Source organism: Pelodiscus sinensis, chromosome 4 (assembly GCF_052426305.1).
Source record: "Pelodiscus sinensis isolate ZL-2025 chromosome 4, ASM5242630v1, whole genome shotgun sequence".
In the NCBI taxonomy this organism is placed as follows: Eukaryota; Metazoa; Chordata; order Testudines; family Trionychidae; genus Pelodiscus; species Pelodiscus sinensis.
The window spans coordinates 93,136,184-93,262,964 of NC_143055.1; the positions used below are offsets into that span (position 1 = coordinate 93,136,184).

The 126,781-nt window shown below is 42.6% G+C and overlaps 2 protein-coding genes across 3 annotated transcripts; one reads left to right on the plus strand and one right to left on the minus strand.

Moving 5' to 3' along the window:
- Positions 1–7,077: 7,077 nt before the first annotated feature.
- Positions 7,078–25,456, plus strand: ELMOD2 (ELMO domain containing 2). 2 transcript variants are annotated; one of them, XM_075929911.2, is made up of 9 exons: positions 7,078–7,212; positions 7,945–8,092; positions 9,351–9,379; positions 12,069–12,166; positions 13,604–13,733; positions 14,770–14,903; positions 18,382–18,450; positions 20,995–21,128; positions 21,667–25,456. In XM_075929911.2, the coding sequence occupies exons 1-9, from the start codon at positions 7,168–7,170 to the stop codon at positions 21,825–21,827; spliced, it is 948 nt and encodes a 315-aa protein (XP_075786026.1). In that variant the 5' UTR covers positions 7,078–7,167; the 3' UTR covers positions 21,828–25,456. The 2 variants fall into 2 exon arrangements, with proteins under 2 accessions (XP_075786026.1, XP_075786027.1); XM_075929912.2 differs by lacking the exon at positions 7,078–7,212 and adding an exon at positions 7,272–7,343.
- Positions 25,457–31,580: 6,124 nt separating this feature from the next.
- Positions 31,581–101,870, minus strand: TBC1D9 (TBC1 domain family member 9). The gene is made up of 21 exons (XM_006121624.5): positions 101,040–101,870; positions 83,797–83,907; positions 74,308–74,426; positions 70,802–71,030; positions 68,815–69,076; positions 67,600–67,807; positions 63,742–63,948; positions 62,056–62,226; positions 60,940–61,090; positions 58,174–58,388; positions 51,477–51,594; positions 50,176–50,461; positions 47,858–47,987; positions 44,322–44,420; positions 44,133–44,201; positions 41,833–42,073; positions 40,129–40,194; positions 37,365–37,451; positions 35,516–35,590; positions 35,284–35,384; positions 31,581–33,204 (listed from the first exon to the last, which is right to left on the minus strand). The coding sequence occupies exons 1-21, from the start codon at positions 101,164–101,166 to the stop codon at positions 32,497–32,499; spliced, it is 3,780 nt and encodes a 1,259-aa protein (XP_006121686.1). The 5' UTR covers positions 101,167–101,870; the 3' UTR covers positions 31,581–32,496.
- Positions 101,871–126,781: the final 24,911 nt, after the last annotated feature.

Below are 126,781 nucleotides of genomic sequence, written 5' to 3' on the forward strand. Positions count from 1 at the left end.
AGGTGGAGCAGTGCACCACACATGCTCCCCGTTCCCATGGAGGAGCCTCAGCATAAGCAGCAGGACTGAAGGTGGAGAGCACACATTCCTCTGCCTCCTCCATCAGCCCAGACTGAGCCTCCTATCTGCTCCCTCCACCTGGAGCATGGGCAGCAGAGATGAGTGAGCATGACCTCTTGGGTCCAAAGTGACTAGCTAACCCCCCACTTGTCCAGTGTGAGGCCTCTTGTCAGAGTGTTCCATGGGTTTATATTTTGTGCTTTATTACCTATCCCTTTCCTAATGGTTCCTATCATTGGCTTATGGACTGCCACTGCATAAGAAATAGATTTTTTTTTTAAAGAACTCTACATGATGACTCCAAGATCTCTTTCTTGAATAGTTAACTGTCACGGGATGCAGTCATGGAAGACCCCTTGGGACTGTTTCCTGGTATGCTGATTATGCCACTGACACTCGCCTTCTTGCTCTCTAGAGCTCCTCACCACCCTGCCCTGCTGGGCCCGATTCTTTTATCTCCCAAGACAAGGCACAAAGCTGGGGTAACTGCCCTCCGAAGAGCAATGAAGACACTGAACCACTTCAGCTCTTGTAGTTCTAGGGCACAGCAACCCAGAAAATCAACCTCCAATAAAGATCAAAACTCCAAATATATCAGTTTCTCTCTGTGTAAGAATTTTACACAATGAAAGCTCATTCAAGCAAGTCCTCTTTATCAATGAAAGAAGGATGTATACACTGATTGTTCCCCCCAGGGAACAATTATTTACATGGGACTTGATGGCAAACAAGTGTATTTTTATTAAGTACAAACAGTTGGATTTAAATGGTTGCAAGTGAAAACAGACAGATCAAAGTAAGATACACAATTAAAATGAAAAGAAAATGCACAGCTAGTTCTGAAACACTAAAAATTATTGTAAACAGTTCCTTACTCTAAAAACTGTTCATATTTCAGGCAAGCCTTGAAGTCAAAGATGATCTTTTACTCTGACTTGGGCCTCCAGTTGTCATTGTTCTCCAGCCAGCTGAAGACAAAGGGAATGATAGCTTCCCATTGCTTAAATAGACTTTTTCTTGGGTGGGACTCTTTTGTTCAACATTCACCCTTCCATGAAAAATTACCTGATCAAACTGGTATCCTAGTACAAGGTGGTATGGTCACATGTCTTCCTAAGACCAAACACTGCTTACATTTAAAGGACAAGGCTGTTTACAAGTTATTAAGTTGATCACCGAGTTGTTAAGGCTCCACTGATGGCTCTCATTAGCACATTTAAAACTATAAAAAAAAATCTTATCCGTCATATCTAACTTTACATACAATGAATGATACATGCACCAAAAAGATATGCAGATCCAGCAGACTGTAACATTAAAATTGATACATTACATGAGGTATTTTGTCCAAAACATTTTCAAGTTATGTATATTTATATTCAGAAGCCACTAGTCAGGCAGTCTCTGGAGCCAGATGCTTCTTGGCAGCCCCAGGGACCATTTGCCAGGAGCCACTTGAGCAGTGACTAGTGCAGCTGGCCAAGGGGCCTCCCCAGCAGTAGCCACTATGACTGATTGCAGGGCCATGCAAACAGATAACTGTGGGGCTGCTCTAGAAATGGTGTACAGCCATTGCTTCCTACAGCTCCCATAGGCTGGGAAAAATAAACTGCAGTCACTGGGAGCAGCTTTACCTTTGGACACCTAGGTAAATAAGATATCTGGCAGCTCACCAGCAACATATTACATCCAACCTGTGGGGTGCTTACTGCCCACCCTTTCCCTTGGTTTCCTATCTTTTAACCAATTATTGATCCATGAGAGGATCTTCCCTCTTATCCCATGAGATGTGTGACACACTGAGAACGGAGTTGATGGAATGTGGTGGGGTGGGAGCAGAGAATCTGAGGAGGATGAGCAGGAAGCTCATGGTCAGGATATGTCTATGATGAAAATGATGCTGCAATGTCCCTTCCATGCCTCTATGACAAACATGGAGGGGGCAGTGCAGCTTCATCATCATAGGTATACCCTGAGGTTCAGAAAGTGACAAGGCCAAGCTGCCGGAGCATAATTTTTTGAGGTGCTGGACGGTAACTTCATCTTAGATTCCACATGTATAGCCTTGTAGGTAATAAGTCAGTTAGTTATAATGAATGTAAGTTATAGCATAAGGTTTGGATCAAACTTAAACACAATATGTAGGCCTCAGACAGGCCAAGCAGCTTTGTTAACTTAGCTCCAGCTCTGTCTGATGTTAGCATGTTGTGATGTTAAAGCAAAGGGATGGAATACTGTAATACATAGTGATGTTACTATTAGGTAAGGCCTTGTAATACAGTAAACTTCCGATAATCCGGCACCTTTGTGACCCAGGGGGTGCCGGATTATCAGATATGCCGGACTATCGGAAGGGGTGGCTATGAGGGGTCTGGAGTGGGGGGGGGGAATGCCACCCTAGACCCCTCATAGCCCCCCCTTCCGATAGTCCGGCTCTGCCTCAGGCGTCCCTGATTCAGCCGCTGCTGAAACTGACCAGCAGCGGCTGAATCGGAGACGCCTGGGGCAGAGCAGCTGGAGTGCTGCCGGGCTGGTCCGGTAGCGCCGACCCTTGCCGCGGCGGGACCAACCCGGCAGCACCCCAGCTGCTCTTGGGGACGCCTGGGGCAGAGCAGCTGGGGTGCTGCCGGGTTGGTCCTGCAGCGCCGCACCTCAGCTGCTCTGCCCCGGGCTTCCTGGAATCAGCCGCTGATCAGTTTCAGCAGCAGCTGACTTGGGGATGCCTGGGGCAGAGCAGCTGGGATGCTGCTGGGTTGGTCCACTAGCGCCGCACCTCAGCGCTGTGGGACCAACCTGGCAGCCCCCCAGCTGCTCTACCCCAGGCGTCCTGATTCAGCCGCTGCTGAAACTGACCAGCGGCTGACTCCAGGAAGCTCGGGGCAGAGCAGCTCTGCCTCGGGCTTCCTGTAGTCAGCTGCTGGTCAGTTTCAGCAGCGGCTGAATCGGGGATACCTAGGGTGCTGCCTGGTTGGTCCCGCAGCCCCAAGGGGCAGTACTAGGGGACTTACCCAGCAGCACTCCAGCTGCTCTGCCCCCGGCTTTCCTGATTCAGCCGCTGGTCAGTTTTAGCAGAGGCTGAATAGGGGAAGCTGGGGGCAGAGCAGCTCCAATGGTCCAGCTGCCCAGAGCACTTCTGGGTTCCTGATGGTGCCGGACCATCAGGAGTGCCGGACCGTCAGATGCCGGACCATCGGAGTTTTACTGTAGATAGAAATTTAATGTTGAAAGACTGTAACTTTGTTAAAGTGAGTAGAAGGACCCTTTGTTCTGTGCTGCAATTGTGTAAATGTATTGCTTGTGTGAATGAGAGAGAGAATGTTTTAGGAGAGATAGGTGAGAAGGCCACTGCATGCCCAAATGGTCAGAGGAGGGGGTGAAGACTGAGAAGCACCAAATAATTATCAACTAAGCTAAAGCACACTGAAGACACAAACTGGACCAACACAGACTGATGAACCCTGAAGTTAGTGGCAAGCACCCTTTGATAGGGAACCGATAACAACTTTCGCTGGAAGACTACTCCCCCGAGGGGTCTTCAGCACACTGATATCAGAAGACTGCGAGAACAACTGCCAGATTAATGTATGTTGCAGAAAGACTGATTAAGGCCTGACAAGGCAAAATGCATAGGCTCACATGGAAGAAAAATCCTACAAAGGATAGGGTGTCTTGTATGGTTCTTCGGGTTCTATCCTGCTATGACTTGGAGCATCAGTCCGGACTGACACGAACCCGGTCCTCCCTCATATTCAATTTATCTGGCCAATTAGCTGGGTCGAGCAACAGACTGGTGTGCGTGTGTCTCTCTCTCTGAATGCATATGGTTCTTCGTTATATTATCAATAAATGTGGCATGTTGCCTTATCCCCCTGAAAAAGATCCCGTGTGCTTCTTTTAAGCATAACACATGCCTGAGTGATGCTTCAGAATGCCGTGGCAGCATTACAACCCTGGGTAATAGATAAGTAACCAAAGAGGGATGCAGAGTCCTTGGATGATGCATTTATAATTTCCCCTACCTAGTGGGTAGCTGCTCTTTGATCAGCTGCTGTATTTACAGGATAGTCTTCATGGTCAACCCTGTATATTGCATGTTTCTAGCTTTGTTTATCAAGAACAGATCACTAGGGTGTGTGCATGCATACAGTGAGAAGTATCTCTGTTCCTGACCCAAAAGATACAAGTCCATTATAGTCCCCACCTATGCACTAGGGAGGTCAAGGAGTAGTGGACTATACAATTAACTAATAAGCCTAGGCTTATTGGTTAATCTTGTTGAGTTCTCACATTCCCCTCTCCTTGCCTCTGTATCAGAGACAGCAAGGGGGGAAGCAGAAGTCGGTTCAACCCTGCACCAGCTCTGGAGTTCTGCCTCTGGCCCACGCTTCTGCCTCTGATACAGAGGCAAAAAGGGAGGGCGGAAATTCAAGTAGTCAGCAAGATTAACCAATACATGTAGCCTTCTATCACAAGTAGCAGCGCCTGAGCTTCCCACGGACAGAGTAGCCTCTGTCCGTGCAAGCTTGGTTTGCGGCAACAGCCCATCTGCAGGAGGTCCCAGCTTTGTGACAGCCTCCTTGACCCTTCCCTCTTCCCCACCCCCACAGCAGCTTCTGTTCGCAGGAAGCTCGGACACTCCACAGATAGGGGCTGCTGCCACCCTGCACTGCTGCCTCTGATACAGAGACAGTAGCGCAGGGCGGCAGGCAGCCATCCATGGGGGAACTGGTTTTTAAACTGGCTCCCCTCGAGGAGCAGCTCCCACCTGCCACTCCATGCTGTTGCCTCTGTTGGAGAGACAGCAGCGTGAGGTGGCAGGGGGATCCCCAGGAGTGCAGCCGAGAGTGTAGTGGGCGTCAGCCCCACCCCTGGGGAGTATCAAATAGTAGTGTAACCACTAAGATTTCATTCAATTGCCAGGTATCTAACAACCCTACTATACACGTAACAAATACAGACCAGCAGGTTACTGAGACATGTCTTCAAATCAGCTTAAGCTGGAAAAAAAAGAATATCTAGTTAGTTATGCTAGCTTGGCTTCTATCTCTCTATTTTAAATCTGTCAAATGCAACTTGACCTTATCATAGCACTTTTTTTAAAAAAAAGTGCTAAAAGAAAAAGACAAACCTTTTCCCTCTGCTTAAGAACATTTGGTCTATATTGAAAAAGTTATATCCACTTGCAATATAGAAAAAAAACCTCGAGATCCTGTACCGACACGGCTATGCTCTCCTGTACAGGCATAGCTCTGTAAAAAGCAAACATGATTCTGGGATGCACTAACAGGAATGCTGTGAGCAAGACACGAGAAGTCGTTCTTCCCCTCTACTCTGCACTGAGTAGGCCTCAGATGGAGTATTGTGCACAGTTCTGGGCACCACATTTCAAGAAAGCGGTGGAGAAATTGGAGATGGTCCAGAGAAGAGCAACAAAAATTATTAAAGGTTTAGAAAATGTGATCTATGAGGGAAGGCTGAAGGAACTGGACTCGTCTAGTTTGGAAAAGAGAAGATTGAGAGGAAACATGATAGCAGTTTTCAGGTATCTAAAAGGGTGTCTAAGGGAGGAGGGGGAAAAATTGTTCTCCTTGGCCTCTGATGAGAGAGCAAGAAGCAATGGGCTTAAACTGCAGCAAGGAAGGTTTAGGTTGGACATTAGGAAACATTTCCTGTCAGGGTGATTAAACACTGGAATAAATTGCCTAGGGAGGTTGTAGAATCTCCATTACTGGAGATATTTAAGAACAGATTGGATAAACATCTATCAAGGATGATCTAGACTAGTGTTTCTCAACCAGTGGTACAAGTACCCTCAGGGGTACGCAAGAGAAGTCTGGGGGGTACATCAACACAACTGAAATTTGGAGAAAACTGAATTTTTGTTTTAAGTTTTACAGCGCTTTATTATATTTGTACTTTTTACATCCAAAAATTGTATTGCCCACCCGGCTATGATTAAGTTGTTTAAACAAATGTGTTGCAATGGTAGAAAAATTTTGTCTGAAAACTGTAGGTACTGGGGATATTTATAATTTTTTTAAAGGGTACTTTATAAAAAAAAAGATTAAGAAACACTGATCTAGACAGTGCTTGGTCCCGTTCTGAGGGCAGGGGATTGGATTTAATGATTTCTCGAGGTCCCTTCGAATTCTAGCATTCTATGATTCTATGGAAAAGTGTTCAGGGAAGTGGTTTTTCCTACACTCTTCCATCAGTGTAGGTTGTATCTTCACAGCAAGGCTTTGTTATGAAGGCTAAATCAACGATTCTGCTTTTCTCTCACAGACGTTGTAAGCAAGCAACCCACTGGGGTCAATTTGGCCAGTCTAGTGAAGACCTGCTAAATTAACCACGAAACACACGCCCCTCTCAAGTACTCCACCACCATAAGCAGCAGGAGAAGGTAAGTTTATGGGATAATTTCTCCCATGACCCAGTGCAGTGTAGATACCACAATGTCAGCCTAAGGTACAGCAACTCCAGTTTAGTAATTCACATAATTGGAGCTGCATAAAATTTAGGTCAACTTTAGCTCATAGTGTACACGTGCCCTTCATTTCTTTCAGACACAGGACAGGAGGAAGAGCCTTCTAATGATCCGCAAACACAGCAGAGCCAGCCTGACCCAGGAGCAACAGTGACGGTGGCTGGCAGAAAGAAGAAGCTGCTGGTGCTTTTGAACTGTCTGAGGCTTATTACTTGTCCGGGTAGACGCTCGATAACAAGTCTAGCTCTGCCCATCTCCCCGTGTGTTACATGAACACCAAGGCGACGGTGCAAGGCCTCTAGGAGGCGGGAGGAGTCTGCGGGGGGAGGACGAGCAGGGGCCCCCCGCAAGCCGCTGTTTACCTACCTCACAATCAGCCGGGACAGAGCGGCTTGGCCGGGGGCTGAGCAGCGCCGGGGGCCCGGACAAGCGCTCTGCTCCGCGGCGCCCAGGAGGCGCGTTCCGCAGGCAGAGAGGGCTGGTGCCCAGCGGCCCCGGACACGAGTCCCGGCACCAGCGGGGCTGCGCTGCCCCCCCCCGCTCACTGAACTGTGCCCGACGCGGGAAGCGGCCTAGAGGCTGCGGCGGCCGCTCCGGCCCCGCCGCTCTACCTGCGGGCCATGCTCTGCCGGCAGCTGTCAGCGCGGGAACCGGGGCGGCGCGGGGTGAGCGCGGACACGCGGCCCCCCCAGCCCCGGGTTACGCGGAAGAGGCGCTGACCTGGCCCCTGCCCCATCAATCACTTCCGGGTCAGCGGGCGCCGGTTTCCTCCTGGGAGAGGCCGGGCTGGGGCGATGTGAGCAGCGTCTGCGCCCCGGGCGGGGGGGGCGGGCGGGCGCGGGGCAGGTCGTTGACCCGCCGGGTGGGGGAAGGGGCTAGTCTGGCGAGAGCCGCCCGTCACCCCCTCCCCGGACCGGCTGGACTAGCCCCGCCTCTCCTGGCGGCGGCCGTGGGGCGTCACCCCCTGCCCGGCACCTGCCCGGCTGAGCGACCTGGCAACAGCGTCGCTTTGGATGGGTCCCCCGGTCCGGTCCCGCGCACCGTGCTGGCTGGGCAGAGCCACCCGCCCAGGGCCGCGGGGACGTGTTGGGGCAGAGCTGGGAGGGGAAGCTGGGCGGCCCCTGGACGCCGTGTCCACTTGTGGCCGGCAGCCCCTATGAGCCTTGGTCCCGACCTCCCCGCCAGCGGCTCTGGTACGAGGACGAGGGCGGACTAAGGGCGGACTCGGCCTTTCGTTTCTGACAGCTGACGAGTGCTCGCTGTCAGACCCTCGGGGGGCTTTTTGTTCCCATCATAAGCGGTTTAGCGAGCGCTAGCAGCCCAGACACATTGTCCACTTCTCCCTGTAGGGACAGACAGTGATGGCCCTGTGATCAATTGTCACTCTCTTTGCACAGAAAATGTTTGTGTACTTATGGGGATACCTGTATAGACACTTCTTTCGGTTTTGGGTGAAATGGATCTTGAGGCAGCTCACTGGAAAATGTGAATTACAACGTATCCGTGATGGCTCAAAGGAAGGTTCCCAACGGACACTAAAGATAGGTAACAAAGGACATAATTTTTTTAAGGCACAGTGCTTGCAATGGGAGAGCCAGTTCCTCTTGCCCTTAGATTTGGTAACAGAATATATGTGCCACAGCAATTTGAAGATATATCTGCAACAAATTTTTTTCAGGCCCGACTGAGGAAAAACTGTCTAATAAATCATCCTTGATAACTCCTGTTAGCTGAATCAAAGGGGCATGGGCCCTAGATATTCTTGTGGTGTCGAACCAGTTCGGAAGCAGTAGTGTGATAGCGAACTAATTACAGATAGCCACATAGCTACTGGCTAGCTTGTTGGACAGCACCGCTGTATTCATTGCTGGAATTGGTAGCTCATCTGGAAGTGTTTTAGCAAAGCATTGTGAGAAATCTGACATCCTTCCAACTTGTTTCCTGTATTGCCTGGCACACCAGTGCCTTCTTCATGGCCTCTAAATTAAAAGAAAAGTGCATCATTCTATATGAATTACAAATACTTTTATTGACACTTTAATTACTACAAATATAAAAAGGTATACAATATACTTTCCTTTCCCTGTTAGACAAGGGAAATGCAGTCAGCTCCCCCTTTCTCTGAGTAGCTGGCCAATTTTTTTGTTTTGTTTTGTTTTACCATCACAATTTCCCATTTAAAAAAAAGGTTTCTTTAAAAGACCCATACAATCATGGAAATTAATTATAAAGGGGAAAACACTGAAAACAATTACACTAACATGCTGACAAATGCAAAAACGTAAATTTAAAATAAGTGTTTTATTTTTAAGTCAATCTTGGTTGTTGTTGTAACAATAACTAGGAAAAATGTACAGAGAAAATGTAATGTTCTTTTGAAGTTTGCTGTTCCTTTAAATTCCTGTTACTAGTAATGTTTTTAATGTGCCTGGAAAAAAAGACATTCCTAAGTGCACAGTAGATATGTTTTCACCAAGAACCCTTTTCTTTTTTTCAAATTGGCTCATCTTTCCAAGCTGTTAAACTGAGGTTGTATTGAGTAAATTTAATTAAAATACAAAACGATTCAGGTAGCTATATTCATAAAGATGGTGACAGATTTACGTCATGCAAAAGGTTTTCAATTCAGTATTGTCACTTACCTGGTAATTTAAAATTGTCCTTGACTTATTGCTAATGCAATCCTAATAAGTCATTGGTTAGACATACTACGTACAAATGTGTTAATGATTTAACTTGTCAAATGTTTGACTTCAGTAGGTAAAACAGTTGTAGTTATGTAATTATTTGTTTTGTATTACAGAGTATTCATTGGAATGTTCAAAGAGAAAGGTAGGATTTGATGGAGATAACACACTATACCAGAAAACCAGTGTTTAGAGAATATTTCCCTTTAGAATTTGGTAGCTTTCAGAATCTTTTGAGTACGTATTCATGATAGAGAACTTTATTCCCAGACACATTCTTACTGTTTTTCTGTTAACATTTTGTAAAGAATAATGCTCAATATAGTGAGTGTTAACCCAATTTCCAATATAATTCAGAATAATGTAAAAATTGAACAGGTTTGAAAAAGACAAAATTAATCTAGGTAATTTGTCATTGTATCAAGGCCTCAGTTATCTGCACAGCAAAAATGAAGCTCTTAGGTAGGACAGGATAAATGTAGAGACTTGCAGACTCAAAATCTTTTGTGGTGGTTTGTAGAAAATGGAAATGAGAGGTGTAATCCTTTCAGTGTTGGATCTATACCATTTGTACTATGCTGTCATGTGGTATTGCTGGATAATTGAGGCAAATGGAATATGACTGCATACTTGGTTGTTCAGCAGTATCTCAAAGTTTATTTTTCTTTTGCTATGTTCAACATCAGTTAAAGGGATACTGTCAAAGTTTTAGACTCTCAGGGTTTTTTTTTATCTTAAGCTACATGTTTGTCTTTGTACATATGAAGATAACAGACTGTTCTTTTAACAAGTGGTACTGAAAGAGAATTTTGGTGATTGGCACAGAAACCAGTTTTTGTTGTTATGATATAACCCATATTATGTATGGGTCCTTCAAGAAGTCTTGATTATCATTTCAATATCTTACATTTATAGAGTATTTTACCCCAAAAGGCTTACACTTCTACACACACGAATCTCCTCTCACGTTATTGAAATGTTGTTCTTTGGGAATGGAATGAAATGAAAACTGTTATGCATTCATAACACCACTAAAAGATGGTAGATATGTGAATGGTTAACCGGCTCACTGGTAAGCATTTCCAATTACAGTTATCTGCTGGAAGATGGAGCTGCTCCCTATCTGCTGTGGGCAGGTGGCTGCTCCAGCCTGTCTGGAGTAGCTACCACCCGCAGCATGGGGGGAGGGGAGAGACAACACTCCAGCTGGGCTGTGGAGAGAGGGGGACCACTTTAGCCCATCCCTGACAGGTAGTAGTTGAACCTGCTCTTAAAAAGCTCCAATGATAGAAATTGTGTAGCCTTCCTTGGCAATTTATTTGAGTAGTTAATCACTCACAAGAAGCTTTTCCCTAATTTCCAACCTAAACCACCTTGATGCAGTTTAAGCCCATTGCTTTTTCTCCTATCAGAGGATAAGGAGAATAATTTTTCTCCCTCCTCCTTGTTACCACTCTTTTAGGTACTGTGAATTATCTCCCTCTAAGTCTTCTCTTTTCCAGAGTGAGTAAACCCAGTGTTCTCAGTCATGACCTATGAGGGAAGTTTTCTAGATCTTTAATAATTTCCATTGCTTTTTCTGGACGTTCCAGTTTGTTCATATCTTTCCTGAAATGTCCGGAATCGTACATAGTCAGCACAGAGGAGAGCAGAAGAATTACTTCTTGTGTCTTGTTTGCAACACTTCTGCTAATACATCCCAGAATGCTTGCTTCTTCCCCTCCCCCTGTTATGTTGCAGACTAGCATTTTGCTTGTGATCCAATATGACCCCTAGATCTTTTTCTGCAGACTTCTTCCTAAGCAATTACTTTCCATTTTCTGTTTGCAACTGATTGGTCCTTTCTAAATGAAGTGCTTTGCATTTGTCCTTGTTAACTTTAATCTTATTTACTGAAAACCATTTCTCCAGTTTGTCCAGATCATTTTGAATTTTAATCCTATTCACCAAAGCACTTACAAGACCTCTCAGGTTGTTATTGTCCACAAGCTTTGTAAGTGTGCACTCTATATCAAAGTCATGGATGGAAAATACTAAACAGAACCAGACCCAGAACTGATCCCTGCTGCTCTCCACTCAACATGCCCTTCTAGTTTGACTATGAGCCACTGATAACTGCAGTCTGGGAATGGTTTTCCAATCAGTTACAACTAAGGATGTTAAGGACTAGTTGACTATCCGATAAGCAGATGCTTAGTTATCAGATAGTTGAGTCGACTAGTCAATTCCCCCCTCCCTCCTTGCTGCCTCTATCAGAGTCAGCAAAGAGGGGGCGAAAAGGGGATACTTCAAAGTGGCAGTGCTGCATGGAGCTGTACCCGTGCCATTGCGGAGAGTGTTTCCAGTGGAGGCCATGTTCAAAGGATCCCACTCGTGAGCTGCTTGTTGAGTCCCGCATAAACCCAAACCACACCGCAAGCCGCAAACAAACAGGTCCCGGGCCTCAAGTGACCCATGGGCCGTGTGTTGAGTAGCCCTGCTATAGTGAATTGCTAGTACAACTACTGTCAGGCTCTTAAGTTTTCTTGTGAGGATCTTCATCCAAAAATTCATGCTCCATACTGATTATTCTGAAGTCTGACAAGATCACAGTCCAAGATGCATGTTTTTTAATTACTGTATTTTACCAGCTGGTTGAAAAATAAAAAATAAAACTATCCTTGTTCTTTTAGAGGCAAAGCAAGCACACTTAAGATAACTGCATTTGAGGTGAAGCCTTTACAACTGTCTCATATTTTTTATTTTAAAAGATGCAAATGCAATAAACAGACTGGTAAAAAATAGGAACAAAATAGATGTTACATTTTATATTCATTATTTTGTTTACTTAATAGGTGTTAAGAAATGCTGTACATGTTGGTGAAGCTGAAGTGGAAAAATGTGTCATAGGTATAATGAAAGAAAAGAAGATTAATATACAGAAGGATATAAGGTATGTTTGCTGCTGTTTACAGGTACTTCCAATGGACCTCATCATTTTACCTTTTATAACATTGTATAGGTATATGACAAGATTAAAGGTATCACCTAATCTGACACAGTTATTTGGGTAATACAGCATATACACCATACTTTACATCTTAAATCTTAAGTTAATTACATATATAAGGAAAGTGCATATGATATAGTATGATAAGGTTTTATTGGCATGAGTTTGGGATAACTGCATTACTCACAGTTAAATTAAACTGTAATGGTCATCTCAAAACAAATCTTTATCATAGCCTTGCTTATCCTGTAAGACTTGTATTACATATTGTTATTTTAGAGAATTTTTTTTTTAAAGTTAATGGATCAGTTTCCTTGTGTCTCTCCACCTGTAACTGTATAGTCCTTAGAGAGGGAAAATTTAAAACAGCTCGAAAAATTATCTAAAGAAATGTCTATACGAGGGATGTTAAATTTAGATTAATTCACTAATTGAATAGTTGATGGGATCTCCATCGACTATTCAGTTAGTCTAAGGGCGCCTCTGCCTTTGAACTGTAGCAAGAGCCTTACCGGAAGCCCTGTGCTCCCTGAGGCACCTGAGCCTTTGAAATGTACAAGAACTCCAGTGGGGATCTTGTACATTAAAAAAAAAAAGCAGCAGCAGCCCCGCAGGGAGCGCGGGGGAGTCCCCACTGCTCCCCCACTCCCTGGAGGGCTTCTGTACATTTCAAAAGCAGAATTGCAGCAGAAGCGGTGGAAACAGAGATTGCTTCAGTCCCTGCTTGTGCCATTTCCGCTGTGCCTCTATCACCCCTACCCCTGCCCCTCTTCTCCCCCCAGAGACAGTGCTGGGGGGAACCAGCTTTTAAGGTGGCTCCCCCCAGCACTGGCTCCTGCTCCTCCCCTTGCTACCTCTCTCTGATAGAGGCAGCAAAGGGAGGGGGAAGCAACTAGTCTCATCACTAGTCTACTATTCAGTAAGTTTCTGCTTGTCCTATAGTCGACTAGTCTCTTACATCCCTAGTTTATACATAAAAATCATCCATCATTTCAAGGTTTGGGATGTTTCATAATCTTTGAGATCTAGAAGCAATTGTGACATTTACTGTTGGAAAAGGGAAGAGCCACAGCTCTCCAGAGATGCAATGTTCCCATTCTAGCTGTGCAGCATTGAAATATTGCTCTTAGACTTTTAAATGGAGCTGCAGTTTAGATTAGTGTAATATTTTGATGAGGGAAGCAATAAATTTACTTCTAGAAAATGGATGTTTTTTTTCAGCTGGGCGAAGCTTACAGTGGGTTGGTGTGTCATATTAAGTCCTGCAGGGCATGTTCTCCCTTTTTTCTTATGAGCTAAGCAATGATGACTTTATGGTCATCCTACCACATTTCCCTTAAGATCCACAGGTTTTTTTGTTTGTTTTATTTCATTTTTCAGTTTTAAGAAAAGCTTGCAGGTATGTTTGCTGCAGATATCTGGTTATAAGAAACTTTATTTGGAGGTGGAAAATCTGAGGAAAGTTCCATATGATTCAGATAACGAAGAACATGAAAAGCAACTAATCCAGGTGAAGGTGTCTTGGAATTCTGAGTCCTAAACTATCACTAGAATAATTAAATGCTAATCAATTAGCCATATAGATTTACCTTTCTTTAAATTTGTAACTGTTAGGGTAATTGGTCTTTATAAACTAGAAGAATAAAATTGATTAAAAAAATTAGATAAGCCAGCTCTGACGGATGCTCTTTTAATAAGGCTTTGACAAATGTCCTATACGTCTCCAACAGTATGTAGGAGCTTAATTTCTCTTTTTACTGTGCATTTTAAAGATAACTACAGTTTAAGTTGTAGAAGTGACTCACTGAAGTTAAACAATATCCTAAAGCACATCTTAGACTAATAGCTCTCTTCCCCAAGGGTTTCTTACAGTAAGTTTATTCCATCTGAAATTGAAAAAATCGTAGTACACAAAATTATCTTTTAAAAAACCCTCTGTATACAAACAGCACTTGATAATTTATAGTGCCTTCCATTCAAGGAATTTAATGACTCTTACAAAATAGTGAATTTAGTATTACAGTACCCTGTGTGTGTGTGTATTAAAAATCACACTTATGGTTTTGATTCTTCAAAGATGTATGCAAATGCTTTAATTGAAGCAACTGGATAGTCTCATTGAACTCAGTGGTAGTACGCATGCTCTAAATTAAGCATTTGTGCAAGTGTTTGCAGAATTTGGGGTTTACATGGATAAGGACACTGACAACCATAAAAATGAAGAGTCTGATGCTCTTTTACATCCACTTGTGGTCCTTATGCACTGTCAAAGCTGTATAGAGTATCAGGCTTTAAGGCAGTTAATTATCCCCTGACTTAATTGTGTTATACAAAAAGGAAGTAGGACAGGAAGAGTCCCTATTTATAGTCTTGTATTTTACATGTCAAAATAATCTTGCATTTAGATGCACAGAATATCCCCAGTAACATGCAAACTGTCCTGTACCTTGATGAATCTGGCATGCATCAATAAGGGTTCTGAATAACATGACTAGGAAAATCATTGGCAGTTCTGTTGTTTTTAATGTGGAAGTATATTTATGTAGCTTTGGAATTTGCTGATGCCTCATGAAAACCTGAAGGCTAGAATCACCAAGCAGTGGTGTGACATTGGTTTCCAAGGTGATGATCCCAAAACAGACTTCAGAGGAATGGGCATGCTGGGATTAGTCAATCTGGTGTAAGTGAAAATATTTTTTTCTTCTTTAAGATTTTAAGTTTTCAGGGTCTATGAGTTTTTATTTAGTATTACCAATTCCCTCTGCATTGACTACCTGAGTGTAAAAAAATATAAATATATCTGCTATTATAATACATTACTGAACATGGGAAATGAGTAAATAGTTCTTCAACAGCGAGCTGCATTGTTGTAAACAACTAATTGGTTAGATGTCAGTTGTAGTTACAAATTGTAATGAGAAGAAGAGCAGAAAGAAGTTTACAAGTGAAACATATTCTACCCCGTGCAATTGGCTTGCTATGCTATAGCTGAAAAAGTTACCGATCAAAACTCTTCAAAATAAAGTTATCACTAAGTTAAAAATAATGATGTAGAACAGAAGATATGAAAACTCGTGACTACAGCATACTTCAATAGGGTAATCCTGAGTTCTCTTGAACCGTGGTCACCAATCTGTCTTTCGCGATCTACTGGTCGATCTTGGGGCCCCGACCAGTCGATCGCGAGGCTTTTGGAGGGCCCCCCCCCCATACTGCCACCCCCCAAGATGAATGCCGTGCTGATGCTTCCTCCAGGAACAATGGAGGTAGCATGGGCTTCCAGTGGGGTGGGGAGAGTTCTGCAGCCGCACACCTGGTACCGGAAGTGCGCGGGCTGCTCTTCCTCCCATCTGAACAGCCGGGGCACTACCTAAAATGCTGGTCCATCGTGCGCTGCCTTCCCAGCTGGAGCCAGCCCGCTGGGGATTTTATTCCCCTGCTTCCTGCCTGCGGGGGGGAGGGAGGGTGGGGTGGTGATGGGATCGGGGAGTCCCAGACCACACCAGCCCCAACGGCTTGGGCAGCGCACGTGGCCTGAGCAGCTGGAGCCAGCGTGCTGGGGATTTTATTCCCCTGCTTCCTGCCTGCGGTGGGGAGGGAGGGTGGGGTGGTGATGGGATCAGGGAGTCCCAGACCACACCAGCCCCAACGGCTTGGGCAGCGCACGTGGCCTGAGCAGCTGGAGCCAGCGTGCTGGGGATTTTATTCCCCTGCTTCCTGCCTGCGGTGGGGAGGGAGGGTGGGGTGGTGATGGGATCAGGGAGTCCCAGACCACACCAGCCCCAACGGCTTGGGCAGCGCACGTGGCCTGAGCAGCTGGAGCCAGCGTGCTGGGGATTTTATTCCCCTGCTGCCTGCCTGCGGGGCAGTCCTGGGCACCGAACACCTTCCCCGCACACAGGAAGGTAGCAGAGGAACAAAGTCTCTAGCACACGATGGACCAGCATTTTAGGCTGGGGCTGGCACGGTCTGGGACTCTTCCTCTGCCCCCCACCCTCCCAGAGGCAGAGGGAAATAAAGTCTCCAGTGCACCAGCTGAAGCTGGTGCAGTCCAGGACTCCCCCTTCCCCCATTCCCAGCCCCCATAGGAAGACATCAGGCACATGGTGAACCAGAGTTTCACGTACTGTGCTACTGTTTAGGGCTTGGGGGAGCAGCCCACGCACTTCCTGGGCCTTGGCCTACAGCTGCAGGATCCCCAGGTACTGGTCCCTGTCCCCTCCCCCTGCCCAGACCTCCACAAGTATCCTGCCCCACCAGCACCCTGTCCTTTGACCGAGGCCCTTGCCCTTGCCCCACCACCTACAAGCACCCTGTCCCCTGCGCCAGCACCCATTTGCAACCTACTCAACACCCTTCCCGAATACCATGTCCCCTGCTCCCACCAGCACAGTTGGGGGCCATATTAGTGGGGGTTTTGGAGGAGTTTTTATTTTGCATCTCACTTGTGTGGCCCCCACTGACTTTTCTGGAGGTCAAAACAGGTTCCCTGCCCTTCTCATAAATAAAGACAGTGTAGAAACTTTGTGGATTTGACATAGTATTTTATTTTAAAATGAAGCCTGGCCAACAAACCCCCAATTGGGGCCAACCCCCCATCTGGCCACAGCATGATAACACTCCTGCCCTCCCCTTTCCCCCAGACCTGAACTTATCATACACTGGAACCCCCTGCCCTGAGCCTCTCACATACCCCAACCCAAATTCCTGCACCCTCATAGCCATAAGCCTGTAGCTTGCTTAGTACATAAGAACATTATAATGGCCGTACTGGGTCAGACCAAAGGTCCTTCTAGCCCAGTATCCTGTCTACCGACAGTGGCCAGCACCAGGTGCCCCAGAGAGGGTGGACCGAAGACAATGATCGCGTGATTTGTCTCCTGCCATCTCTCTCCAGCCTCTGGAAAAAGAGGCCAAGGACACCATTTTATCCCCTGGCTAATAAGCCTTTTATGGACCTAACCTCCATGAAATTATCTAGCTTCTCTTTACCCTAACTGTACATCTGACCAACACTGCCCAGCCCTGAAGCCCCCTCCCCGACCCAGCGTCCCCTTCTCCACCTCCTCCTGCATCCATATTTCTTCCCAGAGCTTGCACCTCTCATTCCTTCCCATACCCAACTCCCTCATTTCCATCCCAGAGCCTACACATCCTGCCTCAACCCAGGAAGGGTAAGGCTAGACTTCAGAGCTGTGTTTACACTGGCGCGATCTCGCGCAAAAGCGGCTGCTCTTGCGCAGAAACTTGCTGCCTGTCTACACTGGCCGCGTGTTCTTGAGCAAGTAAACTGATGTTCTAATGTTTGAAATCAGGGCTTCTTGCACCAGAACTCTGATGCGCCCTCTCAGGAATAAGCACTCTTGCACAACTGTTCTTGTGCAAGAAGCCAGTGCAGACAGGCAACATGAATTTTCTGTGCAAGAAAGCCCTATGGTTAAAATGGCCATCAGAGCTTTCTTGAGCAAGAGAGCATCTACACTGGCATGCATGCTCTTGTGCAAAAGCATCTCTTTTGTGCAAAAGCATATGCCAGTGTAGACACTCTCTTGCACAACTACTTTAATGCAAGATCACGCCAGTGTAGATGTAACTCAGGAGTTTTGCAGGATTCCGGAGATATCCCAGAAAAACTCTTCTGCATCCAGGGATGCATTTGTTTGTCTGCTTTTTTTTAGTGGAAGAGCAAACATGCTCTTTCGGTAACCCCTATATTCCTCTTTCCACGAGGAATAAGGGGGCTTCCAAAATAAGGGTTTTTTCTGACATTTGGTCCAGTCTAGACAGGCCAAACGTTGGAAAAACGTCTTCCTATAGAAGAATTGGGAAAAAAGCAGCAGTATAAGGGTTGGGGATAGCAAGTGATGGAGAGGAGGAGAATAGAGAGGAAGGGTGGGCTGTAGATCTCCGCTTGTTCTGTCATTTAAAAAGTGATCTTGCGTGTAAAAAGGTTGGAGGCCACTGCTCTAGAAGGTTCCCGTTCTACTGATCTCCTTTATCATGCCATTCCTTGGTACATATCACTTCCTCGATTTACTTTTATTAGTTTTCATTTTGCACTTTTTGTTCAATACTTTCTTCTGTTATTGAAAATGTTAGATTTAGTTGTTAAACTACTTATACAGTAAGCCTTACTTTGTATGTTTGCTTCTTTTCAGGTATTTTAGTAAATATTACACTGGAGAAGCTCGCCAGATCCTCTCTCGTTCAAATCATCCCAAATTGGGGTAAGCCATTTGTATGGGCCTAATATCTCTCAGAGATCTTGGATCTGTAGGTTGCCAAGTCTGTATTGGCACACCTTCTGAATTTTTTAGAGGAAAACCTTTTTTCTGTAGGACACTGACAAAGGGAATTAGTTTCTAAGTGTGAGTTAGTCCTTTTGGAGATGTAGTTACTGCATCTTAATTGAAAACTGTGTGGCTATGTGTACACTGGCATGAATTTCCGGAAATGCTTTAACGGAAACGTTTTCTGTTAAAAGCATTTTTGGAAAAGCGCGTCTAGATTGGCAGGATGCTTTTCCGCAAAAGCACTTTTTGCGGAAAAGCGTCTGTGGCCAATCTAGATGCGCTTTTCCGCAAAAAAGCCCCGATCGGCATTTTCGCGATCAGGGCTTTTTTGCGGAAAACAAGCCTCTGCTGTCTACACTGGCCCTTTTGCGCAAAAGTTTTTCGGAAAAAGACTTTTGCCCAAACGGGAGCAGCATTGTATTTCCACAAAAACACTGACAATCTTACATGAGATTTAGTGCTTTTGCGGAAATTCAAGTGGCCAGTGTAGACAGGTGGCAAGTTTTTCCGGAAAAGCATCTGCTTTTCCGGAAAAAGTGGCCAGTCTAGACACAGCCTGTGTGTATAGCTATGTGTTTGTTCCCGTAAGTCTGTTTACAGATTACCAATGGCAGTAGTCTTCAGTTAGTTTCATTCTAGCATAATACTATAACCCCACAAAAATAGTATGACTAAGATTTGGATTACACGCAGAAGAGAACAGCACTTGTCCTTTATTCTATTTAATAACACTAATGTAGTCAAGATATTTGTACTAATGCACACTGTGCCAAGTGCAGTGCGTGTGTGTATATATATATATATATATATATATATATATATATATATATATACACATACACACACCCCTCCACAGATTAAGTGCCCATCCAATGGACTGCATACTGTACAAATATTTAAATATATCAAAATAACAAACAAGCTACCTTACCCTTTACAAGACACTACTTTTCTGTCCATCCAATCCTCAGTTAACTCTGGTTTGGTCACAATAATTAATAAAGTAAGCATGGGAAGACTTTATCTTGTGCCTTGTCATGAACGTTGCCCTAAGTTAAGATTTCTGCAGTGAAAACATGTATCCTTTAACTTACTGTAAATATTTAAAAATGATACTTTTACTGCTAAACTTATTCTACTTTTTGATCATTGGACTGTCTAACAAGAAAGAGTCCTATACATAACAGGAGTAGATCTAGAGATGTAACTCAGGTACATTTTCTGTTTTTGGAATGCTACCTCTCTGTGGAAACAGGGTATCATGGACAAAGCCCAAAAGTGCAATTTGAGTCATTGAATAAAGTGCACATATAACCTTACCTGATTGTTATAGAGTAGAAAATATTCAATAATTGAAAATTCTAATCACATATGAAAATACACAAGATCTACTTAAGCTTTTGCTCGCCACCTTTGTTTGTATAGCAGTGGTTTGGTAGCATGATGATAGTGTTAAAGAAGAGTTGGAAAATGTAACTATCAGATTTAGAATTAAAAGTATCTTTTATTTTTCTGTATGCTTAAACTGAGGCTGGTAAACTGGTCACTGTTTGGAGTGTGTTGAGATGTTGTAGTCCCACCTCTATGTCTGTCTGGAATTACTGCCCTTATTTCTGGGCATTGTCCAATGGTCAGAATCAATATAGCTGTCCTCCCTTGGGGGGCTGCAGCCTAATGGCCAGAGTGGCTGGAAAGATGGGCTGCCACCTCAAGGTGAGCACAGGCCAAGATAGGGGGTTATAGACTTTTTTTTTTCCTCCATTGGATTCCAATTCAAGGTCCTGGCAATGGCAGGGTTGCTAGCCAAAACATACCGAGCCAGCTGCATGTTGTATGAGAGGTTCCATGTTAAGTTCCCCGGGAATATTTCCTACAAGTTCCTCTGCGCCTTATCTCCAGAGTTCCATGGCCTCACCTTTCTCTGGCGTCAGTTGCTTTCAGGTTGTTGGTTGACTTGTGCGTGTCAGCTATTCTTCAGCAGGAACCTGCAGCACTCCTGTTCCCTTTGGCAGTCAGCCTTGACTGAGCTGAGTTGCTCCCTTTATATCCGGGTTCTAGTTGGAGCATGTCCAGTAGAAGCAAGGAGGTGTGCCCTTCTCAGCCCACAGTGTGAGATTAACTCTTGCTGAACCAGTGCAGGGTTGGAACAAACCATCATAATGCCAGTTAAACTTTGTCCTGTTGCTTGTATGGTTAATAGGGGCATCAATCATCTTGCTGCTAATGAAATTTTAACTTTCCTACACAGTTCATCTTTTAACTTCATCAGCTCTTAAGAGTATGGTTGAGACAAAAATGCTCAATACTGACAAGGCAGACTTTGCCTGATTCCTAGAATTATACAAAATGTAGAATAGAAATAATTTGGTAGATAATTTTGTTTATACAAATTAGCTCTGGAAAATGGAATAAATTATAAGAATCAACAGGAGACTGGATTTCATGAGGGTCTCATAGGAAATATTTTTGGTATTTCAGATATTCCTATGCAATAGTTGGGATCAATCTGACTGAAATGGCTTACAGTTTACTAAAGAGTGGTGCTTTAAAGTCTCATCTCTACAATTTGGTCCCTGGATTGCCACAAATGGAACACTTCCATCAGTTTTATTGTGAGTATCTGTAACTTTTTCCTCTTACAGATTATCAGGGTAGGACTACCTTTGTTACCAAAAGTCCAGGCCCCTACTGTTTGAGATAATGGAATAACTCCTTTAGTTGACAACAGTAATACATGATTACTCCTGGACCAGCTATTAGAAGGGCATCTAATAATAGACCAGTTTGTTAAATATTGAAAATATTGTAGTGCTGTGATGCGTCTAACATGATTATGAATTATTTTCAAGCATAGTTGCAAAGGAAAAGTATTTATCTGTTGATCCTCCAAAACAAGAATTAACCTCAATATCTTTCTTCATTGGATAAATTTGGGTGGATGAATATGTACAGTGGGCATCAATTTAATAAATAGCCACTATTTTCTAAAGGCATGCATTCTTGCTAATTACTTGTACACTATCTAGAAAAATTGCTGTTGAATAAAGTGAGACTTTCCCATCTTCTGGCTGAATGGCTTTGATGGGTCTTACCAGCCTAAAGTACAAAAAAGACCACAGGTCTTGTAGAACTCTTTTGTTTTCTTTACAGGTTATCTGGTTTATGAGTTTGACAAATTTTGGTTTGAAGAAGAACCAGAAAGTATTATGCACTTCAACTGTTATAGAGAGAAATTCCATGAAAAAGTTAAAGGACTTCTTCTGGACTATAACTTGGTACTAACCTTACAAAGTACTACAAAGAAACCATAGCCTCATCTGCAATCTGCCCGGTTTTGCTATAAAATGGAATTATGTATTCTCATGGAATTCTCACACTTATTTCACCAAAAAAGTTGTTTAATGATGGAACTTTTTATAAATGTATTTTTTGGAAAAAAATCAAATTCAGTTATGAAAGCTTGGACAATCAGCCTCTGTTTACAGGTCTTATATGCTATTATCCAAAACAAAGCTTTTGTTTAAAAATATCCTGTATTGGATCTTTTGCCTTCACAACTTTCTTAGATCTCTTGGTGCAGGAACATGAAGCAGGTATTTATGCTGCATTATGTTATTTCATACTAGGCTCCTTTTCTACCATTAACTATTGATTAGTTGTCGTTCAGAGTGTAAACTGCTTTGCTTTTCGACTTCTCAAATCCAACCCCCCCCCCCCCCATTTATTTTTTTAGCTTCTGGTCCATAAAAATGTTAAACTTCATTGTATAAGGAGGTCCATGAAGATGATGTAACAATTATTTGTCACTTAGAAGAAGAGGCTCCATTTATTTGTGCTTACACACAAGAACAAACATTGCAGACTATTTCCAGTTCAAATAATCCTCCCTCCAGGAAATAAACACTCTCATCCTTGGGCTTGGAAGGAACTTCACTCAAAAATAGTTTGAGTCCCTCACTAAGAGAGTCCCTTTTAATGACACCTTTCATGTCACATGCTGTCATGGATAGTTTCAGCTCACAATCCTTCTCCTTGTTTAGGCTACAGTTTTTCTGGCTATCCCTCTGATTTTCTGTCTTTTACTGTCCCATTCTTTTTATCAGTTACCAAAACGTTTTCTGAAGGAGTGGTATGTAGGAGTATGATGTACCTCTTTTGGTGGTTTGTTCATTGTTTCCTGCAAAATTTTGTTGCAGCAATAATCCATGATCTGTGAAGATAATTGGAACTCTTCTTCCCTTTATCCACACTTAACTCTCATATTAAGGAAGTATCTTGCATGTATGAGTGCAACTTTAATAGCATAACAGTACTGTATGTTTCCAGATTTTGGCATTTTAGACAATCCAGGCACTAGGAGCTGGTACCTAGAGCAGTTTGTGATTACTAAGCATTGTTTAAAATGTTAAACAGGCTTGGCATTAACTTTATTTAAATACTAGGCTTTAAAAAACAAACTAAGTGCCTTCTGCTTAATCCACTCTTTAATTTGACCCTCCATTTAACCTAAGCAGAACCTCAGTTCTTTAGGGGCAGAAACTGTATCATGTATGCTTGAATATCACATAGTGGCTGCTATCATGATACAGATACTAAATAAATAAATAAATAAAATGACTTATTTTATCATTGCTGCTCACTAGTTATGAAAAGTTATTCTGAATAGAAGCAAAGAGAAGCAAGATCCATGTGATTAAAAAATAATTGGAAGATATTTAGACTCTACTATTTAAGTATTATTGTTTAGGCTGTGATTCCTACCACTGCATCCCCTAGTACTACTTGAACTATAGGAACCACATAATCAACTGATTATTGCAGTCAAACTAAGAGTAGAGAGCAGTATATATAGAAAAGGTTTGTATTGTTTTGTTCTAAAAATGTTATGAATCGGTGAGGTCTTACGTATAATTTGAGTTCCATCTGCCAGAAGGGGGAGACAAAGATTTATCTTTATATTTATGTGTGCATTACCATTATATTTAAAATGGTACAGTTTAGAGGAAGGAGTCTGGTTGAAAAGGAACTGAAGCATTATGCGTAACATATCTTCTCTGTGCATATACTATAGTAACGATTAATTTGGCATGATCTGTTTTTAAATATGGTACACTTTACCCTGCTACATTGTGTTAATGCCTTTCTGGAAGCACACTGGTACTACAGTGATGAATACCTAGACAGAATTAAACCTTCATTGGATTTTTGCAAAAAAGGCATTTTTTTTCCTGGTTACAAATTTACTAATTATAGGGGGAAAGTATAACTACTAGTGTTCAAAAATATATAAATAGAGCCTAACCAAATTAGGAATAAAATATGATTTCACTCATGTAAGTTTTATTCCTTATTTCTCACCACAATACATATATAAGTGAAAAAATATGAAGTACTTCCAACTGGATGACTAGAAACTCCAGTTTTCATCCTTGCTTTTGAAAATCTGCCATATCAACAAAAAACTGGTACATTTGAGATTGTGTAAGAGTACTCCCAAAAAATCCTTCCCTTATTTTTACAAGACTTACTGTAATGACCTTTGTAGCATTTAAGAAATGTGAACACCGTGTCCTGTTCTTGAGAATTTAGGTTAATGTCTAAATCTACTACAAGAGATAAAGTATAAGGAAGAGGAACATCACCAGCAAGAAGTCCAGTTCTGCCACTGACAACTGCTGCGTGTTTAATAATGATGACCATTAAAAGGGTAGTTGAGTACCTATACTCAGGGTTCCAGGATTTCTGTCCTGGTTTGGGGGCATCATCTTGTGTTAATCTGTAGCTATTAAGCCCTTTGTAAGTTTAGAAATTCCCATGAAGAATATTTAGGTGGTGGGTCAGATCTCTAGGATCTCTTTCCCACCACCTCCTGACTGCTAAGGAATGATCACACCACAATTCCACCTGTCCCCCCACCAAGGTTCCATATGGCTTCTACACCCTGTCTCTTACCCTGCTGCTGCTCCTAATTTCCCCCAGGAACAGCAGCATGAAATTGATATAATATTTGAATTTCACTGAAGACAATAGCCTGCTGAACTGAATCAGTGAAATTGGTTGTACTATTGTTAATTTCACTGTACTGCTGTTTGGCAAAGCCACAAGCAACAACAATATCAGAGGAGCTGGAGTCAACTGGCTGCAGAGCTTAGCAAGTGAGTTTGTCATTCTTCCACTTGGAAGATTATTTTTGCAACCATAAAGGTTAGAAACGTAATTATAAAAGACTAAACCTGTAATTCCACAGAAATAGATATGTTAAGCTCCTTTACTAGCAGGAAGAACTTCCTGCTTGCCAATGGTGAAAGACTTTTTCAAGCCCTACCCTATGCAATCTCAGTTTACATATAGCACAAAAGAAATCTGAGCTAGGGCATCTTGGGGCAGAGTCTAGACTGAGTTCAGGCAAAGGTTTGTCATTACTTTTTATAATCAAAATCATGAGCTGAGAATCACCACACGCAAAAATAAAGCCATTGTAAACATGGAAAAGGTACGTAGTCTAATGTATGGATGTTAGGTCACATGTAATAATTGTTTAAATTGAGTGTATTCTGCTTTTCTAATTCCTTGTGTATTGCTTTCTGAGCAGTTTAAAAATTAGAATTTGTATGTAGTTTTGTACCATTAAGTACATATTTTGCTTCTATCAGATTAATGGTATATATTGGTAACTAGGTAGGATAAAATGTAAAAACCAAGGGCAAAGTTGTTTAGGGGTGGGTGTTAGAGACAAAATTGTTTTGCAAACACTAGTTAAAGATTCTATATTAATTATTGCATTCATGTTATAAAATGACAATCCTAATGTAGCAGATGAAAAGACTGGAATTGCACAATTCCCAGTTTGTAACTGGATATAGTCAGTTTGCACAGCATTGAACTACTTGTGAAAACTTGGTTACAAAACATTTTGCCAATTAAAGTCTTTGTTAAAGTCGCTGTTGCTTTTCTATTACTGCTTATTTGATTAACCTCCAGTTCTATTATATGTATGTGACAATTCCTGGAAAAACAACAAAATAACTTTTCCAACATTTCTTCTTTTTAACACTAACTTATTTAAAGGGACATTATCAAGTAAAGTCTTGCTCTAAAGTAACATTTTGCAAAAGCCAGTTTTTCAAATGAAATTTAAGATCAACACAAGTACTAATATTTATAAATTTTCCATGGAACCAGTTTAACAAATGTACCACTACATTTTTTAAAATATTGTGTTACTCCATGAGAAAAACTGAAGCAAACTAGAAACTCACCAACAAAGAAGAGTGACAAATCTTTGCATGGGGTAAGAAATTCAAAAGTAAACAATTTAATTGAAGAGATGTAGGAAGACACATATTAGATAATTTCAGTCTGCTGTAATAGCCGGTGGTGGTAACAGGAAAGATGTGTTTTAAAACTGCATTTTAAGGTTGACATTGCTTGTTCTATTTAAAAGGAGCAACATTGAAAGATGGTTTCAATTGCAGAAGTTTGGTATAGACATTGTTTTAAACTGGAATTGTTAGGTAGCAAAATGAACACATTAATAACTGAAGTTTCTTTGCTACTGCTTCTGATAAACCAATATGGAGGGATCATTGGAATGTATACTGCTCAAGCACTTGAGAGAAAGAGGCTAATCTACCTTTTCTAAGCACTGTCGTGCATGGTTTTCAGTCTCTGAACAAATTAGCAGTTTTCAGTTCCTACTTCTCTAATTCTCCTATCTTGCCTAATTCATAAAGTCTATTTTCAATAAATGTTCTATAAAATCTCAGCATAAACTTTTAAGATTTGTGATGGGAGAAAGTTTTCTGTTGTAATTAGAGGAGGCTTACACCCTTTACCGCTGACACTAATGTTAATCTGTAATGAAAATATAGTTTTCACGTAATCATATTCTTATGGTGCTATACTATAGTCTGAAATATTTTATGTCCTACCAATTTATGATGCTGTGTTTCACTGGAAGCAAACAGGAAAGTTAGGCAGTTACTTGTCTCTCCTGTGCAATGAGATAACATTTCTATTAGTATACAGTTAACAATTGCCACAGAATAAAACAATAATGTAATTGTGATCTTGCTATGTTGGGCACAAGTGTTAGAATGATAACAAAGATAAAAAAAATCCAGGTATTTGCATTTAGCAAGATATCCCTATTATTTTGTAATGGCGCTCTCCAGTTGGACTTGTTCTCTCCTTACTGTGTGCTTGCAAGTCACTTAGGGTATGTCTACACTACCCTCCTAGTTCGAACTAGCGGGGTAATGTAGGCATACCCCACTTGTAAATGAAGCCCGGGATTTGAATTTCCCGGGCTTCATTTGCATAAGCGGGGAGCCGCCATTTTTAAAACCCCACTGGTTCGAACCCCGTGCAGCGCGGCTACACGGGGCACGAACTAGGTAGTTCAAACTAGGCTTCCTAGTTCGAACTACCGTTACTCCTCATTTCACGAGGAGTAACGGTAGTTCGAACTAGGAAGCCTAGTTCGAACTACCTAGTTCGTGCCCCGTGTAGCCGCGCTGCACGGGGTTCGAACCAGCAGGGTTTTAAAAATGGCGGCTCCCCGCTTATGCAAACGAAGCCCGGGAAATTCAAATCCCGGGCTTCATTTGCAAGTGCGGTATGCCTACATTACCCCGCTAGTTTGAACTAGCAGGGTAGTGTAGACATACCCTTAAAGTAGTAATAGTATTGGTTATTGTCTTTTCCTTAATGTTTTATATTGGTTTCCTTTATCATTAAGGCCCAGTCTTAGAATTCCCTTAAGGCCCTTTGCACCAGTATTCCTCAGTCACGGGACTTGATTTAGGTTTGTTTCTCTAGCACTTTCTATGCTAGGAAATTGATACATAGTTGAAAACAGCAGCAAAATGACTTGGATTTAGGATGAAAAGTTAAATTGGAAACAGGACAGAAGTGGGCCATATCATAAATACCACACAAAATTGGCTCTAAATACTGCCTGTGCTGGAGGTCTCAGCAGACACACCCAAGAAACAGGCATTCAAACTAAAGTATTCTTGCACAAAAGTAATTCTTCCAAGGCAGGGATATGGCACTTTACTCACCCTGCATCCTCCTCAAAAAGCTACAACCAAAACATCCGTAAATAGACATGGGTAAATCAGATGGGTTTTAGTCTCACATAATCCATAAAGTAATTATTGAAAAGAACACAAATTATGTCCTTATTTTAAATCAATTGCTGCATACGATTAGAATCTGGCATGGACTTTTGTACAAAATTAAAATACTTAATTCCCAAAATGCACAGTGGGCAGCAAATAATGCAGGAGAACTTACTGCATAAAATTGGACTTCTACTGTAGCTATGGGCTATGCAACCACCATTACTACTGTGCTTCCCATTGTATAGTCTTTCAGTTTTTGTTCCCCAGGCAGGTATCTGACTTGTAATTCACGCATCATCTGATTAGTTTTCTTCAAAACTAGACAGCAACTATTCTTTGTTGCCCTCAGAATAAATCCAACTAGGCTCCTTTTCCTTTGAAGTTAGTTTGAGAGTTATAGGCTAGTGACTGCACAGTTAACTGTGGAGCCATGTTGATGGAGCTTCTCCTTACCACCTTCCCTGATCACTGAAGGAGATTGCTCATACGCCTCCTTTCCTCTTGTGAGGAAGTGGATCCAAACACTTTTCTTCCTCCTTGCCATCTAGGTTTCTATGAAGGAGGTAGGGCCAAAATCTCACATGGCCTCCCATCCAATACAGGGTGGAATGTGTAGGTCAGTCCTGGAGAGGGCTTCCTCTGAACTCTCCATGTGCTTCATGGAAGATCACATATGCAACAGGCACAAAGCAGGAGACCCAGCAAGGCTCTTGGGGGTAGGGCCTGTCTTTGTCTGTGCACACAGAGCTTTGTCCAATGGACTGCTATGACTGGCACACCCAGCTGCTATGTGTGATGGGTTGACACCTCTGGGATGCCACCAGAGATGCTTAGACTACCAAACTCCTCCCTCCCCTCACCTCTGCCAGCTTGGGCCCCCTTTTACCTGGTCTTGCTGAGGCAGGCTCTTCAGCCCCTAGAAAAACACACAAGCAAGGCCACACTCAACTGCAGATACAGACAATGAGATCAGCTCTGGGATGGCTCATCTTAGGGAATCTTCTCCAGCACCCAGAAGTTGAACTGCTCCACCCCTTTAAGGTACAAACCCAAAATTGATTGAAGTTACCCTGCTTTCTACTGATCAAGGAGATGAATACACAGCTTCTCCCCACACATATACACATCAAGATAGATATTCCATAAACTGGGTTATAAACAATAAAAATTAAAAGTATCAAGTAGATTTAAGTGGTAACAAGCAGAACAAAGACCATCCATCACCTCAGTAATTAAAACCTAATTGCTATCACTACCACACTACAGAAATTGACTACAACTAATATTTCTCAACCTAAATATTATTCCATGCAGATTATTTTCCACGGGAAAGACAAATCTTTCCTGCCTGGGTTGGCATCTGTTCCCTCCCTCAGTCCAGTCTAAGGGTTTTCAGGTATCCTTTTGGGGTGGGAAGGTAGTTAAGCGTCCTGCAGACAACCATAGTTTTCCTTCCCTGCCTTATGTAGTTTCCCACTATATAGAAATCTTTGATTTCTCTCACTCCCTTTTGAGCAGTTCAGCAGTCCACGATGCAGATTAGTATCAGGTGATCAAGTCACCTGACTCTACAGCATCCATGAGTCAGTAGCAGTGTGGAGAAGGCTAAGCCCATTCGCCGTTCATTGTTCTAGCTGATGGCTCATCAGCCCGCTCTGGCTTTTTCATTGCAGTACCTGAAGTGACAGCAGTGGGAGTGATCCAAAGCAACAAGTATGGAATACCAAATACACAGACCAATGGTTCTAATTTCATCTACAAAAATGATACATGCATACAAATCATTTTCCATAAGTCTTGGTAAGGTTGGTCACCTTTTTCCAGTAGACCCTCTTCCTAGAGCAACATCCTATGTGAAGGGAGCCAAAGTCTTCCCATCAATACCATCTGCAGAGCCATGCACTCATCTCCAGGTTGTGTGTCCCTCTGCATCCCTAGGCCCTTACCTTTAATTGGGAAGCTGGACAAGAACACAACCTGCACCCCAGTTCCTTTCCTCTCACTCTTAGAGCCCTGTAATCACTGCTAATGAGCTCAGTGTCATACCTGGTAGTATCAGCGATGCACATGCAGATGAACAGCATGAGGTAGTGGTCAGAGTAATGATCCTCAGCCATTTTTGAAGCCTCTTGGACAGTGTCTCCAGGCAGGCAGAACATCTTCCAAGAGATCATGTCATGTTGGTAAATGGGTGTCTGTACTCCTCAGAAGGCAGCCACTAACCAGCAGCACCCTAGAGGTTTCCTCTTCTTGGGTGTGGTGAACAGGTGCAGCCCAGCTTTGGAGACAGGTTTGTGCCATACTTCCTGTTGCCAATATAGCATTCCAGTTCTTCAGCTTGACAAACAGGGAAACTGGATAGGATGTGTGAGTACTGTGTAGTTTCTACAGCCTGACTCCCTCTTGTAGAGCCCTGGTTCTTCTTCCTCCTCCAGAATTGCTGTAATCCTCTGTCATCAGCTAGCATCCTTGATCCTAGATGTTTTTAGGTGCATCCTATCAATGAAGTTCTTGCACTCCCAGATTTTAGGTAGCACAACTTTCACTTGTATAGCACAACTTATCAAGGGACTTCACCCACAGAAACTTCCCATTACCAGATGGTTTCCTAGGAAGGCAAACCCACTCTGTCCCCAAACTCATCACCTTTTCTCCTGAAATGATTACATCTGCTCATTCCCCTTTCTTGACCCATTTTTATCTTTTTAGCACTCCTCCAACATTTGCCGTCTTAGGTGTTGCCTGATTATGCTCTGTTGAATGTGTTAAACCTGGTATATATAACACCCCCATTTTAATCCCACTACAAGCAGTCTCTGGGAGGAGTAGTTAATTGGAGTCAGCTGTATCTTATGCCAACTACCAATTACTAGCCAACCTCTCTAATCCACTCTGGGCCCAATTACACTGGGAACCAAGGCCTTCTAACCAAACAAAACACACACAAGATTTTTCCCCTGCTGGGAAAAAAAAACTAGCTCTTTACCTAGGATAAGCTATTTTTTATCATCGCTTCCCCCTCTGCCCCTAGTAATTTTTTGAATTCCTGGACCTTGTATATCCTCCTCAAAGGCTGGGAGAGGTTTTTTCTTGAAATCCAGCAAAACCACCTTCCAGAACTGTCAGGGCTGCTTTCACAATATAATAATGTCCATTTCACAATGCATATCCATACCTGCTTTGCTAACATTATGACTTTGTAGCCTGGCCCCTTAGCTTATCTGTATCCTTTTAAGAAAAGTATTTGTTTTTGTAATTTATATAGAAGAGCGCACACATTGTGCGTTAGAAATATACAGCAAACAAATCATGTCTATACAATCAATCAGGTTTTTTAATAAACCAAAATAATTCTAGCTTTCTAAATTTAAACACAACAGGTGAAGTGTTTAATGAAAATTCTGTGATGTGAGAAACTTTTGCTGAATGAGTGCTACATCTGGGTATATTCCCTTTACGAACACATACATACGGAATAAAATGAAGTCATGAAACAATTGACATTTTGTGTTCTGAAATCAATTGTTGGAGATCAAGTGATTTGCTTCACAGGATTCCCATTGCAGAGTTATGCAAAATACAATCACCTAATTTTCCATAGCACAAGTTTAATTTTTAAAAAAAAACATTCTTTTTGAAGGTATTTTATTTGTTCACATTTACCCTATTAGTGGTTAAAAACCACATCTGATTGTTTTAAAATGTTTCTTTAAAAAAAAAATTAAACAGCAGCTTTGTGTAAAAAAAAATATGGAACAGTTACATGAACATAATGTACAGCAGTATAAAAAACTCAACTGTTTGTGATGAAAGTATTTTGAAGAGAGCAAATAATATTTAGGCATGTAGGAATGATCCTGAACTAAGCAGCTTTGAATTAGAAAATATAACTAAAAAAATCTTAAATATTTGTATAAAAGAAGCAAGGATTCAAAGTGCAGGTGCTCCAGCTTTCATTTTAACAGAACCAGTAAATGGATACAGGATAATATTCAGTTTATATAAAGTGACAGTGTTCTCAGTAAGACTTTTAAACATTCAGTTACAGATTTTTTTTTTCAGTTTACATTTCTACTTTCCAGTGTTGTAAATGAAGACATATGCAATACAGATTTTTCATTTATTACACTATTGAGGATATATTAATAGGTTGGTGGTAAAGGTTAGTTTTGAGAGCAGAATAATATTAGCTAGGCTGCGGATCCAGCTATATAAGTATTTTTTAATATTTACTGTTTAAAAACATCTTTTCAACTTTAAAAAGAGAGACTACCAATCTGTTGAGAAACCGGTCTGTAACTTCCTTGGGCAAAGAAAGGCAGATCCCAGGAAATCTCTCTGGAGGATGTGTTTTATATATTTAGAAACACAAAATCAAAGCATTCATTAAAACCATTAACCTCTTAAAAGAGACACCCTCTGGGATGCTCTATGACATTTACTTTTCTTTGAGGCCCTATGCAAATTGAGTGCCCCCTATAAAATTTTAGCGATCTCCCATTTCTCGTCAGGCCTTTTTGATAGGTCTGCTTTAAAAATGTTACATAAATATCTGTCATTCCATTTAGAGTTACAAATTGAGAACTAATCTTTACCATTTTTACACTGACAACAAGGTTAATAATACACATATATTTCACTGACAACGGCATTTTTTCTGTATGTTGAATAAAATGTGCATTCCTGTAACATTTCCCACAAAAAGTGATTACAATTCAGGGGAGTTATGTCTGTACCCCACCATTTTCACTTTAGTGAAAACTACCATGTTTTAAAATACCAGAACCTCTTGTCAGGTACTAATAAATATGCAATAAAAAATCTAAAATAAGAGAGACCCCCGACTGCCTTTTCATCCTGACATGGTAGAGATCTCATAGTCACTTATGGAAGTTATTGGCTTCCCCATCATCCGTATGTTCTTTGCATTAGTAATCCTAGCCATCATGGACACAGGCTTGTCAAAGTACCTCACCAGCGCTGGTTCTGTCAAGAGAGAAGCTAAAAATTGCTCAAATGTGATAGCCCAGTCTCTGTCAATGCTCGTGCTTCTTGGCAGAGCAGTGTTGTGGCTACTTCGCACCAAAACTGTATCTTCACCTATGTCTTCACAGTGGAGCTTTTCCTCCTCATGTGAGCCTGTACTCAGTACTGAATAGGAGGACATGGAGCTGTCATCTTTAGTATCATCATCAGAAATAAGCATGGAAGAACAAGCTCCATTGTCCCTGGGAGAAGAGTCTTCAAGCTTAATGTCTTCCATCTGTGCACCAACTGTCTCCTCATCATTAGCAATGAGGCTGGCTTGAAAAGATTCATGCTGGTTAAGATCATACTGCTGGCTCCCCTTCTTCTGAAGCAACACATTCTGGATAGCTTTGCTGCAATTGTTGTGGCTACTTTCTGTATCTTTTGTGGGCTGAACTGCAAAGAGTTTACCAACCTCACCAATCTCCAAAAGCAAACTTGTCACAGCAGCAGTGGCATGGTATAGATCTTGTTCATTGGGGTCTTCACTGAACATGTTATACATCGTCTTGCACAGTTCAATAAATTGCCCCTAAGTGAAAAGGAAAAAGACAATTAAATTAATTAAAGGAATGGCAGCAAATGTAGCCTTTGAGATTTGGGTATAAATCAGCTTAAATAACTTTGGGTATAAATCAGCTTAAAAAATTACACAAGGGATTAAGTAGTGTATATGGTGAGGTAAAAGTCAGAAGCAGAAGGGATACTTTAGAATATTTTCTAATATTCAAGGAAATCATATATTTGTCTAATACGTTTCCATCTAATTGGTGGACTGAATTATTCTTCCCCTCCCAAGCTAATACAATTTCCCCTGCCTTAAGACTCAGGAGGCAGTGGAGGAGGATTAGTGCTTCTGATAGCTCAGCATTATCCTTCTAACCAGAAGGATAGTGGCACCAATCTTAGTTCTCACTGAGTCATAAGGGAAAGAATTAAAATTGGAGCAGGTTTCCTACACGACTGAAGGTGTGGAAGAGGAACCTTTGAGGCTATATAGATAATTATAAATATTAAAAATAAAAAAATATATATTTAAAATGTACATACTACATTAAGAAACCAGTCAGCTGAGCTGATGCAAGTCCATGGCTAAGGAGCTGGCACTAGAATCTGCTGAAGGGCTAAACCAGTTTTGACTGCAATAGTCTGTTCTGAAGATACAGGAAGTGTTTCTTCATTTTAATTTATTCAAGTAATTCAAGTCAATGTCTATTTCACTGAACATTCAGAAATTGAATTTGTGTTGGAAAAGGAAAGAAGAAGCCTCCTCACTTTAAAACATTAAACATGGATTGGACAAAACACAGGACAATTTAGGGAATAATCTTTCACTGGCTACTATGAAAGGAATAGCTGCTCAAAAAGGAATGTCTACACATGAAACCCTATAGCAGCACAGCTGAAAATATGCCCTATAGCACTTCAGTGTAGACACTTCTTGTGATGATAAAAGGGGTTCCCCCACTGGTGTAGGTGGTCCTCCTCTTCCATTGACCAAGCGCCGTCTTACACTGGGGATTAGGTCACTTTAACTGCACCACTCAAGGCATGAATTTTTCATATACCTGAGCAAAGCAGAAAAGCCAACTTAATTTTTGAGTGTAACCTAGACAACAGTCTAAATTCATTAATTGAGTTTCTGAGACTGGCACTCACTCTCCTTCTAAAGAATAATTTTAAAAAATTCCACAGACATACATGAATGGTACCACAGACTAAATCAGAGAGATGGAGGGGGGAAAAGAAGGGGCAAAGAGGACAGTTGTCCTGAGGCTTGGCAATTCAGAAGGGCCCAGTACTCCTGGAAACTGTTGCTACTGTGGCAGCTGCAGCTCTGGGACCTTTAAAATGCCACTGGAGCCCCATGTGGTATGTTCCGGACAGCACTGAAGGGCTGGCAGGGAGAGGCTAGCCCTGAGCCCCACTCCTTCTGCCAAAGGACCCACCTCTTCTGGGAGCAAGGAGTTGACCTCCCAACCTTGCCCAGGGGCCCAGCAATTCTATCCCTCTTCATACCATGCTATTTAACTGCCAATGGACGTTTGAATGGTTGATATTGAATATCACCAACCTGCACCTTTTGTTCCCTCTATTCCTCAAAATTCCGCAAAATAGCCATGCTAATATTTGCAATATTTTTAAAACAACTGTCATATGATGCTGCTATTTGAACACTAACATTTGCTCAAACGTACTATACAATTTATTTCAGCATGTGGCAAAACTTCCAGCATTTATGAAAAATACAGTGAAACCTTTGTTATCTGGCACTCTGTTAACCAGAAATCTTTGTTAACCAGCATTGCCCCCAGCCTCAATACTGTCACATCTTCAGGCGCACAGGCCTGGCTTGGTTTACCACAATTGCCTTAATTTTTTATTTAAGTACTAATAATCTTTAACTCAAAATAGAAATGTGAGACCAACTGCCTCATACTACAAAACCACAAATATTAAAAACTTGAGTTTTACTATTATTGTCCATTGGTTTATCCTATGTTGATGGGACCCTCAGATAACTGGAATTTTTAGATAATTGGAATGCCCTAATCCCCGAGCATGCTGGATAACACAGGTTTTATTGTAGCTACATGTCAACCGAATTTACCTGGTTCAGTTTGGGTAAATCTTTTGCATTCTTTGCTTTAGATTTATTCTCTTGACTCCACATTCTCAGGTAGTTTCGATTCTCTTGTGAGTTCTTCTTACCTAAGGCCAGCAAATTATCCAGGAAAAAAAAGGGGGAAGACAAAGTCCATCAGGAGGTCCTGCATTAGCATTTTTTTTATTTCTTAAAAAGAATCCACTTTTCAAGCAAAATATACTGAGAACATATGTACCTTTGTCTGGTTTCAGGTTCACTGTAACAAACCCATCATCTGTCCCTTGTTTGCTCCTGCAGTCAAGGCCAACAACTAATGGAAAAGTAATTACAAATCAAGAGATTTATTGTAGTTTCAGATACTCATGTCTATTGTATGCATGTTTACAGAGTAAAACAAAGTAGAGTAAGCACAATTTTACACTTATGAGGGCATAGTCAAGAACAATAAGACAATCACCAATATTTTGTTTATTTTTATATCTGCTTACAACTTCCATGTCATAAATAAAATAAAGGAATGTACAAGGTCCATCTTTTTGTACAATACAATGCCCAGGGCCATGTCTGAGGATTCCATCAAATAAATATCACCACTACTACCACCTGCTTACAATGATAATATCCATATGATACATTTAAGTTACAGTATACATCTAAATTGCTTCTCCTATACTCTGTCCACTAAGCTACCTCCCAGGATGATACTTCTAACATTCCAATCAATCATCAGCTATAGTTTCAAACAACTTTCTGAAAAAATGTTTTAGTCTTCTCCCAGAAATTAGACAAGCCAAATGTACATGAGAGACAATACTCAGTCATTAAACAGTGACATGTGTAACTTCCAGTATCTCCAAGCATTGTAGGATTGGAAACAGGAGTTTGAAACCACTGGAAACCCTGCTTCCTAATGGGGATACAGGAAGCTTCAAACTTCAAAGGTTGTTGTACTACAAAATGTATTGAAATACATTAAGTTTATTTTAGAACTTTCTTATTACAGCTGCTATCTTCATCTAAGTGCTGTACAGGGCTGCACATGATATTCCACAGTTTCCAAGGCTATGGTATTCACCTAATCTGACCTCCTGTGCAACATAAATCACAGGATTTCCCCAAAAATAATTCCGAGAGCATATCTGTTAGAAAAACAGCTAAAATTGATATTTAAAATGGTCAGTGATATAGAATCCACCACAACCTTTGGTGAATTGTTCTAACAGTTAGTTGCTCTTAATAAAAATGAATTTGTCTAGCTTCAACTTCTAGTCATTTTATAAGCTGTTTTATAGGCAGAAGGGTCAAATATTTAATTTAAAAGGATGATCTGTTAAAAGTTTTCAGCATTGGCCTAAGTCTGCTCTTATTGGCTTCATTGAAATATCCAATCAAAGCATCTAAAGACCCATTAAAACACTGCCAAAATGGTTTATCAGTAAATATATGACACATGTAGATTAAAGAGCACATGCTATATAATGAACATTTTGGAGTTCCTAATTTCTGCAGCTGCTGTTCCAGGTTCAGTCCCTCTTTTCCAATTGCAGGGGTTCTAAAGCCTCTGGAACTGAAGAAATAAGATCTGTAGGCTGACAGTGAGAACTCTTCTGCATCTCACAATGGATGCACAAGCTCTATGCTCATGACTATTTCCAATAAGCCCTTGCGTAGGCTCTTCATGGAGAAATTATATTCTCTCAGCAGATGCAGCTTCCTTATTCTCTCAGAGTACTGGTCACATTCACCAATTGGTTGGCCACTTTTGTCACTTCTTACTAACACGTTTAAACAAGATTCTACTCCCTTCGCTGCCCATCATACTCATTTTGGTCTGTCTCAAAGTTATACATGTTGAATGTGTGACACACAGATGATTAAGATTACAAGAGTAATACTTCATTACAGCATCAAAGGAAAGTCTTATGGAAAACACAGATAATATACATTTCTTTTTACCTACAATTTTATTTCTTCATTTTAATCCAATGAGAAAAATAGCCTTTTAAGAGTAAGGATATTAGTGTTAAGGATATTCATGGTCTCCAACATAGAAAAGAAAGATAATGTCTTGCAAAGTCACCTACCATGTGTATACTCTGGTGTGATGTCTTCAAAAAAGTACTGAGTTGCTTCAAAAGCAGAATCTGGCTCTTCTTGATCAGGGGATGGATCTGTGTGATGAAAGAAAGAACTTACTGCATTTAATTAGAGAAACAAAGTACATTTGTGTCAATGTAGAGTTTTTCATTTGAGAAGCACAGTTCCACACAGAGGATATCCACACTTAGGGCGAGTCTACACTGCACCTTTAGCTCATATCTTATTTCGATTCTATTTCAAAATAGGTTATTTCGAAATCTGGCATGTCTACACAGTGCCAAATTTCAAAATAACACACTATTTTGAGACATCTCTTCTCCCTTGTGGAAGGAGATTTACAGGGATGCTAAAATAGCAGGTCCACTATATTTCGCAACAATGGGCACATTCAAAAGACGCGTGAGGTCGCTATCCTTGCAGTGTAGATGTATCCTTAGATAGCATAATACAAAAAGCATATAAACCATCAAGCTTTAGGGAGAAGCTAACTGCTACCTAATGTGGTTAGGAAGAAGTTACTGTCACTGGCAGAGTATTTGATAATTTTTCACTAAATGGGTTTCTTGTACCTTCTTCTGAAGGTTCTGGTACTGGCCACTCCTTGGAGAGAGATGCTCTAAATTAAAAGCATCACTAGCCTCAGTCTCTAGGACAGTTCAGACCTACGTGCCCTCAAATTCAAAACACTCATCTTCTGTGCAAAGTGCAAGTAACTCAGTCTTGTACAGGAGATCCCTATGGATTTAGGGGATGGAATTGTCCTTTTTCTTAGGCTGCAGAGCAGTTTCTCTGAGCAGGTACTTCAACCCACAACTGGCTGCTGTGGCTCACTGTCCCACTGTGAGGGGAATTTCGCCCACGGATCCAGCATTTGGGATCTTTGTCCTTCCTATGTACCCTACAATGCTGTCATGAAAGAGCTATTACCAAATACTACGCTGTGGCTCAGAATGGTATGGATTCCTTGTCTCCCACCTCACTTCCCCATCTTTCTACTTATCACTGCAGAGCAGAAATGTGGCAGCTCTGTTATGTTTATGGGATTCCATTTTTTAGTCTACAGGTGGGATCCCTCTGGTCTGGCATTCTTGGGTCCTGACCCGTGATGAACCAGAGAATTTGCTGGACCACAGAAAGTCAGTATTGTCTAGCAGCATTACCAGCACTTTCACTGCTTATTGGGCTCTCAGAATTTACGTAGGGGTAAATTAGAGGTAAATAACAGCACAGAACACAGAGGACTGAGAGCTATAAACAAACTTTATGGGACCATGGGAAATTTGGCCACACCCATGGTAAGTGGACATCTGGCTCACTAAAATCATGCCAGACCATGAATGTTGCTGGATCAGAGAGTGCAGGACTAGAAGAGTTCAACTTGTTTTATGTTCTTCCTGGGAGAAAAATTGAATGCTTTCCTCATTAGTGAAAAGGCATTGCCTAAATTGTGTTTTGTGTCTGGAATTATTTCTGTATCAAAGGTTTGTCATGTGCATGTGTGTAAATGAGCTTCTCAACCCTAAAGCAGTTGGGAGATGGGTGAGGTATCTTCCTGACACACAAGATACCTGTCAATGTATCACTCGGATGGAGGATAGTTCCGTCTTCAGCAGATATATATTACTGCCACAGGGACAGACTGCCTGCCCTTACTTCAGGCATGATGTGTGTATTGGGAAAATTGATAGGTGACATGAAAATGTGAGTCCTATACCCACAAATTCTTTTAGACCTATACTCATGCTTCTAGTGCATCAGAGATTTTTAACTGGCATAGCTTACAGCCCCAAGAGATGGGTACCTATCTTCCTTAATATTTACCTTTCCTCCCACCTCTCCTGATTAGTAAGCAGCTGTTTATTAAGACTTTCCTATATGCTCCCAAAGCCTTACTTGGCTTTTCATCCCTAATCTTTTCTTACTCTATGCTGTAAATCTCTGAGACTCCTGCGCAGAGAATTTACTCTTTGCTTGTTGAAAACAAAGCAGGGCCTCACAGGCTAGACAGGCAAACCAAGTGCCTTTCCAGAGCTACCAGGACTTTCAACCCTATGGTTAGTTTTATTTGATTTGTAATTCAATAAAATTGCATCCTAAATCATTTAAGCAACTCACGAGTGTCCTCATTCAAGCTTGCCTCAGAGGCAGTACACATTAGAGGTGAGGGGCTCGCTATGTATCCTCTAGATTGGGGTGGGAAACCAAACAACACAAGGACCGCATTCAGCCCCTCCCCCCCTCCCCCCGGGCCTTAGATTCCCCACCCCTACTCTAGCTCTCAGGCATTTCTAGCAAGATCCTTAAGCATGTGCATAGCTCTCACTACATACAGCTAGTGGGACACTCATATGCTTAACCTTATGCACAGGCTTGGATACCTTGCTGACCTGGCCGGAGACAGGATTAGTTTCTTTGATGTGATATCCATAGTGAATTGATGGGATTGTACTACCCAATATGATGGGCACAAAAGAAGTTACTGACACGTGGGAAAAGCTGTAAATGGCTATAAAAGTGATTTATTTATAACATACAGAGAACAAAATTGAAGTGTGCTTGAAGATCCCCTGGATTCATGGTGAGCAGAGGACAGAAACGCTTCTGTTTCTAAAGGAAATTTCACTCTCCCATTTGTGGGCTAGGAAATTAGATGGATTTTTGAAATTGGAGAAATATTAACTATATTCCGATTTTTCTATTTTGAAATTAGAAATGAGAAATCAGCTAATTTAAATGTCTTTTACTCACCAGGCAAAACATGCATTTTATAGAGCAACTTCAGTTTCTCTGTAAGATCTCCATGACATGCTGCACCTAAACAATAGCGCATTGAACATATTAGTAATATTAGCAGCTTCTATCTCAGGGGCCTCAAACTCACTTTGCTTTAGGGCCAATGCAAGTCCTCAAATCTTCCAAGTGGGCACCCCCTCTGGCAGGGCTTGTGGGGAAAGGAATGTTTCCTTTTCTTCCCCTCACCCCCCAACTCATCTCCTAGCCCCGCCTGCTGGCCCGTGGCTTGAGGGAAGGAGTGCGATGGAAGGGGAAGAGGGCAGGGCAGGGCAGGGCCCAGATTTAGAGAAAAGATACGGACACCCCCCAGGGCTGCAGGGACCCAAATGCCAACAGCTGTATGTGGCTGGATTGTGGAACTGCTTGAGCTGCAGATGGTCCCCTGGCTATGAGTTTGAGACCCCTGTTTTATCAAAATAGTTCTCAGAGATTTACAAATGTTTATGGATTAATAACCTCAACTACCCTGTGAGGTAGGAAAGTAACCCCATTTTATACAGGAAAAGGGAAATATATAAGTTAAGTGATTTGCTTAACATCACATAGTAAATCTTGTCTGTGGCAGAACGAGGAATAGAACACAGACCTCTCAGTTCTTTATTTAAATACCAACTCGCTTCTTTACTAGAAGTGTGTTTAAATTTGCAGCTCTCAAAAATAGTCATCACATTGGTACACTGATGGCCGCAGGGTTTTCTGTTTAAAAAGAACTTTTTTGTGTAATTCCCAAGTACATAAGCTGTGATATGAAGGACATCATGGGACTTAGCTCAATTAGATCAGATCTCAAACTTCACTGCACCACAGCTCCCTTTTGACAATGAAAATTACTACCCAATCCCCAGGGGAAAGGGGAAAAGCCTGAGTCTCACCCAAGGGTATGTGGGGGAAACCCAAAGCCCAAAGGCTTCTGCCCCAGGTGGGGGGCCTGTAATCTGAGCTCCACGACCTTCAACTTTTGCTTCAGCCCCACAGAGAGGGGTGCGGGGACCAGCTTGGGCTTCAGCACTGACCCCAAGCCCCAGCAAGTCTAAAGCCAGCCCTGGCAACCCACAGTTTGAGAACTGCTGCATTAGGTATTTGATAGAAAAGACCAAGGAAAACAAAATGATTGAAGAGGGATAAACTATTCTTCTGCTATTATATTAATCTCAATCCAAATGTTATTTGGCTTGTGGAAAAATGAGCAATATGAAATTCAAGTAATCTACAACAGCTCCCTGGATGTTGGAATCATTTTATTAGAAAAATATTCATATATTCTATATTATGCATCTTGACAAGTTAGGTGGAGATTTATTTTACATTATAGCTGACTATGAAAACCTAATGCCATTAAGTAGAATTCAATAGCAAGTATTTCTTGGCAAGTATCAACAAGTGCAATCTACTGTAAGGATAAAATCAAAAATGCAAAAAGATTTTAAGCTAGAATACCAAGCCAGCCTTAACCTTTTTCTCTATGGAAACCAATGTGAGTGATATTATAACACTCTAACTATACTTTTAAATGTTTATAACTCTCTAATCCCGTGTGTCTATATCAAATTAGTGGCAGTCAGAGTTAGAATAACACCAGTGCTTAAGACAGACTGGCTAACTGAGTAATGGACTGTACTGCTCAGATTAATTCATGACTAGTCTATAAACTCTCCTTACTTAGGCCAGAGACAAATTCACGGAAGTTGATTAGAGAATCTCCGTTTTCATCCAGCAGTCTGAATAAGCGTGCAGCTAACACATCTGAGTGAGTCCCACATGCCCAAGGAAAGAGAAGAGCAAACATCCCCTTGAACTGCTCAAAATCAATACGGTACTGTTCCAGATAAGGCAGGCTGGGGTCATGACGGTCAAAAGCATTGCTGTTCCCGCCCCAGTAGCAGCTAGTCAGATGTTCTGCCTGAACAGAAGGCAAATGCCATAAGATTACCACCATTTCTGTAAACAGCTCAACAATAGCAATACTTTAAAAAAATATCATGTGAGTTTAGCAGATTCATTTCTGTCTAGTACTGGCATTTCTAAAAAAATAAATCAAGGACTTCATCTTATACAGCAAAATGTCTTAATTTCTTTATGAAGGAGAGAAGAATTCAGCTCTGCTCCCTAGAAAAGCATAGTAATATAGGTTTTGACCAAAAACAAACAAACAAAGATGCAACTCAAATATATACACACAGATGTAATACAGTCAACCTTTTTTTCTGCCCCATAGCTCTGTTTTATTTCAAGATCGGAGTGGCTGACTAAGGGCTTCTGAACTGAGAAGCAAGGAAATAGGCCCTGCTCCTATAGTGTAATCCTGGACTCCTTTATTCTTTCAGTCTCCCCCAATTTCATAGTACTGAGTTTATTCAGATGTAGTCTAGAGAATCATACTGCAGGGCTGGGACTGTAGTAAATATGCAGACTAACTACAGGCGATTCAAAAGAGAAAAACACTATTTTTACCAGAATATTCAAGAAACTCAATCCTGACCAATCAAAAGAAGAAAACCTACTGCAGTGTGTGTCACTCAGGGTACGTCTAAACTACATGCCTCCGTCGACGGAGGCATGTAGATTAGCCAGATCGGCAGAGGGAAATGAAGCCGCCATTAAAATAATCGCGGCTTCATTTAAATTTAAATGGCTGCCCCGCTCTGCCGATCAGCTGTTTGTCGGCAGATCGGGGCAGTCTGGACGCGACGCGCCGACAAAGAAGCCTTTCTTGATCGGCACAGGTAAACCTGTTTTCACGAGGCATACCTGTGCCGATCAAGAAAGGCTTCTTTGTCGGCGCGTCGCGTCCAGACTGCCCCGATCTGCCGACAAACAGCTGATCGGCAGAGCGGGGCAGCCGTTTAAATTTAAATGAAGCCGCGATTATTTTAATCGCGGCTTCATTTCCCTCTGCCGATCTGGCTAATCTACATGCCTTCGTCTACGGAGGCATGTAGTCTAGACACACCCTCAGGGACCAAGTATGGGTAAGGCATTTTAACCATGAGGATAATTAAGAGCTGAAACAACATACATCCTGATGTGGTTTCTCCCTCACTTGAAATCTGTAGATCAAGACAGAATGTCTTTCTAAAAGGATACACTATAGTTTAACCAGATTTTATTCACTGGTGCCAAATTACTAGGTGAAATTCTATGGTCTGTGGTATGTAAAAGGTCAGATTAGATCATAAGGGTCCCTTCTGGCTTTGAAATCTATGTCTCTGTTCTTCTCCCCAGCTTTTACTTATCTGTCCAGAAGCTCTCTTGAAATAAAGTGTTTTAATAGGTAATTTAAACTACAGAAGTTTCAGTTTAAACCAGTGCTTTTTTTGTGGTTGAGCCAGGCTCAAAGTTGTTGAGGTTCCCCTCCCCCCCCCAAAAAGCTGCGCTGGGGTCCAAAATGTGGTTGCGGCCCCATGAAGAGCCGTGTGTCCTAGGCACGCTTTTGTTAGGAGCCAAGCCGCCCCAGGAAGCAGGAAATCCCATTCAATTCAAGTAAGATGGGAAAATAGGTGTCAGTACGCCGTTCCAGGGCGCACCGTCACAAAAAAAAGCACTGGTTTAAACTAAAACCATCAATTGTAGCAGGTAGCAAGTATCATGTGACAAAGTTACGTGCTATTCAAAATTTAACATAAGGAAGATTTTTTGGGGGCCACAAATCAGGCAGATAGACACGTTTTTGGAAGCTAGCTGAAAGCATGGCTCAGGAGGTCTGTCTTTTACTTACTTTTCTACTAAGGGATTCTCAACTTTCCTAACCAAATCAGTTAGGAAATAATTATTCTTCAATTTTTAAAATGTTTCTTTTGTATTTTAAATTATATCTAGTTGCAAATTCCAGTTTGTTTCAGGGCCAAGACAACAATGAACAACTCACAAATTCAGATTATTTCATTAGCATACAGCAGTTTTCATAATCCAATGTCTAATTTTCTTGAGTTAATGTGATCTTATCTTGACTACATCTTTACCTTGAAAAGAGCATAGAGTTCCTCCAGTTCATCAATTGTAAAAGAAGTCTCAGTCACAATGGTTCGCACCTTTAGAAACGTAACATTAACAATTAAAAGCTTCCTGTATATGTGGCACTTGAAAGATAATTTTTATTTCAGAAATTAATTAATCTAAATCTGAGCAAGACTGTTTTCCTAAGGACCTACCACATTGCGCTTAGTGGTGTCTTCAAGAGTCTGGATCACCTTCAATCTTTGTTTAAATCTCATCTGTTCAATCAGATCTGCTCGTATGCTTCCAAATTTCTAAAAAGGAGGACAAAATTGATCTTTTCAATTGTGCATTAGTACTTGGAATACTTTGTTTTCTTTTTATCATTAAAATTCATTCTGTATGTGTTTAGAAACGATATAAGAGGAGTATCATGGACAAACATTGTGGGACCTTAAAAACATTTGTCTAAACATATGACTTGCAAACAACTGAGTTTACAGGAATTCTTGATTTCTCTTCTTCCATTATTTCATTTAAATTTGTCTACAAAGTATTTCAGAAGTGATATGAAACCTTAAGTTTTAGGGTGTAATGACCATTAGTTAAGAATTCACTTTGGAAGAAAACTTCCCAGACAGGCAGATTATTCCACAGCTATTAATACAGGATTTCTTTCAGTTTCCTCTAAAACAACGTTGTTACAGCTGGATGTGTCCCATTCATAGCTTTTGATGTATAAATGTGAATATCAAAGGCTTGGGAAATTGTCTTTGTAGCGTGTTAACCAGTTAGTAACTTTATTCAAAGACATTCACTACAAAGGCAATTTCTCATGTCTTCGATATTCATGTTTGCACATCAAAAGTTTTGAATGGGACATATCCAGCCTGACCCAATTAGTGTCATGAACACTGGTCCTACAATTGACAGACAACTGTTTTTGCTGTTTATATATACACTCTGGGTTCTGTAATTTCTGCTCCACCTCATCTGATGAAGTGGTATTTACCCATAAAAGCTCATGACGATATATTTGTTAGTCTCTAAGGTGCTACAGGACTGCTCATTATCTCTGTAATATGCCCTTAGAAGAAACCTAGGCCAGCTTTTAAAAAAAAGAAATAAAGCCCGGCAAGTAGGTTGCCACATATTAACATCATGAAGGAGTCTGCTGCTGCCAGTGCAATAGTCTGTGATGTGCATTCCAAAGTGAGAAAATGAGGTGTGTCCACTTAAGTACATCAGAATCGGTTAATACATTCTAGGGATGTTAGCATATAACGATTTAAACGATTAACTGATAAACCTAGGCTAATCGGTTAATCCAAATGACTACATGTATCCTTCCCCACAGAGGCAGCGGGCTGGGGGAGCGGGAGCTGGTGCTCAGGTGGAGCGGCCTGTCTTTTCACACTGTTGTCTCGGTTTCAGAAACAGCAGTACAGGGGAAGAGGGGAGGGGAGGCAGGTGGGATGCCGGAGCAGCCTCTGTTCACAGGTAGTTCTAGTCACTTTTGAAAACTTCAGGCCATTTTGGAAATGCTATCCAGTGCTTTAATTGTGTAACAAGTTTATGGGATTACAAATCACTTTTATAATAATAAGATATATACAGAGCAATACCAAACACTGTGGATTGTGACTATTACAGGATCAGATAAAGTAAGATGCAAAATATCTTTAATAGAAACAAAAAAAAATCAATGGCAAAATAAAATGCATGTGGTGATATGTTAAGTGAAAAGTCCCTCTGTTAAAATAAAAAGCAGCCACCTACCACCTCCTGCCCCCCGCAAAAACTCCTCATATACAATGTTCTACTCCTGCCTCATACACTATGCTTGGGCATTGGTTCAACACTGACTGGAAAGAGTTCTACCTACTGACCTGCCAGCTCTATTTTCTGCAGCACCTGAATTTTTCACTAGAGGTTTCTCATCAAGTGTTCAACCCTCCTTAGCTTAGGAGACTGGATAGGATCACAGCACAGTGTGGTAGGAAGCTAAATATTATGCTTCCTTTAATAGTATGCCCTCAGAGTTCTCAGATTCATCAATTCCTCCTCCCTTCCCCCAAGGCAAGTGTCATGGGATAGTTGGTCAGATAGAGCTTGCCTTCCTTCTGGAACAAAAAGCATATTATACCTCTTACTTTACAAGAAAAACAGTCACCTTTCATTGCACATCTTGCTATTTTTATACAGCTTTTAATGAAGGGTGACAAGTGTGACATTGTTACCCTTCTGCCTCTGACAAGTTAAATACTAAAAATATAGAAAATAAATGTTAGCTCAATGGCAGCTGGAAATGTCTTGATATTTTCAACAAATTTGTCTCTTTTATGGGTATACCAAGGTCAATTGGGTACAAAAAACTAAGAGGCAGAAACATAAATGTCACTGAATAAGACAGGGCCCTCATTATCTCTTGACAATTTTAGCAGTTTAATACTAGGAAAATACACCACCGATGCATACATACTGAAACTAAGGAAGTTAAAATTCGGTTAATTTACCAGTCGACTAGTCGATGGAATTTCCATCGACTAGCCAATAGGCACTTCCGCATTCCTCTTTTAAAATGTACATTCTGCTGAGGCTCTTGTACATTTCAAAGGAGGCATGATGAACTGCGCTTACAGCCCAGGGCTAGCAGGAAGTCCTGCTGACTCCAGACTGCACATGGGTGCCTTTTTTGAAATGCACAAGAGTCCCCACATGGGGGCTCTTGTGCATTTCAAAGCCATGGAGCCTGGGATCAGCAGGAGACTCCCCAGTTGATCCCAGGCTCCCAGTGGCATTTCCCCAGAATGCAGGGTTCTGGGAAATGCCGTGGGATGACCCCAGGCTTCCCCGCAGCTGCTTGTTTGAATCGGGCAGATGCGTGTTTTAAAGAGACAGCCGCGAACCACTAATCTGCCTGATTCAAAGGGGCAGCTGCGGGGAGCCTGGGGTCAGTGGTGGACTCCCCCACTGATCCCAGGCTCCATGGCTTTGAAATGCACAAGAGTCCCCAGTGGGGGATTCTTGTGCATTTCAAATCAAGCACCCACGTGCAGCCCATCCCGGAGTCAGCAGGAATGTGGAAGTGCCTATAGACTAGTTGACAAGTCAAAAAACTGATAAGCAAATGCTTATCGGATAGTCGACTAGTCTTTAGCATCCTTAACTGAAACTGATTTTACAGCCTAATTTCAAATAGAGTACTAGTAAAAATGATGGACATTTATCTCTGGTATAATTCCAATGACCTCAGGGATACATTTGGCCTGGTTTCTGTAAGTTCCTTTTCAACTAGAAAGAGCTACAAACTTTTGTACTACATATGCCCACAAAAGACAGATTGTGGCTCTGCATGAGGCAACTTTATTAATCCAAATACAATCAAGCCACAGAAGCTTTCTTAAATGGTGCAGGATTCAGAACAAGGCAAAATGGAATAGCAGCTTTATATAAATGTCTTCCCCTTATCATTCAGCTTGTATTCTTACATCACTGGGGGGGGGGGGGGGGGGGGGGGTACTCTTGCCGGAGCTGCGCACCTAAGTGCACTCATTTACTTTTACCTCTGCATCAAAATGAAACAATCTGACTGATCCAAAAGAAAAAAAATATACAGAATTCTCCTTTGGATAACTTTGAAATTTTCAGGTTTTGCGCTCGTTCAAAATAAACCAAATTTAAGTATCTCCCGATCCTTCATGAAATAGAATTGTTGGCCTCAAGCCAGCTTTAGTCAAAATCCTGTTACCTCATAGGAAGTTCTGATGAGTCTGAAGATATCCACTTCAGGATAAGGCTCTACATCATCGCTGAGTAGTGAATGAAGGTGAGGGATCGGTGGCAAAGTACTGTCTTTATTAGTTATACTGTCCAAATACCTGATTAGAAGAAAAAACCTAAATGAGAAAAACTGGGATGCAGGACACATTTTTTCTGAGTCTCAATAGCATCAGGGTAATATAGGGACTGATTTTACATAAGTATGATCAAACCTCTCTCTACTAGAATATGCTATGATTTGGACAAAAATACTTATTTTGCCAATTTGTAAATTTACCTAAACCACTTTTATTGAGAAATGTATATAAAACATCTGATCTCAGTAAGTTGTCCATGATTTGCAAGGGTCTCTAAATAGATTCTTGAAATATTTAATGTGAGTGGTCTTTCACCAATGAAGATGTGTAGGGCACTATCCACCTCATTCCTGCTGGAATAGGGGATGGTGTACTTTATTCTCAATACCTCTGCTGTTCTCATCCCCCAAAACCCAGCTGTAAAAAGTCCCCAGTGCTTATATTTCCTGCTAGTGTTGCTGCTGTAAATTATCTTGCAGCCACAGAAAAGCTCCTTTAATAACTCCTCACCAGAGATTGAGGTTTAGTTCTGAGTACAGAGATGAGATGACCAGGTCTTAAAATAAATAAAATAAATTACAAAACCCACACACAAATTACACCATCACTCATACTGGGCTACAAACTGCCTTGAGCCTCACTTAAAAAAAAAAAAAGCAAAGAACCTGATTCAGCAGTACTTTGAAATCTAAATTAACACAAAATCTCAGGAACTCAAACGTATCATTCAAGGTTACATAAAGCCGTCTTAGTTCAGAATGAATGACTTCTCCAGGTCTACTAATCTTCCTAAGCATTTTTATCCCTTCATCAGCCTTTCTAGATATATTGAGTTTTAAGTCTATTTCCAACCATAATTGCCCTTTGAATTCAAGTATTTTTCTCAACTGCACTTAAAAGTTAACAGGAAGACAGGGAAATAACAAATTCCAGATATTTACTCAAGATCTACTGAATTTCCCTATAAGCCAAGTTCATGCTGATATTCTAGAAATTAGAAAGAAAAAATAAGTTTTGTTTGAGCCTGGCTAATAGGAGCAGTTGTGTATAACTGAGGATAAGACTCCTGATTGCTTTACCTATGTAGGTTTTTAAAGACACTGTCATATTCTGAAACTCTGTGCCCCTTGGAATATGAGCATACTACAGTGGCACAGGTACAATGCTGCAGGTGTTCTGTTGTAGTTCTGTCATATGGATGTATCCTACATCAAAGAAAGATTTTTTTCTGTCAAATTAGTTAATCCGTATCTCCAAGAAGCAGTAGTGAGATTGACAGAAGAATCCTTTTGTTGATCTAGTGGAGTCTACAGTGGGAGTTAGGTCAGCCTGAATACATCACACAGGGTGCAAAATTTTTCACAACCCTGAGGGTGAGTCTACACAGCACCCGAAACTAGAAATAAGCTACGCAATTTGCGCTCTATTTCAAGTCTATTTCATCATTTAGCGCTGTCTACACAGCGCCAAGTTTCAAAATACAGCACTATTTCAAGCCATCCCTTACTCCTTGTACACTAAGGTTTACAGGGATGGTGAAACAGTGTGTCTGCTATATTTCAAAATAATGGACGTATTCAAATGACATGGGTTAGCTATTTCAGGATAAAAATAAGTTTGCTGTGTAGACATACCCTGAGTGATGCAGCTAGGTTGATCTACTTTTTAGTGACGTTAGATAAGGATGTTAAGACGTGGGTAACTGACTAATCGTATGGTCAACGCAATTTGTATTGACTAAGCGATGAGTCTGCTGCATTGACTACCTCTGCTACAGCTCTGCAGTTTAAATGTAGTAGGAGTCAGGCGGCACAGAGCCTTACAGGCACCAGGTCTCTCCCCCTTTGGTTGTCTCTGACATAGAGGCAGCAAAGGGAAGAGGAGTGCTTGTAGTCATCAGGATTATGTGCGTGTAGTTGCCTAGGCTTATCGGTCACACATGTAGTTTCCTACATGTTGACATCCCTACTACTTTTTAGAGGACTACAGGGACAAGACAAGTAAGTGTGGTCATGCATAATACGTGAAAGGCCTTTTTTGACTCAGGCACATATAGAAGCTGTTACAGACAAAAAGGACTGCAAGCATCTAAAAGATTTACCATGGGGGTGATGATGCAAGTTAAATATTTCATGCACTACATCCGGTTTCAGGCGGAAAAAAATACAATAAAAGGGGAAGCACAGCTTTTGTTTTGTTCAATAAATACCTTCCCAGGACAGTCATTGCTTCTCCATCATCTTTACAGTTCAGCAGCTTGTCCACATTAGCATCCAGGACAGCAAGAGCTAACTGGAATATCACCTTTATTCCTTCATAGAAGAAACAATCCACAACCACCACAGCGCTTTCAAATGGCATTACGCTAAGGAAAAGCGTGAGGAACCAGGACAATGAGATAGTAGAGATAACACCCAAGTCCTGCATGCAGTCATAAAGCTGTGGAACATAGTCTCGGGCCAGCTCTTCAAAAACACCCTGATCCACCAGCGCTCCTGTTGGAAATAAGTAACATTGAGAACACATGAATACCCATCGGGGAAAACATTACAAGAACATTTCTCAAGATGCTTATATACCTTTCCTCACCAGAAAAATGATAGATTCTTCCCTGTTATTAAACTGTGATACACACACACAAATCAAAGCACTATTATACAGAAAACAAATGTGTAATAAACATAGAACCTAGAAAAAGCAAACTTTTTTCTTGTTCTGAGACCTGTCCTTTGGCACCTGCAGGTCCAGGCACTCACCATTTAATAGTGGGATTCTACTTGTTGGCATTATAAGAGTGATATTGGGAGAGGCAATACGGGGGGAGGAAGAGGAGGAGAAGAATGAGTTATGTTTTTTTAAAAAAAATTTTAAAAGCAAATTTTATAAGCAATTTAGTTGTCTGTGGAAGCACAGTAAGCTCCCACTGAACATGCACACAACTACTTGGACTACTTCCAGGACTGAGTGGATAAGTTTAATCATTGCCCTTGCTAGCAAGGATAAGTAACAGTGATTTCTGTGATGGAAGTGGAATTGATGCTTTCAATCATTTCATGCAAGCCAACAGCTAGGCATTAGATAGAAAAGGCTTTCAGTTATTACTGTCCTTTTGCACCAACAACCTAGAGGTGAACGGTACTTCAACCTTCTCTTGTAAACTGCCCAACCCTGCCCCTCACCAACGTTCATTTGGTAATTATATAACCACCACTGTTTTCTACATTTAAAATTCTAGCCTCTCATCTCTTTCTGATCTCTTTAACCTAAACATTGCGTCCATTGCAGAATTCTGGTTTACCTCAAGCAGGTGAAGAACTAACACTCACCAGAATATCTATGTAGTTAGCTGCTTTCAGACTTCTAATACAGCTATTTTGTCCTCTCCTGTTTGCAACTTTTCATACACCATCAAAGCTGACTATATGATTATTTTATTACAACATAAAAATATTAATAGGAATGTACATATGGACATTTAAGTATTTTTAGGGGAAAAAACCCTTAACATACCAACAACTCTTGTATTATAGTAGTCTGGCAGCATGCGTTCACACAAAGCCACAAGCAGCCAAAAAGCTTCCTCCTCTTTTGCATACAGAAGTAGCACTGAAGTGACAATGTTCATGGCCTACAAGAATGAAAAAATAAATCACTAGATGTCATTTCTAAATTCTCGTCATACCTAGTACTATAAAGACTAACAGAAGAATTTATCCTACATCAAAAATTAGCCATGGATCTACACTGAAGAAATTTCACTTAAAAATTATGTTCTGTTACAAAAAGAATGTGGATTGCTGAATGTAAATACAGTGGACAATGTTTTCCTAATGCCTCTCATTTGTAACAACATCCAAAGCTTTTTATTTTCTCCTTTGCATAATCATCTTATTTATTCTTCAAGGGCTCAACCATGGCTCTCAGCTGTCTGAGGGATGCCCAGTCTCTCCAAGGGAGCTGCTGAGGGAATTGTGACAGATTCATCCATAATGCCCCGTGGAGCTCTGGGGAGTGCAGATTCTACACTATTCTTTGCAAGGGCACAGTCTGCATACCCAGGCTTTCTGCCAGTGCAAAACAAAAGCCAAAACCCTACGGAGATCATGCCCTCCACTGGTGAGGCAAATGTTTACATCTTGAGAACAATAAAACAGAAGGGCTGTAAGGGTGTGTCTATACAGCAAAGTTATTTTGGACTAATGGCCGTTATTTCAAAATAACGGACATCTTATTCCAACTGTTAACCTCATTCTACGAAGAACACCACCTATTCCAAAACAGCTCTCTCGAAATAAGTCACGTGAAGGTGCTCAAATTCTGCTATTCTGAAATAGCCCCTCACCAGGGCCATTCTACGTTATTCCTCCTGGGGCTCCAAATCGAGATAGCACATCTACATTAGGGAATCCTGCCTTGGACTAATTTTGAGGCTTCCTTGCAGTGTAGATGTTCTATTTCAAAATAAGCTTCTTCGGAATAACTATTCTGGAATAGCTTATTCTGAAATAACTGTGCAGTGCAGACGTAGCTTTAGTGTGCCCAGTCTCAGTCTATGGAAAGGAGAAAATGGGGACCAAGGTTCCGTGTGACCCATTTCCTCCATCCTACATAAACATACATGGCTGACACAAAGTTGCCCTATGTTTGTTTGGTCTCAGTCATTTTCAAGTGTTTGCCTAACGCCTTTATCAAGGACAGCAGGCCTGAAGAAGTGACTTACCTTGGTAATATTTGCATATTAGAGTTTGGTTCTTAAGGAACGGATTGGTTATTTTAAACCCTGACTTAATGGGAGATCTGATTGAGATAGTGGACAGAGACAGAACTAGCTTGTTTACTGAGACTAACCATGTGTTCTTTTGGGACAAAGTTATTTCATTACATTTTAACTCCCCTGTTATCAAGTCCCCTAGGGCCACCCCGAGTTCGGGTGAGCCCACGTCCCGCTAGGGGCGTACTCGTCTTGTGACCGACCGCCTGACCGCGGTCCGAGACTTAAAGCTCCGGCGCTCCCGGACTCAAACGGGCCTGAGGGGGCCGGGAAGGGGGCTCGGGCCCTCCCACACTCCGAGCCCCGACCCAGGGCCCTAAGACAGGGACGTCTGTCCCTTGACAGTGGAGGGGGTCGGGTTCCCCAAACCCTCCACTCGCGGGGTCCGCGGCCCCGCCCTGGGTCTCTTCTTCCCGGCTCAATCCCCGTGGATTCCCCAGCTGGGGGACAGACTCACCCTGAGTCCCTTCCTCTGGCGGGGGTCCGTGTGCAGTGGTTCTCTCCCGCTCCGCGCTCCTGGCAGGGGTCTGGCCTCCTTCCACCTCCTAAAGCCCCCCCACCCTTGGCTGTGGCTCTCGCCCTTTTGAATCTCCCGCCCCACCACCACCTGGGCGGGCCTCCCCCCAGCGTCCGGGGCCCCACCCTCCTGTGCGTCCCGCTCGGCGCTTCCCATGACGTCATCCGGCCGCGCCGGACCGTCCTCTTGGCTGCTGGCCGTCCCTCCTCTTACCCTGGCTTCTGGGTTCCCCGCGGCCGGACCTCTCCCGTCCGCCCGCCTTCCCGAGGGCCCACTCTCTGCCCCAGTGCCCAGTTCAGTGCGGGGGAGTGCGGGTAAGGCGCCTGCCCCGTCACATCCCCCAAAATGAACGTATTTGTTAAAACGCTAATGTAGTTCTCAGTAAAAAAGCAAGATATTTAGATTCAGACCCATTTTCAAGGTCTGTCAATTCATATACACTGATCCCCTTCCCAATACGCATCAATACATTATAATGCTGTCACACTGTACTTTCTTTTCTTTAGTCTTGTTTACCATTTTATATTGCTTTAGTATTTGGACACTTGCTATAAAACTGCAACCATGGCCTCAGGGAACTTATAGTTTCACTCCTGACTGTGGAGGCCAGGATTACAAGTGTGTTTCTGTTACTATATCCTTTCTGTGCTCATTGATCTATTGATTTTAAAATTAAAAAAAGACACAGTCATATTGAGTGTTTTATTCTTCATGAATTGAGGATGATGGTTGGAATACTTTGCATCTCTCTCTGCATTTTTCATTCTGGGATACTGAAGTGCTTTTACAGTCAGTGATTAATGAAGCCTCCCAATACTCTTGTAAAAATCAAGTAAGAAATATTATTCCTATTTTGCAATCTTGTAAGCTAAGACAGAGAGTTATTAAAAGGTGACTGCTCAAAATTACATAGAAGTGAAATACAGAGTTGGGAGCAGAATCCAGAGGTCCTGCCTCCCAGTCCTGTACAACTGTGACCAGATGATGCTTCCAGCCTTTAAAGAGAAACTTCTTCTCGACTTTGCCTACAGTAGAGTTCACTCTGCTATCTTTTTTTATGAGATACATTGCTTATAACCATATCAAAAAGAAGGTTTTAATGCAGCGAATATATGAAAGAACATTTTAAGTCCAGACAGCTTTTTCCTGAAATTGAAAGAAAAGTTTTACATGAGCATTTTCTCTCTGAATTCATTACCAATAGGCTAATGCCCTCTATCTGAGGATTTGAAGGCAGCCCACGTTGTTACTAAAGGCTCCAAAATGAAGCTCTGCCCTTCTGCTCAGGCTACCAGAAGATTTACCCAACAGCCGTACTCCAATAACCACTTGTCAGCATTAAGATAACATGAGACACAATATACTAACTTAACCTTAAGACAATGTATGTCTCTGTCTCCCTTTGGAAAAAAAATGTCAATTAATATTGTAAACAAGAATATAACCAGTGTGGGGTTGAATTCAGACAGAAGCAGCTATCGGAGAAAAAGAGAACAGGTAAGAAATTTCCCATTTTATTGCACATGTAGCTTCTCTCCTCATTTATTACCCATGGGAAGTGTATTGAGCAATGAATCCCAGAAGTAAGGATAGAGTTTAATTAGTGTAGTAGCCAACAGGCAGGAATGGAAATTCCCCCCACAAAAAGCAAGAGCTTTATTAAGAAGTTATGTGGAAACCAACCCAGGAACACCTTACTATTACAAGATGCATTTGCAGAGGAATGGAAATTTACTTTACAAATCTTCCTCAGGCTCATACACTTCCCTCCACTCCTTGCAAATGCCTCTAGGGATTTTTGTGAATAGTTTCCTAGCATCATAACTGATGCAGTTTTTCACATCTTGCCTGCAGCAGCCCTGAGTCCCTAAGGCCCTGGGATTTTGTGCAGGATGAGATGAACAGGGAACAACTGGCATATTTAATCAATATACCAGAGATGCAGCTTCTAAGTTCTAGGAATGCCTATTTGTTACAATATTCTGTGGAATAGAACCAAACGATGGGAGAACTATTTCTCAGGAATTGTGGAAAGAGGCATTTACCGTTAACAGAAAGGTTTCTATGGCTTCAAGAATTTTTCCTCCTTAAGACAAAAGCAAGGTGCTTCTTGTGTGGATATAGGAATTTATTCCAAAATTTGCTTTTTGACAGCTAATAATGACCAAAAAGTCAGCAACAGGTTTGTTTAAACTTGTCCCATTTTAATTAAACTTGGCAACTGATAATCAAAAGGAGGGTCCAATCTGATTAGCTAAAAGGTTGGTATTCACATCTCTGTGGTGTTTGGTTGTGGGAATCCAACCAAATCCTAAAGAAACTCTAGTATAATAGAGATAATCGCACCTTTGGGATTATCATCATATTTTATTACATTAGACTCTAGATGTCAGGGCCTACAGTGCTGGGCAAAGTACTAAGAGGGAGCCTCTGCCCCAAGGAGCATCTGTATCCCATCACACCTGAAATGTAAGTTTGATGGATCAATGAATAAGATATCCTTACTGAGTTTTCTCCCAATGACAAACAGAGGTTAATGGAGAATCCATGCTGAGTTACACTTCTCTGCTGATGCACAGGGTATTAGCTGTATGGGTTCCCAGTCTGAATGAAGAAGTCCCAGCTTTAAGAGATCTTGTGTTTTCTGTAGCCACATTGTGGAGTCCTTGACTATATAGCAAATCTGAAGTTACTTCTGGGCTGGTGAAAGATCAGGAGAAGGACTTATACTCGTCCTCTCCCTCTTTTCTCTATTCTTTGTGTAAACCCTCTGGAAAAGCAGCAGGATCTTCTCTTCCCAGGCCTCTAAATAACATTTGGTTTAATCCTCATTTCAATCTTATCAACAGGAAACAATGCATCTAACAATGCTTGTAGAGGAAGGTATTTTATTAATATTGATGAGTTCCTCACAAGCTACCAACTTACAAGGGTGTCTGTTGTTCTGTTTTTATGTGCGAGACGCATATATGCTACTTCTTTCCCTGGCTGTTTACAGGGAGGAAGCAGTACACTATTCATAATGGCATGGAGACCACACAACAGAGGAGAAATACTGGTACAAATACCTTCCATGTCTCCAGGAGCCTAACAAAGCTGCCTGACTCCTTCCCAGACTGAAATGCACCTAGGGAAGGGCTGCAGGTGCAACTTAGGGCTTCACTCCAGAAATCAGGCTCATTTTGAACGTAAGAGGGGACTTCACACTTACCCCTCTGTAATCTCCTTACGGTGCAGCTTTGTAGGGAGTGGAATATTCATGTGCCTCTGTTCTGGTCAGAAACTTACTGAAGTGCTCCTAAGAGTTTCACATGGAGCCAGCTCATGGAGTGTGGGGGGGAGGTGCACGCACCTCTTTCCCTGGCACAGCAAGGACTTATTGCTAATGATCAGAACACACTATTCCCATTGTACTTCTGTCTAAATCTTCAGGCTTCCCTGCATGCCTAGGCATGCTGAGAAGTGGGGGAGAGGCAGTGGGAAATGATGCAGAGCACTGTAAGAAAGATCCTAGCAGGCAAGTCCTAGTAAACAGACTGAATGGACAAGGCAAAGAAGGAGTCTTACCCCTCATTTTCACCTCACTCATTAGCAATGCTACATTAACTTTGCCTTGCAAAGGACATATTTGCTTTTGCCTTTCCAGAGTTTCTGTGGTCTGCAAGACTTACCCCTAACATGGCTACCTCTCTATTACCCTCAATATCATGGGAGTCCACTGATTCACAGTGGGATGGTGAGTCCCTGCTTCTTTCCCCAGGAAACTGCAGGGTAGAGAAAATCTGGATCCTTCCAGTATTTTTCCCCCTTCCAGCCCTGCTCTGTTGTGAGACCAAGCCCCAGGGCTAGCCCATCCCAAAAGTTCAGAAGCACCCGATTCAGCTTTTCTGGAGTCATAGCTCTTTAGAGAAAGGTGGGAGCCTGACATGACAGTCTGATTCTGAGCCCTATGCTCTCACAATGCAAAAGTAGGCTGACTGGCCACACGCAGGATATCATTCACCCTCTGTAGGGCCTATAAGAGCTGCCACACGAAGGGAACATTGATTAGACCCAAGTCAGGTGAGATAGCTTCGCCATGCCTGAATTTGGGGAGGGGGAGGGGGGGAGTCTAGCAGGAAGGTGCTGCAATGGCAGATCCAGGTGGTTGAAACCACCATGCTGTTATTTATCTGATCTGGGGGAGGAGGAGGTGGAAGACTAGGTAAAAATGCCTGAAAACAAACCAGGGTAAAGGTTTTAAAACAGAATGGCCAAGAGAAACTGAACCACCAATATGTTCTACTTTTGGAAGCTTAAACTCATTTGGCTGCCGTTAGCTGAAGGGGCAGAGTTTTATCCTGGAGCCTCTAGAAACAACACTAGACTGCCTCATAAGACCACAGGTGGGGGCAATAGTCCATGAGTAATGAATGAGAAGCTGTGCAACAGGGGAAAAAATGTTACTAAAAGGATTTTCACAGCATCTAGCCTTGTAGATTTTCACAGCATCCTCCCTTATTAGGCATCCATTCTGACATGTTTTGATTATCATCTTAATTAGATGCACTTGGGGAAAGATTTTTAATCATCCTTACACTAGCCACTATGTTTATGGGCACATAAATCTGCATATACAGAGCAATGTGAACTTTCAATTAGAGCCCCTGGTTCCTGAGCTTGCAGAAAGTTATGCTAGCATCGGCTCTGCTGAAGAGCACAGTTAAGTTGAGAGGGCTCTGTGTATGCATGAATCTCTACTAATGCAATTAGTTGCAGGATCAGGACTTTGTGCACACAAGTCAGGAACCTATCTGTTCATATGCATGATCGAATGCATCAACTGTGCCATATAAGCATGTGGCCACTGACTGAAATGTCTTGCCATCCTTTCCAGATCTAGCATTCCCATTACTGAGTATTACTGTTTTTTCAATTACCTGACAATATCCTATGTTTGGATTTCTGAAAGCATATGCCGTTAATACTCTCCTCAGGGCAGCAATACCCATCTCATTCTGGAATGCAGGGTGCTCTGGGAGAGAACGGTGCAAGTCCCTCTCAATCTCTTCTGTGGCAAGGTTATATTTCCCCATAGATTTTTCCACTAGGTCCTCATAATAGCCAGGGTGGGTAGCCATCTCATTAATGGCCCCTAGTAGGAGGAGAGAGAAGCAACAACAATGAACTAGGTAAATTAAATAAGGGCTAGCAGACATTGTACAGCAGCATTATTTTCTTGTGCTCCCATAATTCTGACATCTTGAATGGAAATTTTAAAATACAAACAAAGTTTGAAAATACATTTAAAATGTTATATTTTTAAAGAGGCTAAAGTTGGCTTGGCCTGCTAAAAAATACCAGCTAGTTACCTTTTCCAATGGATACATATTCAAAAGCTCTTTCACATACAGTATTTTCCGGCGTATAAGACGACTTTTTATACTAAAAAACATCCCCCAAAAATCGGGGGTCATCTTATACGCCGGGTATAAACATACAGGCAGTCCCCTCACGGTCCCGCCGCTCATGTACTCCGGGGCGAGAAAAGCTGCTCCGCGTCTCCCTGGTCTGCAGACCAGGAAGACGCGGAGCAAAGCCACGGAGGGGCTCCGGCAGCGGGGCAGCCCAGGCGCGCCTGGGCTGCCCGAGCCCCTCCGCGGCTTTGCAAAGCCTCGGGGGAAGCCGGCAGCGGGACAGCCCAGACACGCCGCGACTGTCCCGCTGCCGGCGTCCTCAGAGGCTTTGCTCCCGGTGTCCCTGGTCTGCTGGGGACCATCTCCAGCAGACCAGAGACACCGGGAGCAAAGCCGAGGAGGCGGAGGGGTCCCGCGCCTCTGAGGCTTTGCCAGAGCAAAGCCTCAGAGGCGCGGCACCCCGCTGCCGCTTTGCTCCCCGTGTCCCTGGTCTGCTGGGGGGTGGGGGAGGCACCTAGTGCGCCCGCCCCCCGGCAGACCAGGCTTTTGTTGTGGACCCTGGGGCAGAGCAGCTGGGGTGCTGCCGGTTGGCCTCTTAAGGGGGGGGTAGTCTTATACGGCGAGTATAGGCGAAAACCTATGTTTTAACTAGAAAATTAGGGGGTCGTCTTATACGCCCAGTCGCCTTATACGCCAGAAAATACGGTAATAATAAAATAAAAGAAACAAACCCTTTATTGCGTACGGTGCAAATGTGAGCATGCTGAACAACAATATGACTTTAACAGCTGCAGCTACCACCAATATCCCTCCACACACTGGAACTATCTGTATGCGATTGGTAACGCAGCTAGCCTATTGGCTTGTACCCTGCTCATATGCATACTACCATGATAGCAACACTCACATCTATCTCAGCCAATCATTTACAGGATAGCTGCTGATTTTAGAGAGCTTTTTATCTACAGAGCAATTTTTAAACCATCGTTCAGTCAATCCTCACAGTATCCCTGTGAACACACAAGTCATGTTGTGGAATCTTCATCACTGGAGATATTTCAGGGCAGGTTAGACAGACACTTGTCAGGGATGGTCAGATGGTGCTTGGTCCTGCCGTGAGGGCAGGGGGACTAGTCTTGATGACTTCTGGAGGTCCCTTCCAGTTCTAGTATTTTATGATTCTATGATGCTCCACGTGCTGGAATAAGGTTCCCTCTAACAAAGGGATCTTATGCCAGTGGTGCACATCAGAGATACGCCTATTCATCCCTAACTTCACTTCACCATATAGCCCTGAATTAAGGAGCTTCAACTGGTTCTCTGCAGCACTCCTCTGCAGCTCAGACCAAATGGAGAATCCAGCCCTTGGTGAACAGTAGGTTAGTAATTTAAAGAATCATCCATTTTTTAAGTACATAAAGACAGTCTGGTCTACAGGACAGAGCAGAGGACTGAGAGTTTGGAATTTGACTTCCAATCTCTGCTCTGCCAACGACTCATTGAAAGACCTTGGGCAAATTATTTAACCTCTTTTTATTGGTTTCCCTTTTTGTAAAAGTGAGAATAATACTTGACAGTCACCCACAGGTGCTAAGGAATACAATTATTATGTAGCATGTTCCAGCTACAAAGCACAAAATATTACTACTCTGATGTTGAGTAAGGTTTGATTTAGTCATGGGTATTTTTAGTAAAATTCATGGACAGGTCACTGGCAATACACAAAAACTCATGATTTGCCTGACTTATACTACAAATTAGGGATGTCAACAGCTAGTCAGCTAACCGTTTAACTTATCGGTTAATGGTCACGAATAACCACAACACTCCCTGCCCCCCATGCACGCATTGCATTTAAAACTTGGACCAGAAGGCTGAATCAATCCTAGCTGGTCAGTCTGAGTTTTCAATGAAGAGCATGCATGGGAGTACCTGCCACGACATGCTGCTGGCCTCTGATACAGAGGCAGCGGTGCAGGGCAGCAGCAGCACTGGTCCATGGAAGGCCTGAACTCCTCACAGAGCAGCCCACGGAATGAATTTAGGTGCCTAAAGATGCAGGTAAGCACCCAGTGGGATTCTCAAAAGTACTTAAAATAGGATTAGGAAAGTAACTCCCACTGGCGTCAATGAGAGTTAGCCACCTAACTTGCTTTGAGTACTTTTAAAAATCCCACTAGGCACCTACTTGCACCTTTAGAAGTCTAAATGCCTTTGAAAATCCTGCCCAGTGTCATCTCTCATACATCTAGTTCCTAATCTAAGACAATGTTCCAAACTGGAGCTCACCTGAAAGCAGCAGCCACAGTTCCCCTCTCATAATTTCTGGAATGCCTTTCAGCACAAGGTCTCTTGTTTTCTCTGTCCGATACATGCACAGACCCTGACCATACTCAGCAAAGTGAATCTTCCAAGCTTGCTCTTTCAAAAACTCTTTTGCCTATAAATAAATAAATACATTGAGACGGGGTACCCCCATTTTGGATTCATTAAACATGAAAGGAACTAGTGAAGTGCCCACATCTCATAACTTACTGCAATTATTAGGGGTGGCCAGGAGGAAGAAGGATAGCTATAATCTGATTCTCTAATTTCAGTGGGTTGCTCTCTCCCACTTCTTATTTCTCCCCAGAACACTATTCTATAATGAATCTTGAAAACATGTACAAAATCAAAAGCCACAGGAAAAATACTTTATAGCAAACTATACAATATATAAGCTGGACCTCCCTGGTCTGGTACTGTCAGGACCTGACTGGTCCCGAATGAAATAATTTGCCAGACCAGGGGAGGTCCCCTACAACTCGTCCCCAAGTTCATTGCCTGCTGCTGGCAGGATGCCCCAGCAGGCTCCCTGCTTCGTCCCCCTATCCCCAACCTGGCTGGGCTGCTTGCCCAGCTGCAGCTGGCTCCCTGGGCAGTGCAGGCTCCAGCTTCTGCAGCGAGGTCCCAGGCCCATAGGGCTGCCGTGGGGCTCTTGCCTCGGTCCCATACTGCTGACCCTGTCATCCCCAACCACAGCTGGCCCTCGAACCCTTAGGCTCCCCAGGTCTCTGGTCCAGTAGCAGAGTTGATCCAGACCAGAATGTAATCTGTACTATTAGTGCTCTACCAATTATTGAACTGATAACCTGAAGTTGTCCTGAATCTTAAATATATTATCACAGTGCATGAAATACTTCAGAGTTTTGGCATGCATTCTGGGAAAATTTGCCACTGAAGTACTAGAAATTTATTTTCTGAAAGATACCATTCTCTGCACATGATTGGCAGTGCTAGAGCTCTTTTTGGTTAGGAAAAAGCAGAACAACTCATCCTGGAATGTTAGTTTAAAGAAAGTTAATTTAAAATCCCAAACCACTTTTCTAATCTGTCAGAGTTTAGAAAAATAGTAGTGAGATCTACCAATTTTGGGTTGAATTCCTCAGGCGACCTCCGTCGATACATTGTCATTAAAGCCTGTGTTGCTGTAGGAATGCTGTTGCCATTGAGATTGAACTGTCGCTCTCCATCGGCTTCAGAGCTGAGACTTCTTTGAGGGCTGGAGGAAACAATGCTACTTGGTCTTGAATAAACCTGCAAAAAACAACAGCCGCAAGCTGTTCATAGGTGAGAGAGAGAGAATTTTGCTCGTACTGCACCAAAATTATTGTATCCTCACTAAAAGCCAACTCAGTTTGAGGAAATCAAACCTCGAAGGTGTATCTCTAGGGTAAGCATCTGGCAGCAGAAACTGAACTAATTTCAAACAATGAAACACAATTTTAGTTTTCCAACCAAATCAGCATTTACTTCACCACACAAAAATCAAACTACACAATCAGAGCTGGTTTTAATTTTTCAGTAACTACAATAATATATTTGAAGTTGCAGAAGCATGGCTGTTAAAGATAGCACACCCAAAGATATTCCACATTTGTTACTGTGGACAATAAAATCATTCTCATCTAAATAGGATGTTTTGCACCTTTGTATAGCAATACCTAATTACAAGAGAATTTCTTGTTTTTATTTAAAAAGCAAAGGAATTTCACAATGGTCAAGATTTAAAAACATTTCTATTATCTTTGAGTGCCCAACCTGAGGCACCTTAAAAGGGCACAATTCTGAGAAAGTCCTGAGAATTTCAACAGGTAGAAAAGCTTCCGATGCTAATTTGACAGAATCAAGATGTTCAGCAATTTCCAGGCAGCCCACACTACTGGGCACTCATCTTTATTCCCCAGATGGCCATTTAGCCGCCCAAAATTTTTTGAAAAAAATCAGGTTTCAGTTCTCTCAAAATGGATTTTTAAATATTCTGTTCCAGGGGAAAATTTACATTTCTACTTTCTGTTCTGATTCAGAATTCTTTTTGCTTTAAATTAGAAGTTTCTGCAGAATAGACATTCCAGATCTGGCACAACTCTACTGAAAATCTCTACTCTTGAAATCAGTTTCCTTCGGTGGTGGTGGTGGTGGGGGGGGGGGGGGGGGGGGGGCGGCTCACATTGAACAACCTAAAACTGAGGTATCCATGATCACTAGTCACTTTCCAAAATCTTGGCTAATAACAATAGTACCTTTTCAGAGTATTTGACTCTACAAAAGTGTTTACAGACAACAAATGTGGTTTAGAATGAATTCCAGCAATCATGCCACTGAAATTCTCGATCATTTCATTAAATCGTAAAAGGTAATTGTTAAAAATTTACTACACCAGAAAAAAAGCTCTGTGTGGCATCTCTCTCTCACCAACAGAAGTTTGTCTAATAAAAGATATAGCCTCCTACTCTCTCTTATTTACAAGCTTACCAAGAATCAGCTCTGAAAATCTGATTTTATAATGACACACATCAGCTAATGCTATTGTCAAGAAGGCAGTTGGCAAGTTGGGAAAAATTTTCCAGGTTTAATCCAAAACAATCATAATAATAGTCATAATATTTCAATATATCTATGAGTGTCCTATTATGACTTAAGGATATAAGTCTTTATAAGCATGAGTCTTTACACAGAAATGTCAAGAAAACAATCTCACACCATGTGTAAAGAAACTACAACTAAATTCCCTTCTGTCAGTGAAATGTGAAGTTACATTTATCCACTCACCTCATCATCTGAACTGTTGTAACTTCCAGCAATCTCTTTTTCAGAATATGTTTTTGGAGTAGTTTGTAGAAGGAAGTCGGAGATCCTTTGCACAAGAAAGTCTCTGTCTTTCAAGTTGGCGAAGAGAAATGTCATTTTGTTTTTAGTGCTGATGGATAATGGGCTGGGTAATACACTAGAACTGTCTGCCTTTTCCACTACTGATACCTAGGGAGAAATAACCACCACTGGTTATGGCTTTTCAATGGGTAGCTTGATATGCACCATTTTCAGAGCTCAATCTTATACTTAGGGGTTACCTTTGGGACCAATGCAGCAGTTTCTAATATACTTTTTTCCCCCTTTTTGCATTTTTATAGACAAAATGGTTCTCTCCCATGCATCACTACTCCTACTGGAAAACCAACACCTGTACTGAAACAAACACGTGTAACACTAAAACCAGAAATTGTTATTTTTCTATATTACGGTTTCTCACCAGTCATTTCCAATACAAACCCAGAGCTTTCATGCAACAACTTTGTGGGCTCTCAATTATCATATATTAGTTTGTTATATCATACTTTATTTTAAACAGGTTTTTAGTACAACAACCACATTTCCACAGTACGTGTACTATGAGCTTCCCAGAAGCCACACAGCAATCTCCTACTCTGAAAATTACAAAACGAGGTATGGAGTATGCTCCTGAAGTGCTATTTTTCCTTTTCCCAGCAATCTCTTCCAAATCTGGAGAGGGGTAAGATTTTTTTTCCTGTAAGGAATTTGTTTGGCTTTCTGTTATTTATGTATTCACTTATCACACTGCACCCTGTATACAGTATTCAGAGAGAAACCTACAAAGCACAGCTCAATATTTCACCAAGCTTCTGCAGAAATTACAGTATAGAACTGCCACTGATCAATTATACATGAGCTATAAATGTGTGATGTATGTTCTATGCACTACTGATTACTCAATTAAAAAAATAAAATCAATTAAGTTCACAGAAATACCTCCCTTCTCCAGAGCAAAGAGCACAATTATAAGTGCTTTTAAGCATCACTTTGATACACTGAAATAGAATCTTCTAGGTAATAAAAACTGCATTAGGCATTTCAAGATAAGAGCGAGCACATTTTGGTTTACCGAGATTTTTTTTTTTTAAAGTAGCGATCCATGATCTCACATTAGCACAATGCCTTAATGTTTCATTAGTTAAAAGGACTAGATAATTTGTTTTTCATTTAACATCTCTTTTGAAGCTGTAGTCAAAGACCACAATACATAGCTCACTCTCAAAATATTTCCCCTTCTCCCCAACTAACTTCCTTCTTTTTTCAATGAACTATAAATCAGCTCTTTATTAATGCAAAAGAGCCTCATGAACAATATATTTAAGTTAACTAAGGAGAAATAATTCTATATCACATTTCTGTTCCACTAAAGAGCTGTCTGAGGGCATTCAACATAGAGGAAGCAGCAATAAACACAGAACTAGACTGGATGTATTACAGACACGATGCCAGAGCATCAGAAGAAGCCAAGCAGACATGCTTTTTTAATGCCAACAGAAAACTACTTTCTCCCTTCTCCAAGTGCAGGCACACTCCCAGCTATAGCACTGGTCCTGGAGGTTGCGGCTGCTGACTCAGGAAATTACTATTTTACTTTCTGACCACTGTTACAGAGCAGATGCTTCTAAAGGTAATAGGTACTGATGACCTTTGTACCCATCTGCAAAGGTGTTTCTTTGCTCTTCTATGTCACAAAAGGCTGGAACTTATGACCGGATCCAAAGTTAACATGAAGTCAATAGAAAGTCTTCTACTAACTTCAAAGGACTTAAAGGTTCTTAAAGTGCTGGAGTTATTGTTTTCAATGTCATAATTACTGAACAATAAACTTCAATGGTTTACACAACTTTAGAACAGTTAATATGCATTCCCTCAACTGATTCGCTCTCCAGAATCTGACAGGACATCCGAGTTTGATGTTGCTACTGCAGGTACAGCAATTGCTGTCTGAAGCAGCTGCCAATTCCACATCCCAGGGAAGCAGCCATGCTCCACAAAAGTTCTGAGTTTTATTCATCCACCCACAAGATATTTTCTCCACTTAACTTAATTGGGCAGTTTATCGCTCCCCCTGAATTCTGCATAAACAGAGCAATGTGAATTTAAGGTTTGATTTTGATTCACTAGGATTTAAAACTAGTGCTACACACCAGTGGGAAGCTGGGTGAAACAGCATTTTTTTCTTAATGATTTGTGAAACATCGGACCTTAACATTATCATTAGTTCCTCAGATTCAGCAAAATATACGTGATTTCTCATATGAGCCAGGATGCTTTCAGCAGTCCAAGCATCCTTGACAGCCCAGCCCTGGCTGTCCAGCAAGTTATGCTCTTATGTCCAAGATAAATCACTGTTGAAACAAGCTTACACATCTCAAAAGGCACGCAGTTTCCTCTTCACCACAATACTAGTTACACAGGATTTTTAATTTCAGTAGGTTTAAGTTATTTTTACTATTAGGATAATGTTAACTTCCTGTCAAAACATAAATGTTGCAACTATTATTCAAGAGCATTTTGTAGCAATTTTTAAAAAAATGCCTCACAGTAGATTTTTAATTGCAGCTAACCATACTTAAAAGTTAGGCTTTGCCTACTCTACACATCTTGCAGCGACAATTGTTGCTAAAAGTTGAGCAGTGTGCACGGTTTTTTGGCTCTTTTGCAGTCATGGCGTTCATGTTATTGACAAGAGACAGTGTGGTTCACTGTCCCATGTAGTGGCACTTAGACCACTTACAACGAGAGACAAGAACAAGGGAGCTCTACAGCCTAAGCTGAGAATAAGCTGATTTTATAGCTCAAGCTGTAAAGCATGGGTTTCCAAACTGGGGGTGTGCGCCCCCGTGGGGGAGCGTGAAGAAATTCCAGGGGGGGTGCAAGCCTCCCATCAAGTTTTGCTGCCCCGCTCAGTCCCCCCCCCTTTTTTTTTTGCTCAACAAGTTTTAATGCTATTTTTGGGGGGGAGGGGGTATGAGGGTTTTTCAAAAATTAAAAATGGGGGTGTGATGCCAAAAAGTTTGGGAACCACTGCTGTAGAGGCTCCTACACAAAGTTCCAGAGCTCCTAGGTTCAAATCCACCTGCTGGTGGTTACAAGAGCTCCTATTGAAAATGAGCCATTTGCATTGCCACTGCAAAACTTTTGTCTTTTTGGGGAGAGGCGGGGGGATAGGCACCAGTGAACAACAAAAATTTTGACATTCAATTGACACTGTAGATGAAGACAACCATGCAGCATTTATGCAAATAGGAACTAACACAAAGAATTATCTAATATGTCACGTATATGAAAATCTTCCCTCCTTCCCCAGAATACAAACCAAAGCTGTACTTGATAAGAAGCATATCATTGTGACAGCATTTGTTTAAAACTGGGCAGACTGGCCAGGATGCTATTAATCGTTTGTTTTAAAACTGAATTCAAATCTTACCATTTGACTGTATTTTTACTGAAATGTGCTCTTGGTTAGCTCTAAAGAGGTTTAATCCCCCATTTGTCTGGAAGTACAAAAACCATGCTGTGGGCCTTAAGTATAAAAAATGTAAACCAGGGAAGGGAGAAGAATCTGGAGAGTCAGAAGGAAGGATAGGAAAGAGTCCCTGTGAACCATAGTAGAATGAGCATAAAACTGAAGTTGCTACTAACCTGAAGTTGCTACTTTGATCACCACATTACATTGTTCTGTGACAACCAGGGGATTAAACAGCTTCCCAGCACAAAGAATATTAATGTGAGAATCCACCTTAAAAAGCAGCCAAGTGAAATAACTTGCTGTAGATATTCAGAACTGACACTCACCTCTCGAAGGGGGATAATGAGGCTACACAAGTTCTCCTCCTTACTAGTAAAGCAGATGTAATTTGTAGAAACAAACATCTGACCCAAAATGTGCATTTTATTAAATGGGGTCCACAAGGTGCAATCTGTGTGTCCATCTAATTTCTCATCTTTGGGAAGTCGGAACAGTGCACGGTATCTCTCACTCTTTGCTCTAGCATCAAGATCCCTAAAGATGGTGTTTTAAGATACACAATATACATAAAAATACACTTCAGACATTTCTTTGCAGGCCACACAGTACATACATCTGCATGGAACTTATTAATTTATATAGCTGTATGCAAATGTGAAAAAAATCATTAGGAAAGTTATGTCTATAAGACAGCTTTATTAACATTTTGATTCAGGTACAGCATCGGGATTTCTTACTTTATAGATCCATTGTAGCTCTTTCTAATGTGCTAGTCACATATAATGTACCACTATTTAATATTATCCCTGCTACCAAAATGCTTTAAAAAATGTAGTGTGATACGATACACCTCAATCGTTACTATATAACAAAAGAAATGCAACTAAAATATAGGCTAGACTACATTTCATTAATATATTCAAAATGTAAAAATGATTAACAAGTTGCTATTCAGGTCCAGTGTCATGCCACCACTAGAGAAAGAAAGAAATACTTTCTGTATTGTATTTGGCTCAGACTTTTCTTTTGGTACTTTCTTTACTGTAAAATATAAGACTTGCATACAAGCAGAAATTCTGAGCAGGACCAACTACCTAAAGCCACAACTTTTTGCAGTTATAGAACTATATAAACACAAATGGGCCTGATTCTCATTTACATTAAGGCCTCTAAGGCCCTTTTACCCTGCCAGAGCCACGTAAAGTGTATATGTATTATAGTTTTATCCACTGTAAGGCTCCTCTGCCGTAGCCTTGTAAGTGGTACTTGGTGTAAATGACAATCTGGTCCAAATGTTCTCCTCTGACTGGTAACAGGCCTATAACGTTTGGCCAGATTTTTCCACATCCACTTTCAATGGCAGACCAAACAAGGAAGGTGGCAGACCAACAATAATTACTCTTCCTCTCTCACTACCACTACAAAGCTATAATGCATCTTGCATGAAAAGCATGGGGATATTATCAGAGAACATCTAGATAAAACTTTGGAAATAAAATGGTATACAAAGTCCCTATGATTAAAAGGTCTGTATTACCTACCGTTTCAGTGCAGATACTTTTTTGGGAGATTTCTTTTTTAGTTTTGGTAATGACTTGTCTTGTTCAAATCCTTCATTATCCAAGAGCTGTCTCATAGCTATGTTGGCAAGCTGTTCCATTAATTTGAATGTCTCATTGATACTGAGGAATACCGAGAAGAAATGTTCACTTGACCTTGTGCTCACTTTGATGAGGTCAGGAAAAAGCAACGTAGCATTCTTCTCAAGCTGAGTGATATCAACCCAGCGGATCACTAACTTTGCTGAACAAAGAAAACAGAAAAGATCAAGCACAAGAATGAATCATGAAAAAGGCAGGAGAAAAACGCTTTTGAATGCCAATGTGTGTGAAAGGGGGCGTTCATTCACCAATATGGTATTTTATACATCATATAATGAATTTAGATTGGATTTTCTTACATCTTGGCAAGGTGAAAGGACAGCACAAGCAGAGCCACCAAACTCACAAAGCAAAAAAAGATATATTTAGCCTAGTTGCCTAAAGTAGTTGTGTTTCAATATAATTTATTTATATATGAAACATTACACACAGATCGCATGTACCTTCATAGTTTTATCTCTTTTTGCCAAGATGTTTGCCCAAACTCTAATCTCCCTCTGCCCCACTACAGAGATCAGCAAACACAGTCTGGACTCACCAAATGGGCTGCCTACTAGGAATGTTAACTATTGTTTATTTACATAAATGTGTAACTGCTGGAAATTCTAACAGTTACAAGTTTACAGGCAGGAAGGGCAGGTGGGAGCCAATGCTTGCGGGAGTTGGCTTTTAAGCCAGCTCTCCATGAGTACTGGCTCCCATCTCCCTGAGCCCCACCTCTCTGATAAAGCAGCAGCAGTGCGGGGGCAGGAAGCTCCATGGGAGTCAATACACGCAGGGAGCTGTCTTGAAAGCCGCTTACCGTACTGACTCCTGTCTATCAGAGGCAGGAGAGGGGGGAAAGCAGGCAGCTCCATGGGAGCCAACTCCCTGCATGTGCCAGGCTGCTTCCAATCTGGGGGAAGTGAGGGGAAGACAGTTACACGAAGCTGGCACGTGCAGAGAGTTGGCTTAAAATCTAGCTCCCACTCCCTGCCCCGCTGCACCTGAAACAGAGGCAGCAGGGTGTGTGCATTTTGCATGTAGTCTATGTGATTAGCCAGTAAACTCAGGTTTATTGGTTAATCATGTGATGGACTACACACTAACTTCCCTACCGCCTACTACGCGGCCTCTAACATCCACGGAGGTTAACTAACAGATTCATGCTTTTCAAAAAAGGAAGGACTTACTTGAACCACAATTCATCATACCAACAACTGTGACAAAACAGACTAAAATTATAGATGAATTTAGCAACATTCAACCAATCTAATCTCCAACTGACTGTTTTTAGCCATAAGCAACTGTTTGTCGATCATTCAATTTCAATTGCTAGACTGCTTTATTTCAGGATTGCACCTGAGGTAAAACAACATTAATTGTAACAGATTATTGTGTGCTTTATTATAAACTAGAATATTTATCTGGCATTGCTTGGGCCCTTAACTCACTGCAGGGCCAAGTGAGAAGCACCTGTCCATGGCTGCAGCAGCAGGGACAGCCAGGGAAGGGGTGCATGTCCCCCAGCTGGGGAAGGTCCAAGTTCATCTGCCCCCACCATAGTGAGATATATTTGTGGGCAGAGTGCCAGTGAAGTAGTTAGAGGTGCAGGGTGCATACAATTTATCATGTGATTTCTGAACTGAACCCATGGATTCCACCATGTATGTAATTTTTAGGTATATAGTCAAATAAAGTATCACAACAATACTGAACTCCATCACTGGTGTGGTTGAGGACGTTAGTTCCTTGGCATGGGGATTATGTCTATTTAAATTTTTGCATAATACCCAGAGCTTTGTCCATGTCCAATAAATTAACAGTAATAAACCACTGTAGATTTCCTATCTATCCTAAAGTACCCAGATTGACCTGTTCAACATACCTTCTCTTCCCATGAGAAAGGAATAAAAGCAAAGGTGGTTAATACTGAGATACATCCAGCCCTGACGGGGGACTTTCCCCTTCCAATAACTGCAGGAGTAATAGTTCACCAATTTTTCCTCCTCTGGCATCCCAAACAGCTTGTGGAACTTTACTATGGCTTCCTTAAACTTTTCTGTGTCATCATCCTCTTTGATACCATTGATTTTGTTGTACTCTGCGATGATTCCCTGAGGAAAATATGAAGGATGTTAGCCATGAAAAAGATATGACATCTTTATCAGACATCAGACTTGGAATTTAAATGCCATAACCTCAGTCACCTTCCACCCATCTAATTATCTCTCTTCCTATCAGTGGTGAAGCCAGAAGAGCACATTTGAATGGGTGGGGGAGCACAACAGGATAGGGATGTAAGCGACTAATTGAGTGACTACTTGACCATTTGCTTCTCTCTCCCCTGCCTCTGTTTCAGAGGCAGCAAAAGGGGGGAAACAGGAGCCATTATATCCACAATGTGAGGGGGGGGGGAGGAGGAGGAGGAGGAGAAGCAGAGCTGCAGCAATCGAGGACCCAGTGTGAACTGGGACCATTGAGTCCTGGCTCGTGCAGCTCCCAGGAGGTAACCCCACTGTGGCTCTGCACTTTAAATGTAGTAAGAGCCTCTGGGCTCTTAACAACCTTAGGACACAAGGGTAAGCTCCTGGCAGGAGCACCACACAGAGCAGTGTAAGACCTATTGCCCTGGCTCCTTTCCCTGGCTGCCTCACTTGGCATAGCATGATTAAGACCCCATGATTCAATCCTGCTCCCCAGCTAAATCACCAGGCAGGTTGGCAGGGGGTGGGTCGGGATGCAAAGTAGGTGGGGTCACAGCCTACCCGTGACTATGCCCCTATTTCCTACAAGCCAGACTCTCTGATGACTTTTCCCTCTTACCTTGCTTATGTCCCAGGTAAGTAACCAAACATACTCCTATATTTCTTAATGGCACTATCCCTACTATTACACTAATGAAGAGGTGAGGAAGAGGATCACTGCAATTTGTCAAAAAAAGTTCAAATACTTTTTTCCCCACCATATTTTGGTGAAAACCTATAGAAAAACTGAATTATGGAAAAATGTTAGCCAACTCTAATGAGAGAGACTTGGTAAAACAGAATACCAATGTTAATTTGACTGTAAGCTCTTTGGAGCAAGGATTGGTTTTCTGTTCTTGTTGGTACAGCACCTAGCACAACAAGGTCTGGGACCATAACTAGTGATCCTACATGCTGTGGTAATAAAAACACAACACGTGGTTTTCTTATAGTGATCTATTTTCAAAATAAGTGGTGAGAAGAGAGGCATGGTTATTGCCAGTAGAGCAGCTGGTCCTTTTCTTTTTATTATCTCAACAGAATATGGGAAATGCCACAAGCAATTTCATTCAGTGTGGTGACGGGATCAAACACACAAGGAACAGTGCAATTCAGATTCTGGTAGAGCTGCCCAATTTTCAAGAACAGGCAGCCCTCAAAGTGCTTTCTAATTGTCCAGTTTTAAGCTACTAAATCTACCTCAAATACCCCTAATACAAGGCTTCCATGTCCTCTTCCCCACCCCATTCCAGGCACCATATTATCTGAGTAAAAAAGGAATAGGCTTTCACTAGAGGAGTTTTAGTCTAAATAAAAACAAAGCCAGTCAGAAACTCCGCCATTGTGATTTTCTCAAGGACAAAAAAATAATTTATGGTCTTTCTTAGTAGAATGTTGAATGAAAGGCTAGTACAGGTTGGACCTCGCTGGTCCAGCAAATGAGGAAATTTGCTGGACCAGGGAAAGTTCCCCTGCTGCTGGCTTTCTAGTCCACCACTGGCTCCACTTCCAGCCCCGGTTGGTCACCCAGCTGACAGCCTCAGCCAGGCTGCCTGCCAATGGTCCCAGATAGGTGGGTGCTGAGCAGCCCTGTCCCAGCTCCCCTGCCAGGCTGCCGCTGCACCCCTGCCAGACTGCCACAGCCTGGTCCCCCTGCTGCACTGTCACAATCCTGGATCAGCTCTCTTCAGCCACATGCTGTCACTGCACCAAGAAGAAGCCAGAGGGCGGAGCCAGGAGGCTGGACCATTTAAATAGTGCTAGGTTGCCGCACAGCCCCAGCTTTGTCTCCAGCTCCCCAACTCACACAGCTCTGGCCTCCTATCAGGCTGCGTGTAGCTCTGGCCCCCCAGTTTCTGCAGCCCCCCTGCCAGGCTGACACATGGCGCTCTCTCCCGGCCAAGCAGCCCCAGCCCTGGCTCCTCTGCTGGTCTCCCTACTCATGCAGCCCCAGCTCCCCTTCTGGGCTGCTGCTAGATCTGCTGGGCTCCCAGCTGCTTCCAGACTTCTGGGCACTGGGGCACTCTAGCCCAGGAACATCCGTTGTCCTGCCAGACCACAGAGTCCCGGTTTAGGGAGATGCAACCTGGTTTTGGTAACTGAAGTGATAGAAAAGTTCTTGTTTACTAATTCAACTATTACAACATGGGAGAAAAATTAATCCTCTGTAACATGCTCGCTCTTTAACCTAAAGATTTAAAAGGAAATTTCTTTTTCTTCTCTTCAAATTGGTGTAGATTTCTGATTACTTTGGGGAGCATGGTCAGAGTGGTGAAGCTTTCTTTGTTGTACAAATATTCAGTTATGCAGCAGTTTTAGTAGTAATACTCTTCTAAACAAAGCTGTAGTTGACAGCACAGTTGTCTCATGGAAATAGGTATTTTAATGCTACAGGTTTAAACCATTTATAAATTTATTCTATTTATTTCTGATCTGTCAGTGAAATTTACAGAAGTACAGCTGATTATTAAGAAATATAATTATTACATGAGAGGTTAAAGAATGGAATGAGATGGAACTAACAGACTTCATCTACATACATTTTATGTACTGGTATAAATATTATGGTTAGAAGTATAATTCTGTCAGGAAATGACTGCAGTGGTAATCAGCGCCTTTATTTCAGTGTGACTGCATTTACCCTAAATGTACTGGTATAACTGAAGTGGTACAATATTTGTGCATAGACAAAGCCTACTTTATTCTTCTAAGTTGCTGTATGTAACAGAGAAAAACATAACTCACTCTAAACAGAGACAAAAGCATCAGCTATTTTAACTATTTACAGTTCTATTAATAAACCAATATGTTTATTTTCAAAATATTCATCACACATACTTAAAAATTCCAAAGCATAAGTGAATCACAGAAATAGTTTGTTCCTAAAACCAACACATTTTTTCTTTAATCTACTTCATATGTTGAATTAAAAACAAAAAGGACAGGTCAAATGGAGAGTCTCACATAAAATTATTTTGATTACACTGATATTTACGTTCTGGCAAATTTCCTTAATCTAGATATGCACCCAATGTTGCTTTCCTTTCAAGGATCACAGGAGTGTACAGATCACTGGGTGAGATGCAAGGAGACATCACAGTTCTATGGTCACATCTAAAATTAACAACAGCTGCTATATATATGCTACCTGTATTTTTCCTCTGACAAACGTGTTTATGTCATTTTCATTTTCAAAGATGGACAGAGTTTGCAACAGATTCTGTTCAAGCCATTCCCAATGTTCAGTGATTTCCTTCCTTGAACAACCTGCACAAAAGAACAAAGTAAATAATTTGCAGATGTCTGAAATGTGTTCATTCTGAACCACAACAACAAATGAGATTTCAAGAAAGTTCTTCAGCAGCGAAACAGGTTAATGTTTCACAAAGAAACAAATGTCTCAAACTCAGTAAATTGAAAAATTCTCTCTCATCCCTCCACTATTAATGATCAGCAGCAACTCTCAAGATCATCTTGTGTTAAGCAGAACTCACCAGGATTATGGTAAAAAATTTTCAGTACCAGCATTTAGTTTAAAGACTAACGAAGACTACTAAATTAACAATTCTAAAAAGGTATGAATTGTAGTGAGTTTGTGGAATTGGAAGTGACATGCTACTAACGTCTAATTACATGAGGTAGTGGTTGCATTTGTTAGAAGCACAAACCAAAAGATAATTGTACATAATATAAATTGTTATTGACTGATGTAAATCCTAATATATATGATATAGTTACCACATTTCAAGACCAAAAACACATCTGAAACAGACAGTGGAATTTGTCAATAGCCATCTTAAACCATAAAAGAAAGTAATCTAATCTAATTGTATCTTCCAAACTTAGAGACAAATTCTTCTGTCTGTTCTCAAAAGAATATGAATTTTAACAGCCCTCTAAAGGGAAGTACATCTTTTGTCAGAATATTACTTTTCAAGTCAAAGCTGACAATATTAAGCTTAGTTTCTAGAGAGACAGGAGGGAGACAAATAAGATTTCTGCCATGGAGAAACACATATACATATATTCTGAAAATGAATATAGGACTACGATAAAGGAACTTTTCCATGTATTGGGCATTTAATGTGCTGTGTTCGATTTTTTTTCTGCTGTAAGCTTCCACTAAACACCACTTCTACTTGCTCTAGGCTAGACCTGTTTTTGACTGTTCTATAGCCCGTGATGACAAAGATCTCTGTCCTAATATGGAAGGCAGGAATAAATGCAAGAGTACTAGTTTTAGGCATCAAGAGGCCTGCACTGGAATGGCAGGGTTTTTGTACAGACATTGGCTTAAGCAATCCTGGGTAGCCTATCCTGCTACGCCATGATAATATGCTGACATAAGTGTGCTACTGTCATGCTCTTCAGCCACACTGGTGTTGTATATGGCTGTGATAAACATACAGTGCTGGAGTATAAATTCAGATTTACAGAAGCACATATCACTGCACTACTATGTCCTCTTATTCACAGGTGTTGTGGGGCAACTTGTCTGCTCACTTGAAGGAATAGAAGAGAAAATGGTGTAAGCCCTGGGAATTCTCATCTTGGCGGAACCCAAGATGGTATGTTGGCATGACATTATATGCCAAAGGCATCTATCCTGCTCAGTCCAATAACAGATAATGGCTAGTTTTTAATGGAGGCAATGCTTCTTTCTTATCCTTCTGAAGAAGCTGTAGCCAAGAGACAGTAGTGGGTACCTTTGGGTAGATTTATACTACAAACCTGGGGTTAGCAGAATGAGAGTTAACAGATCTCGGATTTGTTAACCTATGACTTGAGCATCCACGCCCACCTATAACTGCAGGTTAAGAATTGTTAAACCCCGAGTCCCTACCTGGGGCTTGCAGTATGTGGGCCTGAGTCCAACCTTCATAACATCCTTCCAAAATGTGGCTACTTTAGCTCATTGTTCATGGTGGAGTGTGGAAAAACTTGATTGTCCAGAGGACAAAAAGTCAGCCCACAGGACTACAGAATACTTTGTCAGACTCCCAGAACATAAGACAAGTGAAGCCGCACCACGCTGTAGAGCAGTGGTCACCAACCAGTAGATCAGCATCTACCTATAGATCTTGGCGCCTGTGTCAGGTGATCCTGACTGGTTTGGCTAGGAGGCTATCAAGAGCCTGCACCTCCACCCCTTCTCCACCCATTGCCCTGCTGCTCCTGCCCAGAGCTACCCTCTGGGAGCCTCCTGCTTGTTGTGCAGAGTGGGGGAGACAGGCAGGGGGGCACTGATGTCACTCTGCCCCCTTCCCCTGTACCCCATCTTCCCAGAGTAAGGAGGGTGGGGCCTTGGCAAAGGGGTGGAACAGCGGTATTTGGGTTTGAGGTAGATCCTGGACTGACTTAAATTGAAAAAGTGATCTTGTGCTTAAAAAGGTTGGAGACCACTGCTGTAGAGTAACAGGGATTGAATCCTGGATCAGGCATGGGCCCTCCACCCCACAGGGTCCTGTGACCAAAGCAATGAATTACTGCAATTTGTTTATAGACAGAAGTAGGGTTCATCTTAAGCTCAGGGTTCAAATTCAGTCCCACACTATACTCTAGACATCCTCAGGCCAAAATCAGCCACTAAGAGTAAGATGAAGTCAATGATTTCCCAGCATGAAGCATAACAACAAGAGAAAGGGACAATGCAGAAGACAGAGGCAGAGACAGCACATGTTGTTTCTCATGATGTAAGCAGGGGCTGAACTGCTGCTTGCTGTCAGCCAGCTAAAAGGAGGGGTGGGTGTGCCCACTACAGTTGTTTAGCTCTGCAAGGTAATTAAGTGTTAACTGTTGACATGTAAATACTGCTCAGAAGAGAATCTGAGGTGTGGCTATGTAAATCCCATTCAGCCAGGGCTGATGGAAGGTCAGTGTTGGAATGGAATGTGGAGAATTGTATATAATTTGGGACTGTTGTGGGGGTAACTAATCATGCTACCCCTAAATGTGGGAACTGTAAAACATGCCACCAGTGCTTGCAGGAGAGACACCACCATCATGGTAAGAGGTCTCGGAAGAACAAGCTCCCCCCCTTCCAGAGTTGAGTCAACAGAGCTGGGGGAAAGGGCTGAAGGACTTGAGTCAGCCTACTTCACACCTGCCAGGGGTGAGCTATAAGACTGGCCCAGCCTGCACCTTTCCCCCTTTGTTTTAAGGACAGACCTCAAGCAGACTCCCTGAGGAGTCTTTTCTTTTGCTAGTCCAGTGAAAGCTGGATTCATTTGCCAGTCCATCTGATGGCTAAAGAGTTGAAATCACTGAGAGCTGAAATCACTGGTTTGGCTGAGTGCCAGACCTGTTGCACCAGTGAAATAGCGGTGACCAGCGGCGTGGCGTGGAGCAGCGGCAGGCGAGGAGTGGCCATCGGCAGCAGGCGAGGAGCGGCGACCAGCGCTGTGGCATGGTGCGGCAGCAGGCGAGGAGCGGCCATCAGCGGCGTGGTGTGGAGCGGCGGCAGGTGCCCTGTGGAGCATCCAGAGGCGTGGAACGAGACAGCTGCTGGAGCGTGGCGGAGTTTCGTATAAGGTGCCCTCTATCTATCCCCCGACCCCCATTTCTACCCAGGTTGGGAGGTGAAACCCTGAGGGTGAGCTTTGGGACTCTGGGTGGCACGGACTAGAGACAGAGACCTTTGGGGTGTCGGACTTTTTGGACTTCGGGCGATTCTTGGCTGGGGTGGGGGGTTGGCTCATGTTTGGGGTTATGAACTCGGTTTGTGGTGTTTTCCCCCAAGTTAATGCCGTATGACTTCTCTTTCTGTTTCATTAAATGTTTCTTTCCTACACTCAGACTCAGTGCTTGTGAGTGGGGAAGCATTGCCTCTCAGAGGCACCCAGGGGTGCATGAATTTCCCAGATTACTGGGTGGGGGCTCGAGCCGGTTCTATGTGTGATGGCCCCAAGATATTGAACCCAGCCCTGGTTACTGCCAGGCCTACCTGGCAGAAGGGTTACAATGGAAAAAAAAATCAGATTTCTGCTTCTGGGCCTGAACCCCACTCGCACATTGGTTTGAGCACATTGAGATGGCAACACAGGACCAGAAATGGGTCCAGAACTTACACAGGAGGAAAATCCCATTCTTTAAGCTATGTGAATAGCTTGCCCGGGCCTCAGAAGAAAGCACCAGATGAGAGAGCCCATAATGCTCCAAAAGCAGTTCCTATTGTTCTGTGGAAGCTAGAAACCCCAGATTGCACTAGATCCACTCTTAAGTCTGGTAAATCTATGGCTGACACAGTGGTCATAGAAGACTGGAAGGCAATTAAGGCTGTACCGTCTTCCAGGTTGATAAAAACTGAAATATTCCTAAAATTGTGAGTTTTGAATGGATGGGCTTTGTGAGCTACACAGGTGAAATTGATAGCTTTCATATACTCATCCTATGCCTGCCATTTCAAGCTAGTACATTCACAGGAAAGAATACTACAGTATTAAATCATTGTGCAGGCCTTTGTAGACCATCATGGACACACTGCATATTCATGGACGCATACACTGGATTCTAGGGCTATAAAATCCCAGTTAACCAGTTAGGACATGCCAGTAGCATCTACATGAGCCAATTGGTGCACAACACAGTATGCATTAGTACAACACATTGATGTGCATTAGAATTCACACCCCTTTGGTGTGCATTGTGTACATAAATCCTAAGTTATCTACTTCTCAATGGTGGCTCAGCAGATTTCAGGTTATTTTAACTGATTCTGTAGAGAGTGTCCTGCCAGGTTGTCCTCTCTCCATCTCATTTTTTCATTATTCTTTGTTGCTGATAATTGTCTACTTTATTCCTCAATACATTAATTGATCTGCCACAACACTGCATGTGAAATGAAAGCAAAACAAAGAGCAACTCCATCGATCTAAATAACCATGTTAAAGTATGTACTGCCCTTTCAGGTAGTATGTTCTGGTACACCTTTAAAGCCTAGTCAAGACAAAAAACTTAAAATTAAATCAGTGCAACTTTCTATATCCTTGTTTCTTAAACTGTGTTCCGCGGAGAACTCGCAGGTGTGCCGTGGCCATTTGAAGGAAAAAAACGCTGTGAGAGCTGCTGAAAAGCAGCGGGTGGTGTGAAGAGGTGAGGGAGTTGGGACATGGCTTGAAATGAGGTGGTGCTACCCGTTTTCCTCACGTGCCTCTGCGCCTGGCCTGCAACCGCTTGGGAAAGCTCCATGCCTTGGTTGCGTCCCTTGCCTGAGGGGAGGAGCGTTGCAGGGCCAGCAGCAGGGCCGGCTCTGATTGGCTGTCTCTGCTGCTACTCTGAGGATTCTGTCTGCCAGGGGAGAGAATGGTCCTAAAGCTGCCACCCCGACCGGGTCTTTGCACCACTGTCTTTAGCCCTCGCTTGTTACCCAAGACAGCTGAGGAAGGCCAGCACCTTCCACCCTCTTGCACAGACAAGGCCCTTCCTTTCAGTATCCTGTGTCAAAAATAAGAGAGCCAGGGGCTAGAACTATTGAAGGACAAAACATTAAGCAGTAAGGGACCCACTGTGAATTGGGGGGCAGAGTAAAGCCCTCAGTGCCCCTAATGCTGGTGTGGCTGCTATGGCTGTTGTCAGTCAGCTGCTTGACATTGACCCATGCTTGATAAGGTACCAAATTTATAATTTCCACCAAGATGAGTAAACAGAGTAAATTACATTTCCCTATCAAGAGAGAGGTCTAGAAGGCTTCATAGGGCAGTGAGCGAACGTTTTTGTCAGTAAAAGTGTCGTCCGTTGTTCAAGGGGCAAGCTTTTTCTTTTTTCTTTTTCCCCTCAACAAAAAATCCTTGGTGTTTCTCATAAAAACATTATTGTTTGGTTTTCCTCAGTCTTAAAAAGTTTAAGAAACGCTGTTCTATATAGATGAGGTTTTAAGCAAGGCAACAGGGAAGAGAAAGGATGCCAGACAATAAAGAGGACAAAACCTATTTTTGCACAGAACAGAGACTATATCAATTCCCTTCCGCCTGCCCCAGGTGTTACATTTGATCCCTGCATTACCTGGCTGAACTGCTGATATAATCTCAGACAGGATGCTTGATATGCTAATGAATTATATCAGCTCTTCAACATCAGAGCTGTTTGCAAACTCTGGCAGACTGGGATACAAGAGGAGGGGGGAATGGTGAGGATAGAAGGAAGAAATAAACACTTGAAAACAAAAGGGGATATCTTCATGGTTCTGTACATACAGCAAAACACTTAAAAAAAATAAAAAGACAGCAGCAACACTGTGGCAGTGAGTCTCTGAGCCCAGATCTGAAGACTCGGTCTCATGCTGTGGTGCTAAGAATACAATAAAACTATTTCTTCTCAAGCTGGAGCTCGGATGGGAAACATTTGCATAAAAATTTTTTAGTACCACAGAGTAAGCTATATACTGGTGCTCTGAGACAGGCTGCCATGGGTTGGTTGGTTTATTTTTGAAGTGCAGTCGTACCCCATAACAAGATGAGAGTTTGCCCGTGTGAGGAAATTTACTGGAAGCACTATCCTTGAATATTATAAGTTTACAGTTACATTGGCACAAACCCCCATGTGGGCATACTTATTCTGGAATATGAATTAAGCTGCTCTAGCAAAGTGACCAATAACATCTGTTCCTAGCCCGTTTTACAGAGAGGACTCTGACCCTCACAGTCACATTCATATTAGAAATAGTGACATTTTACATAATGTCAATATGTGGTAACTAAGCCCCCATCACAGAGCTAGATATAGCTTCAAACAATCAGCTAGTATGTGAGTGCAGACAAGACCATTGAGCTTTTCCTCCACAGTAGTGTTATGCTGCTGAATAAGTATGCCAGATACCAAACACATGATTTCTACTGCTCTACAACTATTCCTAGGAGCCAAGGATTATTGCATTATGGAAGGCAAATGAGACTGTAATGAGTTTCTGTAAAAATGGAAGAGTACAAGTGCCAAATAATTAGTGGCATACTTGTAAAAAACAGTAAAGAACAACTGTGCAATGAGAGAGATGGTTACATTTAAGGGGACATGGCTAAACATTGCAAAAACCTTTGTCCATTATATAAACATGAAAACTTTGATGAGATTAAGAAAGAATCACTTGGTTTTTCAAATGGTCACAGAAAGACGAAATAATCATGATGTGATGGTCTCAGGTGATACACAGATGGCCAGTTTTCAAGGCAGCATAAAGAATTTGCATGCAAGAAGACAGATTTTACTTTTCTTTATAGGCCATATTATTCAATTTAAGGGGTCAGACTTGAGCTACTACAGTCATTAATAAAAAACAAAACCTAAAACTAGCTTAAATTCAAGAAAAAACAATTTGGAATCAGTCCAGAGGCACCTTACAGACTAACAGATTTATTCAGGCTTAAGTTTTCATGGACAAAAACAGTGGGTCTTTGCCTACAAAAGCTTATGCTCAAAGAAATCTGTTAGTATTTAAGGTGCCACAGGACTCTGGTTTTGTGGCTACAGACTAACAAGCTACATGAAATTCAAGAAGCAACCAATAAAAGATACTAAGGCCAATGGGTACATTTTCTTATACCTTAATTTTTAAAAATTTCATTTTCTTAACTGGGAATATGGATTCTAGGGATTCAAAATAAAATAGGCTTATTTCCTAATCCAATTAAAATGTCAATTACCTACAGAACCAACTGAAAAAAAAACAACAGTTGTTTTTCTTAATGTTTAAGCAGTATTACAGTCTTGAAGATAGTTGATAGTTTTGTAATGTAGGTTCTTGTGAGGAGGGAGAAGACAATCAATCTCTCCATTCAGAGAGAATTTTTGGGATAGCTTTGCTTCCTCAGAACCAGATAGTGGTGTTTAAGCTGAGAAAAAGAGGGCTTGTTTGCACAGTGTTTGTGACCACTTATATTCAAGGAGCAGTATATATATATATAACAAACATGTTATATAAAGAAAATGCTCTTACACTGCATCACTGGTTTCTCCTCCAACTGGGAAGCAACTTGCATGGCCTAACGCCATCTGGTACAACAGAATGAGGTGGTAATAGTAAAAAACCTAGTAGGTTAAAATTATAATTCCAAAAAGTCATTGATAAAATAGTTGCACTATTTCTTGCTAAGGGAAAATCCACTAGAAGTCTGCTTGTAATGTGTGTGCAATCTGTGTGTGTGAAATCAACAGCTGATTAGCAGAAGCCTTCTTTCAGTTACAATTACCATCAAGGAGCTGCAAGACTATGTGGCTAAAAAAATATAGCTATACAAAAATTCCAGATTAGATTCAGACCATGACACAGCGCAGAGATTACCCTGGTCAGACTCATGAATCATTTAGTTCTAAGGATACATCGGGAGCACCTTTTATTAGCTCTACCTGCAACTTTTAATTCAGAAGTTCTCCACACCTGGTTTTACTACCACTCATACAATACTGAAGATTCAGAGGGGCAGCCGTGTTAGTCTGTACCTACAAAAACTTAAAAACAGAGAATAGTCCTGCAGTACCTTAGAGACTAACAAAAAATATAGATGGTATCAATACTGTAGTTTAGGTCACATCCCATTGAGAGATCTCAAATTAGTGATGTTGATGAATACTCATTGGCCTGTACAGAAACTGCATATGGATCCTTCTCTCCAAGAGCTGGGTTTTCAGTTCAATGTTCTTTAACAGCTATACGTTACATTTGGAAGAAACCAACATTGTGTTTCACTACCTCCCAACTCCATGAATGATCGGCAATGTTTGAAGAACATAGTGAGAAGACGCTGACCAAAAATGTCGCCAGCAACACAAATGTATACCAACTGGTTCAGGAAGGAGGTGTCAGGAGAATAAAAATTCCCTCCACGCCTCTCAGTTTTTGACAGAGAAGTATCACTTCAGTCATCTGAAGAAGTGGGTTGTACCCACAAAAGCTGTAGATGATACCATCTACATGTTTTGTTAGTCTTTAAAGTGTTACCAGACTATTTGTTTTTTTTAAAGTTTATTTAGAGACTGTTAGGGGAGTCTAGGTGTGAACATAAAACAAGGCTGACTTTAGACTACACCATCAGGAATAGTTAGGGATACTGTTCATCATATTAGATAAGCCCCCTACATGTCACCAGATGGCAAACTTTGCTCTCATACTGTGACCTAATAACCAGTTGGCAACTTTGCAGTATCAATATGCAGTATTATAGGATTGGTAATTGTATTGTTGAATTATAGTGGTATGTTCTATATTCAGATACTTCTATTAGAATCAGATATGGCCAAACAGATTCACAATTTATCTGCTGTTTCACGTTTCACAGTGTAGGATTTAGAATCATATGTTTGTTTGTTTTTTTTAAATGTTATTCTTGCTAAAAATCCTAGTTATATAGCAAAATAGCAATCTCACCAAAAATTCTCAACGATAGAAGAAAAGAGGTAAGTCCCAAATTTTGAAAAATCCAACAAACAAAAAATGTTTAGAAGTTATTCCTTCCATTTAACTGTTTCATGCACATACATTATGTGGCTTGCTGATTTCATAAGTATTTCCCTTAACAGACTTTCAGTTCCAGTTGATTGATACATTATCAAAAAATAACTGCACTTAGCTGACAGTGACACATTCCATGTGTTACATAGCATATGCCCTCCCCCCAAAATAATTCTGTTTCAGTGTATTTGTTCTTACCACAGGCAATAGTCCAGTAAACCAACGAGTCTGGGGCCTGGTAGAGGATTCGGTATGGTGCTACCCTGGCACTGGAGTCCAGCACAACATCAAGAGTACCCACTAGGAGACCTGTGGAACAGGAAATTGTGTTGGTGAATGCGCACTCCTAGATTATCTGTTGCATATTACATTACTGCATGACAAATCATTTCTGCCAACAGGTAAAAAACCTATCATCTACTAAATAGATTTCAGATTTAAAATACGAGTTGATGTTACTTTACAAAGAAAGAAAGCTAAATAAGAATAAAAGTATTTTTAAAGCATATTTTAAAACTTATTTAGCTGTAGCTTCTCAATTTCACTCTCTTTGGATTTTCCCTCAAAACACACTAAACACCCCCCAGAATTCAAATTTGGAATTTCAGGTAGGAAAAGAATAATCCACAGATTTCCAGAAGTAGTCTCCACACTTGCTGGAATGCCTGTTGAAAACAAGGTTACCCATGACTATATTTAGGGGCTATTTAATTGTGGTTAGACATTCAGGCCTGGGCTCTAGGGCCTTACAAGTTGGGAGGGCCCCAGAGCTTAGACCTTAGCCTGAACATAAACAAACAGTCCCAAAAGCCCACATCAGCTGTCACAGGCCAACTATGGGGTGCCTAATTGTGGACATACCCATACAACCAAACCGTTTTCAGCAGCAAGAAGCAGAATAATTAAGAACCTATGGACATGCCAAGGAAACTGTTGGAGATTACCAACAGTTGTGTATCAAGTTCTACTGGAAATCTCCCTGACCTCAGGGTAGCTAAAGACCATCTAATCTGTGGGGTTTTAGAAGATACTCTGCAAAGGAAAGACAAAAATAACAAAAGGGGGAATGTTCTTTAGTGTCTTGATTATGCGTAAAGATCACATAGAAGGTTTCCCCCACGCTCCACAAAGTTGGATTGTACCAGTTTTTGCTAGATAAGGGGGGTGGGGGAGTCTCAAAGAGTAGTACCAAGAGTGCTCTTGTACTATAGCCAACGAAGGTAAATGTACCTTTGCCATAGGCATCCTTTCTCCAAGTATTCATTAGATTTTGGAGTTAAACAGGAGTCAAAACAAAAACAATACAAAAAAACCCCACAAAACTTGAACACCAACTGTCTCTTCCTCTTTTCAATTGCTCATTTTCAGTTTCGTGAAGTCATAATTGTACTACTTCTCCAATTTTCTGTATTTCCAGGTAGACAAAACCGGAATTTCTAATGTGTAAAGAGAAAAGAACGCTTTCCTCACCCTTCCTCTATTTGGGGACAAAATATCCTTACAGTCACTTTTTAAACATCAGAAAGATACAAAAAGCAGAAACCCTCTGTTTTCCCTTTTGAATTGCTTTTAAGGTCAAATGTCAATTTATATTTGGAACTGTCCCACCCAATTGACTGACATTGATAGTCAGTCAATGTAGCATCAGCCAGTTTGAAAGGAAAAAAAGGGTTCTTGGTTAGGGATGTATAATCCCGTTTAATTGGTTAACTGGTTAAACATGAAGTTTAAGCAGTTAACCTTCATGTTTAAGCAGTTAACCAATGAAGGAGGGAGGGAGAGTCCAGCTCAGCTGGAGTCCCTCCCCCCTGCTGCTGGGCTGGAGACTCAGTCTCCCTGTCCCCACTGCAGACAGAAGCTGCTCCAGATACCCAGAAAAGCCCTTGTTCATGGTGGGCCCTGCAGGGACTGGAGAAGACCCCTACCCATGGCAGGCAGCAAGCTGCTCCAGTGCCAACCAGCTAACCAGAACCAATAAGCATCACCCATTAAAGATGATGCTTACTGGTTAGCCTTTCACATCCTTAATTAGAAGCATTATCATTTGATCCATTTCAAACAATTTCACATAGATCTTCCTGGGCCAGATGGGTTGGGAAGTACTCTCTTCCCCAACTTTGCATTAATGTCCATCAGCCAACCTTTATGTCTAAGGAGTCTGTATGCTTATAATAGAAGCTAAACAGAAAACAAGAAATACTCCATATTAACTGGACAAGTCGGTCTCATTTGGCACACCTTTGCTTCACAAAGTCTAACCTCTTATTGGACATTTTGACAATTACTATTTGTTGACCAGATGGCCTCTTCAATCTTTCTACAAAAACCCCTAGATAAGCTTTGACTCTATTAAAAAAGCAGTGGACAAGAATACTTTAAATTGTCGCTTAAAATTAAAAGATGACTATTTAAACAATGTTGCCATTACATATTAAGCAGCAAGGCTCTGCTCCAATAAAACACTTATGCACATGCTTAGTTTTAGGCATATATGTGGTCCCTTTCACCATTTAAAGGTAAGCATGTGTTTAAGTGCTTTACTGGGCTGGGGTTTAGGGCAGAATTTTCTACAAACAAAAGTGAACTGCAAAGGGGCTTCTGCTGTATTTGCAATACGTGCTTTGCAAGAGTTGTACTCAAACGTCTTCAAACTTTACAACTCCATGCATTTGCTGACCATATTAAAAATGCAAGTCATGAGACACTAGCCAAATAAATTATTTGTAAGTCAGGTGTGCTCTCACTGTGATAAGTAGCACCATTAGACTTTCTGATTTCCGCTACAAATTCCCACTTTCTTGCAATTAAAAGTGTCTTAATTTCTTTCTGCTGTTGCACTTCCAAAGCTGATATGGTATGTCAGTGGTCCTGAGGATTCTGTCACTACCTCTGCAAGCATGTCACAGCTGAAAACCAGGACACATCAAGAGCTGAGGACATGCAGGGAGTTCAAACCCATCAACCTCCTCAGCAGTGTCAAGTCAGGAGAGCATCCTCCTCCCTGACTCATTCTCACTGAGCTGCTGGAGATGGGGAAAAGAGAATAAAAGTTGTGCATTATCTCAGCCGTGCGCCAGTAAAAGGTGGAGAATGGAGTAAGAGAAGGGTTGGTGGTCACTGAAGAAACAGGAGAGGGTTCTGAAACAAAGAAAGGTGGATAGGAACTCTGAGTACTGCAGTAATGATGCAGGGTGTCCATTCCTCCTTAGCTGGGGAAACAGACTGCAGAAAAGGTATTGCTGGTGAGGTTAGGGGAAGGAATATTTGTAATATTCAACAAAAACCCAGATGATTTCAATGAATTTCCACTTTTCCAGATCTTCACCCTTAACAGGGTATGATATGTATAAAAATGAACACATGGTATTATGATAGAGAGAAACATTGCTTAGAGATGCATCTATTAAAATAATCTGTTCATTAATATGTTTTGAACCAATTCACACTGCCTGTTCAAATCTTACAGTTACCCTTGAAGGCTGTCCTTAAGGAACTGTTCCATTTTATACCATAGGTCAGATTCTTCTGTGCAGACAGATGATGCAACCAGAATGAAATAATAGCTGTTTAAATCGATTCTCTCTCTGAGGAGCTTTGGAGCAGAAGTGATTGTATTAATTTTTTATTAAAAAAGAAAGTCTATTTTAACCATTTCCCAGTTAATAAACTCATGAAAAACCAAGTACATTCTGCTATACATTAACAATGAATAAATTTGAGAATTCAAATGAAAAGATGAAATTTACGAACAAAATCTAAAAATATACTTCTCAATTCACATTAAAACCCTCACTTACCAAAAAATAACACATTACCCAAATCTTGGTTACAGCCACTTACATCAGTTAACCATTGAATTACACAGCCATTTTTATTTCCATGAAAAATTACGGAGAAGCATGATTACAGTTTGGATTTTTGTAAACAGTTTCGGAATGTCATATGTAAACAGCAACCTTACAACAAAATAAGCAACATCAAGTTTCATACCACTAAAAACAAATAAACCTACATTACCAGTTCTTGCTGTGAGCAAAAATAATACAAGTGAATAAGAGTTTGTTAGATCAGCCCCACCATAATTAAAATAAGGATCCTGATCCTGCAAGCACAAGAAGTACAGGCAGTCCCCGGGTTATGACAATCCGGCTTAAGTTGGACCCCTAGTTACGAACCGGGGAGCGGGGGAGCGCGCAGCTAGTGCAGGGTGCCTCCCCCACTGTCGCCGCCTCTGGCGGCGTGGGGGGCGCTTCCCCCGAGCAGACCAGGGAGATGCGGAGCTAGCGTCCTCCCCCTCTCCCCCAGCAGACCAGGGAGACGCGGAGTGGCTTTTCTCGCCGCGGAAGACGCGGGTGGCGGGACCGCCAAGACGTGCCGCGGTCCTGCCGCGCGCATCCTCCGCGGCAAGAAAAGCCACTCCGCGTCTCCCTGGTCTGCTGGGGGGGGGGGGGGCGCAGCTAGTGCCCCCCTCCCCCCCCCCAAGCAGACCAGGCTTTTCTCGCCGCTGGTCAGTTTCAGCAGCGGCTGAATCAGGATGCCTGGGGTAGAGCAGCTGGGGCACTGCCGGGTTGGTCCCACAGCGCCAAGGTGCAGCACTACTGGACCAACCCAGCAGCACCCCAGCTGCTCTACTCCAGGTGTCCCCAAGTCAGCCGCTGCTGAAACTGACCAGCGGCTGACTACAGGAAGCCCGAGGCAGAGCTGCTCTGCCCCGGGCTTCCTGGAATCAGCTGCTGATCAGTTTCAGCAGCGGCTGACTTGGGGACACCTGGAGTAGAGCAGCTGGGGTGCTGCCGGGTTGGTCCCCGCAGCACCAAGGAGTGGCACTGCGGGACCAACCCAGCACCACCTCAGCTGCTCTGTCCCAGGCATCCCCAAGAGTCGGCGCTACCAGACCAACCCAGCAGCACTCTAGCTGCTCTGCCCCAGGCGTGTCTGATTCAGCTGCTGCTGGTCAGTTTCAACAGCAGCTGAATCTGGACACCTGGGACAGAGCAGCTGGGGCGCTGCTGGGTTGGTCCCCGCAGTGCCGCACCTCGGCGCTGCAGGGACCAACCTGGCAGCACCCCAGCTGCTCTACCCCAGGTGTCCCCAAGTCAGCTGCTGATGAAACTGATCAGCAGCTGATTCCAGGAAGCCCGGGGCAAAGCAGTTCTGCCTCGGGCTTCCTGTAATCAGCCGCTGGTCAGTTTCAGCAGCGGCTGAATCGGGGACACCTGGGGTATAATATGTACCAGTTCTGACTTACGTACAAATTCAACTTAAGAACAAACCTACAGTCCCTATCTTGTACATAACCTGGGGACTGCCTGTAATCCCATTTTACATGGGATCAGAGCTGACAGGATCAGAGACTGAAATACCACACTGATTCTGCAAATTACTCTGTGTAGGTAGACTGTACAGATTGGACCTCCATAGTCAGGCATCCTCGGGACCTGACTGGTCCCAAATGACAGATTTTGCCAGACCAGAAAAGGTCATTTCTGCCCTCCTCACCCACCATCTGGCTCCCCACCTGCTGATGGCCCTGCTGCTCTGCTGACCTGTCCCCACCGGACAGCCATGTGCCAGGGCTCTCAGCCCTGCTGGGCAGCCCCACCACCATGCATTACAGGCATCTTGTTGCCCTGCCAGTCCCACAGAACTCTCTGCAGCTGGCCCTACACCGGGACTCTCTGGTCCTACAACATCTGTGCCAGACCATGGATGTTGCCGGACCAGAGAGTCCCAGTTTAGAGAGTTTCACCCTGTACGTGCACAAAGATCCATCAACTGCAAGGGTCTGTCTGTCTCGCTAGTCAGTTGTGGGTCAAAGCCCTAGTTAGCATTACAGGATATGATCAACTTTAAAATAAATATATAAAACCATACACACTCTCTCCTGAATATTGTGACGTACTATTGTTAAAAGAATTCTAAAACAAAGCTACATAAGAAAGATATGGGAGGAAAAGACATGTTCCTCTTTTTTCAGTTTACTTTGTGCTCCTGATAACACTCGGTGGATTAAGGTCTTGTCTACAACTAAAACTAAGTTGTTGAAATACTCAGAACCTGAGAAATGTATTTAAGCCAACCTGACCGACAGTACAGTTTCCTATAGTTGCTATCACCTTTTGATGAGGGTGGATTTACTACAGCAACAGAAAAAGCCCTTCCATCATGGTAGCAAGTGCCTACACCCCATTACCACAGCATCAATTTCCTCTGCTCTCTCACAAAGCAGTAAAATAATTTTTAAAAGCAGTCAAGTAAATTGTAAAACCAGAAAACTGGCTGAGGGAGTCAGGAAAAAAAATACAGTATCAGACTACTTTTAACCTTTAAAAACATAAACCCACCAAAGAAGATGTCAATTTGACAATGTCCTTTTAAACTAGTTTTGAATCTAAATCTCTCAAAAGGTCCCTTAGTTTGAGGGATATCAGTCATTTTAGTTCTCAAGTTCTCTATATTCTTCACAAATGTGGTATTATTTTACTTTTATTGATGAAAATTACTACATCCATATTAAAGAGTCAATAAATTGAGGTTATATAAAGTTAGCAACACTGAATGAATTCTAAAGCATTTTATATTTCCTGCATGAACAATTTATGTGCCCACTGCACAATCTCTCTCACATTTGGGGCTGACAGTTGAAAGGCATGTCAATACTATCATGGGAGATTGACAAAAAACAGAGAAAACAGACTAATCTGTACAAGATTATTTCACTGCACCGGTGTCTTTCAGGTACAATACACACAGCCAAATAAAATAATTCTTATTTTCATAGATTTTAAAAGCCAGAATATATAATCTGGCCTCATGTGTATCACAGGCCATTAAATTTCACCATTACTACTGTACTGAATCCACTTAAACAATGAGTAGTGCTGTAGCACCTTAGAGACTAACAAAAAGTATATATGGTATCATGAGCTTTTGTGGGCACAAACAACTTCAGAGGAGTGGAGCAAGAGGCAATGAAGGCACTTATTTCACTGAAGCATATCAATCAGAAAGACATCCACTCTTCATCTGAAGACCAAGACAATCCTGATTTCACTGTGACCCTTTCTTTTGCAGATCTGTACGCACTGCTGGCTTGGTTTGCAGAAGTGCTGGTCTCCTACCTATGCCATAAAAACAACAGGAGATGCAAATACTTTGTACAGTAAAACCTGTATTATCCGACATGCTCGGGGATTAGGGCGTTCTGGTTATCTAAGAATTCTGGTTATCTGAGGGTCCCATCAGCCTAGGAAAAACCAATGGACAAGAATAGTACAACTCAAGTTTTTAATATTGATAGTTTTGTGGTATGAGGCAGTTGGTCTCACATTTCTATTTTGAGTTAAAGATGATTAGTACTTCTTAAATAAAAAAAATGTTAAGCCAAACATGGTAAACCAAGCCAGGCCTGTGCGCCTGAAGATGTGACAGTATTGTGGCTGGGGCCAATGCTGGTTAAAGTTTTCTGGTTAAGAGAGTGCCAGATAACAAAGGTTTTACTGTACTCTTGTTGGGCGGCAGATGAAGCGACATGGGAAAAGGGAAGACAAACCATGCATGTCATATACTACTACTATATGTATTAAAAATATCATTAAGACTAAAGCTTGTGCTTCTAAGATAGCCCTTCTGATGTACGGATACTCATATATGCTAGCACATATTCTTGCAATTGAGGGACATTAATACAGTTGAACCTCCCTAGTCCAGCACCCTCTGATCCAGCAATATCTGTGGTCTGGCATGATTTTAGTTAGCCAGAAGGCCGCACATTATAAGTGAACAAGTTTCCCACAGTCCATAAAGTTAGTTTATAGCCACCAGCCCAGGCTCTCAGTGTTCTGTACAGTTATTTAGCTCTATTTTATCCCTAAATGTCTTCTAAGAGCCCAATAAGGGTAATGCTTACCAGTTAACAGGTTACATCCCTACTTGATAGAGTTTTGGCATATGAACTTCAGATTCCAGGAATCAGTAATCAGCAGAAAGGAGACCCCTCCTCAGCACACAACTTCAAAAGCCTGGGCATCTGCATAACTGAAGGTGTGAATTTGCTTTCATCTCCGCCTAGAGATTTTCCAGGCAAACCATGTCACAATGTTTTTCCGAACTTCATTATTCAACAGTCTGGGTATGTTTACACTACCCCGCTAGTTCGAACTAGCGGAGTAATGTAGGCATACCGCACTTGCAAATGAAGCCCGGGATTTGAATTTCCCGGGCTTCATTTGCATAAGCGGGGAGCCGCCATTTTTAAAACCCCGCTGGTTCGAACCCCGTGCAGCGCGGCTACACGGGGCACGACTAGGTAGTTCGAACTAGGAAACCTAGTTCGAACTACCTAGTTCGTGCCCCGTGTAGCCGCGCTGCACGGGGTTCGAACCAGCGGGGTTTTAAAAATGGCGGCTCCCCGCTTATGCAAATGAAGCCCGGGAAATTCAAATCCCGGGCTTCATTTGCAAGTGCGGTATGCCTACATTACCCTCCTAGTTCGAACTAGGAGGGTAGTGTAGACATACCCTCTTTTAGTTCACACCTTGCAGAGCTCAAAGTAACACATTACATTTGCTTTCAATACCATGGACTCCAGAAACATTGAACTTAATTTAGTAAGGATTTTCAAGGCTATTGCAAGAAAATGCTCTGCTACACTCCCAGTACAGTTGCTAAAGATGTAGGAAGCTCCAGTAAGGAGGCTACTGATCATGTAGGTATAAACAATTAGCTACATTACTTTGTCACTCCTAGAGGCAATCTTGGATGAAACTATGTTGATTTATACCATGACCTAGCCCCAAGAATTAAACTTTGTACCGATTTAAAAGGTTGTGAAACAAGTCATCCTAAAGCTTGGATGTCATTAGCTAAGAGAGTGACTCACAACAACAAAAATAAAATAGCCAGTATGTTCTGTATGAGAAGGCAATTTCATTTCCCTTAGTCACTACAATGAATCATTATTTATCTCTACTTTTACAAGGCAATTCACATGTTTGATTAGGTCATCTGCTCCCTCATTTTAGGAAGAGATGGTCCCAATGAGTTGACTTCCCTGTCAAAGGCCAGCGTAAACACCCCAAGTTCCATAGTTAATATGATCCAAATCCTATTAGCCTTACTTGTGAGAGTAGTTTTATGGACTTTAGACAAGTGGCTCTCAACCAGGGTACAGGAGTACGCAAACGTCTTTCGGGTGGTACATCAACTCATCTAGATGTTTGACTAGGTTTATAGGAGGCTACATCATAAGCATTAGCAAAATCAGTACAAAATAAAATTTCACACGATGACTTCTTATACTGTTCTATAGAGTAAACAATGAAATGTAAGTACCATGTTATATTTCAATTGATTTATAATTCTATGGTAAAAAAGGAGAAAGTTAGAAATGTTTCAGTAACAGGGTCTGACACACGTTGGTATGCTTTTTGTATGCAAATCATTAAATGAGGTGAAACTTAGAGGTATACGAGACAAATCAAGACTCCTGAAAGGTGTACAGTAGTCTAGAAAGACTAAATAACTTTTTGAGAATGGCATCAATTTAGTAAAACTTCTACTCACTGGAAAATTGAACATTATATTCGGACAATGGTGTCAACAGCATGGTTCAGAAGCAACAACCTGGTGAGCAACAGAGCCCCTGCCATCTTCAACTTTTGAGAAGCAAGGAAAGTGCTGTGATTTCTACCAGGATAGCATCCCATATTCTGCTTGGAAACAGTGTGTCTCAGCAACTGGCTAGGTGTCTGACACGAAAATTCTGTCTGAAGAGGGCTATATTAATGGGAAGTAGGAATCTCTCAGTTTGCACTTGTAGCATTCACACAGTACATCAGGAACTATTCACACCCCATGATGCACTGTGGATAACCCCTTAGAAAGGAAAAGAAAGGCTTTGCTAATTTAAGAGTTTGCCTAGAAGAGAAAGTTTTACAGGCAATTATATATTTAGTTTTAGTTTGTTACTTGGGAAGGGATTCAAAGTCACCAATACAAGAATAAAACAATTCACTTGGGGAAGAAAGGGGGAAGAGTTGTACAGATTTAACTATATCCATTTAAATTCACACCTTAGGTTACACAACAATCCCTCTCCCAACACACCATATTTCCTTGTATAGACAATATCGAATCCCTCTCAACTTTCTGTTTGAAAGTCTACTTTCCATGTAAAAACTTGCAGTGCCTGCCTCTACCCTGTTCACAGCCTGTTCCCTGTTCACAGCTTATCCCAAGCAGTCAAAAGATGAAATTGAAATGATTCAACAGTTTACTTGATGACCACAAGTTTCTGAATATCCAAAATGAAACTGACCTAAATCTAATTATTTTCACTCTGCTGCTGCTGCTTGACAAAGCTAGGAAAAGCAGAAGCAGCATTGGAACAGTCTCACTGCAGACTGAGAAAGACTAAACTGAATTTTTGCACATGATTTTGTTAATGTTAGATGTTAAGTTAAATGTGTTACTTAAATGTAAATATTTTTTAAAATAACATTCCTCCTCCCAATGTAGACAAACTCAGAATGTATATGCACACACCAAAATAATTGTAGATTCACTTATTTTGATGTAGTTTTAAAGGTAACAATATCTGGTGGCCTTTCTGATACTGAGCCCGCAAGTACCTCCAGCTTAACAGAGTTTGATGCAGATATTAAGTCATAGAATCATAGAGCTGGAAGAGACCTCTGAAGGTCATCAAGTCAGCCCCCTGCTCTAGGCAGGACCAATCCCAACTAAATCAACCTGGCCACGGCTTTGTCAAGCAGAGACTTAAACACCTCTAGGGATGAAGACTCCACTACTTCCCTAGGTAACCCATTCCAGTGCTTCACTACTCTCCTAGTGAAATAGATTTCCCTAATATTCAACCTGGACCTCTCCCACGCATGATATCTTAGAAGTGCACAGATCCCAGAAGAAAACCCAAAATACCTGCTACGTTTCCCACACCCTTCTTATAAATAAGAAGTAGTGAGGGGTTGAATGGATGGAGTGAACACAGAATAAAGCAGAAGACAGAATATTAGACAGAATATTAGTCTGGGTCTATGAAAGATCACAGTTGATTAAAAATCAAGGCTCTGATACTTAAAACTTGCTCATATGCCTAAGAAAATAAATGGTAAGCTACATAAGTGCAATATGCTCAAATTTCAGTTGTTTTATTTCAAGCTACATAAAACACGTTTCTCATTGAACACTATGTGCCTACTGAGTTTGAAATATAAAATCCCAACTAGAAATGAAATAAGTAAGGGCAAAAATTGCAAAAGCACTGAATACCTTTTAGAGAGTAAGGTGACAAGTTGGCCTAAACTTTTTCCAAAAGTTTTAAATATCTATGAATAAAGGTCTATAAAACAATGCTTTCCTCAGCCACAAAAAATCCTTTAGCTGTACTTGGGAGGAAGTGAATTTCCTCTCCAAACTTGAGTAACAGTGTCTTGGCATAAACTCAACAGTACCACATAACAGTACCATCTACAATGACAATGTCATGTCATTAAAAATGCACCATTCCATTAAAGTTGGCATTCACTAATGAGAACCAGTGAGTCAGTCTCTTTCCAATGTAACAGCAACAATCCTCATTACCTACCACAAAGAAATATTTGGTGAGAACTGAACAGACTAGGGCTACATCTAGCCTGCAGGCTTCTTTCAGAAGAAACTTTTCCTGAAGAGATCTTCCGAAAAAACTTCTTCCAAAACAGAGTGTCCACACTGCCAAAGTGCATCAAAAAAGCAATCTGCTTTTTCGAAAGATAGTGTCCATTCAGTGTGGGCGCTATCTCGCATTTAAGCTGTCATTACTATGGACGGAGTGGCCACCAGGGCACCTGTGCTTTTTCCTCTTCTTTCGAAAGAACTTCCTCATCCCCACACACCTTTTTCTGAAAGAGCTCTTCTTCCTCATAGATAGAGATTTACGAATGTCGGAAAAACCCCTGTTCTTTCCATTTTTTTCGAAACAACGCGAAAAAAATGGGGACATAAGTGCAGTTTTTTTTTTCGGAAAAATGGCCATTTTTTTGAAAAAACTTTGTAGTGTAGACATAGCCTAGGTTACCATCAAAGACAGCCATCTACTATCTACCAATTAAGTATTAGAAACATCTGTGGTAACATTTCATGGACTTACAGTACTACTTTGCAGCTTGCAATGAGCTCTTTCATACATGTGGTGATCCAGCTGCTAGTATAAATGCTTGCCTAGGAACTCAAACATACTTTTAACACTTTAGTGGTCCCATTAGAAAAAAACAAAACAAAACAAAATTTCATATTAAGCCACCATATTAAGGTTTACATGGCTTTTCGATGGGGGGGGAGAGGGGGAATTTGCCAAAAAAGCCGCATCTCAACTACTTTTCACTTTCGAAAGCTCTGCTCCCGCAAAATTTGCATGCCCTCTTTCGACTGTTCCACGTAGTCTAAATGAGCCCTTAGCCATCACAAGGAAAGAGTCCTTTGTGGAGTTCAACTGCAACCAATTTGTATTAGGGATGTAACATATAGATGACTACACAATTAACCAAGCCTGAGCTTATCAATTAATCCTGTCAACTCCCTCCCCCTTTTCTCCCCCCCAATGCTGCCTCTGTATTGGAGGCAGCAGGAGCTGATGCCCATGAGGAGCTGGCTTAAAAGCCGGCTCCCCATGAACACCGGATCCCTTCTGCTCCCTGCCCAACCCCACACTGTAGTCTCTGAAAGGATATGGGGGGCAGGCGGGAGCTGATACATGCAGGGAACTGGCTCCATGGACCCACCTATCCCCCCTTACTGCCTCCTACAGAGGAAGCAGGGAGTGCGGGAGCAGGCAGGAGGTGGTTCTGGGTGAACAGGCTTAAAAGCCGTGGTGCCACCTGCAGCACGGGGGAGCAAGGGAGGATGCCGCAAAGCAACCTCTGCCCACAGCAGGCCCTGGTTTATAGGCTGGTTTTCTCACGGATCAGCTCCCGCCTGCCACCCTGTGCTGCTGCCTCTGATCGAATAGTCGTGTAACTGCTAAAATTACATGTGGTTACATGACTATTCAATTACATGCTATCTAACGTCCCTAATTTGTATCCAATCTCTTCTCTTGACCTAAGAGATCTTTGGCCAGAACTGGTTGCTGTCAAATTGGGAGAGGAATGGAAATTTGAAGTGTGGAAAAATAGAAAACGTCACAGGGATAAACGGGGGATCCCCGCCACCAGGGAGGAAGATAATATGATAAAGGTCTTTGTCATATTGATCAACATATCAGACTCCATGTCTGAGGGTCAGACACTCAATAAGATGCACAGAAACAGCTTGCAAGCCTAGAGCAAGAAGTAACCTGTGATTTTCATAATGAGGAATGTTGATCAAATGCTGATATTTTTAAATGCAAAAATAAGTTTTTATTTTTATCCTGAAAAATAAATGAAATTACTCAAGATAAGTTGCGGGAGGGTCACAGGCTTATTTTAGGGGGTCACGCTTAGTTTTGCATTGCCTTCAGAGCTGGGTGGCCTAAGAGTGGCAGGTGATAGCCAGAAGCTCAGCTCAGAAGATAGTGCCTTTCCAGCAACTGTGCAGATATAATAATAGCAATAATACACCATCCTTACTTCTGTGTTGCTGCTGGCAGTGGCTCTGCCTTCAGAGCTAGGCTCCCAGCTGCTCTCGAGCTGCCCAGCTCAAAAGGCAGCACAGCCACCAGCAGTAGTGCAGATGAAGGTAGCAGTGCTGCAAAACTCCCCCGTACAATAACCTTGTAATCCCCCACATTTTTTTAGGGTCAGGGTTCCTACAATTAAAATACTGTGAAGTTTCATATCGAAAGAGCTGAAATAACACAATTTTTAAAATCCTATGACAGAGCAATTCATTAAAATAGACATGAATTTGGTAGAGCCAAACACTTATACAACACTTATCACACCTGTAACCTGATCCTGACTAAGATTTGTGGGCTACTAATTCTACCAATTTTATTAAGGTTATTTCAATATATCTACTATATTTTAAAGAGTTTATCTGTTTGTGGATTTGTTTGTGCAAAATAAAGTCATACTTCATGATTTCCTACAAAACCAAATTTTGCATAAACAACCCTGCCACTTAATTTAGCTAAATGCGCAACTTTTTACACCAGAATATGCTGGGGAAAAGGTTTAAATAATTATTTTTGTTTTTCATTGGAAAAGAGTCATTATTATTTTTAGAGTTCATAAAAAATATTTGCTAACAGAATTAAAATCAAGTCACCAATTCAACTGTCATTTTAGTTGAAAGAAAATGTTTACTGTTACAAATCTCAACATTCAAATTAGTTAAGGAAGCTTTATGAGTTTCTGATTCAAATTTACTATGTATGGTAATTATTCAATAAAATGAATAATGTTTGAAGTTGAAATCCTACAAATTTAAAACTTTTCTTTTACTTGAATTTTGCAAACACATTAAAAATTCTATTGCATATATTTAGTTTCTTTAACTTTCCTATAAGTGTAATCTATGCAAAATGACACTGCCTGGTCAACAACAGGCCATACCTGCTAGTTACGCATAATTTTTTAGGTATGATCCTATTAGCAAAGCAGTATCCATATCACCTCATGGAAAAGGATACAAAAACATTTCTTGCTAAATAAAATATCAAATGCCTAGAGATAATATTTCCATGTGTGAAGAACTGCTAGCAACAAAAGAAAGATTTAGTTACTTATAACCATTTCCACATTTGCAAGCGAAGTAAAATTCAAAGCAGGGCACATATATGGGACTGCATGAAACAATTTGTTGTAGGACATATATAATACACAGTATATACATTGGAGTTTACACGGTCTACTTACTGGCATACAAAACACCTCAAGAATCAGAACTCCAGAACAAACAGGACACAAAATATCTAACTTCTTAAGAGTTATTTCTGAACTTTAATTTCCTATCCAATAACATGGGCTTACCTGACAGAGAAGAGGATGTAATGGTCTGATTTACTCCAAAAGAATAGGAAAGTCCTACCCTTACTCAAATATGTAAATACAGACCCAAAAGAATACATTTTCAGAAATGGCCTCTAATTCTGTACAGTTATATCATCACCTATAACACTGCATACACAACTATACATATGCAAATAATCCTGGACAGTCATTCACACTGCAACTTTTTTTTTTCCAAAATCAGTTGAGAATAAGATCCCAAATGTTCACAATGCCTCTGACTGAAAAATACTACAGGCTGAACCTCTCTAGTGCGGCACCCTCAAGACCTAACAGATGCCCAACCACGGGAGGCCAATATTGTCTAGCAGCCGTACCAACACTTCACTGATTACTGGGTTCTCAGAAGACATTTGGGGGTAAATTAGAGCAAAATAACAGCACAGAACACTGAGAGTCAGGACTAGTGGCTGTAAATTTTATGGGACTGCAGGAAATTTGGCCACACTCATGCTACATGGATATTCGGCTAACTAAAATCATGCTGGACCATCTATGTTGCCAGGCTAGAGTGCGCCAGACTAGAGAGATTCTGTACAATATTAGGATAGAGAGAAAAATCAATCATGCAACCCATGGGGTTAGAATTTGTGATGAATTCTTTGGCAAGTTTATGAGTAGCAGTCTTCTGAGGGGAAAGAGTCATTCAAGATAGATTTATCACTGTGTCCGGTTTCCATGAAACCTCTCATAATTTCCAAGAAAAGAAATGCCAGCAGCCAATAATGAATGGTTGCTGATAACTTCCCATGGTCAAGGAGAAGCAGTATTTCAGCCACTCTTTAAGAAGAAAATAGGTTGTTCCAAAACCTCAAAACTTATTTGTTTAGTGGGGGTGCTGGGAGCTATTGAACCAAACTATAGTCCCTGTATACAATAGAAACCCACTTCAAGCCAGGGAGTGAGGCAGCAGCCCCCCAGCATCCTTGTTTCAGCACCTATGGGTAGGCTCATCAACATACAATGCTGATGGCTGAAAAATGGTCCAACATCCCTGAATTTGTCTGTACAACAGGGGATAACATGCAAAGGCACTTATCATTAGATTGTACATTATTTTCAAGCATTATTTTCAATACCAGGCCCAAAGAAAAATTGAATTTTCTAATAAAGCTACAAAGAGCCTAGCAACAAAAATGCAAGCATGCCATGATGTTCATTTTAACTAGTTTAGAGAAATTTAGTTTCAACATACACAGATGAAAAAATACTCTTAACAGAGTTTCACTTTCAGAGATTTGTATTGATTCAGCAAGGACAGTTGATTATAAAATTGAGTTGAGTTCTAGATTTCCAATTCATGGGGGTTTTTTAAATGTAGGGTGAAAAGTCTGTCATATATACACACACCAAGAGCAGGGAAGTGTTGAATTGAAGTATTAAAAGAGTATGTTAGTATATATTTAAATATATATTATAAGGATGAAAGTAAAGTAAAGAATCCCAGTAAAGTAAAGCTTTCTATTATGATAATTTATATTGCTCAAAATACACTAAATATTTAGAGAACTCATACTTACATAATACAAAAGCTTAATGTTTTCAGAGTGCATACATTATCTAGAACATCCTAACAGAGGCATACAGTAGATTCAAAAGCAAAACCTTCTCCCTTACTCCCAAACACAGATATGTATATATGTTTATGTTTTTTAAATCAACATATACTAATAGAAAAGCAAGCTCACCAAAACACAAGAATTTCTGTTGATTGCTCCTCAATGTACTCAAGTGATCAAATACTGATACTTTGTTTTAGGTAACTATTTCAATTTTTGTGATATCTGTAATTGCATAAATACCAGGGAAATCTTTAATTTGCCTTTATTTATAAATAGTGTAGTCTAGTAATATCCTAGTATTAAAGCACTCTGCTAACTGCCATCTAGCAACCTTCAGCGACTCCACACTGAAATAACCTTTTCCCTGGCAGTGAGGTAAGAACTCTTTAGAATGTGGTGAAAAATACTTATACCTCCCTAATCACAAAAGTGTATGATTTTTTTAATCCACACAGCTTCTCCTGGCTGTATTCACCCTCCCGCCCTTTAACACCTTTACTAGCTTATTGTTACAGATGTGAGAGATGATCAGCATCTGACAACCATTTACCAAATAACAGAACAGCAGCAGCACTGTCTATATGGCTGCCGCGACTAAGCAATGATAAATCCAAAAAGAAGAAAGGCAGGAGGGCAGCTGCTGTAGCCCTAGAGTGAGCAGCACTGAGTGGAAGAAGAGACAAGATTTTTCCTGTTACCTATCACAGATATTGATCGCGCTCTCTCCCGCGCACTGCCTAGGTGGGGCACCTTTCTGTTGTAAATACCGCCACTACACTGGAGGGCCAGATGCTGAGCTCAAGCATTAAGATTGGGCCAAATTACTTAAAGAGCATTAGACTTGAAATGCACAGTATGGAGGGACGGGAGCCCTCTTCTTCCTTACCAGCCAGTCCTCCGCCGCCTCCATCTCCTCCGTGCCCCTTCCTTCTCTGCAGGATGAAGTAAGGGTTGGCCCTCTCCGTGACCCACAAGGCGTTTGCCAGCAGCACCTCCCCGGGGTTCACCCACATGCTCCCGGCAGACACAAAAGGCAGCGCGAGGCGGCTGCTGCGGCGGGTTTAAACCATTCACGCAGCGGCGGGGCCAGGCGGCTGCTGGCGAGACGCGGGTCCCATGAAACGCGCTGCCCGACCCAGCGCAGAGACAACAAAGCCTCGGACCGGAGCCAAGGGGCTGGAGCGGCAGCAGCAGCAGCCTCGCGGGGAGACACCCCCCGCCCCACCCGCCGGAGCCCGGCCGGCTGGTGCCGAGCAGCGCTGCAATCCTAGAGCGGGGGCAGCGGCAGCCAGAGGCGGCGGTGGCAGGACCAGCCACGCAGCGGTGACATCAGCGGCCGCTGCCTCGCCTGGCCCAGTCCCGCATGCACCGTGCACAGGGCACGGCTGGGTGCAGACGCGGCGGCCGCCCCCGCCCACAAGGCAAGGACAGAGGTGACCGCTCGCCACACGCAGAGCGCGGCCCCCAGCGCCTACTCCACTGCCCGGGGGCGGCAGCACCTCCCCGCCCGCCAGCCACTAAGCCTGCAGCTGCACCAGGGTCACCGAGAGAGAGGGGGGGGAACCCTCTAATGCCGGGGGGGGGGGTGCTGGGGAAGCGGCCGCAGCAGGCCTGGGCGGGGCGCTCGGAGCGACGCCGAGCCCGTAGGGAGCGCGCAGCCTCCGCTCCTGCCCGGTCGCCGCGCAAGGGCGCAGGTGGCTGGGCGGGGACCCGGGCGGGCAGCGCACATGCGCGCGCGCACACAAAGGTGACCTGGGCAGGGCTCCGCAGAGCGGCCCCGCCCCCACTAGCTGCGCCACGCGCCCCCTCCCCGGCTGCGGGCCCCCTGCACCTGCGTGCCCCGCCCTCCCGGCACAGCGGCCTCTCTGGCCTAGCGGGGGGCGCGCCAAGGGGGCGGAGCGGCTCCGGTCACGCGCCGCACCTGACAGTGTCCCCCCCCCCCCGCGCGCTTTGCCTGGCCTGCTGGGGACGCACCCGCCCTGCGGAGCCCAGGCACGATCCTGTAGCCCAGGCACACGCCTTGCCGCTTCCCCCCCCCCCGCCCAGCCTGGCACTGACTCGCCCAGCTCTGCCTCTGCAGCAGCCTCCACTGGCTATGCCCAGCCTGGGGCACCTGAGCTGTACCTTCCCCTTGGCCCCACCACCCTAGCCCTCATCTGATCTGTTTGCTGCAGGACTGTGGCGGTGAAGACTTTTGCTTGTCCTGCTGCTGCTGCAAAGAGAAACCGAAAAGGCTCATGTTTCCCTTCCCTAGAGTGAAAACCCAAGCTTCTGTCGCTTTTGTGAGTGAGAAGGGGCAGGAGAAAAGACTTGAAAGTAAGATTTTTGTTATCAGTGGTGAGCAAAACAAAAGGATATCTAGATCTATTGTCCAAGAAGGGACTATTGTGATAATCCTTTTATTTTACTCACCGCGATGCAAAAATCTTCCTTTCAAGTCTTTTCTCATGTCATATTGTATGACAGTTGACTGGCCTACTGGATAAAAGGGAAGCAATATATGGGATGTACCTTGCTTTTTAAAGAAGGTTTTTGAGAATGACATTCTCAAACTAAGGGAATGTGGTTCAGATTCAATTAATATAGGCTGAGGTCTGACCTTAGGGCAAGGAGGTTGCCTTAGGCCCCACAGCTTCAGAGCTCTGCACTACCTAGTGCCTACCGGCCCAGCCACTTGCTCGCTGCCTTGTCTGGGAGTTGCCCAGCCACCCACATCATGCTGCCTTGGGCCCTGCAAACTCTTTGGCTGAGCCTGCATAGGGTGGATGCACAAATGGTTGAAAGACTGTACTCAAAGACTCATTGATCTCTGCATCCACTGCCCATGAGCACTGCCCCTGCAGCTCCCTTTGGCTGTAATTCCCAGCTAGCTGGGCGCCCAATGATGATGTCAATAGCCAATAGTGCCTCACCTAGGGCGCCAGCTGCCACAGCTGGCCTCAGGCCACTCCTGCCTGATAATAGTCTTCAGATATGTTAAGGGCTGTTATAAAGAGGACTGATCAATTGTTCTCCATGCCCACTAAAGGTAGGACAAGAAACAATGGATTTAAATCTGCAACAAGGGAGATTTACATTATTTATTAGGAAAAATCTTTCTATAAGAGTAGTTAAACTCTGGAATTAGCTACAAAGGGAGGTTGTGGCATCCCCATTATTGAAGGTTGTCAAGGACAGGTCAAACACATACCTGCTATGGATGGTCTAGGATTACTTGGTCTTGTCAGACAGTGACTGAGAATCCACTATGACTTTTGGTAAATTGTTCCAATGGTTAATTATTCTTTCAGTTGAAAAAATGTGCCTTAATTCCAGTCTAAATTAGTTTAGCTTTTTTTTAAGATCAAGAAAATAATCTGTCATCAAGTTTAAAGGAACCTGATCAATGCAGGGATTTGAATGGTCTTTACACTGCAATCTCTCTGGATATGCACAGTCTCTCTAATGAAGTCCATGCCATTTTCATGGTTGTCAGCTGCATGAGTTGTGACTCATTACAGAGATTTTGCATACATTTCTGAAATATTGAAAAGTCCCCCATGCTGTATCTTAAAGCCTCGTATTTGGGAGATATCCTATGTATACTCACAACACACTGTAAACCAGTGGTGCCCAACCTTTAGAGGCTCCCGGGCACTCGGGGGCGGGGCCACTCACACGCCGGGCGCCCGGGGGGTTGGGACACTCATGCGCCGGGCGCCCGGGGGCGGGGCCACGCATCCTAGGACACGCTAGGGGCGGGGATGCCCTTGCACCCGGCGCTGGCATGTGCTCCGGGGCCGGGGCTGCCCGAGCGCCTTGTGCCGTGGGCCCGGGGCTGGCACCGCCGCCCGAGCCACGCGCCCAGGGCCGGCGCCGCGCCCCCTCATGTGCCCCGGGGCTGGGGCTGCCTAAGCGCCGCGCACCAGGCGCCGGTGCGTGTCGCGCGCCTGGGGCCGGCACCTCCAGTGCGCCGGGCCGGCCCAGGTTGTCAGCAAGCGCGCACAAATGCCCCGGCGGGCGCCATGGCGCCCGTGGGCACCGCATTGGGGACCACTGCTTAAACAGTTTTATTGTCTAGTCTTCAAGCTGTCAAGTTTAATTCTGGTTGGGAAAGAGAAGTATGGGCATTTACACAGATACATAACTCCTAATCTCATTTATGGATAAAAAATGTTTTTGGAATATTAAATAAAGGCTCAAAAATCAAAAGTAAAGTACCTCTGTGAAAAAATTCAGTCTGCCATTTTATCCTGATATTCTTGAATTGCAAGGTTATAAATTCCCCCCGGATTGATGGCAGTATATCTTCAAACTTACATAGCACCTGGTAGGCAGATTTTATATATTAAAACTTCCAGATTATTTTAGTAATTCTGGAAAGAAATTAAATTTCATAGCTCAAGTAAGAAGTAACCTATCTTCTTTTCTGTAGATAGTTATGAAATTTTAAAATAAAAATTTTATCTTCTTCCATAGACTAAAACAGAAATTTGGCCAATCACATCCTTGTTTTGTTGAATCCAAATGTATCCCTCCTTTCTTTGTTTAGACATTCATTTAGACCTCTTTTGAATTTATCAATGTACTTTTTCTCAACTGTTTTTTTGTGTGTCATGTAAAACATTTGTCTACATTTGTGAATACTCTCAACTCTTAATCTTAAATCATATTACCTTAAAAGCTTTTGATTCATGTATCTTGGGAACAAATTGAGGGGGTTCTGCAACATCCTGTAGATTTCAATAGAAACAAAATGGAGAACAGAAAACTGGTTGATGAAAAACATCCTACACACAGGCTATGAAACATCCCACACACTGTTCTTCCAGAAAAAGCTACGCAAATTGTGAACTGCTTCTTTTTCCGCTTATTTTTTCGGAAGAGGCTTTTCCAACATTTGGCTTGTCTACGGTGGGCCAAATGTTGGGAAAAAAAAAACGTTCTTGGAACATCTCTTCTTCCTCATAAAACAAGATTTACAGGGCTGCCGAAAAAACACGTCTGCTCTTCTGAAAAAAAATTCTGAAGAGCAGACACATTGCCTGGATGCAGCAGAGTATTTCGAGGATACCTCCGGTACCCCAGAAAAACTCTGTAGTGTAGACATAGCCTCATTTATATGCCAATGACATTTAGTATTTATGTTTTGTTGGAAAGACTCCATCTATCAGACTGGAGATACAGCAGAAAAGGAGGCTGTTTAAAGATTTGCTAAGCCTTCCAATTTATACATACTCTTTTTTACACTTGGATGTAAGTCAGTCCATTGTGAATAAAAATAAATAAATGTACATACTAAGAACAATAATCAGCACAAAAGGAGATGTTATTTACTCCTGTAAAGATAGTGGTTACCTTGGCATTTTGAAATCTAAAAATAGTGCCTTAGCTTAAAAATTCTGTAAAGAGAAACATGGACATTATTTGCTACTTAACAACATATCAGAAAAATCATAGGCTGAAATTCTGGACTAGCACAAAATATTATTCAATTGCAATTGAATATTATATATAGCAATTTCCTGAAATATCCTGAGTGAGCCTTATTGAATTATGTTAAACCTTACTGAATAAACTTTGAATTTAAAGTTCAGTATATTAGGAGCTCATTGTATTTAACATGCACATTTATATTTATCATGGCGTTGTATGTATCTTGTGTAGGAAACGTGACTAATGTAAGTCTTAGCTTAGGGAGTGGTAGCAGCTTCATAATACAGTCTTCTTTTAAACAGTGGATTGAGATAAGAATGAACTGTTACATAGGTTTCCTAGGAAATACTTGAAAGTAGGGAAATGTAAATACTTTTACCTTACCCTAGGTATAAATGTGCTTGCTTGCAAATGTCTGCCTGGTAACTTATAACTATGGGCAATTACACTGTTTGTAGTCACTGAAGAGACTGTGATGTAGTCTGGCTTGCTGACCTCTGAAATGAAATAGAAAGAAATTTCCTATTTGGAGTCCTTGAAGGAAACAGTTAATTATACCTAGTAATGCTGCTATTTTTTAAAAATTTGAGCTTCTGAATTATGAGCAAAGCAACTATTTTTCTGGCTGTGTTTATTGCAAAAATGAAAACAGTTTTCTTTTAAAAATTTCAATAATTCCATTCAAATTCCCTATAAGATACTCCATTGAACAGTGATACTCAGTCTGAGGCTCTTGAGCTGCAAATGACTCTCTAATGTGCCTCTTGTGACTCTTCGCAGCACATGGTATTAAAACACTATGATTTAATTATTAGTAACCAGTCTAAGTTGTTAACCAATCAGGATGCTTTTATTATGTTATTAACCAGTTGTAGTTGATGTAATAAAAACAGTAATACTTGGCCAGTCATTTTGTGGTGAGAATAAATATGAATATATAGTGCAATAGTAAATGAAACAATGATTTCATACTACTGGGCTCTTTCAGATAACCCTGATCACTGATTTGGCTCCTAAACCACTCAGGTCTGAGTATCATATAAGATTTCATAATTTTCAAAATAAGCCATAAAGGCAGATGTGTGATAGAAATGTAGCCGTGTTAATCTGGGGTAGCTGAAGCAAAATGCAGGACAATGTAGCATTTTAAAGACTAACAAGATGGTTTATTAGATGATGAGCTTTCGTGGGCCAGACCCACTTCCTCAGATCAAATAGTGGAAGAAAATAGTCACAACCATATATACCAAAGGATACAATTAAAAAAAATGAACACATATGAAAAGGACAAATCACATTTCAGAACAGGAGGGGGATGCGGGGGGGGGGGGGGAGGAAGGAAGGTAAGTGTCTGTGAATTGATGATATTAGAGGTGGGGAGACTGGGATGTTTGTGAGCTAATAGTATTAGAGGTGATAATTGGGGAAGCTATCTTGGTAATGGGTAAGATAGTTTGAGTGTTTGTTCGTTCCTTCTTGGAGAGTGTCGAATTTTAACATGAATGACAGTTCAGAGGATTCCCTTTCAAGTGCAGATGTAAAAGGTCTTTATAGCAGAATGCAGGTGGTTAAGTCATTGAGAGAGTGTCCTTTCTGGTTAAAATGGCAAGAAATTGTTTTTTCTTTGTGATCTTGTCTGATATCTGTTTTGTGGGCATTAATCCTTTGGCGAAGTGTCTGAGATGTTTGTCCAATGTACATAGCAGACGGACACTTTCGGCACATGATAGCATAAATTATATTTCTGGATGTGCAGGAATATGTGTTCTTGATCTTATAACTCACTTGGTTAGGTCCAATAATGGTATCAGCAGAATGAATATGTGGACAAAGCTGGCAATGGGGTTTGTTGCAAGGGAAGGTACCAGGGTTGGTATTAGTGTGGTATGTCCTGTGGTTGTTGGTAAGAATCATCTTGAGGTTAGGTGGTTGTCTATAGGAGACTATGGGTGTGTCTCCCAGAGCCTCTTGGAGTATGGTATCCTGTTCCAGTATAGGCTGTAGTTTATTGATAATGTGTTGGACAGGTTTAAGTTGGGGGCTGTAGGTGATGACAAGTGGTGTTCTATTGTTGGTTTTCTTGGGTCTGTCTTGAAGTAGATGGTTTCTAGGTATTCGTCTGGTTCTTTCAATTTGCTTTTTTATTTCTCCGGGTGGGTAGTTGAGGTTTATAAATGCTTGGTAGAGATCCTGAAGCTTCTGGTCTCTGTCAGTGGGATTAGAGCAGATGCGGTTGTATCGAAGGGCTTGGCTATAGACGATGGATTGTATGGTGTGTGCTGGATGGGAGCTGGAAGCATGTAGGTAACTGTATGAGTCGGTGGGTTTTCTGTAGAGAGTGGTGTCTAATTTTCCATTGTTGATTTGTACTGTGGTGTCCAGGAAGTGGATCTCTCGTGTAGAATGGTCCAGGCTGAGGTTGATGGTGGGGTGTAGGTTGTTGAAATCTCTGTGGAATATCTCCAGTGTTTCTTGGCCATGCGTCCAGATCATAAAGATGTCATCAATGTACCGTAGGTAGAGAAGGGGTGAAAGGGGACGGGAGTTGAGGAAACGTTGTTCTAGGTCAGCCATAAAGATGTTAGCATACTGTGGGGCCATGCGTGTACCCATGGCTGTGCCGCTGATCTGGAGGTATAAGTTGTTCTCAAACTGGAAATAATTGTGGGTGAGAACAAAGTTACATAGGTCTGCTATCAGGTTGGCAGTAGTAAAGGCAGTAAAGGCACCATAAAGGCAGGCTTTTATAGTGGTAGCAGTGGATTCCTATAGTCCTATGAATCACTGGAGCGATTTAGCAAGGATCATAGTAGCTTCCCATCATTGGCAATTTCTAAATCATGTTTAGAATGCTTTTTGATAGGTTCTCATTCAAAAGGAATTAATTTTGAGGGAGTTCTACAGCCTCTAATATACAGGAAGTCAGATGAGATTATGACAATGGTCCTTTCTAGCCTTGGAATCTAGGAAACCAGAGAAATTAATTGGCTTTACACATTTCCAAATAAAACATGTAAATATAATTTGATTGTTGAAGAATGTTGTGATTTCATCTATGAACACTCATTCCTGTACATGACATGCTGTACACGGCCATGCACCACCCTGACTAAAAAGAGATTCAATTGGTGTTTCTGATTTCTTTGCCTTATAAACTTATCCTCTTCCTAGTAGTTTGGAACACTCATTTTCCCCCTTCCTCTGAGTCTCAGCTATCCCCAAGCTGCCAGGGAAGGGTGGTTCATATTGGTATTCACTTCATTGACAAAATGAATTAAACTAAACTGATATCAAACCAACATAAGAGTGCCCCCACACAAGGTTGTTGTCCTGATGATTTATATTGGAATTGGAAAAGGATCAGAAAAGGGCAGCAAAATGAGTAGAGGTATGGAACGGCTTCCACATGAGGAGAGATTCATAAGGATTGGGGTTTTTCAACTTGGAAAAGAGATGACTAAGGGAGGATATTTTAGACATCTATCAAATCATCAGTGGCGTGGAAAAGGCGCTAATACAGTAACATTTCCTTTTTTAACTCCTCCTTATAACAAGATTTAGGGGTCACCAAATGAAAATAAATAGGCATCAGGTTTAAAATAAACAAAATTAAGTATTTTTCACACAACACACCGTTAGCTTTATAGGACTGAAGAATAAAATCACCCTTTTAATGAATTATATCTACCAAAATGACATTATGTAACCTCATGAACTGTGGCCAAATTTTTATGAATAGGATTTAGATTAATTTGTTAATAACCTATTGACAGTTGCCTTTGAAGAATCTGATATTGTAATTTTTTTGTAACATATATTGTAACTGAAACTCCATTTCAAACTTTATACTGCCTTAATTCTGTTTAAAGTTAGGTGTGTAGCTATGTAATCTCATTTTAAACTGTGAATTTGGGAAGGGGAGAGGTGTACAGGGATCAGGCCCTTTGAAGCCAGACAGTGAGCCCTGCAAGAGAGCCCATCCAAGCCAGAGAGAGACAAAAGCACTATCAAGAAAAGAAGATCAAAAGTCAACTGATGACTCAGTCATACAGTGCCCCGAGGCACAGAACAGGATCTGTGTTGTGGATTAAACGGGTTGGCAGCCTACAGCATGCGTGCCATAAGTGGCACATGAGCCAATTGTCAGTGGCCCGCGTGGTGAGAGCTCAGCCCTGCCCCTCCTCTGCCATGCAGCCGCTGTAGCCCTCTCACTTCTCTAACAGCAGGTTAAGCTGTGGTAGGAGGAGGCAGTGCTGTGGCTGAGGCTCCTCACTGGCGACTATGGGACTAGCCCGGGACTGTGTGGCCACAATAATGGCTCATCCAGCTTCTGGGGCCAGCTCGGCACTGTGTGGCTGTGGTACCGGTGCCTCCAGCCTCCAGGACTGTTAGGAGACTGCATGGCTGCAGCAGTTGATGCAAGGGGGCATGAAGCCAAGTAAGCATCCCTCCCTCATGCCCAGACCCCAATCCCCCTCTCGCACTCCACATGCCTAGCTTGCTGTGACACCCTCCCTTACTCTTGCACCCTTTCTCCTAGCCAGACACCCTCCCCCCAGCCTGGCTAGACACCTACCCCCACCCTGCTCCTGCATCCATCATTGCTCCTTCCCTCTCCACCTAGCCAGACACCCTAATCCCTACCTACTTCTGCACCCTAATTCCAACCCAGACCTCACAACCTTTCCCCCTTCTGCACCCCACCTCCCTCCCAGATCCTGCATCCCATCCCTATCCCACTCACTGGCAGCCCTGTCTCGCACACTTCACCCCTCATTTCTGTGCCCACCCTAGAGCCTAAAGCAGTGCTCTCCAACCTTTTTACACCCAAGATCACTTTTTAAATCTCAGAACAGGTGAAGATCCTCCTGTCCATTGCTTGCTATCCCCATCCCTATGAGGCTGAAGCATCAGAAGAGTGAGGTGTCTCAGTTGGGGGCCACATCAGTGAGGATTAGGGTTTTTTGGAGGAGTTTTTTTGTTTCTCACTTGTATGGTCCCCAACTGATTTTTCTGTGGGTCAGTGGCTCCTGACCCAAAAAAGGTTCCCCACCCCTGTCAAATAAATAAAACATTAAAACTGTTGGGGTGGAACATAAATTAATATTTTACTTTATTTAAAATGAAATTTGATAAACTAACAAGTTAAAATGTGCAGTGTGTTTAATAATTTAAATTAAACCGTTCTCCCTAGTTGCAGCTAGTTCTGAAAATATGGTCATCGTGCCCAGATTGCCCTAGACTGTCCCTTCCCTCTTCTCCCCAAAGCAAGCAGATCCGTAAACAGAAGTGAATAAGTTAAATCTTGGCATGCCACTTCTGAAAGGTTGTTGACCCCTGGACTAAAACATATAAAAAGATGGGTACAAAACTATAAGATTGGGTCTTTTGGTTCTACAATCATCCTCCAAGAGCATCAGTGAATACTGACACGACCCAACTCCTCCCCTCATGTCTAGACCACATGGCCAGTGGAATAGCATGAGCAACTGAGGCTGGCGATTATATCCCATCTGTAGAATTGTGTGTATGAGTGGTGGATAATTTTAATAGCTTAGGACAGTAAATGAATTCTGTTTGTACAATAAGTGCCACATACAGGCAGTCCCCGGGTTACATGGATCCGACTTACATCGGATCCCTACTTACAAACGGGGTGAGGCAACCCCGCACTAGCTGCTTCCCCCCAGCAGACCAGGGAGACGCGAAGCTAGCACACCCCCCCCCCCCCCCAGCAGACCAGGGAGATGTGGAGCGGCTTTTCTCAGCAGACACCTCAGCTTGAGAATAAAGGACTGAGGGAAGTGAGGTGTGGGAGAATAAAACTGAGCTCTGGAGAAATGTTTGGCTAGAGTTTCCCCTACAATATGTACCAGTTCCGATTACATACAAATTCAACTTAAGAACAAACCTACAGTCCCTATCTTGTACGTAACCCGGGGACTGCCTGTATTGCCTTATCCTCCATATAAGATTCTGCTAGTTCTATTTCTACAAGTCCTGTGGAACACCTTGCCAGAGGATGTTATGAAGGCCTAGAAAGACTGTCACAGGGTTCCAAAAAGAATTAGATAAGTTCAGTGAAGGATAGGTCCGTCTGTGGCTATTAGCCAGAGTAGTGACCCTAGACCTCTGTTTATCAGAAGCTGGGAATGGGTGAAAGGGGATTGATCACTATCTGTTCTGTTCATTCCTTCTGGATCACCTGGCATTGACCACTGTCTGAAGACAGGATACTTGGCTACATGAACCTTTGGTCTAACCCAGTATAGCTGTTTTTATGTTCTTAAACAACTAAATCAATATGGAACCTTGTTTAGTTAAATCACAGCAATTTCTGAGTGTCGATCAGGTCAGAGTGACAAAGGGAACACACTGACAGCATACCACTTCACATTGTGATAGATGTATCTTTGCAACTGATAAATACAAATGGTGAAATTGCATGTTGGAGTTCCAGCACGCAGCAAAAATAGCAGAGTCCCTGTTATCATGCGATCTGTGACTATCATTTTTGTGTTCAGAATTCTCTCTTGCTCTTGATATTAATATAGAACTGTATTGTCCTGTGTAGTTCACTGAAAATCTGCCTCATGTGAATTCTCAGCCACCACTTGACAACAGCAGCCTGGATGGCTCTAGCACCTTTAGGGTATGTCTACACTACAGGACAAAGTTGAATTAAGATACACAACTTCAGCTATGTTAACTGAGTAGCTGAAGTTGAAGTAGCTTAACTAGCCCTTTGGCACTGTTTACATTGCAGGAAGTCAAAGGGAGAATATTCTTCCTTCGACTTCCCTTACTCCTCATGAAAGCACAGTTACCGGCATCGACCAGAGTGCTCCTCTCAGTTTGAATTAGCTGTCTTAACAAGACCGCTAATTTGAACCCTAGAAGATCAATAGCAGCAGCTTCAAAATTCCTCTACTGTAAACATACCCACAGTGAGGGCAGCAGCATCTGCTAGGAAGGGAGAAGGTGCAGTAGTGTTACAGGGAACTCAGCTTTATTAGGCTGTGCGAGAAATCTTTGAAAGCCCCAAGAAGGTGGGGGAGTAATTTTGCAGTTCTTTATAACCATCTTTCCCCTTAGCCTAGTCTACATATTAAAGACTATTTACTATATAACAAGTTTCAGATTGAGTGGCAGTTTTCCTGCCAGCTTTCTCTAGAGAAGTGTAACTGCAAATGACAGTTGTTTCCCTCCAAATGACAAGTGTTGGATTTTCCCATCCTTGAGGGCCTCAAAAGTTCAATTTTTTTTATCTGAAACAATGTTACCAGTTGAGACCACTCATAAGTTTCAGCTCAGAAGGAAATGTTGTAACATTATAAACATCTGAAAACAGGGAGTTACCATGATGGCAACTGGTTTTGTAGGGATAACATATTAATGTATTGAAAATGATTCCCCCAAGTGGAAGTGACTCCCCATAATTTGTTCTCCACTATTTAAAGTCCAAGTAGCATAAGCATATAAGTGGTTAGATTTATTATTATTATTATTATTATTAGTTAAGATTGTTAAATGTTTATATTTATTATTATTGCCCCTTTAGAATATAATTTATTAGGAATATAATATTAGGTCATGTAACTTAGAACTGTTAAGAATATTATGTAGCCAGAAACAGTTCCCCTCTCTGTGTCCCAGGGAGCCAAGCCCTGTAATTGACTAAGGGCATTGTTACATAATTGACACCCGTTCTCTTCAAAGCAACTGTAACTAACTCAGCACTCAGACAGAGAATGTTTCAAGAAATGCCACCCAGAAACTTGTGACTTTTTTGTAACTACAACTCTTGAATATGTAAAGTTGTTATTATACAAAATACTGTATGGGAAACATTAATTAGGGAATGTATGTAAGAGAGAGAGTGCTTGGACAATGAATGAATGGTTTTGAGAGGTGCCAGCCTGAGAATGCAGCAACAAAGGGCTGAAGAAGGCGTCAGGTACCAGTGCAACCAAAAGGCGTCAAGGGGAGAAAACCAAGTACTGGAGGTCCACCCTATGAGATCACTGATGAGCACCTGGCAGCCACCCTGAAGACATCAGCATGATGCAGCAATTCCTATAGACTGGCATAGGAAGAAATTCCTATAAGAACTGGACTAAAAGACTATGGAATTAGAGTCCAAGGTTCTGCTGCCAGCCCACCAGGAGCTTCAGATGCGCATCTGATCAGGACTTCGGTCCCCACTACCATCACTTGTGTACAGAATACCTGGCCAGTATTCTGTCACAAGCAACTTCCAGGCTGGTAACTATAACAAATACACAGAACCTGAATGAATGGATGAATGATTGAATGAATGTTTATATATATATATATATATATATATATAAAGTGTATAAGAGTTAAGTAGTGATAGGAATGAGTAGTTAAACAACGTTGTTTGCTTTTATCTTTTCTTTATTCTTTATTATTATCTTTACTATAAATGTGGCTTTTTGCCTTATCCCCCTCATAAGATCCTGCTTGCTTTTATTGGTACAACAGTTTGCAATCTGTTCTAAAGTGCAACTTTCACTATCATCAACATTATACAGTACTATGAAACAGGATTGATTTACTTGGAAACTCAGGCTGGACTCAACAATATTTCTAGAATTTGTTGAGTTACCTAAAATAATTCTCCCAGCTGGAGGCTGGGAACAGCAATGCTGTGTGGAAGCCCAAATTTCCTTTTTATGAAAAATTTCAAGATTTCAAAATGTGTTTTTGTTTCCTCACCAGGATGAAAACTTTAAAAAAATGTTTTCCCACTTAATGGAACTTTTGTTTTGGATCAGAACGTTTTGTTTTGATTTTTGACTTTTTAAAATAAACACAAGTTAAAACATTTCAAAATGAAGACATTTCAAGAGAAACAACTGGAACATTCTCTTGTAATGTTGAATAGAATCCTAGAACTGTAAGGGACCTTGAGAGATCATCAAGTCCAGTCCCCTGCCCTCATGGCAGGACCAAGCACTGTCTGCATCATCCCTGATAGATGTCTAGCCAACCTGCTCTTAAATATCTCTAGTGGTGGAGATTCCACAACCTTCCTAGGCAATTTAGTCCAGTGTTTCACCATCTTGACAGTTAAGAAGTTATTCCTAATGTCCAACCTAAACCCCCCACTGCAACTTAAGCCCGTTGCATCTTGTCCTGTCATCAGGACAAGGAAAACAATTTTTCTCCCTCCTTCTTGTAACACCTTTTTTGATACTTGAAAACTGCTATTATGTTCCCTCTCAATCTTCTCTTTTCTAAATTAAACAAGCCCGTTCTTTCAGTCTTCCTTCATAGGTCATGTTTTCTAGACCTTTAATCATTTTGTTGTTCTTCTCTTGACCTTCTTCAGTTTCTCCACATCTTTCTTGAAATGTCGTGCCCAGAACTGGACACAATACTCCAACTGAGGCCAAACAGAGTATCAAAACCTCACCAAAATGTTTTGTAGTGTTTTTGAAACAAAATTGTCAAAAATCAGCATGTTCCCCACATAAGTACAGCTGGAAATTTTTTCATCAGCTCTAGGAAGCAAGATTTCTCTGATATTTGCCTCTTAGCCTGCAAAAGCCCCTCTCCAGACATCTTTTTCAAATATCACAATCCAGGAAAGAGTATAGCAAGGGCAGATAGGAAGAGGTAGAATCACAGGCTGTGTCTAGACTACATGCCTCTGTCGGCAGAGGCATGTAGATTAGACACATAGGCAAAGGCAAATGAAGCCGCGATTTAAATGATCGCAGCTTCATTTACATTTACATGGCTGCCGCGCTGAGCCGACAAACAGCTGATCAGCTGTTTGTCGGCTCGCGCACTAGTCTGGACATTCCCCCTGTCGACATCAAAGCCCTTTGTCGGCAGCCCCGTTATTCCTCGTGGAATGAGGTTTACCGGGGCTGCCAACAAAGGGCTTTGATGTCGACAGGGGGAATGTCCAGACTAGCGCGCGAGCCGACAAACAGCTGATCAGCTGTTTGTTGGCTCAGCGCGGCAGCCATGTAAATGTAAATGAAGCCGCGATCATTTAAATCACGGCTTCATTTGCCTTTGCCAAAAAAACAAATCTACATGCCTCTGCCGACAGAGGCATGTAGTTTAGACGTACCCACAGTGACCAGCCTGTCTGAGTGAAGTGTTTGCCTCCTAATGTAGTAGATTTTGAAGAGGAAATCTATGTTGGAGTTAATTCTTTTGGAAAAGTCCTGTGGGATTTAATAAGGTTTCTGTTTTGCTGAGACAAGAGGCCCTTTGTGCACAGAGAATGTTAACGTAAGAGCTTTTTTTCCTATTACAGTGCTAGGAATTATGGCTAACCTTTACTAACTTGGGCACCTGAAATGCAATAACTACATTTGTACGCAGACTCCCCAAAGAGACTGATTTTCAGAGATGCTGAGCATTCATAATTGCTATGGTCTTTAGCTGGAGCTATGTACGCTCAGAAATTCTGGAACTCAAGCCATTTATATTGGATCTGTTATATGGATTTAGATACTTAATTTTAGGCACATAAATCTGGACTTTTGTAAATGTATGTATGAAGAATTATGAGACAAATCCTCAGTTGCTGTAAACTGGCATAGCTTCAATGTGAGGTGTGGGAAAAGAAAGAGAAACATTTAACAAATAGTGTAAGTATGCATGTTTGTAAAGAATAAACTAAATAGCAGTCAGTATAAAAGAGGAACACTTTACAGTTTTCATGGTAAGGGAAGTTGGCAAGAAATGCATTGCGTATGCTTTCACATGAAAGAAATACTGGATAGTACTAAGTTGTAACACAGTTTAGGGAAACTCATGTCTTGCTTTTATTTTTAAAAAAGAATCTTTACATTCCTAGGAGCCAAGCATTTTGCAAAAGGAAACATCAAAGGTCAGGGCTACGCAGCAAAGACATTTGAGAATCTGAGAGTCAGTTTTCCTTGATGTAAACCACTAAAGCCAAGAGAGTTACAACTAAGGTACATTTCATCTTATGGTTTTAAACTAAGCCCTGTTTGAAATGCTAACCATCAATTGTTTGAACAACATTCAAGTAGGTTATTGAGCCTTGTCCCTGTGTAGAAGGGTATTCAGAACTGCACAGTCCCAGAGGGATTTTTCTTGTATGCTTTAAAACACACACATGCACAAACGCACACATGCGCACACAGGGTAAGGCATTCAGAGGAAACAGCTCCTGCACTCATATATAAACTATGATTGTCACTGGCCTTTGTGTAGAGGAGTATAGGTGCAAAAACAAAATTACACACCAACGCAAGGGGCAGCTCCAATCTAATCCATACAATGTAGTCCAACTAATACCACCTAATAGAAGTGAACTTACCTTTATATGACAATATGGGAAGAAACTGGGAGTAAAGAATGGAATGATGAATTTTATAATAAGAAAGCAGTCTATTCAATTGGATTTGGGATAAACAAAAACACTTTGAAAGACAACTGCAGATATCCATTTGAAAGAGCCTGCAGAACCTGCACTAGTAGTGAGAGAACCTCACTGAATGCTAATGGGATCTCAAGATGTGGCATCATTCAGGTTGTAGTAGAAAGGCAGGTAGCAGCAGAGAGAATGAAGGGAAAGGGAGTAAAATGAGGAGTCTCTCTCTCTCTTTCCCTGTCCCGTTCACCTCTGTTTGCTGGACACCAGGGTGGATTTTCTGGGGATGCAAAAGGAGGAGTTGTATGTTAGCAGAGTTATTAGTAGTTCACTTCACCCCTTACTTTGGGAACTCCATTTGCTAGAGAAGAACATTGTCAGTTTCCTGTCAAATCACCTCCCTGTTCTATAAGCATATTTCAACAGATTTCTGGTGCTGCCAGGGCCAGCTCAAGCCATTCCTGCACCCCAGGCAGTGGGCACACGATGCATGTGCTGCTCCGCCCCCGGGCACACGGTACATGCATGGCCCCACCCCCCAGCACGCTGTGCACCTTACAGCTGCAATCGGGCGCATGGCGCCTGATTGCAGCTCTAAGGGGTGCCGCACGGCCCCTGGCCCCAGGCGCGCAGCACCTGACGGCAGCTCTAAGGAATAAGAAAAGTTATTTACTTATTCCCACAATATAAGAACTAGGGGTCACCAAATGAAATTAATAGACAGCAGGTTTAAAACAAACAAAAGGAAGTTGTTCTTCACTCAGCACACAGTCAACCTCTGGAACTCTTTGCCAGAGGATGTCGGGAAGGCTAGGACTTTAACAGGGATCAAAAAAGAGCTAGATAAATTAATGGAGGTTAGGTCCATCAATGGCTATTAGCCAGGATAGGTAGGAATGGTGTCCCTAGCCTCTGTTTCTCTGGAGATGGGTGACGGGGGAGGGATCATGTGAGGATTACTTGTTGTGTTCCCTCCCTCTGGGGCATCTGGTATTGGCCACTGTCGTCAGACAGGATACTGGGCTGGATAGACCGTTTGGTCTGACCCAGTATGGCCGTTCTTATGTCACATTCCTGAAATGCTGAAAAGTCTCAGTATTGTGCCCTTCTGCAGCACAGTGATGTTCTGTAGGGAGATTACGTAGCTTCCTTGAAAGGAAAATAACACGAGTCCTCTTGTCTTTGAACAAGTAGAACCGTTGGGTGCCAAGAGGGAAAGCATTCTAACTGGCAGGCAGGAGCATTCCCCCACTAAAGGCAGATGGAAGACCACTCTGGAGGTTATGAACAGAAGGAACCGAGAGCAGTTTGAATCCCTCAGAGCTCAGAAGGATTGGGCTTCTCAGGACGAGGATGCACCGCTGAACCAGTTCCTTAGGCAGGGAATGGGAGATTTCATCCAGGTTCCTTTCCCTTTGGGCAGTCACTCATACTACTGGTGGCAAATGAATTTGGGACTGTATCTGCTTCTGTGTCCACTGCTCCTCTCAATGAGCTAGCACCAACGCCTTTGCCTGCTACTCCTTGTGCAGCTCGTGTCCCTGGGTGCTGCTGAGGCAATGGACCAACCCCCTCCCTTCCTCCTCAAGTGACTGGGAGGAACCTGCAGGACCTCTGGAACAAGCAGCTCTGCTGGTTCTCAAACCCCCTTCAATGGGGAACCCTCCTGAATAAGCAGGAGGGGGAATGATGAGCACCAGGCATCTCCTCAGCCCAGCCTGTGTTTGACCGCCCCCCCCCCCCCACGCCCGCCCCCTTGCTTGTTTCTCAGGGAGTCAGAACACTGCTTTTATTTGCAGTCCCTTTTTAAAATTTTCACTTCAAGTTATAGGCATCATTTAAATAGATATTTCATTTATTTGACTTGAGTGTGGACCCTCCTTCCTGACTGCCAGGACATTTTTGTCAGGTGCAGCCTAAGGCTCTATGATTTAGAGCACATGGCTTTGATTTGTGTAACTCATTAGTTCTGTAACATTGCAACGAATTCTGTGACCCTCCCATGCCTATTCAACCCCATCCTCCCAGCTCATAAATATCCAGATTCCAAAGACTATCCCAGAGGGATGGGGAAAGCAAAATGCACACAGAACACACTGGTAGTTTTAACCATCACAGAAGTCACAGCATAGAAAAAGGAACTTCTTTTTAGCTTGGTTCATATACAGAACCAGGAAGCACAATTAAAGTAATAGTAAAGGCATTATACACTGAACAGTGACTGAGGCTATGTCTACGTTACAGAATTTGCACAAAAAGGCAAGTGTGGACACTCCACAGGGGTTTCATCAGCTGTGAAGTCTCCCATTTAGCTGTTCTATGCTGACAGGTGAGAGCTACCGTAACAAGCAGTGGTAGCTACCTAAGCAGGAGACCCTCTCCCACAGCTAAAGTGCTATCCACACCCGCGCTTCTACAATGAAACTTAAGTTGATCAGGGGTGTTGTTTTTTTCCCTACTGCCTTGACTGACAAAAGTTAACACCAACAAAACGTGCTAGTGTTGACATAGATTTAATCCTCTTCCCTCCCCCAATTCCCTCTCTTCCATCAAACTTTGGGCCTGGGCACGTCTACACTACCCTCCTAATTCGAACTAGGAGGGTAATGTAGGCATACCGCACTTGCAAATGAAGCCCGGGATTTGAATTTCCCGGGCTTCATTTGCATGAAGCCGGCCGGTGCCATTTTTAAATGCCGGCAGTTCGAACCCCGTTCCGCGCGGCTACACGCGGCACGGAGTAGCTAGTTCGGATTAGGCACTCCTCATTCCACGAGGAGTACAGCTAGTTCGGATTAGAAAGCCTAATCCGAACTAGCTACTCCGTGCCGCGTGTAGCCGCGCGGCACGGGGTTCGAACTGCCGGCATTTAAAAATGGCGCCGGCCGGCTTCATGCAAATGAAGCCCGGGAAATTCAAATCCCGGGCTTCATTTGCAAGTGCGGTATGCCTACATTACCCTCCTAGTTCGAATTAGGAGGGTAGTATAGACATATCCTGAGAAAAGTGCTGTTATCACTATTGTCAGTGAATGGTGAAAAGAAACAATTTCACCCTCCCAACTCCTTAAAAGAGCTGTTTTGAAGATCATTTACAACAGAGCCCTCCCTACAATGTAGTCTTGAAAACATAGTGTTAACACAAAACCAGCATGCAATGAAGGCAACAGAATGAGGCTGAAAACCTTTTGTAGCACAAATGCAAGCCCTAAGGTGATGGAGCCCTGTCACAATTGCCAGTAATGAGTCACTAGTTACATAAACAAATGGCTTCTTATATAGTTACAGAAACATCAGACCTAGGGCAATAGATCTCAAACTTTTTGGCTCATGGACCATGTGGCTCAATGCAAACCTTCCTGTGGATCACCAGTTGCTAATAGAAATTCACTGTTAATTATACCCAAGCCATTTTGCTAGTACTGCAACTAAGGAGAATGGTTCAATTTAAATTAGTAAACAGATTAAGCATTTTGATTTTCTCATGTTAGTTTATTAAACTTAATTTTAAATAAAGTAAAATATTAATTTATGTCCAACACTAAAAGTGTTCATGTTTTCTTTATTTATGGCAGAAAGGGGGAACCTTTTCTGCATCGATGGCCACTGACACAAAGAGAAAAAAGTTGGGGACTACGCTAGTGAGAAACAAAAAAACTCCTCCAAAAACCCCCCAATCCTCACTGATGTGGCTCCCTACTGACATACCTCACTCCTTTGGCACTCCAGCCTCACGGCACAAGGGGAAGGGACAGGGAGGTCTGAGGTTCAGAGCTTCCCATAGGCCAGATTTACTTTTTTTGGATTCTGGAGTTAGTGGATTGTGTGGACCCACTTAGGTTCTGGGGCTGGGACAAACATGAGGGGTTCAGTGTGTGAGACAGGGCTGACAGTGAGTGGGATAGGGATGGGGGTGCAGGATCTGGGAGGGAGGTGGGGTGCAGGAGGAGGTGAGGGTCTGAGGTCTGGGTGGGAGGTTGTGTGAAGAAGCAGATTGGGAGTAGGGTGTCTGGCCAGGGAGAGGTGCAGAAGAAAGAGCAGAGTGTGGCCAAGAGGGAAGGTGCAGTAGCAAGGGAAGGTGTAGGAGCAAGGTGGGGGCGAAGGGTCATGGCAGGGGGAGGGGAGTGAGTGAGGGGGATTGAGGTGAAGGAGTTTGAGCATGAAGGGGGATGCTTATCTGGCTTCATGCTCCATTGCATGTGGGGAAAGCCTCCGGAGAGCACGTCACTGCGCTGCTGTTCTCCCAGTCGGGTGGAGAGGGGGAGTGAGTACTCCTGGCCAGTGAGTAGCTCCTGGGCTCCCTGCTCCCATGACTGTCCAGTTCATTTACCCTCCGAGAGATGTTGGCTCCCAGCATCACCTCACAGCAGGACTCTCAGGGATGCTTCACAGTCTACAGGACATCCAGGGGCTGTGCAGCATGACACACAGGCTGATAATACAGGGATCTCTCACCTGGTGCAGAGAAGAAGCTGGCCCTGGGGTGGGGTCAGGGGCAGCCCTAGACTAGCTGCCAGCAACTGGTGCCCTAGGTGAACCATGCAATCAGCGCCTCCACCTCCAAACCCCTCAATGATATTGCACCACCATTTGGTGCCCCATTTAACTTGGCGCCCTAGGCGACAGCCTAGTTCGCCTGTATGGACGGGCTGCCCCTGGGTGGGGTAGCTGTTTAGGCAGGGATCCCTTGCTCAGTACTGAGATGCAGCCACCTCTGGGGTGGAGCTGTGTAAAAGCAGCACTGCACAGTTATTCAGTGGGTTTCAGGAAGAACTGTTGGTTGGGGCTGCTGTTGTGATGCTAAAGAGGTTGATGTTCTGTCCCCAACCGTGGGGGTGTCTAGTTTGTTAGAGCAGGAGGTGATTTCAGAGCAATGGACTGACTTGGGCATCTTTGTCCTCCCTGAGAGCAGGCCAGGCCTCGCTACCCTCCCCCCACATTGGTCCAGGGCTCGTGCTCTGTCCATTTGTGCCCCACTCCCTGGCATAGGTAAAGCTGTGGGCAATCCCCAGGGTCTGCTGCTTGCACAGCCTTGCTTGTAGGAAGGGGTCACACTTTACCATGTGTTCCCAAGTCCTATGATCTCTGAGACTGATCCCATCACATCCCAGTCTCTAATTCCCCCATTGCCGCCTCACCCTGGCCCCCGCTTCCCCCACCCCTAACCACTGCTCCCCTACCGCTCATGGGGGGAGGAGGGAAGCGTCCTGGCTCTGTGTGGGGTGTCTGCGCCATCAGAGGTGGCAGGTGAGGAGCCAGAGTGGCTCTTGGGGGTGGATTCCCCCAACCCCATTGCTTCCTTCTCCCCCAGCCTCCCCACTGCTTCATTGCCCACCAAACCTGGCTCCACCAAAGACTCCCCCACCCTATTGTTTCCTGGCACTCTCATCACCCCCAGCCCTCTCGACACCCCAGATCCCCCTGCCTGTCTCATGTGGTGTCAGCTGCTCGGTGCCAGTCTGGCTGGGCAGGATGGTCTGTTCTGGTCCCCCCATCTGCAAGTCCTGGCCCTCTGGGCACCAAGACCAATATGTACATGGGTGGGATCCAATTGCCTGGACAGCTTTGCAAATCAGATCTGCCTTGTGCCCGATCTGTATGGAGGTACTCCTCTTTACTCTCACACACATTGTGGAGGACACAGCAGACCATGGTTATGTGAATGGTGCTGGACACACTGACATTCACCTGGATGTGGAAACATTGTTAATGAGCTTTCCACCATCCACCAATGCATAACCATTCTGCAGCTACACAATTTGTAACTGAATTCCCTTTTTCCTGGGACATTGATGTTGGGGGTCAGTTTTGTAAGCCAAGTGTACAGAGGGTATGTGAGGTCTCGCAAAATAACTGTTGGCACATTAGAGAACCATGGAGTGTCCCTGGAATAAAGTGTCTTCTTCCCTGCAAAGTACAATCATGATCTCATCAGCACCCTGGTAATCATGTACCTTTCATGTGTTTCCAAGATTTGTGATCATGAACCTATCGCTGTGACTCACCAATGACTTAATAGTAACCTTTTTGATTCACATACTTACTTGACTTAGTGGCCAAAATATTGGAATGTGGTTGCGAATCAATGGTCCCGGCACCATTCAACAGTCTTGCCATAATTTCTGGTATTTACTCTAGGACAATCACCCTTGGGAAGATAGCAGTATCAATTGCCTCACCAACCTGTACAGATGCAATGGTGGACTTCACAACCCTGAAATGGTTTGCAGCTGACTGGTAGTGGTCAGGTTTTGCTTGTTTCCACAGGGCAACTTCTGCACTGGTACAGCTTCCAAAATCTAGTACTCTGCCACAGGAAGTTTGAAGTAAATGCCTCACAGAGCTCTGTGAAGATCTGTTTTCTCATGTGGATATTCTGAAGCCACTATGCATCACTGCAAGGTTTCCAAAATGATGCGATCCCACCACACTGTGCTGGTTCTCCTGGACCTATGGGCAAAGTGGGACAATACCAGCAGCCATCACGTCTGTTCTATGGAATTCAATTACATTGTTGGTCATCTTCTAGGTCTCCCACCTTCAGCATGTCAAACAGTGGACAGAATCTGGACAGAATTATTGCAAAAATCAAGTATTGCATTACGTAAAATGTTTGCCCCGCAAAAAGGAGCAGAACCACATCATTTGCTTGCCAATTGTCTTCCACCCACTAAGGCAGGAGTATGAGGTGAGCAGCAACTGCCATCAAATGTGCGAAGGTGGTGAACAACAGCAAGGGGGTTCTTTAATTGTCTCCTGTGACACAGAACCCTGGAATACCACCCTGAAAATGGTATAAATATGTACACAGTGAATACTTGTGTCCAGTGCAGCATATGTGGATACTTGGCAGTTGGCATGCATACAGGGAACATGGTCAACTATCTGAGTATACTTGCTAGTGATTTGTGCCCTCATCATTGCCTTTTGACATCAGGGCACAAATCATAGCCTTGTCTTTGATCCATCACAGTAATCTCCCTTCAGGGGCTGGATCAGCTATAGCCCTTGGGACAGAGGGAGGTGCTATTCTTCCTTCAAACAGGGGGAGAAATTACAGAAGGAGTCAAAAGGGAGAAGAATGTAGAGAGAGTGGGGCTAGGACTAAAGGGAAAAGATGGGGAAGCAGAGAGGAAAGTGGTGGGGGAGAAACAGAGGAAGGGGATAGAACTTAATGGAATTGTATGTGTGAGAGAGAGGAAATGACAAGTGGAAAGAGAAAAAATGAAAATAAATGGGCAGGGAGGAGGAAGCAGCAAGATAATACATCCAGCAGCTTTAAGGCTGGTGAAATCTTTTGTTCATACCTAGTGTCTCAATCATTGCATCATTGGGGGATTACAAACTGATGCAAAATTCATGTCAATGTACATGCAAAATAGTTTCCACTCTGGAGCTCTTTGCATAATGCCTGTGCTCGTGTCAAGATTGCGTATTACTTCCCTTGGCAGTGCTCACTGTCTGCTCGTAGGCACTTTCTCTTTCCTACCACTTCTTCCAAAGAACCGTCTTTTTCTAGAGCAATTTTATTCTGGGTTAGGCTTTCAGCAACTGCACAGCAATTTAGTCTACTATATATTTTAGAGAATTGGTGCATTTTTGTCTGTCTGTGTTGTGTGTCTGATTGTTCAAGAACTCCTCCTAAACAGTAAGAAAAGCGAGGACCACAAAATTTGATATGCAGCTTCCCCTTATCATAACTTAAAGCAAGAGCAGGGTTTGGTTGTGCCAGGATAATGGAATGTGCATGGAATGCGACTGTTTGGCATCAAACAAAAAGAGAGGCGTGCGATAGGCAGGACAGTTGTACTTACGAATAACTACAGAGGGCAGCAAGTGCTCCAGCCCTGGGAAGCAGCCACTAGCTGGCAGCATGGTCCCCCTTATCCCAGCCTGCCCTGGAGAGCAGCTGTCAGCCACCATGCAGCCTTCACCATCCCAGGATGCTCCCAGGTCACTGTGGTGTGTGGCCTCTGCTATTCGGGCTGCCCCCAGGGAGAAGCAAGCATGTGGCCTTCACAGCCCCCACCATCCTTGCCCTGGGGAGAAGCTGGTGGGTGGGCTGCATCTCCCCCCCCCCCGCCCCAGGTCAGCCATGGGCAATGCTGGGTCAGTCTTCTAGTTAGGGAGGTTAGATACTGTGTCATTGAGTAATTGTGTAACTGCATCAAATTTGGTTGGTTACATGATTATTCAATAGTCCCCGGGGCGCAGCCAGCAGCTAATGCACTCCCAGCCTCACTCCCAGGAAACCCTCTACCGCCCCATGCTGCTGCCTCTGTATCAGAGCTAACAGTGCGGGAGTGGCAAGCGGGAGCCAGTCTGCAAGGGGAGCCGGTTTAAAAACTGGCTCCCCACACAAACTGTCTCCCACCTGCTGCCCCACATGGCAGCAGCAGCCCCTGTCTGCGGAAGGCCCAAGCTCCCCGGGGACAGAGGCTGCACCAGGATCCCAACAAGGAGCAGCCTCTGTCTGCGGCAGACTCTCCTGCCCCCCTCTCGCTACCTCTGTGAGAGGCAGCAGGGGGGGAAGGCAGATCAATGGAGCTGGCACATGTGGCAAGCTGTCTTAAAATCCTGCTCCCCATGTGTATCAGCTCCTGCCTGTCCTTCCCCGCCCCGGTGCTGCTGCCTCTCCCTCTGACAGACAGGCAGCAGTGCAGGGGGTGGGGCAGGTAGCTCCTGGTGCTCTTAGGGAGCCGGCTTAAAAGATCCTGCTTCCCCTCCACCCTTGCTGCCTCTGTTTCAGAGGCAGCAAGGGTGGGAGGAGTGTGTGTATTCAACCAGATTAATTCATAAGCCCAGGCTTATCGGTTAATTGTGTAGTCAACTACACATTGACATCCCTACTTCTAGGTATGCTATAAAGTCACATCCCTAGCTTGCCGCACACTAACTCACCCTGTAGACAAGCTCTCAGTTACAGGACTCCTTCCTAGTACATCCAGCAGTTGCTATGTTGCACCACTGCTGTGAGAACCCATTACGGTGTCCAGCTAGTGCTACTGCTTCTCCGCTATTATCGTATGGGTGGGTGAGCATGAGAATCTGAATGTGTATCGGGGGACAGGAGGTATTTTTGTGAATACCTAATTAATTCATTTGTTTTTTTATTTTTAAAACTATGTGCATTACTTGTCTCTGGGCAATGTATAATATGTAAAAAATATGACATTAATATGTCAAATGACAACTGATAATTAATTTCCCTCGTGACAGATAGAAGTGCAGCTATACCCATCTCAATAAGCCTGAAAAAGCTGGTGGGATTTTCACTGATACTTGAAAGTTACTGACTGCGTGATCCGGGCCTATGTTTTCCATTTTATTTTGTGTCCTGGTTCGGAATGGACTAGCATTAACCTGCTGGGTAGCGAGTGTCCTGGATTCCCATTGATTACAGGTCAATGGGAGTTCAGGACTCTCAGCACCTCACGGGTTTGGGCACCAGGCAGACAAATAGCATATCCGTTTTAGTGTAATACCAGGTATGTTGTTGCTGAATGAGTAGCTGCACAATCTAGACTGGACTGTGTTAAAACTTTAGTGCCAGCCAGAAAAGCGCTGTGTGTATTTCAGGATTAGAATGAGTATTCTAAGATTTCCCAGCCCCCGGAAATGTTTGAGAGTATGGCTCTATTGCAGTTAAATACCCATGGCATGGCCACAGCTGGCTCACACTTATGTGGCTCAGGCTGCAGACCTTTAAAACAGCAGTGTAGACATTTGGGCTCAGACTGGAGCCTAGGATCTGTGAGGAAGGAGGGTCTCATATCTATACCACTATTTTTAGACCTGCAGCCTGACCCCGGTGATCCCAAAACAACA

Coding starts and splice junctions, on each gene's coding strand:
- ELMOD2 (XM_075929911.2), top strand. CDS start 7,168: ATGCTCTGCCGGCAGCTGTCAGCGCGGGAACCGGGGCGGCGCGGG. Junction 13,734..14,769: donor ATGAAAAGCAACTAATCCAG/GTGAAGGTGTCT, acceptor ATATTTATGTAG/CTTTGGAATTTGCTGATGCC. Junction 14,904..18,381: donor CTGGGATTAGTCAATCTGGT/GTAAGTGAAAAT, acceptor GCTTCTTTTCAG/GTATTTTAGTAAATATTACA.
- TBC1D9 (XM_006121624.5), bottom strand. CDS start 101,166: ATGTGGGTGAACCCCGGGGAGGTGCTGCTGGCAAACGCCTTGTGGGTC. Junction 40,195..41,832: donor TGAATTTGTCTCTGGCCTAA/GTAAGGAGAGTT, acceptor GCTATTGTTTAG/GTGCAGCATGTCATGGAGAT. Junction 37,452..40,128: donor TAAAATGCATGTTTTGCCTG/GTGAGTAAAAGA, acceptor TTCATCACACAG/ATCCATCCCCTGATCAAGAA.